General features: G+C 42.3%; 1 protein-coding gene, 1 long non-coding RNA gene and 2 pseudogenes across 2 annotated transcripts; all 4 read right to left on the minus strand.

Annotated features, from left to right (window-relative positions):
• Positions 1-219: 219 nt before the first annotated feature.
• LOC112232968 (Golgi resident protein GCP60-like) lies at positions 220-31,684 on the minus strand. Its single transcript, XM_024400310.2, is given in 9 exon segments — positions 220-3,196; positions 3,199-3,372; positions 3,676-3,960; positions 4,498-4,696; positions 6,729-6,903; positions 7,030-7,188; positions 7,313-7,453; positions 7,764-7,905; positions 31,379-31,684. Coding segments are annotated over 9 exon segments (1,563 nt in total). The 5' UTR covers positions 31,629-31,684; the 3' UTR covers positions 220-3,158.
• Positions 31,685-41,736: 10,052 nt separating this feature from the next.
• LOC112232969 lies at positions 41,737-66,187 on the minus strand (annotated as a pseudogene).
• Positions 66,188-88,076: 21,889 nt separating this feature from the next.
• Positions 88,077-101,957, minus strand: LOC112232944 (annotated as a pseudogene).
• Positions 101,958-110,983: 9,026 nt separating this feature from the next.
• Positions 110,984-114,386, minus strand: LOC121846517. Its single transcript, XR_006083421.1, has 3 exons — positions 114,177-114,386; positions 114,008-114,067; positions 110,984-113,836 (listed from the first exon to the last, which is right to left on the minus strand). It is a non-coding gene; the product is annotated as an uncharacterized LOC121846517 (long non-coding RNA).
• Positions 114,387-144,179: the final 29,793 nt, after the last annotated feature.

Here is a 144,179-nt window from a genome sequence, read left to right on the forward strand (position 1 = left end):
AAAGGAGCGGACTGCAGCCTCTTATATGGGAAGTGGAGAGGCAATTTCTCCTGTCTAGATGTGTGATTGTATCTTCCACATTACCATAGTGAGACAGGAGTAATTTAAATAAAACCTTGGCGTAACCCCTTGACTGTAATAGAGTTGAACACAAACTGTAATTGTAGATGTTTTACATTTACATTTTTTAAATGTGAGAATAAAATGACATTCAGGTAATAGAGATGAACATAAGTTTAATCAATATTAAATATGCCAGATTCTTCTTTAAACACATACAGATCAAAAAAAGTCAAAGCAAGACAAAAATTCACCCCCCACATTTCATCCAGTCTTTCAGTTTACACTTGAGTTGGACTTTTTTGGGAACAATGTACATAATATCCACTTCTCCATACTTTGCAGTGCATCAACTCATGCCCCCCCCCCATCTCTAGAACCCACACTTAAACCCATTTATATAATGATATACTTACAAGGCTAGAACAATCTGCATCATTAGGCTTAAAGTTGGTGAGCAAAAGTACTTCAGACAAATGAACAGAACACAATGAAAGAGCTCAACAATGGGGACTTTCTTGAACTTTGTGGCTCCTAACTAGCTTTACCATCAATAGTGCCTTGCATGATGCATTTCTCAATTTCTGGGTGAAAACCATTGCCACAAGTCAACCAGTACAAACTACAACTAGGAGACGGAGTTGGTGATTGGCTTACCGGTAGGCCTTATTCTATTTCAATCTCTTTCTGACCCCTGTTGATGTGCAACCAACCTCGGCACAGTGGACGTTATTAAGTGTTAAGGTAATGTCAGGCATCTTTGAATGGAAAGGAGACTTGAAAACCCATCAGAAACCAAACAATGGTATGATTCATCCAAAAAATGTATTTCAAAAGAAGAACAGAATTATCAGCTCCCGAGTTTGATTCCAGCCTGTATCACAACCGGCCGTGATTGGGAGTCCCATAGGGCGGCGCACAATTGGCCCAGCGGCGTCCGGGTTACGGTTCGGCCGGAGTAGGCCGTCATTGTAAATAAGAATTTGATCTTAACTGACTTGCCTAGTTAAATAAATATTTGTTTTTCTTTAAATAAACAAACCCTGGTGGCTGACTTTAACTTCAAGTGAAACACAAAGCATGCAGATGCAATGTGGAGGAACATCTGACTGGACAATACCAAATAATGGCAACAAGATAAACAACTAAGAGATCATACAGTAAGAGTTAAAGAAAAACACACCTTCAGAGCTCAGTCTGAGTTCAGTTAGTAACTGATGGTTAACTGATTACTCTCAACAAAGAAACATGGATGACTAGAGAGCTAGACGTGATCATCTCAGTTTATTAGCGATAGCAGACAGTCCTATTTGAGAGAAAAATAATAATAAATCGGAATCAATCCATCAATTAGGACAGAAAGATCAAATGCTCGAGAGAGGTCACAGTAACTCATCTTAAAGGGGAATGTGCAGTTGCATCATCCCTCTTCAGACTTCTGAATTAATGAAATATTCCCATTGATTCTTGAGGCATTTCCAAGTTAAATTCTTCATGACTTCAGTTCAACTGTCATAACCCATCAGAACTTCAAATATAAGCTTGTTTCACTCCAATGTTGGTAAATGTAAACAAGCACTATATATGGTTAAAACTATAATTGTAATCATGGATGGTCAGTCCTTGCATCCATAGCTCTGTCAATGAATTTGAGAGTGGTTACCTTTCTCCAGCCCTATCCCTCAGCTTTTTACTGAAACAGGGGTGGGGATTTCAATTTGTTATTGTTTCAACTGATGATTCCCTCTAAGTCATTAGCCGGCAGTTCGTATGTATGAAATAGGATTAGCATCTCCAGTCCATAGACAAACTCAACACAATAGATAGATGATCAATAGATGACAATGCCCAGTCTCCTTCAGAACAGACATGGGGGTGTCCCAATACGCCTTACTGGATTCCTTTCCTTGTCCCCTGTCCTTCATAGCCACTGATAGGGAAAGATGGGTAAGTTTCCATCCTTATAATTTTCACCTCTCATGTCCTTTGAGATCAGTGGCCATGAAGGAAAGGAAGCATCTAAAAGACTAGAGACATGTCTCCTGAAGCAGGGAGGCCACTGTTTGGAGATGAAATACACCCAAATATTATACAGACACAAAAATTATCCTACAAGGGTGAATAATAAATATGAATTAAATGTTTTTTTAGACACAATCTCGCTTTTTTCAGCATTCCATTTTGAGATACCGAACTTTTCCATGTACATGTCATATCCCTCTTCCAACCCTATACCCCTTCTAACCCCTTGCTCTTCATTATCCTTCGCTCAGTAGAACAGTGTACAATCCCAAATGAATCCCTAGCCCCTCCCCCATTTGCACTTGTGGCGATCTGAAAGGATTGCTTAGATAATATCAATATGATAATAGCTCCACCATGGCCTAGGACAGGCTATACTAGAAATTCTGCAATATTGCTTATGTCTTAAATCCAACCCTCTCAGACCTCCAGAAGTATGTAGCTGGTAGGAGCTAGGGGTTGATGTGGATTTGGGCGTAGCTCTTGCAATAGAAGCGTTGCCACTTGAGGAGTAACTGACTGTGTTCAGATGAGTGTGTTTTAGTGTTACTCCGTGGTGGTCTATGAGGTATTCCTTCTGGAGTACAAAGGCATGGTGCTGTAGTGTAGTGTGTCACCATGTTTGGACTCCATTTGACCAATGACTTCTCTCATTGGACTTCAGTTGTGTTAAATTTGAACTCAGGTTAAGGAGTGTCTCACTCAGAGAGAAGCACAGCCATAACAATGACATGACAGGGCAGACTAGAGTTAGATGATGTTTGGGCAGGAAAGATGGCCATTAAATACAAGAAAGTCCTAGAGTTGATGTCTAAGAGCGAGAAGACGACAGGTGGTGAACACACTACAGGGTTAACTACCTCCCGGACTCCACAGGCTCCAATGAGGTGTAAGCACACACACACACAGACAGGAGTCACACACACACACACAGAGACAGAGACAGGAGTCCCATCTCCAACGGGAGTCCGACGCAACTCCATCGCCCTCTGAAGATCTAGTCCAGAACAGATCATCTCATCCCCCCCTTCCTCTCTTCAAACACACACTCCCCATCTCCTGTAGTCCCTCCAGGCTTATCTGGTGTAGTAGACTCTGTAGTAGACACTTTTGACCTCCAAAGAGAGTAAGAGTTGTCGAACTTGAGAAGGTAGACCCCACGGCCAGGGTATTGGTGACTGCCGGCATAGACCTCCTCGTGACAGTCCCGCCGATAAACCGGCACTATCTCATCCACCTGCGGCTTCCCTGCCTCTTTCTTAGCCTTCTCCTCCTCACTAGGGGGCTCACCTGGAAATAGAGGGAAAGCAGACCATCAGGGGGGCTGGTCAGTAACTACTGGATCACACTACAAGATTATTTTCATCTGGTCTGAGGTGGCTTTCAGTGAATAGCCGCCTAGTGTTTTTCTAGCAGTATGAAAGGACCATTCACATTAACAATAAGGGGCTATATTAAAGACGTGAAAAAATATTAACTATGACAAACAAGCAGGTATAGGCCCTCTCAATAGAGCTGTATCCTGGGTCTCATGAAAGAACCCCATAACATCCCATTAGAAATCCAGCAGGCATCGCATCTTCCTCTCCTCACCTTCCTCATCCTCGTCTTCGTCGCTGGACTCGCTGACGTGCACACTGACCGAGGCATTGGCGGCATCTGTCCACTCAAAGAAGACTCCGAAGCCGATATCGTAGTGGTCCGTGGCAAACTCCCAGAAGAGGTAGGAGCCCTCCTCGTGGGTGGGCACTCGCACTGTCACTACCTCGCCACGCCCCACCGTGATCACACTGTCCACGTCCTGCCGAATCTTCTCCTTGAAGTCCTTGATCTGGGGTCGCGTCCACATGGAGGGGGCTGCTATGACCGGGGGCGAGTCTGCTGGGGGAGAGGACGGAATGAGAGGGGCGTGTAAATATAACAGTGGCTGATTATGCACAATGTACATCCATTTCTCTGGTACAACATTTCAGAAAATTACAGGATACAAACAAATGTATGCTTTTGAGTAGTAAAAGTGACTTTCATTTTCACTAGATGAGGCAGTACTGGCTTTAGGGCTATACAGGCACACTGTCTCCTTGTTCTATGCAGGATAACAAAGTAGGCAGAGATACTCTGCTGTAACCGATGAATGAATTCCATGGTTTGATTACAAACCAGGAATTGGCATCCTCTGTCCTGGCCAGCAACTTCTTAGCCAATCGAAGGGTTAGGGAAGAGTCATTCACATATCCCTTACACCTATTCATCCATTTCTGATCCCCAAAGTCGCATCACCAAGTGTAGAGAGTAAGGCATCACATTACAATTTGGAATGTGTGCACGCTTGTGGATGCATGCATGTATGTCTACCTGGCCGGTGTGTGTGCGTGCATGCATGTGTGTTTGTACCTGGCCTTTGCACGTGTGTACCTATTGGCCCATTCTCAGTGGCCTCCTCAGCAGGCTCTAAGCGCTCTGGCTCTCTGTCTGTGCCCTCAGAGTGGGAGTCTGACTGGCCATTGAGCAAGGGGACATTCTCTCTAGCCGGGAGCGCTGCAGCTACAGGCTCACTAGTGGCCTCCAGGGTGGCCTTCACCACCGCATCCTCCTGCTGCTTCTGTAATGCTGCCTGGAAGGGTGAGGGAGGGGGAACGGAGGGTCAATGACTGGGAGGGCAGCAGAATTAAGAAATTTCTGTACAATCTCAAACTTTTCCCCTTAATGATCACAAAAAAATATCTTCATAAAAAATGAAAGACAACAGAAGTTGATAAAAACTGTTTTAGTATCAGTGTTTCAAAGACGTCCTCCAGCTATTTCTGAACTTTTCCTGTTGAAAAGCGATATCCCAAGTATAAATAGGGGAGAGTGTGGTAAGTTGAGCCAAATTGAGCCACCCTTGTTTCTAGGAAACCATACACAAAATTAATCAATCACCAAATATTTAGGAAGAGGTCATCATTTCCATGGACACTGAAGGAAGAAACTACAAGGGAAAAGTGGTAAGCAAGTTGGTGAAAATCGTTTTTTTGGACTAAGTCAAGTTAACTTGTGTTAGAGGTTTCATGATGCTTGTATCTAAACCAAAGTAGATACTTTAAAGATTCTAAAGGTTCTATACATCAGTTGGGGTCTCTATTAGGTTCAATATGAGGTCCTAAACATAGCATGAAAGTGCATCGTTGTAGCTGTGTGGGCTAATTCCCTGAATGTATAAAACATTAAGAACACCTGCTCTTTCCATGACAGTCTGGTGAAGGTGAAAGCTATGATCCCTTACTCATGTCACTTGTTAAATCCACTTCAAATCAGTGGAGATGAAGGGGATGAGACATGCTAAAGAAGGATTTTCAAGCCTCGAGACAATTGAGTAATGGATTGTGTGTGTGTGCCATTCAACAGCCAATTTGACAGAGCTTGAAGAATTTTTAAAAAGAATAAAAAAGGCAAATGTTTCACAATCCAGGTGTGGAAAGCTCTTAAAGGCTTACCCAAAAAGACTCATAGCTGCAATCGCTGCCAAAAGTGTTTCTACAAAGTATTGACTCTGAATATTTATGTAAAATTTGATATTTGCAAACATTTATAAAAACATGTTTTCACTTCATCATTGTGGGGTAGTGTGTTTAGATGGGTGAAAAAATATATAATATTTAAACACTTTTGAATTCAGGCTGTAAAACGAAATGTGGAATAAGTCGAGGGGTATAACACTTCCCGAAGGCACTGTAGGTTGACAATTATTTGAAAATATGTCCGTTAATTCAGTGATTTTGCAAAAGAAAGCCACGCATTTCAATGCATGCCACTGGAACACCTAACATACGTCATACTTTGACTAAAACTATGACTTATTGACATGGGTAAGCTCTGGTCATCGTCTTTCAGCTCAGAAAAGTGGATTCCTACTGGTGTGGGCGTTTAAAAAGACAAAAGCGATTGTGATGGTGTTAAATTGTGTTTGGTTTTAAAAAGGTAGTGGTAATATTTTATTCAGTACAGAAATTTGTAGATGGCTTAAAAGAAAACGCCACCAAAAAAACAATATTTTGGTTTTTGTTTCATTAGTCCATTGTTGATATAGTCCCAACATGTTTTGCATGTTGTGCATGTCAGCAACTCGATTGCTGACATGCAAAACATTTTGTGACCATATCAACAAAGGACTAATGAAACAAATACCAAAAGATAGTTTTGGGGTAGAATGGTCCTTTAACTTAGCCTGTCCTGCAGCTCAACAAACCCCATGCCCGTGGTAAGTTGTGCCAAGAGACCACTGTTTTTGGACAAGCTATGGTTTTCAAAACACATTTTTACATGAATTCTGTTTTTTTTCTGGGGATAAACATCATCCTGAAATATATCTAGATATCTTTGTTAGAAAGAATACTATATTTTCCTTGGAGTGATGCTGAATGTAAAAAAATAAAATAAAATAAAAAAAAAAAATCACCCAACTTACCCCACTCTCCCCTATAGTAATGTGCACACACTTAAGGGTAAAAAAAATAAAAATAAAATGTTTTGCGCAAAACAGTGCTTTTTTGACAACCGCAAACTTCAAGAAGTATTGCATTCAAGGAGTTGGTCTGATGTGATGTCATTGTCCTACCCACTTGCTTGAGGAAGATGTGGAGTGCATAGAATGTTGTTGTGTGTACCTGTTGTTGTGCCAGCTGGACCTGGTAGAGCTGCTGCATGTACTGTTGGTAGTGTTGTTCCTGTAGCTGGTGTATGAGACCCAGCTGCTGCTCAGGGCTCTCTGGGTACTGCTGGGCAGCATACTGCTGGAACTGCACTGCCGTCTGGGCATTCAGTGCTGCCATGATCTGCTGTCTGCAAGATGATGGAGGAGAGAGTCAACTCAGCACCCTTCCTTCAAACACTGGACTACTGTAGAGAGGGAAAGCTGAAGCTAAAGAAACTGATAATCTATCATACACACACAGACACACTACTCACTTCTGCTGCTCCACCCGTAGCCTCTCCTCCTCCAACTGCCTCCTCTCCTCCTCCTCCCTCTTCAGCCTCTCCTCCTCTTCGATCATCTGTCTCTCCTCCTCCTGCCTCTGTCGCTCCCTCTCTTCATCCTCCCGGCGCTGTCGTTCCTCCTCCTCCCTCCTGAGGTAAGATGGAAGGAAAGAGACAAAAACACGACAAACTTGAGTAAACTCCCTAAGTCCTAGGGTAGTTTCCACCATGTTGCTGTCATGGGCAGAAATGTCTGTCCTCCTGGACAACTTACCGTTTCCTCTCCTGCTCATCCTTCTCTATTTGGTGGGAGGTGACATAGGGTGCAAATAAATTACAGCATTTGTTCAACAGCTTGACAAACTCCACCATAGCCTCCTCCTTCTCCATGTTACCCAGAGCAGCCCACTCTTTCCTAAAGGGGAAAGAGGGATAGTATAGTTTTTTTGAATTGTAGATGTTCAATTTTCTCACTTTTGTTTATTTTACTTTCTTTGGCAATATAAACATATGTTCCCATGGCAATAAAGCCCCTTTGAATTTAAATTAGAGTGGGAGATAGAGATGGGGGACAACTTTTTCACACTGAGCTGTGAAAAACCTGGATTCCAAACAGTTTCCTCACATTTCCTGAAACACAGCAGCAGCACTAGTGCTGGAGCATCAGCTGAACTTAAAAAGTCACACACACACACACACACTGGGGAGGGGTGCGGGTGGATTACCTGCGGTCATTTCCCAGGACGTCAAAGAAGCCCACCTCTGGAGAGGCGTCGAGGTTGTATGGCCCCAGTAACACCTGCTTGTGGAGGGCCACCAGACGAAGCTTCTCTTCATAGGTGGGGTGGAAGGCCTTGCCATCCTTATCTGAGGACAAAACAAACCAGCTAATGGGCTAGACTCTGCAACACACTATCAAGGAAAATAATATGTTGATCATTCATTGCTAGACAGGCCTATATTGGAAATGGCACACAAAACATCTTGTTGCTAAGCGTGTTGCTAGCGAATGGTGACTGACATGTCCCTTTTACAGTGTATACAGTCAGCGAAAAAGTTAGCCATGTCGGACCTTTGTCGTAGAAAAGCCTCAATTTAGACCAGATCGAATGACAAGAGAGAAAGACATGCTCTCTAAATGTGCACTCCTTATATTGCCAATGCCCTTTGGGAGAAATTAACAATGACTGCAATGCACAGCTTCACTGAAGAATAGGAGAAGTCCAGCTTTAGAACCTGTTTACACAATGTTCTGACTATATTAAAGCAGAAATCTGCAGATTGTGGGTGAACCTATGCCTCCCCACTTCTTGTGTAGTGTTTTCACTTTGAATGAAAACAAGGCAGTTGAGCCCTGAGCCACCTTGGGTTGGACTTTTATGCTAGGTGTGTCTGTGCTAATTCGCATACCCGAATGACCCTACTGCCCCAGAGCTGGAGAGGAAGTGAAAGTCACTTGAAACCTAACACTTCAGCCGCCAGAAACAAAGAGCAGACGGAGCCGACAAGCATCATCCTCCGTTCTTGGATCTGAATCAACTCAACCCCAAAATATAAAAAGCAGCGAGAAAGACTGCTCATGACCAATCCATAAACATGATAAACTGGATTAATTTTAACCAATGGAAGAGTGACTGACATGGCCACTGTTCTCATGGACTGGTAACGTTAGGTAAGTGTTGGGTTGCGTTTTTAGCCTGCTAGCTACGTTAGCTACTAACCTTAGTGTGTTCAATGTTCAAGCTAGCAGCTAACAAGGCTACCTAACATCTGAATTTGGACTGTTTTGTACTCAAAGGAATCTAACGATACCATCATGTAGCGACACTGCATAAACCCCAACAAGATGCTCAATGCCTTTATTTCAACTAGGTACAGTTAGCTAGCTAGCTGAAGCTAGATATGCAGATTGGTTACATGGTAGTGTCTCTCGTTTGTAGATGATAATGCTAACTAGCTAGGTGGTAAGACAGCAGTTTCTGTCCAGGACCACCCCCCAAAAAATGCTTCTAGCTATACCATTTGGTCAGATATGTTTCTGTACATTGCCAATTACTTAATTGGCAAGATAAGCAAATGTAGGTACGACATGCCAGCAACAAATGCTGACACGACAATTCCAAGTATAACTGATTAAATTATGAAAGACAAGCATTGTAATTCTGAATTCCATAGGGTGTGGAAGATGTAAAATAAAAAAAAGAGAAAAAAAAGCATTGTTGTCTATCAACAATGACAAGCCACTGGTGTTTAACTTGGATGCAAAATAACTGAGGATAACAGTGCTGATATTGCAACTCCTATTTGCCATATCTTCAATCTAAGCCTACTAGAAAGTGTGTGCCCTCAGGCCTGGAGGGAAGCAAAAGTAATTCCGCTACCCAAGAATAGTAAAGCCCCCTTTACTGGCTCAAATAGCCGAACAATCAAACGATTACCAATCCCTAGTAAACTTTTGGGGGGGAAAAACATGACCAGATACAATGCTATTTTACAGTATACAAATTGACAGCAGACTTTCAGCATGCTTGTAGGGAAGGACATTCAACAAGCACAGCAATTACACAAATGACTGATGATTGGCTGAGAAATTCATGATACAAAGATTGTGAGAGCTGTGTTGTTTTTTTCTTTGCGGCTTTTGACATTATTGATCACAGTCTGTTGATGGAAAAATGTATGTGTCATGGCTTTAGACCCCCTGCTATGTTGTGGATAAAGCATTACCTGTCTAACAGAAGGGTGTTCTTTAATGGAAGACTTTCCAACAATCCAGGTAGAATCAGGAATCCCCCAGGGCAGCTGTCTAGGCCCTTACTTTTATCAATTTTACTTATGAAATGTCACTGGCCTTGAGTAAAGCCAGTGTGCCTATGTATGAGGATGACGCAACACTATACACATCAGCTACTACAGCAAGTGAAATCACTGCAGCAATTAAAGAGCTGCAGTTTCAGAATAGTGGCAAGGAATAAATTCCTAAACATTTCAAAAACTAAAAGCATTGTAGTTGGGACAAATGATTCACTAAAACCTAAACAGCAACTGAATCTTGTAATAAATACATGTGGAAATTGGGCAAGTTGAGGTGACTAAACTGCTTGGAGTAACCCTGGATTGTAAACGGTCATGGCCAAAACATGTTGATACAACAGTAGCTAAGATGGGGAGGAGTCTTTCCAAAATAAAGCTCTGCCTTCTTAACAACAGTATCACTAAGGCAGATCCTACAGGCTGTAGTTTTGTCGCACCTGGACTCCTGTTCAGTCATGTGGTCAGGTGCCACCAAGAGGGACCTCGGAAAAATACAATTGGCTCAGAACAGGGCAGCATGGCTGGCCCTTAAAAGTACACTAACAATAATATGCATTATGCAATATGCAAATTTGAGGAGAGACTGACTTCATCATTACTAGCACACAGCTCAGACAACCATGCATACCCCACAAGACATGCCACCAAAGGTTTCTTCAAAATCCTCAAGTCAAGAACAGACTATGGGAGGTGCACAGTACTACATAGAGCCATGGCTACATTGAACTCTTTTCCACATCAGGTAACTGATGCAAGCAGTAGAACAGGATTTTTAAAAACGATACAATTATACCATATTGAACAGGGGGACTGGGGACTGTGCAGACACACACGTACACATGGATGTTTTATTGTAAATATGTGAAGTGGAGAAGTGGCCTGTTGGAACACACTAAATGTATTGGGTAAAGTGTTATGAAATGTAATGTCATATTTTTAACTGTATGTAACTGTTTTAATGTAGCTGGACCCCAGGAAGAGTAGCTGCTGCCTTGTCAGCAGCTAGATGGGGATGATTAATAAACCCAAATTACAACATTTCTCAGGGAGATACTGGTGGAGACAGTCTGATTTCAAGTTAACCTAAGACTGTGCATGTTGTGGTTGTGCAAACACCAACACTGAAGGATTAAGAAAAGCTGTATACATCTTCTGTTTTACTTTGGGATTCAATAATTATTTTGTTGGTAAAATACCAAAATCGTTAGCCATGTTTGCCTGTTCAGCACATCGCCTGTATATAAACAGCATTGATTCCTACCTAGTGTGAACTACCCACCAGAACCGGCCGTGATTGGGAGTCCCATAGGGTGGCGCACAATTGGCCCAGCGTTGTCCGGGTTAGGCTGTCATTGTAATTAAGAATTTGTTTGTAACGGACTTAAAATAAATATCCAGCGTAGTCAGTATAGTAAACAATGGCTCATCTGCATGACATATTGGTGGACCATGGGCCATGAAGTCATAGGATGGTACATTAGCTTCTTACACTGGTAAGAACAAAACACTACATATAAACTCAGCAAAAAAAAAAAAAGGTCCTCTGTCAACTGTTTATTTTCAGCAAACTTAACATGTGTAAATATTTGTATGAACATAAGATTCAACGGACAAACTGAACAAGTTCCACAGACATGTGACTAACAGAAATTGAATGTGTCCCTGAACAAAGGGGGGAGGTAAAAACACAAAAAAGTCAGAGGACTTTTGTGTGGCCACCAGCTGCATTAAATACTGCAGTGCATCTCCTCCTCGTGGACCGCACCAGATTTGCCGGTTCTTGCTGTGAGCTGTTACCCCACTCTTCCACCAAAGCACCTGCAAGTTCCTGGACATTTCTGGGGGGGTGCCTAGCCCTCACCCTCCGATCCAACAGGTCCCAGATTGATAGCCGGGCTCTTAGCTGGCTATGGCAGAACAGACATTCCTGTCTTGCAGTAAATCACGTACAGAACGAGGAGTATGGCTGGTGGTATTGTCATGCTGGAGGGTTAGAAAAATGACTTGTGTCATGCACAAAGTAGATGTCCTAACTGACTTGCCAAAACTATAGTTTGTTTACAAGAAATTTGTGGAGTGGTTGAAAAACAAGTTATAATGAGTCCAACCTAAGTGTATGTAAACTTCAGACTTCAACTGTAATTCACAATTAAACATTACAAGTAAAAGTGACTCTTCCACCCAAAATGGGACAATTACATGACAACTGAATACTTGTAGAACTTAAATAAACACACACAAGACAGGACATACAGTTAATACTTTTCATATGAAGACCCCTTGACTTTCTCCACATTATTACATTACAGCCTTATTCTAAAATGGATTAAATAAATACAAATCCTCAATCTACACACAATACCCCATAACGACAAAGCGAAAATAGGTTTGTAGTAATTTTTGCATTTTTTTTGTGACAAAAATACCTAATTTATATAAATTTGGATTCTGGGTAAACGTTGAACATTGCTATACTAGAGACATGATAGATCAGAAGTAATACTATAGTATCTGAGGGATGATAGAGAATGGTTGTTATATCAGAAGTTAATGGTTATCTGTAGGAGTCAGATGGCTTTGGAATGTGTAGGGGAGACAGGTGGAGATCTTAGAACCAAAGGAGAGGGGGGAATGTATAACATTTACATTATGTCAGGATATGTTATTGTTAGACATCAGGGATCCTATGGGAGAAGAGAGAGTCTGGTATCAATAACCATGATAGCCTTGCGTTGGGGAGGAGTGAGAACTTTGGGGTAAAGGTCAGGTTAGATGAGGAAGAACAGATATCACTAAGGTTCTGTCTAGTAACAGAGATGCATTGGCTGTTCAGTTGTGGAGGAAACTTAGCCTCAGAGAAAGGGTTAAATAAGTGCTTGTGTGAAATTTCATTTTTTTGAATCCAGCTGTATCGACCCTTTGGATAGAATTAAGCTTGGTTAAGCTTCTCTATTGTCCATCAGTTATTTACTCCGAAAATTAGAACCTAACAATAAGTATTCAGACTCCTTGCTATGAGACTCGAAATTGAGCTCAGGTACATAGTTTCCATTGATCATACTTGAGATGTTTCTACAACTTGATTGAATTCCACCTGTGGTAAATTCAATTGATTGGCCATGATTTGGAAAGGCACACACCTGTCTATATAAGGTCCCTCAGTTGACAGTGCATGTCAGAGCAAAAACCAAGCCAGAAGGTCGAAGGAATTGTCCGGAGCATAGATGAGGCACAGATCTGGGAAGGGTACCAAAACATTTCTGCAGCACTGAACGGCCAAGAACACAGTGGCCTCCATCATTCTTAAATGGAAGAAGTTTGGAACCACCAAGACTCTTCCTAGAGCTGTCCGCCCGGCCACACTGAGCAATCGGGGGAGAAGGGCCTTGGTCAGGGATGTGACGAAGAAGCCGATTGTTCATCTGTGGAGATGGGACAACCTTCCAGAAGAACAACTATCTCTGCAACACTCCACCAATCAGGCTTTTATTGTAGAGTGGCCAGATGGAATCCACTCCTCAGTAAAAGGCACATGACAGCCCGCTTGGAGTTTTTAAAAGGCACCTTTTGGTCTGATGAAACCAAGATTGAACTCTTTGGTCTGAATGCCAAGCGTCACGCTTGGAGGAAACCTGCACCATCCCTACGGTGAAGCATGGTGGTTGCAGCATTATGCTGTGGGGATATTTTTCAGCGGAAGATACTGGGAAACTAGTCAGGATTGAGGGAACAATGAACAGAGCAAAGTACAGAGAGATCATTGATGAAATCCTGCTCCAGAGGGCTCAGGACATTAGACTGGGGCGGTGGTTCACCTTCCAACAGGACAGAGACCCTAAGCACACTGCCACGACACTGAGGAGTGGTTTCAGGACAAGTCTCTGAGTGGCCCAGCCAGAGCCCGGACTTGAACCAGATCGAACATCTCTGGAGACCTGAAAATAGCTGTGCAGCAACACCCATCCAACCTGACGGACCTTGAAAGGTTCTGCAGAGAAGAATGTGAGAAACTCCCCAAATACAGGTGTGCCAAGCTTGTAGCTTCATGCCAAAGACTCAAGGCTGGAATCTCTACCAAATGTGCTTCAACAAAGTAATGAGTAAAGGGTCTGAATTCTTATGTATTTGCAAACTTTTCTAAAAACTTGTTTGATTTGTCATTATGGGGTATTGTGTGTAGACTGACGAGGGGGGGGGAAACAATTTAATCAATTTTAGAATAAGGCTATAATGTAACAAAATGTGGTACAAGTCAAGGAGTCTGAATACTTTCTGAATGCACTAGCTATCAGCTCCCAGGTAAAAAGCCTACATGGTGCCACAGCCTCTCGTGAGGCCAGTACCAACCACACACAGCAGATTGGAATGATGACCCTTTTGCCAGGTCCTACACCTCCAGACCACAAACCTATGTGCTGCTTCTGGTTCCCACCTTTCAGCACCTACTAGGTCATCAGAGCAGGTAAGACCGCATTGCATCCTAACGGGCCTGCTACAGAGGTTACATTTAATGGCTTAACGTGCATTCTTTCATTCTTTCTTGTGAATTGAAATAATGAGACTAAGTTGAATTGGTTGGTTTCTGTACCAGATAGAACGCCACATGGATACTTTTGATGGTGATGCATGTAGTGTAGCTGAAGGGTTAGGATGTTTGTCATCATCTATGGTTGACTTGGTTTATTCCATCCAACAGGTCCAAACTATCCTGTGCATTATAGGTTGACATTGGGAAAACACATTTTTACGTCAATAGTACACGGTACATTGCAATGTAATTTCCTGTATACATCAGACTGCATCCTATGCATATACCAAAAAAAGGTGATTTTGATCACATAATATTTATGGGACATGAGTACATTATAGCGAGAACACATACACCATTTATGAATTCAACCACTTCTTCAATGCTGTCCAGGATTGTGAATCACCAATGCTGTGTTGACATTACCACCAAATAAGTCTGTCACAACAATGTCCTTTACATACAGTGCACTCGGAAAGTACTCAGACCCCTTGATTTTGTTACATCACAGCATTATTCTAAAATTGATTAAATAAACCCCCCCCTCAATCTACACAAAATACCCCATAATGTGAAAGCAGAAAGTTTTTTTAATCAATTTTGGCAAAAATCTAAAATCACGTTTTTGCAAATACATAAGTATTCAGACCCTTTACTCGGTACTTTGCTGAAGCACTTTTGGGTGCGATTACAGCCTTGAGTGTTCTTGGGCATGACGCTACGAGCTTGGCACACCTGTATTTGGAGAGTTTCTTCCATTCTTCTCTGCAGATCCTCTCAAGCTATGTCAGATTAGATGGGGAGCGTTGCTGCACAGCTATTTTCAGGTCTCTCCAGAGATGTTCGATTGGGTTCAAGTACGGTCTCTGGCTGGGTCACTCAAGGACGTTCAGAGACTTGTCGCGAAGCCACAGCATGATGCTGCCACCACTATGGTTCACTGTAGGGATGGTGCCAGGTTTCCTCTAGACGTGACACTTGGCATTCAGGTCAAATAATTAAATCTTGGTTTCATCAGACCAGAGAATCTTGTTTCGAAATGGTCTGAAAGTCCTTTAGGTGCATTTTGGCAAACTCCAAGTGGGCTGTCATGCGCATTTTACTGAGTGGCTTCTGTTTGGCCACACTACCATAAAGGCCTGATTGGTGGAGTGCTGCAGAGATGGTTGTTCGTCTGGAAGTTTCTCCCATCACAGAGGAATTCTGGAGCTCTAACAGAGTGACTATCGGCTTCTCGGTCACATCCCTGACCAAGGCCCTTCCTCGATTACTCAGTTTGGCTGGGCGGCCAGCTCAAGGTAGAGTCTTGGTGGTTCCAAACTTCTTCCAATGAAGAATGATGGAGGCCACTGCTCTTGGACTTTCAATGCTGCTGACATTTTTTGGTACCCATCACCAAATCTGTCCGACACAATCTTGTCTCGGAGCTCTATGGATAATTCCGTCGACCTCATGGCTTGGTTTTTGCTAGGAAATGCATTGCCAACTGTGGGACCTTATATAGACAGGTGTTTGCATTTCCAATTCATGTCCAATGAATTTAAATTTACCACAGGCGGACTCCAATCAAGTTGTAGAAACATCTCAAGGATGATCAATGGAAACAGGATGCACCTGAGCTCAATTTCTAGTCTCATAGCAAAGGGTCTGAATACTTAAGTAGATAAGGCATCTTTTTTTATTCTGAATAAATTATGGGGTAGTGATAAAAAAAACAACTATTGAATCCATTTTAGAATAAGGCTGTAACATAACAAAATGTTGAAAAAGTAAAGGGGTCGGAATACACTGTACATAGAATGTGGCGACGTGCTATAACCATGTAAGATGTGTCATGCTAATGTACCATCCTAAGACTTCATTAACCCATAATTCCACCAATATGTCATGCAGATGAGCAATTGTTTACTTTACTGGCCATGATGGATATTCATTCAGTTGGGTTACTCTAGGTAAGAATCAATGCTGTATATAGGCAGGGGATGTGCTGAACAGGCAAACAAACTATTTTGGTCAATAACCAACAAAATAATATTGAGTCACAAAGCATAACAGAAATTGCATACATTTCTTACCTCTTTCAGTGTTGGAGTTTTCACAACCACAACTTGTCTCAGGTTCCCTCGAAATCAGACCGTGTTCACCAGTATCTCCCTGGGAAATACATGTTCGTGTGATGTTACTGTACCAAATTTTAAAGCTAGATACTTTTTTGGGGATTGGTCCGGTGCTGGAAATGCTGTCGACCACCTAGCTAGCATTATCATCTACAAACGAAACACTATCATGTCAACAAATCGGCACACCTAGCTTCAGCTAGTTGAAATAAAGGCATTGAGCATCTTGTGGGGTTTATGCAGTGTAGCTACATGATGCTATTGTTAGATTCCTTTGAGTACAATACAGTCTGAATACCAAATATGTTAGCTAGCTAAGCTAGCTAGCTGTCTCAGCTAGCATGAACATTGAACACACTGAGGTTAGCAGCTAACATAACTAGCAGGCTAAACACGCAACCCAACACTTACCTAATGTTACCAGTCCATGAGAACGGGGGCCATGTCAGTCACTCTTCCACTTGTTAAAATTAATTCCAATGTTTATCCAGTTTATGGATTGGTCATGCGCAGTCGCTCGCTTCTTTTTCCCCTTTGGGATCAAGTTGATTCTGATCCAAGAACAGAGAATGATGCTTGTTGACTTCTTCTGCTCTTTTTGTTTCTGGCGGCTGAAGCGTTAGGTTGCTAGTGACTTTCATTTCCTCTCCAGCTCTGGGGGAGCAGGGTCATTTGAGTAGGCAGGATTAGCGCAAAGACACACCTAGCCCAGAAGGCCAGCCCAAGGAGGCTCAGAACTCAACCCCCTTGTTTTCGTTCAAAGTGAAAACACAACAAGAAGTGGGGTGGAACAGGGTCGCCCACAACCTGCAGATTTCTGCTTTAAAAGGTGTATTTCGGAAGCGATGGTAATGGCATTGGCTCAAATGTATTTCCATGCTTATCCATTGGCTATGAAATGTGTATGTGGTCTACATTCAATGGCCCTTCAAAGGAAACAGGGACTTTTGATGTGAAGCCAAGTGCATTTAATTATGAAGATTGGAAGGCAGTCAGCCTACAATTAAGCAGTAAAAGTCAAGTCACTAAGGCACAGAAGGATCTCCAAAGGCTGACCTCTGGAAACCACACACTGCTTGTCGATGGTTTGAAAGACAGTCCGTGTCTCGAATCTGGCTTGCATACCACTTATTTAAAAGGTTGTTCTATTTGATCACTTTTTGACCACACCCCTTTTTGATTTGAACTAAACTTTCCATATATACTTTAATTTGTTAAATGCAACAATTTAAAAGAGTTACAGCTCATATGAAGAAATCAGTCAATTGAAATAAATTCATTAGGCCCTAATCTACAGATTTCCCATGACTGGGCAGGTGCGCAGTCATGGGTTGGCATAGACCCACAGACTTGGGAGCCAGGCCGACCCACTTGGGAGCCAGGCCCAGCCAATCAGAATGAGTTTTCCCCCACAAAAGGGCTTTATTACAGACAGAAATATAACTCCGCACCACCCCTCCGACAATTCTGCAGGTGAAGAAGCCAGATGGAGGTTCTTGGCTGGCATGGTTATACGTGGTCTGCGGTTGTGAGACTGGTTGGACATATTGCCAAATTGTCTAAAAAGAGGTTGCCGGATAATGGTAGAGAAATGAACATTCAATTCTGTGGCAACAACTCTGGTGGACATTTGTGCAGTCAGCATGCCAATTGCATGCTCTGTGGCATTGTTTGCTTCTTGATATGCCACACCTGTCAGGTGGCAGGATTACCTTGACAAAAGGATAAAATACTCACTAACAGGGATGTAAACAATTTTGTGCACAAAATGTTTGTGCGTATGGAACATTTGAGAACTTAAAGTCAAATGTTATTGGTCACATACACATATTTAGCAGATGTAGCGAAATGCTTGTGTTCCTAGCTCCAAAAGTGCAGTAGTAACAATTCACAACAATACACATGAATCTAAAAGTAAAAGAAAGGAATAAATATAAAGGATGAGCAATGTCTGAGTGGCATACCTCCCACCAGTCATATTTAGGATATAATTTACAAATATATATATATATATATATATATATATTTTTTTTACAAATATGTTTTTTTTTGGGATCAATTAGTATATTTGAGTTCAACCACAATATTTGTTGTATTATTTGTTCTGTATTTTCTGGTGGATTAAATTGAAATTGCAAACAACTTCATGGCTTGTTTTAAAAATAGCAATAGTAAGCAGATGATTTCAAATAACTGAAAGTGAGAGGGTGTAATCTGAAAAGCGAAAAAGGTCTTTCTTGAACATAGGGTGAGACATTCTTATTAATTTGCTAGAGAACCAGTTTGGATTTAAGTATAACTTTTGTATGACTGAAGCCTTTAGTGAGAGGTCTAATGCTTTAATATTGAATCATTTCTGCCCTCCAAATTCATATTCATTATATACAAAAGGCCTGTTTAATATTGTCTGGCTTGCTGTTCCAAATCAAATAGAATATTTATTTATCATATCATCTAAAATACATTTTCTAAGTGTAGGCAAGACCATAAGCAAATAGGTATACTGGGATATGACTAAAGAGCTAATCAGGGGGATTTTAAAAAACAAACAGGTATTTGCCTTTTCATGGAAGCAAGATCTTACCTATTTTTGCTAACTTCCTATGAAAATTTGTCAGAGTGAGAATTTCTTTCAGGATATGTTCACTGAGAATACTGTAATGGTCTGGTGGTGATGTGGATAATGTAAAAGTTGTAAACTCAGCAAAAAAAGAAACATCCCTTTTTAGGACCCTGTCTTTCAAAGATAATTTGTAAAAATCCAAAAAACGTCACTTATCTTCATTATAAAGGGATTAAACACAATTTCCCATGCTTGTTCAATCAACAATAGTCAATTAATGAACATGCACCTGTGGAAAGGTTGTTAAGACACTAACAGCTTACAGACAGTAGGCAATTAAGGTCACAGTTATGAAAACTTGGGACACTAAAAAGGCCTTTCTACTGACTCTGAAAAACACCAAAAGAAAGATGCCCAGGGTCCCTGCTCTTCTGCGTGAACACGCCTTAGGCATGCTGCAAGGAGGCATGAGGACTGCAGATGTGGCCAGGGCAATAAATGATCAGTTCCGTCCTGTGAGACACCTAAGACAGAGCTACAGGGAGACAGGACGGACAGCTGACCATCCTCGCAGTGGCAGACCACGTGTAACAACACCTGCACAGGATCAGTACATTCGAACATCACACCTGCAGGACAAGTACAGGATGGAAACAACTGCCCGAGTTAAACCAGGAACGCACAATCCATCCATCAGTGCTCAGACTCTCAGTCTATTAGGGACAGAGGATGGACTGAGGTCTTGTAGGCCTGTTGTAAGGCAGGTGCTCACCAAACATCACAGGCAACAACGTCACCTATGGGCACAAACACACCGTCGCTGGACCAGACAGGACTGGCAAAAAGTGCTCTCCACTGACGCGTCGCAGTTGTGTCTCACCAGGGGTGATGGTCGCATTCGCGTTTATCGTAGAAGGAATGAGCGTTGCACCGAGGCCTGTACTCTGGAGCGGGATCGATTTGGAGGTGGAGGGTCCGTCATGTTCTGGGGTGCTGTGTCACAGTATCATCGGACTGAGCTTGTTGTCATTGCAGGTAATCTTAACACTGTGCATTACAGGGAAAACATCCTCCTCCCTCATGTGGTACCCTTCATGCAGGCTCATCCTGCCAGCATGACAATGCCACCAGTCATACTGCTCGTTCTGTGCGGGATTTCCTGCAAGACAGGAAGGTTAGTGTTCTGCCATGGCCAGCAAAGAGCCCGGAGCTCAATTCCATTGAGCACGTCTGGGACCTGTTGGATCGGAGGGTGAGGGCTAGGTCCATCCCCCCCAGGAATGTCCAGGAACCTGCAGGTGCTTTGGTGGAAGAGTGGGGTAACATCTCACAGCAAGAACTGGCAAATCTGGTGGAGTCCATGAGGAGGAGACGCACTGCAGTACTTAATGCAGCTGGTGGCCACACCGAATACTGACTAGCATTTGATTACCCCCCCCTTTATTCAGGGAAACATTATTCCATTTCTGTTAGTCACATGTCTGAGGAACTTGTTCAGTTTATGTCTCAGTTGTTGAATCTTGCTATGTTCATTCAAATATTTACGAGTTAAGTTTGCTGAAAATAAATGCAGTTGACAGTGAGAGGACAATTATTTTCTTGCTGAGTTTATTTGTTAGTGATTCACTACATAATATAGTACACGTATCATAATTTGGTTGCAATCCAGATGTTAGAAAAATTACCTCGATCCTGAGGCTGTGGAGTTAGTGTATGTAAACTTCTGACCCACTGGAATTGTGATACAGTGAACGATAAGTGAAATAATCTGTCTGTAAACAATTGTTGGAAAAATTGTGTCATGCACAAAGTAGATGTGTTTTAATGACTCATACCTAAGTGTATGTAAACTTCAGACTTCAACTGCATATCTCACTAGGTCATGATATTTAAGCCTCCAAATATCCACAATTTCCCATTAAAAAGTACCATAGAGATTGAGTGTCCATATAGCTGTACCATATTTGCTTTGCTACCAAGTAACCCTCCAATTGTTCTCCACTATTCCACACGCTAAAGCCCCTCCCCATCCCAAGTTGGGTTGCCATCCCAGTGACTGGCAGACCACCCCAGTTCCCCCCACATCCCTAGGCCCCACGAGGCCAGGACCCATCCTTTGAAAAAAGCACAGAACAGAAGCAGATCAACCGCTAAAAGGATTTCCAATACACTCACCTCAATTTGCTTTACATATATGTACACACACGTATGTATACATGTATCTTCATTGCCATCATTAACAATTAATGTGTAATAATGTGCAAAGGGTTGTTACCTATAACCTGGATTGCAATTACATTGCATTTTTGTCAAGCAATTATTCTACCAAAGAATAATTGTGATTCATCCTATAATTGTCCCTAACATCCTTACACCGCTTGCAACAAATGTGGGATACACACACACACACAAAACCCCTTTGACCCAGAATCAACCATAAGCTCGCACGCTCAACGGTTGTTACATCCCAGAGCCCAACTCAAGAAAGGACCTGATTTATGAATGCATATACAGTTACAGCTGTTTGAGAAAGCATGCAAGATTGAGCAAAAATTGGCAAAAATGTGAGATCTGATTAACCAATGTCAAGTCCTAGGTGGAGATCAGATCCACCCCGTTCCCCTGAAACACATATACTGGTCCCCCTTGTGACCATCTTCGCAAGCATCTCTGTGCAGTCAGACCTTTGATGATTTTGTGCCACCAGGGCCACGATAATATGCCCCCTCTCTGATTGTCCGAGTGTGACCCCCCCCATGGGTTACTGCAGCAGCCAGTGTTGCCAGTACTGCCATTACCTGGGTGGGGGTACCCCACCGGCTAGGTACAAGGTCGTCAAGGTTCTCATTAGCAGCTTTGAGAATTTCCTTGTATATTATGCTCTCCATCAGGGGGCTCTGGATTTGGAGGAACAACCCTGCCAAGCAAGCTCAGAGTCTTGAGGGGACGGTGCTGCTCTAGTCCGTCTCTGACCACATTTATCTTTCTGTTTTGGCTACATATAGGCAGCTCACAGGAGGCCCATAAAACAGAAAAGGACTTCGCATTAGTGTCGTTCAGATGGGTGTCTAGGGTATAGGGTTGGGGACCGTTCCGTCATGATAGGGACAATAAAACAAAATGTGTATCCCTCATCTGCACAAAATTGAACGCGCTCTCTCAACCCCTGCTCACAGACACACATTGGTTCTGGGATATGCAACCATTTCCTTACTCACTTAATGCAACACTTTCCCAATTTCCCAAATGTTGCATTATATTGTGATAAATTGCAGGCCACACTACTTACCTAGAGAGTTTTCAGCTATACTTTTCATGACTGTTTATTTACCACCACAGACAGATGCTGGCACTAAGATTGCTTATTTCCTTATACAGCTGACTGAGTACAAACTCGAAATCACTCACCCAGAGGCAGCGCTCCTAGTGGCCGGAGACTTTAATGCAGGGAACTTAAATCAGTTCAATCTAATTTCTATTAACATGTTAAATGTGCAACCAGAAGGGGAAAAAAAATCTAGATCACCTGTACTCCACACACAGAGACTCATACAAAGCTCTCCCTCGCCCTCCATTTGGTAAATCCGACCACAACTCTATCCTCCTGATTCCTGCTTACAAGCAAAAATTAAAGCAGGAAGCACCAGTGACTCGGTCTACAAAAAAGTGGTCAGGTGAAGCAGATGCTAAACTACAGAACTGTTTTGCTATCACAGACTGCAACATGTTCCGGGATTCTTCTGACGGCATTGAGGAATACACCACATCAGTCACTGGCATTAATAATAAGATATGGTTAAAGTGGTAACACCTATGTGAGAATGCTATTCATTGACTAAAGCTCAGCATTCAACACCATAGCACCCTCAAAGTGCATCAGTAAGCTAAGGATCCTGGGACTGAACACCTCCCTCTACAACTGGATCCTGGACTTCCTGACAGGTCACCCCCAGGTGGTGAGGGTAGGTAGCAACACATCTGTCACGCTGATCTTCAACTGGAGCCCCCCCAGGGGTGCGTGCTCAGTCCCCTCCCTGTACTCCCTGTTCACCCAGGAGGTCAGAGACCTGGTCGGATGGTGCCAGAATAACAACCTATCCCTATCCCTCAATGTCACCAAGACTAAGGAGATGATTGTGGACTAGAGGAAAAGGAGGACCGAGCACGCCCCCATTCTCATCGACGGGGCTGTAGTGGAGCAGGTTGAGAGCATCATGTTCCTTGGTGTTGACATCACCAACAAATTAGAATGGTCCAAACACACTAAGTCATTTGTGAAGAGGGCACAACAAAGCCTATTCCCCCTCAGGAGACTGAAAAGATTTGGCATTGGTCTGGAGATCCTCAAAAGGTTCTACAGCTGCAACATGGAGCATGACTGGTTGCATTACTGCCTGGTAGGGCAAATGCTCCACCTTTACACAAGGCGGTGTCAGAGGAAGGCCCTAAAAATTGTCAAAGACCCCAGCCACCCGTCATAGACTGTTCTCTCCACCGGAGTAGAGAGAACCGGAGTGAGAACCGGTACTGGAGTGCCAAGTCTAGGACAAAAAGGCTTCTCAACAGTTTTTACCCCCAAGCCATAAGACTCCTGAACAGGTAATCAAATGCCCCCCCCCCAACCCCTTTTCTACACTGCTGCTACTCTGTTTATCATATATGCATAGTCACTTTAACCACACATTCATGTACATACTACCTCAATTGGCTAACCGGGTTATCTGCATTGTGTCCCACCACCCACTTTTTACGCTACTGCACTATTACACTCTGTTCATCATATAGGCATAATCACTTTAACCATATCTTCATGTACATACTACCTCAATCAGCCCGACTAACCGATGTCTGTATGTAGCCTCGCTACTTTTATACCCTTGCTAATGTTATTTCACTGTTGTTTTTTCTTTACTTACTTATTGTTCACAAACCTTTTTTGCACTATTGGTTAGAACCTGTAAGTAAGCATTTCGCTGTAACGCTGGATGCTACCGTCCCACCTGCCCATAAGACGTTAAAATACTTGTATGCCATCTGCAAATATGAATTTAAAAAATTAAAATTACGAGCCGAGTTGGTTTAGCCTCAGAAAAAGACAAGGCGTCCATGATTGAGACTAGAGAATGGCCGATTAATTAGGGCCGATTTCAAGTTTTCATAACAATCGGAAATCGGTATTTTTGGGCGCCGATATATCTTTTTTTATACCTTTATATAACTAGTCAGTTAAGCACACATTCTTATTTTCGATGACGGCCTAGGAACGGTGGGTTAACGGTCTCATTCAGGGCCAGAACGACAGATTTTCATCTTGTCAGCTCGGGGGATCCAATCTTGCAACCTTACAGTTAACTAGTCCATCGCAATAACGACCTGACTCTCGTTGCAATCCACAAGGAGACTGCCTGTTACGCGAATGCAGTAAGCCAAGGTAAGTTGCTAGCTAGCATTAAACTTATCTTATAAAAAACAATCAATCATAATCACTAGTTAACTATACAGTTGATATTACTAGATATTATCTAGCGTGTCCTGCGTTGCATATAATCTGACTGAGCATACAAGCATACAAGTATCTAAGTATCTGACTGAGCGGTGGTAGGCAGAAGCGTAAACATTCATTCAAACAGCTCTTTCATGCATTTTGCCAGCAGCTCTTTGTTGTGCGTCAAGCAATGCGCTGTTTATGAATGCAATGCTTATGACTATAAATAGATTATTTTTTTTATTTTTATTAAATCGGCCAATTTAATAGGTATGGGCATTTTTGGTCCTCCAATAATCGTTATCGGCGTTGAAAAATCATAATCGGTGGACCTCTAATTGAGACCATGCCTCAGAATGGGTGGGCTGGACATGGCGAGGGATGAGTTCAGATTGGTCTGCCATGTAGCATGCTTCTGTCTATAGCGTGAGCTGTTCAGTATGTGTAGGTTACACTTTCTAACATCTTTTTTTGAAAGATATCACGTAGTAGAACTGCAGAAGTGTTGCTCTCCACTTCCTGGAGGACCGAGTTTTGAAAATCAGTGGAATGCACAGCGGAATTAGAGTATGATAGCTAAGGAGATGGAGAGAACTCTGGTATTTTATTGCAAATATGCAGATGGAGTCATAAAGAGAACACACAGAAGGCTGTTGTATAAAACACCGTCTCCAGATTAAATCTAACTAAGGCAACCATGACAGAGGGAGAAGCCTTCATCCACGTATACGGGCAAGAGTCTACTGTTGCCTAACCCCATTTCGTACAAATTCGCGCAACCGTGGCATTCAAACGAGGATGCAATGAAAAGTAATGGGACTGTATCGACTGTTGGCATTAAATATTGTTAATCATCAGTTACACTAGAGACATGAGGGGTGCCATAGTCTAGGGTTTACACCAGAAGTTAATGGTTATCTGTAGGAGGAATGTACATGGTGGACGCAATTAAGCTTGGAATGTACAGAGTGAAGGAAACATAATCATGTGGCAGGCACTGATAAGGATGGAGGGCTGTGGAGTAGTGAGGAAGGGGGTAGAGGTCAGGTCATCTTATGAAAGAACAGCTTGTAGCCGTATCACTTAACTTCCTGCCTAGTAACAAAGATGTCATTTTTATATATGTATATGAGAGAGAGAGCACGAGAGCGATTAATTATACACACACTACCACTGGTGGAAATATGCCTGTCTGTCTTATGCAGCTGTGTGACCCAATGGGTAAATAAACTTGGTTTAAGCTTTACTAAATTGTCCATTACAATTTATGAGATTAATTTAGAACCGAACAGCATCAATCTGGGGTGTGAACTACATTTCTATTCAAGAGTTGATTGACATGGTAATGGCCCGATAGTATTGGAGAAAAGTTAAATTTTTAAACAGACCCCTCTGACGCTGTACGTTAAATTGTGACGTGTCATGCCGTAACGTACAGCAGCCATAACGCAATTCATTCTGTGTCGTACAGCCTCTCTCCACCAGGTGTAGAGCTTCTCTCGCAGATTAAAAGCAAGGGACAGGGTAAGTGGGATACCTAGTCAACCCGATTCAAATTCGAACACAAACCTTCAAATAGGTATGTAATGATACATTATATAAACTCTTTATAGAGTTCTAGAGGTGATGTTGGACAGATCGGGTAAAAAAAAAGCAGTTTCCCCACACAGCCTTTCCCTATCACGCAGTGTTTTGCTTCCCCAGACACCATTTTTAAAAACACTTGACGGAGCTCATTGCCTTCTTCAATCATGCAGAGACAGGCAGCATGCAGGTCTCATCATTGATTTTGCTGGAAAGGGGAGAAATTGTGCTATACAGTGATATTCATATTACAGTTGACCTCAAAGTATTACTTTATTGGTGCACTTAAATAAGGCAAATTGTATGTTACAGCACAATGTACAAAAGTGCTTTAATTAACTATAGCTAGACATATTCAGATATTACACGTTACTAAATAGTCAGAAAATAGTTTTCATTTCAAGTTAAAGCGTACGGTTAGCTAGCTAGCTAACGTTAGCTGGCTGGCTCGCTAACATTACGTGTATGATTTGTGTAGTAATTTTATTCATATCTCAGAGCCATTCGCATTGCTAGTTATAGCCTAATGTTCGCTAGCTAGCTAACATTGAATCTGGTTGGTTAGCTACCTGCAGATTCATGCAGGGTGGTAATGTTATAAATTGGGATTATGGTTCATTGTTTAGCTAGCCAATTACATGTCTAACCACTATGCAAGTAACCATTTCATTACAATGTTAATGAGGTCACTGCGACACGTCGATAGACGTAGCTGGTAAATTCACTCTGGCTATCTACTCAGATTTCAGATCACTCATCTATAACTACAAATTTACGACTGCTCAATACCCGTTGAATATCAAAAAGTGTAATTAAAATTGTTGCCACCAGCACAGTTGCCTTCACCAACGATCTGGATGACATAAAAACAGCCTAACCAGCTCTGCGAGGACAAGTAAAATGGTCAGAATGAGCTATACCCTCATGTCTGTCTAGAAGTAGCTAGCAAGCTAGCCAACGTCAGCAAGTTCGCTTAGGTACTTGACTGCTGTTAGGTCAGAACGCTCGGATCAACCCTACTCCTCGGCCAGAGCGTTCAGTGTGCGCTCCGAGAGAATAGCTCTGAATTTATGAACGGACAATCTGACAATGCTCAGTTTACGAAAGCCCAGAGCTTACTCTGGCACTCCAGATTGAATTTACAAACACACCCGTAGTATAAACCAGCCATTATTCTTGAAATCTTTGGTTGTTTAGTACATGGCCTCACAAACCTTAAAGAGCTGGGTGGGGCTTAAGTTTAAGAGGGTGAGAACAATGCTGAATGGTGTAGACAAAGAAAAGCTCTCCAGTAGGTGTACCAAAACATTCAAGGGTCATTTTCTTCAAAGTGAGGTTAAAAGTTTATCAAACATCAAAGCAGAATTACTTTCTCATTGTTCCTTAACTTCTTCGATATAGCTCTTTTAATTTTTGGATAAAAAAACGTTCCCGTTTTAAACAAGATATTTTGTCACGAAAAGATGCTCGACTATTCATATAATTGACAGCTTTGGAAAGAAAACACTGACGTTTCCAAAACTGCAAAGATATTATCTGTGAGTGCCACAGAACTGATGCTACAGGCGAAACCAAGATGAAATTTCAAACAGGAAATGCCCCAGATTTTGAAGGCGCTATGTTCCAATGTCTCCTTATATGGCTGTGAATGCGCCAGGAATGAGCTTACACTTTGTCGTTTCCCCAAATTGTCTGCAGCATTGTGACGTATTTGTAGGCATATCATTGGAAGATTGACCATAAAAGACTACATTTACCAGGTGCTCGCTTGATGTCCTCCGTCGAAATTATTGCGTAATCTCCAGCTGCGTGTATTTTTCCATTTGCTTCAGAGGAGAAACCAAAATTATTTATCATCGAATAGATATGTGAAAAACACCTTGAGGATTGATTCTAAACAACGTTTGCCATGTTTCTGTCGATATTATGGAGTTAATTTGGAAAAAAGTTCGGCGTTGTAATGACTGAATTTTCTGGGGTTTTTCTTAGCCAAACGTGATGAACAAAACAGAGCGATTTCTCCTACACAAATAATCTTTTTGGAAAAACGGAACATTTGCTATCTAACTGAGTCTCCTCATTGAAAACATCCGAAGTTCTTCAAAGGTAAATGATTTTATTTGAATGCTTTTCTTGTTTTTGTAAAAATGTTGCCTGCTGAATGCTAGGCTTAATGCTATGCTAGCTATCAATACTCTTACACAAATGCTTGTGTAGCTATGGTTGAAAAGCATATTTTGAAAATCTGAGATGACAGTGTTATTAACAAAAGGCTAAGCTTGTGAGTGAATATATTTCTTTCATTTCATGAATAGTTAACGTTGCGATATGGTAATGAGCTTGATGATTACGCTCCCGGATACGGGATTGCTCGACGCAAGAAGTTAACTGTAGTGTATGATAATAGAATTTTCTAGCTCCGAGTCTACTTTTATCCTATGTAAAAAACACAATTTCAAATGTTGCTACATAAGACCGAATCTAGCATGTCAGTTTGTATACCATATTCCCATTCACCTTGCCGTGGTTAAATGTGGTGGTTGGCGCTTTCAGTTTTACGCAAAATCCGCAATCAATCGATCCACGATTTTTGGTTTGGGTAGGTTAACAGTCACAGTGCATACATCTCCTATACACTTCCTGATGAAGTAAGTCACCGTGTATGCGTCAATGTTATTCTCAGAGAAAACCCAGAAAAATGTAGCCATCCCGGGAGGGAGAGTAACAATGGTAGAGTTTTTGTATAAAAATACCTTTTTCCCATCTGTGGCATCTTGGAGCAGCTTCTGGGATAAGTTCAATTGCCCTGGGGGGGTAAGAATAAAGGATCGAACTCGGGAAAGTTGTATTTCTGGTCATAATGCTGGTAAATTACCACCGCACTGATATCCAAAAGTTATTTCCGGGTGTATGTTATGGGCTAATTGAATGCATTCAGTTGTACAATTGACAAAAAAATACTGCAAAATTGCTTAGGAGCTAAAAGCAGAGCTGCCATGTCTATTGGTGCCATCTTATTGAATTTCAGCTCGTGGAACATGGGACTAGAACTTCACATGGAGCGTTAATATTTTTGTTGGTAGAAGTTACTTTTTGAATCAATGTTATGAATCACGCTTCACCTTCTGGCAGTCTGACGAACGAATCTGAGTTTGGCGGATGGCAGGACAACGCTACTTGCCCCAATGCATAGTGCCAACTGTAAAGTTTAGTGGAGGAGGAATAATGGTCTGGGTCTGTTTTTCATGGTTCATGCTAGGTGGCCCCTTAGTTCCAGTGAAGGGAAATCTTAATGCAACAGCATTCAATGACACTTGACGATTTTGTGCTTCAAACTTTTTGGAAAGTCCCTTTCCTGTTTCAGCATGACAATGCCCCTGTGCACAAAGCGAAATTCACCGTAAAAATGATTTGTCGAGATCGGTGTGGAAGAAATTGACTGACCTGCCAGAGTCCTGACCACCACATTGAACACCTTTGGGATGAATTGTAATGCTGACTGCGAGCCAGACCTAATTGCCCAACATCAGTGCTGGACCTCACTATTGCTCATGGCTGAATGGAAAGAAAGTCCCAGCAGCAATGTTCTGACATCTAGTGGAAAGCCTTCCCGTACAATTTGAAGCTGTTATAGCAGCAAAGGGCGACCAACTCCATATTAATGCCCATGATTTTATGTCCATGAAATTAGATGTGAACACCTGCTCGTCGAACATGCTTTGTCAGTCTGAAAGAAGTCACCGTAAAAAAGACAGAAGGATCTACAAGCCAAAAAGTTGAATAAAATAATATTTGAGTTTACTTTACTGGTTGTCCGTGCTGTTGGTCCTTTGGCCGGAAGGTAGTGGAGATCAAATGTCCACAGTAAAGTAATGTTTATTCGACTTCTTGAGGTGCCAGTATATTCTCGTAACGCATTTCATGAGATGTACAATATGTAAACAGCTGAATGTAACCAAACATTGTCGACCGAAGGAAGTTACCTCGCAATAAGCTGCTAGTGCTTGTTAAATTTGCCAGCCGATTGTGTGGGATAATGTTCTGTCTGTTTTTTTACATTTCTTAAGGACTCTTGGAAGACTAGCCCTTGGACTAAAATAACTCCTAATAAAATGTAAATCAATCTCAGCCATTATTGACATATCATGCAAGTCGCGAGCGAATTGCATCGGTATTGAAAACACAAACCGGAAATAGAAAACCGATATAGAGACCATTGTACTGAAAGTCTGGTTACGAACACTACTTTGTGGATACTTTGTCTCAGATTACCTCCTACATAAAGGACAAAAACTGCAGACAACAGGAAAAGTCTGTTCAAATGAAGCTAATTCAACATTCTGACTTGTAATGGGACTGTTCACTGAAAGTGAGCCTACAGGTTAGATAAGAGAGAGGAGTCTTCCAATCTCGGATTCGTAGAGGCTATGAATAAAGGTGAATTGGCTCTGGACGCCAAAACAGCCAAATACTCCATCTAAAATGTATCGGTTGTCAATTGCGGTATTGTTCTAAAAACATACATACCTCTAGTTTCATATATGCAAAATACACACTGTACAGTTTTAACAGTTGCAGCGAACCTTATTTTTCAGTAACACGTTTGTGGCGTCCATCTTTCGTTTATACACAGGTGTTATGAGATGCAGATCGCTAATTAGCACAGGTAGTCGACTGTAAACACGGGCAGTAAAATGGAGATATGGCAGTGGGGCTCGTAACAAAACTCCCCCATACAGAAGACCCTTCGTCCAATGTGTAATGGAACCGAGACATGATCATGGGTTAGTGGAGGGTGTGTGCCTGCCACATAGCAGTCAAACTAGTAACTGGATTCTCATTCACTAGACTCTAGAGACTGACAGCTAGTTAGCTACGTGGAGGATCCACATTACCATATAGACACATTTACATGTCAAGTTAACTGTCGCCTCATCTTTAATCTGGACTATAAACGTTACAGTTAGCCTTTTATTATTGCGTTGTCTGAACAACAAGAGACACCATCCAGCAATCATGCAGGTACATTTGGAAATCAGAGATTCTGATGGATGAAAAAGCTTCAATCATGTTGTCAGTTAGCCAAGCATCATTAGCAAGTGGCTAGCTAGGTAACGTTGAGCTAAATGTTAGCTAGTGCACCGCAAGAAATCAATGAACACAGGGATGAAAAGCCGTCTAACGTTACCTAGTCAAATCGTGAATAAAGGCTATTATACATTTTATTAGCAAATACGAATATAAAATACCTTTGAAGAATTTCAAGGCTAGTCTGTATAGCTCCAGCAAACCAAAGCCCCATTTCCTCTCTATCGTGGTTTTGGAAGACTCGCCTTCTTCCCTATCGTCGGTGGCGCTCTGGACCCCGGTATCATGGTCAGGTTCAGCGACTTGCTCGCCCTCGGGGTCGGGGCTGAGGGTGAGGCCGTCGATGGAAACTTCGAGCCGGCTAGAACTGCCATTGTTGATGTCGGCGCTCTGAACCTCTGTCGCCATCATGCAGAATGTCAGCTGCCTGAAGCGGCCACGTACCTACTTCCGTTTTTAGCGGAAGTTCCGGTAGATACTGTTACAAGATGTAAATAATGACGTACCAAGACAGGACCTAATGCTGCGTTCACAACAACTGGGAAATCGGAACTCAGAAATCTCAGACTACAGAACATTCAAAACAACTGGGAACCCGAAAACAAAATCCGACCTGAAGATCACTGATGTCGTGATTTGACCTGTTATTTTTTTTTTTTCACTTCCCAATTGACATGAAAGCACCATAAACAACAGGGCACATGGGGTTGGGAGAACATTGGCCAGTTTCTCTGAGTCAGGTGAAGAAGAAAGCAGAAACTGAGGTTGTGTTTGAAACTGCTAGTGTGTCAAGTGAAGATGATGCTGAGGTTTGAGAAAGTCTTGCAGGTAAAAGTACAGATAGGATTCCTTAGTTTCAATGTTAGAGAATTTGTTGCATTTGCACTGCGGAATTTTAAATGCCAAAGAATGGGACATGTAGCTGCTCAGTGTAAAAATTATTGTTGTCTATCAACAATGACACGCCACCGGGGTCTAATAACTTGGATGGAAATTTACTGAGGATAATAGGGGACGATATTGCCACTCCTATTTGCCATCTCTTCAACTTAAGCCTACTAGAAAGTGTGTGCTCTCAGGATTGGAACGAAGAACAAGTCATTCCACTTCCTAAGAATAGTAAGGCCCCCTTTACTGTTTCTAACAGCCAACTAATCAGCCTGTTACCAACCCTTAGTAAAGTTTTGGAAAAAATTGTGTTTGACCAGATACAATGCTATTTTACAGTAAACAAATTGAAAACAGACTTTCAGCACGTTTATAGGGAAGGACATTCAACAAGCACAACACTTACATAAATGACAGATGATTGGCTGAGAGAAATTGATGATTAAAAGATTGCGGGGGCTGTTTTGTTAGACTTTACATCCCCTGCTATATTGTGGATAAAGAGTTACCTGTCTATCAGAACACAGATGGTGTTCTTTAATTGAAGCCTCTCCAACATAGAATCAGAAATTCCCCAGGGCAGCTGTCTTGGCCCCTTACTTTTTTCAATCTTTACTAATGACATGCCACGGCTTTGGCTTTGAGTAAAGCCAGTGTGTCTATGTATGTGGATGACTCAACACTATACATGTCAGCTACTACAGCGACTGAAATGACCGCAACACTTAACAAAGAGCTGCAGTTAGTTTCAGAGTGGGTTGCAAGGAATAAGTTAGTTCTAAATATTTCTAAAACTAAAAGCATTGTATTTGGGACAAATAATTCACTAAACCCTAAACCTCTACTAAATCTTGTAATAATTCATGTGGAAATTGAGCAAGTTGAGGTCATGGTCAAAACGTATTGATACAACAGTAGGAAAGATGGGGAGAAGTCTGTCCATAATACCTTATTAACAGAACTATCAACAAGACATGTCCCTAGTTTTGTCGCACACAGACTATTGTTCAGTCGTGTGGTCAGGTGCCACAAAAGAGGGACTTGGGAAAATTGCAATTGGCTCAGAACAGGGCAGCACGACTTGCCCTTAGATGTACACAGACAGCTAACATTAATAATATGCATGTCAATCTCTCCTGGCTCCAAGTGGAGGAGAGATTGACTTCTTCACTATTTGTATTTGTTAGATGTATGACATGTTCAAAGCACTGAGCTGTCTGTTTAAACGACCAGCACACAGCTCAGACACCCATGCATACCCAACAAGACATGCCACCAGAGGTCTTTTCACAGTCCCTAAATCCAGAAGAGACTATGGGAGACGCACAGTACTACATAGAGCCATGAGTACATGGAACTCTATTCCACATCATGTAACTAATGCAAGCAGTGGAATCAGATTTAAAAAACATACAAATACATCTTATGGTACAGCCGGAGACTGTGAAGCAACACAAACATAGGCACAGGCACAGACACAAGCACAAGCATACAAATACACACGGTAACATACACACTATACACACACGTACAGATGGATTTGGTGTTGTAGATATGTGATAATGGAGTAGGGGCCTGAGGGTACACACTTAGTGTGCTGTGAAATCTGTTATGAATGTATTGTAATGTTTTAAAATTGTATAACTGCCTTAATTTTTGCCAGAACTCAGGAAGAGTACAAGGCATCAGCTAACGGGGACCCATAATAAATACCAATACAAATTACAGTACTTGAATTTCTGAGCTCCAAATTCATGTAGAACCCTTGTATTGTCTGAAATTGCAGTTGTAACATGGAAAACAAAATGTATTTGTCATGTTATTTCATTACTAGATGATAATGTGAATAAGCCCACTAGGCTATGTAATGTTTTGTCATTATATCCAGAATAAATCTAATTTTATTGGTCACATACACGTACAGTAACAGTCAAAAATTTGGACACACCTACTCATTCAAGAGTTTTTCTTTATTTTTACAATTTTCTACATTGTAGAATAATAGTGAAGACATCAAAACTATGCAATAACACATACGGAATTATCAATAACCAAAAAAGTGTTAAACAAATCAAAATAGATTTTATACTATATTTGAGATTCTTCAAAGAAGCCACCCTTTGCCTTGATGACAGCTTTGTACACTCTTTGTATTTTCTCAACCAGCTTTATGTCATAGTCACCTGGAATGCATTTCAATTAACAGGTGTACCTTGTTAAAAGTGAATTTGTGGAATTTCGTTCCTTCTTAATGCATTTGAGCCATTCAGTTGTGTTATGACAAGGTAGGGGTGGAATACAGAAGATAGCCCAATTTGGTAAAAGACCAAGTTCATTATTATGGCAAGAAAAGCTCAAATAAGCAAAGAGAAATGACAGTCCATCTTTACTTTAAGACATGAAGGTCAGTCAATCTGTAAAATGTCAAGAACTAAAAATCTTTTTTTTTAAATCAAGTGCAGTCGCAAAAACCATCAAGCTCTATGATGAAACTGGCTCTCATGAGGACCACCACAGGCCTGGAAGACCCAGAGTTACCTCTGCTGCAGAGTTCATTAGAATTACCAGATTACCTCAGATTGCACCTCACAGAGTTCAAGTAACATCACAACATCAACTGTCCAGAGGAGACCGGGAATCAGAACTTCATGGTCGAATTGCTGCAAAGAAACTACCACTGAAGGACACCAATAATTAGAGACTTGCTTTGGCCAAGAAACACGAGCAATGAACATTAGACCAGTGAAAATTTGTCCTTTGGTCTTATGAGTCCAACCACCGTGTTTTTGTGAGACCCAGAGTAGGTGAGCAAATTATCTCCGCATGTATAGTTCCCACTGTGAACCATGGAGGAGGTGTGATGGTGTGGGGGTACTTTGCTGGTGATAATGTCTGTGATTTATTTAGAATTCAAGGCACACTTAACCAACATGGCTACCACAGCATTCTGCAGCGATACACCATCCCATCTGGTTTGCACTTAGTGGGACTATCATTTGTTTTTCAACAGGACAATGACCCAAAACACACATCCAGGCTGTGTACGGGCTATTTGACCAAGAAGGAGAGCAATGGAGTGCTGTATCAGATGACCTGGCCTCCACAATCACCCGACCTCAACCCAATTGAGATGGTTTGGGATGAGTTGGATCGCAGAGTGAAGGAAAAGCAGCCAACAAGTGCTCAGCATATGTGGGAACTCCTTCAAGACTGTTGGAAAAGCATTCCAGGTGACTAACTCATGAAGCTGGTTGAGAGAATGCAAAGTTGTCATCAAGACAAAGGGTGGCTACTTATATATTTTGATTTGTTTAACACTTTTTTGCTTACTACATGATTCCATATGTGTTATTTCATACTTGTGATGTCTTCACTATTATTCTACAATGTAGAAAAAAGTAAAAATAAAGAAGAATCCTTGAATGAGTAGGTGTGTCTAAACTTTTGACTGAGGGCCCTGGTGGAGTGGTGCCGGGGAAAATCAAATTTGAGGAAAATGCTACTGAAGTTCTATCAAAACATTGCCTGTAGTACTCATGCTACAAAAATGCCGGATTTTTCTGGAATATCTACATAGGCGTACAAAGGCCCAATATCAGCAGCCGTTACTCCTGTGTTCCAATGGCACGTTGTTTTAGCTAATCCAAGTTAATCATTTGAAAAGGCTAATTGATCATTAGAAAACACTTCTGCAATTATGTTAGCACAGCTGAATACTGATGTCCTGATTAATGAAGCAATAAGACTGGCCGTCTTTAGACTATTTGGAGCATCAGCATTTGTGGGTTCGATTACAGGGTGAAAATGTCCAGAAAGGAATACCTTTCTTCTAAAACTCATCAGTCTATTCTTGTTCTGAGAAATGAAGGCTATTCCATGCGAGAAATTGCCAGGAAACTGAAGATCTGGTACAATGCTGTATACATCTCCCTTCAAAGACCAGCGCAAACTGGCTCTAACCAGAATAGAAAGAGGAGTGGGAGACCCCAGTGCACAACTGAGCAAGAGGACAAGTACATATCTAGTTTGAGAAACATACGTCTCACAAGTCCTCAACTGGCAGCTTCAGTACCTGCAAAACACATGTCTCAACATCAACAGTGAAGAGGCGACTCCGGGATGCTGGCCTTCTAGGCAGAGAAATGACCAAGAATCATGAGTAGTTAATTATGAAATATACACCACAGCCTTTCTTCTGCCAGAAGAGTTCTTTATTGCTGTCTGTGCAATGTACTGAGAACCCAGCTGGCTGTATGTAGAAGGACAGTGTATCCGGGGAGAGCCATGGTTCCGTGAAACAGAGTATGTTACAGTCCCTAATGTCTCTCTGGAAGGAGATCCACACCCTGAGCTCGTCTACTTTTTTGTCCAAGGTCTGAACAGTTGCGAGTAAAATACTTAGAAGTGGTGGATGGTGTGCACGCCTCCTGAGTCAGACCAGAAGTCCACTCCAAATACCTCTTCTCCACCGGCTGCGTCTTGGTGTGCCCATGAAAACAGCTTTCACCCGTAACATAAGGAGACACAAAATGTTACCTAGATACACTGCATGTCTGAGATTTCTATACGAAGAACTGTCCGACAGTTAGATCCAGGATTCTTAAAGGGTTCAAGTTCAGTGTCTAATTTAACTGAGGCCTATAATTTAATAGGCCTATATGATAACAACTTACACTGCCATAAATGCAAGGACAGAAAATGACTTCTGAATAGAGCTATTTTCCCCCTTATAGCTTAATGTAATGACATTAAAGAAATTGGTAGATTATTGTCAAGTAAGAAGTTGTCCAGCGTAGGAAATCCTCACTGGTAGCCTAGTTTATAGAAAGATCTTCATGCATAATTTTTATGGGGCTATATGAGTTCTATTTTCCCTCAACCATACCAATAAACCAGACCCTCCAATGCAATATGCATCAAATACGAACCCCGTTCAATTTTTAAAAAATCAATTACTTGGCTAATAGGGTTTTACAGTTTTAGATTAATAACAAAAAGAAAAGATGGTGCTGCAGTGGATATATATATTTTTTTACACTGATAACTTTTTTGTACATACTGTCTCCGCCATCATTTCCTAAAATGGAAAACAGCCTCTGGACATCAGAACAGCAATCACTAACCTCGATTTGGACAAAATGCTCTGGATGTTCTGCTTACTCCAACCAGGCCTTAATCCTCAGGACTCGAAAGAGGAAGCGGCAGCTAAAGAGAGGCAGGCTGAGCAGGTAGCCTGACAAAACTATGTTGGTGAGCAAATAGGCCGTCATTCTATTGGCGAACGTGCAATCACTGCAGAACAAACTGGATGGGCTCCATTCGAGACTATCCTATCAATGGGACCTGAAAACTGTAATATCCTATGTTTCTCAGAGTCGTGGCTGAACGATGATATGGATATATATCTTGCTGTTTGTCTATGCATTGCCAAGACCGGACTGCAGACTTGGTTAAGATGGAAGGAGGAAGGGTGTGTCTCTTTCTTAACAAGTAATAACGGCTTGTACGCAATCTCTAATGTTAAGGAAGTCTTGGGTGCAGACCATACTAATTATCATTTATATTTTTTGTAGCTGTTTATTTACCAACACAAACCAATGCGGGCACTAAGATGGCACTCAACGAGTTGTATAGGGCCATAAGCAAACAAGAAAATATACATTTAGAGGGTTCTCGTGGCCAATGATTTTAATGCAGGGAAACTGAAATCCGTTATACCTCATTTTCATCAGCATGTCACCTGTGCAACTATTGATGACAAAACTCTAGATCACCTTTACTCCACACACAGAAACACATACAAGGTCATTCCTTGCCCCCCTTTAGCAAGTCAGACCATAACTCTATCTTCCTGCTTACAAGCAAATACTCAAACAGGAAGTACCAGTGACCCACTCAATGCGGAAGTTGTCTGATGAAGCGGTTGCTAAACTACAGGACTGTTTCGGTAGCACAGATTGGAATGTGTTAGGGGATTCATCGAATAACATTGAGGAGTTTACCACATCAGTCACCGGCTTCATTAATAAGTGCATTAACGACGTCGTCCCCACAGTGATTGTACGTACCAGTGGAGGCTGTTTAGGGGAGGACGGCTCATAATAATGGCTGGAATGGAGTCAATGGAATGGTATCAACTACATGGAAACCATGTGCTTGACACTCCATTCCAGGCATTATTATGAGCGTCCTCCCCTCAGCAGCGTCCACTGGTACGTACATATCCCAACCAGAAGCCATGGATTACAGTCAACATCCGCACAGAGCTAAAGCCCACTTTCAAGGAGCGTGACGAATTTGGACGCCTATAAGAAATCACACTACGACCTCCGACAAGCCATCAAACAAGCAAAGCATCAATACAGGACTAAGATCGAATCCTCTTACGCTGGCTCTGACGCTCGTCAGATGTGGTATGGCTTACAAAAATCACGGATTACAAAGGGAAACCCAGCTGCGAGCTACCCAGCGTCACGAGCCAACCAGATGAGCTAAATGCCTTCTATGCTCGCATCGAGGCAAGCAACACTGAACCATGCATGAGAGCATCAGCTTTTCACGACGACAGTGTGATCTCGCTCTCTGTAGCCGATGTGAGGAAGACCTTTAAACAGGTCACCATTCACAAGGCCAGACAGAATACCAGGATGCATACTTAGAGCATGCGCTGACATCTTCACTGACATTTTCAACCTATCCCTGATCCGGTCTGTAATACTAACTTGTTTCAAGCATACCACCATAGTACCTGTGCCCAAGAACACCAAGGTAACCTGCTTAAACGCCTATCGCCCCATAGTACTCACATCCATAGCCATGAAATGCTTTGAAAGGCTGGTCATGGTTGGGTTAAATGCTGAAGGCACATTTCAGTTCAATGCATTCACTTGTGCAACTGACTAGGTATCCCCTTGCCTGGACAAAATTAATACCTATGTAAGAATGCTGTTTATTGACTATGGCTCAGCATTCAACACCATAGTCTCCTCCATGCTCATCACCAAGTTCAGGACCCTGGGACTGAACACCTCCCTCTGCAACTGGACTTCCTGATGGGCTGCCCCCAGGTGGTGAAGGTAGGCAACAACACATCCGCCATGCTGACCATCAACATGGAGGCCCCTCAAGGTTGTGTGCTTAGTCCCCTTCTGTTCTCCCTGTACACTCACGACTGCGTGGCTGTGCACGACTCCAACACCATCATCAAGTTGGCTGATGATACAACGGTGTTAGGACTGATCAACGAGGACGATGAGGCGGGTTGAGAGCTTCAAGTTCCTTGGTGTCCACATCACTAAGGAATTAACACGGTCCACACAGTTTTGAAGAGGGCACGACATCGTCTCTTCCCCCTCAGGGAGGCTGAAAAAATAACTGTTCTCTCTGCTAAGCAGAGCAGTACCAGTGCACCAAATTTGGAACCAGCAGGACCCTGAACAGCTTCTACCCCCAAACAATAAGACTGCTAAACAATGCTGCTAAATAGCTAATAAAATGTCACCCTGGACTTCCTGCATTGACCTTTTTTTACTACATTTCTTGCACTGACCATGCACACACACACTGGACTCTAACCACACGCTCACACCCCTAAACCCAAACTGCATACACCCACACACACATAACATGTGCACACATACTTTCACACTCACCACATACGCTGCTGCTACAGCTGTCTATTATCTATCCTGTTGCCTAGTCACTTTACCCCTACATATATGTACATAGCTACCTCAATTACCTGGTACCCCTGCGATTCGACTTGGTATTGGTACTCCCTGTATATATCCATGTTATTTTTTACTTGTTCTTATTCACAGTGTATTTATTCCTCGTGTCACTATTTCTATTTTAACTTTAACTCTGCATTGTTGGAAACGCACCTAAGTAAACATTTCAGTTAGCCTTCACCTGTTGTTTACGAAGCATGTGACAAATACAATTGTATTGTGATCCTTTGTATCATCACCCACAGGTTACAGGCCTAAATAGAATAGACAACAGAACATCATATGATGGTTGACATGATTTGTCTCTCCAATAGCTGCCAGTGCCTGCTATAAAACAGCTCAGCTGATCACTGGCGTGTGCATGATGCCCTGGCCAGCCAGCAGCTCACTGCTGTTTGATGTTTGAAAGTAAAAAGAACTAATAAACTTTCTCCAGCCTTTAATTAAAATACCAACCCAGATCTTATGAATAGTAGGGCTAGTGACCGTCTTTGACAATGCCAAACATACAGTCAAAAAGAAGTAACATCATTCCCATGGTCATTTATTATGAAACACTTTCACAATGTAATAGATGTGTGAGTTTGGGTAGGCTAATTTATCAATGTAATCCGTTACTAGTCACCTTCGTTCACAAGGAGATGAGGGCGGATATAAGACCAGGGATCTGGCCATTGTGGTGTCACATTTTAGGAATAAAAGACGAGTAATATGTCTGCCGTCCACGGAAAACTGAGGGACCTAAATCAATTCCAGATGTACCGAGGACACATGGAGGGGAATAGCATGCTGCATTCAGGTTGGTTACTGTGTAAGTTTTAACACGGTCTACATTGGTTACGTTGTTATACTCATGCCATCATTCTTGGTTTGAACCATTTATGGTTCTGCCGATAGGATAAGCAATTTCAACTCTGCAAACCCCACGGGGCCAAGAGCGGATAGCATGGCTTTGCTGACCCATCAACCAGCAGTAAATAGGGGTGCCGGAGAAAGTGTACTCTAACACCAAATACCCTGACATCTACCACCGCGAGAGACTTGAGGCTCTCACTGGCCTACCAGAACCCAGAATTCAGGTAAGGCACCACATTTCAAGTCGGTTAAGACACAAAACAGTTTCCATGACAACAAATTGGTCTTGGACTACTAACCACTAAACCACAACTTTAAAATGCAATAAGGTGTGGTTACAGAACCGACGAGCCAAATCCCATCACCAGGAAGGGTTGCCTTTGTCCATGAATCTCAACGGTGTTGCTGCAAACACCCCTGTGGCCCCGTTCACACAACCCTATAACCTAATGCCCCAAGAGATTCAGTCAGGAACTAATTCAGACCACCACTTCACACCAGGTGGAAGAAACACATGTGAAGGCAACACTACCCAGGAAAACGGGCAACCACATACACTCGACTATCATTTGTGTTTATGATGCCAGGGAGGTGAATAGGAGCAAAGTTGAGCAAATGAGACTCAACGAGTTGAGCACTGCGGTTCCGTGCAACAACACTCATCTGTATCACAAAGAAAATGGACATTACATCAAGTTTTGGCACAGGGCCAAAACATGTCCTGGTTGAATATGACAACTTTCCCTCAAATGAAACCATTGGTCCAGAGATGAGTGGTAATCCCTCCAATTCAATCACAGAACAACTTCGGCAGGTCCTCTCCAAAGCATGTTAAGTCCAGCATCCTCAAGCGCAGACCAGACACCTTTGGCCACTCCTTTCCTATTTGTGCCAGTGAGGAGCAAGAGTATTCTGATGAGATTCAGAGTGCCATGTCTGGCTTTTGAAATTGTATGTACATTTTCTGTCACAGCAACAACAAAAAGTGGTGGGTTCTTAACTTCAAAATGAAATGTCAGTTTGTTATAAAGAAACACTAGTATATTTAAATAAATATTTTAATTATCTTCGTTTGCAAACATGCAAAATAAAATATATACGACATTTAATGTACCAGCACTGTGTACAAATGCATGTAATCAGTTTGCTTTGCTATATGTTTAATACAAAATGACAGCAAGGAATATTTACAATTGCCCTGGGGCATTCCCATATACAGATTTACACAACCAATTATGAAATGGAGAAATTCTGGTAACAAACTTTACCAACTCAGTTTTGTGTTTGAAATTTGGTTACATCAGTGATGTAGGCCTGATGTGAGCTTTCAGCAACAGCAATGTCCTGTTCGAGACTGTCAAACCTCCTAGTACAAAAATCTCTTCAGTGCACACAAAATTACAAAAGCCATCTTTGAGTATGTTACAGAAATGTTGATGATAAATCCTAGTAATCATAAAGGCATTCTACATATATCCACAATAAAGAAAATGTACAAAACATTCTTTAGCCTCCCCTGTGCTTACTACCAGTTGAGTAAAGGAACACAAAACATTGACTCAAAGGGAAGCTCCAAATGGTAAATTGTTATATCACTCAAAAATAAATAAATAAATATGGATTATTATAGAAACTGTTTAACGTACTGTTTGGCCCATGAGACTATAGAATCATCTACAACAGGAAATGTACGTGAATTCCCGCAATGACCAAAATCTAGTTTAGAGACCAGGGCAATTTTTTGACATTAAAATGTCAGTTTTCATTATAGTAAACAAATCATTTTCAAAAGACATCCACAATAAAAGTGGACGACAGACTGATAAAAATCAGGATATTTCCCCACAACCTAAAAAATACATGTTGAACCAGATAATTTCAGTGGGGCCTTTCTTGGAGGGAAGTTAGGGGATCCACAAAGGACATCTTTTCTTTCAGTCATTCGAGATGGTGTGTGTGTGTATGCTCCACTTCGTTGGTGCTGACCAGGCTGCTCTCGGTGTGTGGTAATGATGCCGGCTTCAGACCGTGTTGGTGTTGTTGGCTGCAAAGGCATGCAGGTTTCCCAGCTGACTCAGGCCACTCTGGATGTGTGCTACGTGGATCTCTACGTTGTTCTGGAGGCAACTGCACAGACAAGACACACACATTTTGACCATGTGAACATGCACCCGTCATTCTTGGCCATATTTATAGACCTTTCTCTGAAGACTGCTATCACCGCCATCCATCTCCCTGCATAACTCTAAATAGGACAAAACATTGGGGCAGAGAATGAGTGTGATATGTAGAGGCACTCACCTGAGGTTGGAGGGGTCTATTGAGCTCTTTATGTCATTCAGAGAGTCCGTCAGTGATTTAAATTCAAAGGAGTTCAGGTCTCCTCCCTCAGCCAGACACTGGAGCACAAACAAATACATGATCAGGCAAACAAATAACTTGAGTAGGGCTGAGGCTGTGTGTGTGTACCTTACACTAACCTTGATCTGAAGCAACAAGGCGGTGAGGCCTGAGATGAGGTGTGTGAGGCTGGAGTTAGAAACACACTGCTGGTCGTTGTGGAGGGAGTTGGTCTCTTCCTCACAGTGCTGACGCAGCTCTGTGGGCCGGTCTGCAGGCGCCATGCCCTGATCTGGGGCCAGCTAGAGAGGGCGCAGGGACATAGATACTTAGATTCATGTTGTTGCAAAACTGTTCTGGGAGCAGCTGAAGAGAAAGAAGTTCATAAAAGCTTTGGAAACAAAAACACATTTTATTTACATTATTATTAAGACACCCTTTCGCTGATGACAATCTAAAACAACTATTGCTGATGTTTTGCTAGTCTTCGGTATGTCTTCTCACTAAGTACCCTCACAAGAGGCTTGGCTACATGTTACACATTTAGCTGCAAAACTATCAAATATAGCCCATTTATTTGATGAGCCCGAAATAAGTCCTCACCTCGCAGCAGAACTGCTGGACCTCGTGCAGCACCTTGTTCAGGTCCTTATTGAGCTGCTCCAGCTCCAGGACTGTGGTGGCATAACGCTTCTGGAACTCCAGGCCTATAGGCATTGAGTATGACTTCTACAAAGACAAACACACATATCAATGTTAAGTGGTATACATTTACTTTTTGTCACTTATTTCCAAATTTCTTTGACTGAATATACTGTCTTGAAAATATTCTGTTATAATATTGTTATAGAACTATCTATGACCATACCAGTTTTTCAGCCTCTGAGTTCATATCTTTCAAGTGCTTGATGTGTTCCTTCTTGATCATAAGGATCTTGGAAAGCCTCATCTAGGAGATTGAGGAGAGGGAGAGAGTTTAGTGGGACATATTTACACTATGATATATGATCCTAGAGGCAAAGCCAAGACAGGAACACTCACCACTTGAACGAGGAACTTGACAGGGAATCCGCCGAGTGTATCCCCTTCAGCTCCGGAGAGTTTGCTTTTCCATGGAGCTGATGAGGGGGTCATTGTCCTGTCACAGGAATTGACGTGTCAATTCCAAATAAACAAAACAATATTCAATTTAAGGGTCCGTCATATTCATCTTATAGCAATAGAAGTACATGAAGCATTCCCCGTAATCTCACATGATCACAAATAAAACTGGAAAGGCAACTATAATGTGCACTGAAGCCCTTGTTTCATGCTTACCATGCGGACGGGTGTGGTGGCAGAGGGGTAAGTTTCCCTAGGTGGGGTCATGAAGTTCTGGAAGCGGGAGGGTCTCTGTTTCTGGGCAAAGGCTGAGATGGGCATGGTCTCGTTAGGCTCGTTACTCTGGAGAGGGAAGAAACACAACCGATACTTTAAATCAACTCTAGCTGGTAATGCAATAAATCACCATGGTATTGGCAATATCTTGTACATGTTCCCTCCCTTGCTGCTGATTTTCCGAAAGCATATGAGCGTGATCGAGGAAGAAAAATGTATCGTCTTCTAGGTCGGTAATGCTTTCTTGGGGCTTGGACAAAACTGCTAGTGATGGCCAAAGACTTATGCGTTTGTGTCGGTGATGTCTGATGAGGTTAGAATCCCGGTTCTAACATAATGCTGAATGAGTGTTATGAAGGCTAGGCAGGCATACCAACACTTCGTAGTCAGGCACAGTGTGTGTGCCCAGCCCATTCCGGTCAAAGGTCACACGGTAAGTGGCAGCGCCTGTATCCACAGCATCAATCTGCCCAGTGAACAGGCCGTCATGGACTCCCCTGAGACGAGCTGGAATACACACAGACATAATCAATACTCAAAGCTGGCTGCACATACAAAAACAAGGAAATCTAATCTGGAGGTATTTGCAGGTGACTTTGGTTGCTATGGCTACAGGTTTGTGGATATTTTACAGGTGACTATGATAGCTACTTTTAGGGTAAGGGCTGCTGATATTTAACAAGTCACTTTGGTTGACATGACAAGTGTTGTACCAGTGACTTTGGTTCCTATGACAAGCAGCAGGGGAATCTCATCGGGGAGGTCTTTGCAGTGTGACACGTCGGCAAGCTTTCTCTGCTGCAGCAGACGCATCTTCTGCCTCTTCTGCCCCAGTGCAGTCCGCTCCTCCGAAAAGAATGCAGATGAACACCTAGAGGGGAACATTTAAGTTAATTGCAGACACAAATAACTGGTACACTTGGTGTGCATGAAAAAGAAAACCCCCCAAAATGTTTCATTCGATTCCATTGCATTGATATTTCCCAGAGATCCATGGTGTCCATGAAGAGAAGCCAGTTCAGAAAGGGAACGCTTTATGATACATTGCTGCATGAATGTTGTCCATCAATAGCAGCTACAAACTAGCTAGCTTAGTATAATTAGTCGTCTCGGGAGTAGCCTATCGTATAGCCTACTTTGTTCCCAATGCCAGATTTCAGGAAGTCTGTGCGCTCGGTGAACTCACACCCCATCATGGAGAATCATCCCTCGTCCATACAATTAGAAGGTAGCAAATGCTAGGACAGCTAGAGGCCTAGGCGTTGATATTCCATGAGTGAGGAGCAATGCTTTCTGATCAGGAGCAGGAGATGGTACTTATGGAGATTCGATAGTATTTCAGTAATTTGTTTAGTGTAGCATCAATATCGAAAGTAGCCTAACTATCACTGCATGTCGTGCACCTCACGAGACTGCTGATACAGTGCCTTCCAGCAATATTCTACATTTTAGGGAACATCCCAATCACATTAGTTATTGTGACTTGCGCCGGCAGTCACATTGTAAATGTTGTACAAATGATTTCTAACTATGGTTATTATTCTTTGGAACCTTTTTCCCTGTTACATTTTAAAGCTAGAAATGCATTCAAATGAACTTGCAGACTGGTCTGGATTATTGTACTTGTATAGCTACACTTCTGCTGCTTTTCTGCTCTATGCAGTCACTTCACCCCTACCTACATGGACACATTACCCCGACAAACCTGTACCCCCTGTGTATAGCCTCGTTATTATTTTATTGCGTTAAGAAAATATTTACCTAACTCTTTCTTGAACTGCACTGTTGGGCTTGTAAGTAAGCATTTCACAGTAAGGTCTACACTTGTTGTATTTGGAGCATGTGACAAAGTTTGATTTGTTCAAATCAGGAGTGTCTGCTAGCACATTTGTGCATACTGTTTCACGAGTCACACTATTGGCATACATTTTACAGCATAGTTTCAGACAAAGTATTTACATTTACTTCATCCTTATCTGCAGCGGTAGGTTTAGGCTGATTTATTAGCCAGGTTTAATCATGCATTTTACATATGTAGTCCTTCCTGTCGGTCCATCTTTGCATTCTATTAGTATTTTTCGAGTGACAGTTGTGACTCTATTCTAATTCTATCATATGCTATTGTATGCTAATTTTAGTGATCGTTTCATTCTAGTAATCATGCATTAGCTACTGTTATTAATTCATTTAGTTCTATCAAGCGTTTTAGGCTTCAACTCTTATGCTGTGGGGAATGATAACACATTCAGGTTGTAGCTGATATTCTTTGCTTCATTATCTACACACAGTACTGCATAAATGGAATGGCTGCCGATATTGCATTCATGGGAGCATGTGCATGGTTTGGCTCGTATCCATGATCTTGTGCTAATTCATGCATTTCTTGTTACGTCTTGTATGATCTGCACATAGTCGTTATGGCATGGTTGCTATTATTGCTATTGCCAATAGCACACGATGTTGTGGTGACAGATGCCAACACTGTCTACCCCTTCAATAGCATCTGCTTGGAGCATCGCAGTAGGATGGCACACATTTTAGGATAGTGGTAAACAAGTTTACGTGCATTATCATGCATGCTTGTACATGGTGCGTATGCAAGGCATCTAATACCCTGATGCCGCTCACACTGCTACAGTCATTGTAGTGGAGCATGACTCATATCTACCACCGTTGTGCTGGCCCAAATGCTGCGGGCTGCTACACACACTGTTCAGCAGTCAAGCAGCGTGATATCTTGTGCTACTCGGATGGAGTAAGGCTGTCGTCAGCTAAACTTTTCTGGGTCTTTCCATCATTAAGAATATTTTCACAGAGGTACAGCTTCATTTGAAATAGTTGCTACTGCCTAACCCAAACCATAAGCTTTCTTCCTCAGATTTCAAGTTATCACAGTATACCTTAGTGGGGAAGCTGATGCTTTATAGCTGTGAGATGACCAATTAAGGCTTGCTATAGTTTCAGCTGTGTTGGATGAGCAGTTGATACTAGCATTACCTAGCATGCGGTTGGCTTGCTAAACACCCATATGGCGATTAGCTGTTAGCGATCAAGCAATATGCTGTGAGAGTATAGAATTTGAAATCATGGTAATTGGCCAGGCCAATGTACACAGTAACCGACATAACCTTTCAAAAGAAACACGTGGCTTTTCATTGCAACTTCACTATAATCATGACACTTCGTTATTATCAGTAGCATTTTATTAATATAACCTCTAAATATTATTTTAATATACAAATGAATAAAATGTCAGATTGGAGAGGAATTCGAATTTTGACGCACTAACTAAGTCCGATGCGTTTTTCCCTCCGCTTTTCAGAGCATTTCGCATAACGTCACTAATGCTGCTGTGGTTATTCCATATGGCAATATGTTGTTAAAAGTGGTAAGAGGGGACACAGTAATGAGATAAAATTATATACTTCCGGAAAAATATGCTACTGAAAATATTAGGATATAGGCTAAGTATCCGATAGGATGAATCATGAATTTTATTGAAACGCAGCTTGGCTACGTTTCATTCAATTGCATCCCATTTAATAAGAGAGCCAATGCAAAACTGGCACCTGTCGTCATTCCTCGCATATATGCTGACCCTGCAAAAAGAGACGAAGTCCAGACAGTCTAAGCTATTTTAGAAAACTTTATGAATGGATATAGAGAATAAGTGAACTTATACATGCACACCGACCCACCTAAAAGGACTCATCATTCAAAGTCACCTGCAGTGCATCACACTCAAGAATGGTGCCTTACCTTCAAATCCTTTCTGTAGGAGAATATTTGTTTTGTCTACATTATAGGATAACGCTAAATCAATGTAGCCTATCATATAAATTGACAAGGAAATGTTAAACTCAGCTAAAAAAACATCCCCTTTTCAGGACCCTGTCTTTCAAAGATAATTCGTAAAAATCCAAATAACTTCACAGATCTTCATTGTAAAGGGTTCAAACACTGTTTCCCATGCTTGTTCAAGGAACCATAAACAATTCATAAACATGCACCTGTGGAACGGTCGTTAAGACACTAACAGCTTACAGACAGTAGGCAAGTAAGGTCACAGTTATGAAAACTTGGGACACTGAAGAGGCCTTTCTACTGACTGAAAAACACCAAAAGAAAGATGCCTAGTGTCCCTGCTCATCTGCGTGAACGTGCCTTAGGCATGCTGCAAGGAGGCATGAGGACTACAGATGTGGCCAGGGCAATACATTGCAATGTCCGTACTGTGAGACGCTTAAGACGGCGCTACAGGGAGACAGGACGGACAGCTGATCGTCCTCGCAGTGGCAGACTGCATGTAACAACACCCGCACAGGATCGGTACATCTGAACATCACAACTGCGGGATAGGTACAGGATGGCAACAACAACTGCCTGAGTTACACCAGGAATGCACAATCCCTCCATCAGTGCTCAGACAGGTATACAAGCCCTATTGCGGACAGTTGTAAGGCAGGTCTTCACCAGACATCACCGGCAACAACGTCACCCATGGGCACAAACCCACCGTCGCTGGACCAGAAAGGACTGGCAAAAAGTGCTCTTCACTGACGAGTCACGGTTTTGTCTCATCAGGGGTGATGGTCGGATATGCATTTATCGTCAAAGGAATGAGCGTTACACCGAGGCCTGTACTCTGGAGCAGGATCAATTTGGAGGTGGAGGGCCCGTCATGGTCTGGGGCGGTGTGTCACAGCATCATCAGACTGAGCTTCTTGTCATTGCAGGCAATCTCAACGCTGTGCGTAACAGGGAAGACATCCTCCCCCTTCATGTGGTACCCTTTCTGCAGGCTCATCCCGACATGACCCTCCAGCATGACAATGCCACCAGTCATACTGCTCGATCTGGGCATGATTTCCTGCAAGACAGGAATGTCAGTGATCTGCCATGGCCAGCGAAGAGCCCGGATCTCAATCCCATTGAGCACATCTGGGACCTGTTGGATCGGAGGGTGAGGGCTCGGGCCATCCCCCGGAAATGTCCGGGAACTTGCAGCTGCATTGGTGGAAGAGTGGGGTAACATCTCACAAAAATAATAGGGCAAATCTGGCGCAGTCCATGAGGAGGAGATGCACTGCAGTACTTAATGCAGCTGGTGGCCACACCAGATTCTGACTTTTGATTTTGCCCCTCCCTTTTGTTCAGGGACACATTATTCAATTTCTGTTATTCACATGTATGTGGAACTTGTTCAGTTTATGTCTCCTGTCCATAGCCTAATGATCAATTTTAGTGAAGCAGTGGGTGGCTATGATGACACTACATTTTAATTTAAGTGAGCGCTTTATCTAAATCTGTGCAAACACTTACTGATATTTTTTGCATTAATATATTAACTTCTAATTTACACATCTTGGTTTTCTTCACTGTTCGCTTCATGCGCAATTCACGTACTGAATCTCCACCGGCCTCTCTCTAGCTTTTAAACGAGTAGTGTATATATAGACAATGAACAGCAATATAGTTGAAACTTTTTCTAAAAACAAATAGGCCTAGTCGCACTTTTTCTAAAAACCCAGAATCTCTAGTTGCACAGCTAGCCTTAGACCACTGCGCCACTCGGGAGAGCCATGTCCTTTCTCTTAGTTGTCTGTTTCCTTGCACTCGTTCTGTGAGTGAGCTTCTGAGGAGGCGAGGCTAATCAGCCGTGTCGACACTCCCAACGTGGGTAGGAGGGCCGTGTAGACAACCAGTGACTTGAAAAGAATAACTGGGTGGCCCTGCTTGAATTCACCTTCCTAGATACAGTAATCAACCATAGCATTGATTGTTAAAAGGTTCCTTTGTCTTCCTCAAACTCGTGTTGCGTTTCGCGGCTGCAGCGCATGGTCAACTTAGTCTGATATGTAAATTCTTAGCGCACATGTTTTATACCCTCGGGTCAAAAGGGCCGTTTCCGTCTTTATGACATGCTCTCTGGGTTCCCTGGGTTGTAGCTAGTTACAGGGCAAGGTATTAGAACTTACTATGATCTCGTTTAGACAACTAAAATCACAGTTCTCTTTGATCTGGATATTTTCTACACAACAAAAAGGATGTAAACATCATATACAAATAATAACTCTTCAAGTAACGTTTTTATTATAACGTCTTCATTTAAGTTTTAATGACAGCACAAAAATCAACATTCATTTTCATATTCCATCTATCATTGTTTTACCACCATTTTGGCTGAAATATAATGTTCAAAGGTCAATTTATTTGATGTTCTGGCATTTTGGGCTGTAAACTCTTCCTAAGGCACACAGACATTCCAGCCTCTCACGTTACAGACCAGAAGGGTTGGGCTGCTGCCTTAAAATTTATGATGGGTGTGAGATCATAAACCCCTCAACCAATCCCTCTATACCTCTCCATCTGTGCGGGAGGAAGAGATCTCTGTAGAACCATGATCCACTGTAACCTGATCCTCATAGGCCAGTCAGGACACAACCTTGATATGGTAGAATAACTTAGCTGGATCATTTGATAATATCTAAATCGTGCTTTCTGCCATAGCTACACAGTATTCTGGCTCTGCTGTTTTGGGGGATTGGTATAGCTTACCACATTCACTGCTTGTAGTTAATTGTATATTTTGATGCTGAAGGAGCAGAGCCTATATCGCCAAGACCTGCATTATTCAATAAATGGTTAAACATGTTTCTGCGTGGTGTATCATTGGTGGCTAGGGATCAGTGTTTTCCACAAGTACATAACCAGCCAGGCCACCCCCGGGTTAAACATTTTTAGCAGAAGGAGCTCTATTTTGGTGGCCTCTGGTACATTCTCATGCCTTGATTCCATCCGAAATACACAGCAAAATGATTGAATACTTTATCAAGTTTACCTCCCAGATTGGATATATAAGTAGTGGTATTGTGTAGAAAGACATGACTTGACAATTTAAATGACAGAAAATGTATGAACTTAGTGTATTTTTTGTTGTTTTGGACATGGTCTAGGCCTATATGATCAGGACAATGTTCTATGTAAGAGAGCTTTGAAATAAAAATCTGATTTGGAGGGCCAAGCTTTGAAAAGAGAATATGCTATAATAATGAACAATACCGTCTGGGTTTTCCCATCAGTCTCCTGATTGTCCCCCACTCCACACGGATCAACTTCCTGGTCTTCAGGTTAGGAAAGGACTCTTTCAAACACAGGCAGAAGTCATTGTCCCCTTCAAATAAAGGTCTGGAAGGAGAAAAAGTTGGCAGCGCTCAATGGAATAAAGAACTTACAATAACTTACTGTGAAAGTATGTAATACAGCTTACCTGTCTATGTTCGAGTAAAACCACTCGTAGATGCACCATGTGTGCTTTTGGCAGTTTGTGTCAGAATAATAGAAGAGTGATTTATTTAAGCTTTTATCACATTCCCAGTGGGTCAAAAGTTCACAAACACTCAATTAGTATTTGGTAGCATTGCATTTAAATTGTTTAACTTGGGTCAAACATTTCAGGTAGCCTTCCACAAGCTTCCCACAATAAGTTGGGTGAATTTTGGCCCATTCCTCCTGACAGAGCTGGTGTAACTGAGTCAGGTTTGTAGGCCTCCTTGCTCACACAAGCTTTTTCAGTTCTCCCCACAAATTTTCTATAAGATTGAGGTCAGGGCTTTGTGACGGCCACTCCAATACCTCTACTTTGTTGTCCTTAAGCCATTTTGCCACAACTTTGGAAGTATGCTTGGGGTCATTGTCCATTTGGAAGACCCATTTGCAACCAAGCTTTAACTGATTGCTTGAGATGTTGCTTCAATATATCAACATAATTGTCCTGCCTCATGATGCTATCTATTTTGTTTTATGCCTCATGATGCTACCACCCCGTGCTTCACGGTTGGGATGGTATTCTTTGGTTTGCAAGCATCCCCCTTTTTCCTCCAAACATAACAATGGTCATTATGCCAAACAGTTCTATTTTTGTTTCATCAGACCAGAGGACATTTCTCCAAAAAGTACAATCTTTGTCCCCATGTGCAGTTGCAAATTGTAGTCTGGCTTTTTTTTAACGGCGGTTTTGGAGCAGTGGCTTCTTCCATGCTAAGCAGCTTTTCAGTTTATAGGACTCGTTTTACTGTGGATATAGATACTTTTGTACCTGTTTCCTCTAGCATCTTCACAAGGTCCTTTGCTGTTCTGGGATTGATTTGCACTTTTCGCACCAAGGTATGTTCCTCTCTAGGAGACCGAATGCGTCTCCTTCCTGAGCGGTATGACGGCTGCAGGGTCCCATGGTGTTTCTCATGACCGCGCGTCACGAGCCCGTGGCTCTCTGCCAGACCTCTGAGTCATTCCCCTTTCATTCAGCCCCCTTCATAGTAGAAGCATCAACAATGTTCTAAAGACTGTTGACATCTAGTGGAAGCCTTAGTAAGTGCAAGATGTCCAATATCCCAATATACCTTCAATAGGGGATGAGTTGAAAAACTACAAACCTTAGATTTTTTCTCAGGTTTTTGCCTGCCATATGAGTTCTGTTATACTCACAGACATCACTCAAACAGTTTTAGAAATGTCAGAGTGTTTTCTATCCAAATATACTAATACTATGCATATATCTTAGCTTCTGGGCCTGAGTAGCAGGCAGTTAACTCTGGGCACCGTATTCATCCAAGCTACTCAATACTGCCCCCCAGCAATAAGAAGTTAAAGGCGCCGTCAACTTAGTGTATGTAAACTTCTGACCCACTGGAATTGTGATACAGTGAATAAGTGAAATAATCTGTCTGGAAACAATTGTTGCAAAAATGTCTTATGTCATAAACAAAGTAGATGTCCTAACCGACTTGCCAAAACTATAGTTTGTTAACAAGAAATTTGTGGAGTGGTTAAAAAAACGAGTTTTAATGACTCCAACTGTACATAATGTTGCCGCTACCGTCTCTTATGACCAAAAATAACTTCTGGACATCAGGATTGCGATTACTCACCACGGACTGGCAGAAACCTTTTTTCCCTTTAAACAGCCCAACGCGAATGATATTCTGCTTTCTCTGAACAGGCACAGATCCCTGTGATTTGCGTGAAGAGTAGATGGAGAAATAGGGGTCAAAGGGTTGGCTGCCTTCTGAGAAATCGTAGGTGATCGAAAAACCTCCACTTCGTTCCATTTTTCTAGCAAACGTGCAATCTTTGGAGAATAAAATCAATGACCTACGCACAAGATTAAAATACTAACGGGACATTAAAAACAATAATATCTTATGCTTCACGGAGTTGTGGCTGAACGACAACATTATCAACATACAGCTGGCTGGTTATATGCTGTACCGGCAGGATAGAACAGCGGCATTTGGTAAGACGAGGGGCAGGGGACTATGTATTTTGCTCGCCTGAGGTAGAGTATCTCATGATAAGCTGTAGACCACACTAACTGTATTTTTCATAGCTGTTTACATACCACCCACAGTCAAAGGCTGGCACTAAGACAGCATTGAATGAGCTGTATTCCGCCATAAGCAAACAAGAAAATGCTCACCCAGGAGGCGGCACTCCTAGAAGCCAGGGACTTTAAACGCAGGGAAACTTAAATCCGTATTACCAAATTTCTACCAGCATGTCAAATGTGCAACCAGAGAAAAAAAAAATTCTGGACAACCTTCACTCTAAACACAGAGACGCATACAAAGCTCTCCCTCGTTCCTCCATTTGGCAAATCTGAAAATAATTATATCACCCTGATTACAAGCAAAACTTAAAGCAGGAAGCACCAGTGACTAGATCAATAAAAAAAAGTGGTCAGATGAAGCAGATGCTAAGGTACAGGACTGTTTTGCTAGCACAGACTGGAATATGTGCCGGGATTCCTCTGATGGCATTGAGGAGTACACAACAGTCACTGGCTTCATCAATAAGTGCATCGATGACGTCCTCCCCACAGTCAACGTACGTACATACTCCAACCAGAAGCCATGTATTACAAGCAGCATCCGCACTGAGCTAAAGGCTAGAGCTGCCGCTTTCAAGGAGCGGGACTCTAACCAGGAAGATAATAAGAACTCTTGCTATGCCCTCTGACAAACCATCGAACAGGACTAAGATCAAATCGTACTACACCGACTGACACTCGTCCCATCTCGCCGAAGTGCTTTGAAAGGCTAATCATGGCTCACATTAACACCATTATTCCAGAAACCCTAGACCCACTCCAATTTGCATACCGACCCAACAGAACCACAGATGATGCAATCTCTATTGCACTCCACACTGCCCTTTCAAACCTAGACAAAAGGAACACCTACGTGAGAATGCTATCCATTGACTACAGCTCAACGTTCAACACCATAGTGCCCTCAAAGCTCATCACTAAGATAAGGATCCTGGGACTAAACACCGTCCTCTGCAAGTGAATCCTGGACTTCCTGATGGGCCGCTCCCAGGTGGTGAGGGTAGATAGCAACACATCCGCCATGCTGCTCCTCAACATAGGGGCCCCTCAGGGATGCGTGCTCGGTCCCCCTGTTTCTCCCTGTTCACTCACGACTGCACGGCCAGGCACGACTCCAATACCATCATTAAGTTTGCCGATGACACACCAATGGTAGGCCTGAGCACCGACAATGACGAGACAGCCTATAGGGAGGAGGTCAGAGACCTGGCCGCGTGGTGCCAGGACAACAACCTCTCCCTCAACGTGATCAAGACAAAGGAGATGATTGTGGACTAAAGGAAAAAGAGGACTGAGCACACCCCCATTCTAATTGACTGGGCTGCAGTGAAGCAGGTTGAGAGCTTTAAGTTCCTTGGTGTCTACATCACCAACAAACTAACATGGTCCAAGCACACCAACAGTTGTGAAGAGGGCACGACAAAACCTATTCCACCTCAGGAAACTGAAAAGATTTGGCATGAGTCCTGAGATCCTCAAAAGGTTCTACAGCTACATCAAGAATATCCTGACTGGTTGCATCCCTGCCTGTTATGGCAATTGCTCAGCCTCCGACCGCAAGGCACTACAGAGGGTAGTGCGTACGGCCCAGTACATCACTGGGGCTAAGCTGCCTGCCATCCAGGACCTCTATACCAGGTGGTGTCAGAGAAAGGCACTAAAAATTGCCCAAGATTCCAGCCACCCTAGTCAGACTGTTCTCTCTGCTACCACACGGCAAGCAGTACCGGAGTGCCAAGTTTAGGTCCAAGAGGCTTCTAAACAGCTTCTACCCCCAAGCCGTAGGACTCCTGAACACCTAATCAATTGGACACCCAGACTATTTGCATTTACCCCCCTACACCGCTGCTACTCTCTGTTGTTATAATCTATGCATAGTCACTTTAATAACTCTACCTACATGTACATATTACCTCAACTAACCGGTACCCCCTGTATATTTAGTCTTGCTATTGTTATTTTACTGTTACTTTAATTCATTGTTACTTATATTTCTTATTATTATCATCATCTTTTTTCTTCTTTAAAAAAACTGCATTGTTGATTACGGGCTCGTAAGTAAGAGTTTCACTGTAAGGTGGTTGTATTCGGCGCATGTGACTAATTTGATGATTTGAAGAGAGTAGAGGTCGACCGATTATGATTTTTCAACGCCGATACCGATTATTGGAGGGCCAAAAAAGCAGATACCGATTAATCGGCCAATATTTTTTGTTTTATCTGTAATAATGACAATTACAACAATACTGAATGAACACTTATTTTAACTTAATACATCAATAAAATCAATTTAACCTCACATAAATAATGAAACATGTTCAATTTGGTTTAAATTGTTTTTGCACCAAGTGTTGGAGAAGAAAGTAGAAGTGCAATATGTGCCATGTAAAAAAGCTAACGTTTAAGTTCCCTGCTCAGAACATATGAAAGCTGGTGGTTCATTTTAACATGAGTCTTCAATATTCTCAGGTAAGAAGTTTTAGGTTGTAGTTATTATAAGACTATTCCTCTATACCATTTGTATTTCATATACCTTTGACTATTGGATGTTCTTATAGGCACTATAGTATTGCCAGTGTAACAGTATAGCTTCCGTCCCTCTCCTCGCCCCTACCTGGGCTCGAACCAGGAACACGTCGACAACAGCCACCCGATGCATCGTTACCCATCGCTCCACAAAAGCCGCAGCCCTTGCAGAGCAAGGGAAACTACTCCAAGTCTCAGAGCGAGTGACGTCACCGATTGAAAAGCTATTAGTGCGCACCCCGCTAACTAGCTAGCCATTTCACATCGGTTACACCAGCCTAATCTCGGGAGTTGATAGGCTTGAAGTCAAACAGCTCAATGCTTGAAGCACAGCGAAGAGCTGCTGTCAAACTCACGAAAGTGCTGTTTGAATGAATGCTAACGAGTCTGCTGCTGCCTACCATCGCTCAGACTGCTCTATCAAATAGACTTAATTATAACATAATAAAACACAGAAATACGAGCCTTTGGTCATTAATATGGTCGAAATCAGGGAACTATCATTTCGAAAACAAAACGTTTATTCTTTCAGTGAAATATGGAACCGTTCCGTATTTTATCTAACGGGTGGCATCCCTAAGTCTATCTTGGCAAGTCAGTTAAGAACACATTCCTATTTTCAATGACGGCCTAGAAACGGTGAGTTAACTGCCTTGTTCAGGGGCAGAACGACAGATTTTTACCTTGTCAGCTCGGGGATTCATTTTTGTAACCTTCCGGTTACTAGTCCAACGCTCTAACCACCTGCCTTACATTGCACTCCACGGGGAGCCTGCGTGGCAGGCTGACTACCTGTTACGCGAGGGCAGCAAGAAGCCAAGGTAAGTTGCTAGCTAGCATTAAAAACGTATAAAAAACAATCCATCTTCACATAAATCACTAGTTAACTACACATGGTTGATGATATTACTAGTTAATCTAGCGTGTCCTGCATTGCATATAAATTGGTGCGGTGCCTGTTAATTTCTCATCGAAACATAGCCTACTTCGCCAAACGGGTGATGATTTAGCACTGTCGTTGCACCAAACCTAACCATAAATATCAATGCCTTTCTTTAAAATCAATACACAAGTATATATTTTTTAAACCTGCATATTTAGTTAATATTGCCTGCTAACATGCATTTCTTAGAATTAGGGAAATTGTGTCACTACTCTTGTGTTCCGTGCAAGCAGTCAAGGTATATGCAGCAGTTTGGTCCGCCTGGCTCGCTGCGAACTGTGTGAAGTCCATTCATTCCTAACAAAGACCGTAATTAATTTGCCAGAATTGTACATAATTATGAAATAACATTGACGGTTGTACAATGTAACAACAATATTTAAATAAATGTGTAAAAAAAATAATAAATAAATAAATAAATAAATAAATAAATAAATAAATAAATAAATAAATAAATAAATAAATAAATAAATAAATAAATAAATATATATATATATATATATATACATACAGTGCCTTGCGAAAGTATTCGGCCCCCTTGAACTTTGCGACCTTTTGCCACATTTCAGGCTTCAAACATAAAGATATAAAACTGTATTTTTTTGTGAAGAATCAACAAGTGGGACACAATCATGAAGTGGAACGACATTTATTGGATATTTCAAACTTTTTTAACAAATCAAAAACTGAAAAATTGGGCGTGCAAAATTATTCAGCCCCCTTAAGTTAATACTTTGTAGCGCCACCTTTTGATGCGATTACAGCTGTAAGTCGCTTGGGGTATGTCTCTATCAGTTTTGCACATCGAGAGACTGACATTTTTTCCCATTCCTCCTTGCAAAACAGCTCGAGCTCAGTGAGGTTGGTTGGAGAGCATTTGTGAACAGCAGTTTTCAGTTCTTTCCACAGATTCTCGATTAGATTCAGGTCTGGACTTTGACTTGGCCATTCTAACACCTGGATATGTTTATTTTTGAACCATTCCATTGTAGATTTTGCTTTATGTTTTGGATCATTGTCTTGTTGGAAGACAAATCTCCGTCCCAGTCTCAGGTCTTTTGCAGACTCCATCAGGTTTTCTTCCAGAATAGTCCTGTATTTGGCTCCATCCATCTTCCCATCAATTTTAACCATCTTCCCTGTCCCTGCTGAAGAAAAGCAGGCCCAAACCATGATGCTACCACCACCATGTTTGACAGTGGGGATGGTGTGTTCAGGGTGATGAGCTGTGTTGCTTTTACGCCAAACATAACGTTTTGCATTGTTGCCAAAAAGTTCAATTTTGGTTTCATCTGACCAGAGCACCTTCTTCCACATGTTTGGTGTGTCTCCCAGGTGGCTTGTGGCAAACTTTAAACGACACCTTTTATGGATATCTTTAAAAAAAATGGCTTTCTTCTTGCCACTCTTCCATAAAGGCCAGATTTGTGCAATATACGACTGATTGTTGTCCTATGGACAGAGTCTCCCACCTCAGCTGTAGATCTCTGCAGTTCATCCAGAGTGATCATGGGCCTCTTGGCTGCATCTCTGATCAGTCTTCTCCTTGTATGAGCTGAAGGTTTAGAGGGACGGCCAGGTCTTGGTAGATTTGCAGTGGTCTGATACTCCTTCCATTTCAATATTAATCGCTTGCACAGTGCTCCTTGGGATGTTTAAAGCTTGGGAAATCTTTTTGTATCCAAATCCAGCTTTAAACTTCTTCACAACAGTATCTCGGACCTGCCTGGTGTGTTCCTTGTTCTTCATGATGCTCTCTGCGCTTTTAACGGACCTCTGAGACTATCACAGTGCAGGTGCATTTATACGGAGACTTGATTACACACAGGTGGATTGTATTTATCATCATTAGTCATTTAGGTCAACATTGGATCATTCAGAGATCCTCACTGAACTTATGGAGAGAGTTTGCTGCACTGAAAGTAAAGGGGCTGAATAATTTTGCACGCCCAATTATTCAGTTTTTGATTTGTTAAAAACGTTTGAAATATCCAATAAATGTCGTTCCACTTCATGATTGTGTCCCACTTGTTTTTGATTCTTCACAAAAAAATAGTTTTATATCTTTATGTTTGAAGCCTGAAATGTGGCAAAAGGTCGCAAAGTTCAAGGGGGCCGAATACTTTCGCAAGGCACTGTATATTTAATATATATATATTTAATATACATCACTTTTTTAAAATTAAATAAAAATCGGTGTCCAAAAATACAGATTTCCGATTGTTATAGAAACCTGAAATCGGCCATAATTAAATCGGCCATTCCGATTAATCGGTCGACCTCAAGAAGAGAGACTGCATTGCCCATCTGTGTGAGCTGGAGCCCTTACCTGGGGCACAGAGGTGACCCTTTGGCTCCTTCTAGGGGATCTGGATGGGAGGCGCTGTTCCTCCTCTTCCCCGAACAGTCTGCTACTCTTGGAGCTCCGCGTCGGCTGGACACAGGGAGGGCAGTGTCAGCATATGGGTGATAATGTTAATGTTTTAACATGTTTTTAAAATGTGCAGATAGTTTTGCTTATTAAACATTCCTACTCCATCTAAGATGAAACTGGGGCACTGATTTGTTGATAATACAAATGAAGTGTCAACATGGTAGAATTGATTGTGCAAATCAGACCAATGATGGTTATTTGAACAGAAAGACAAACTGCTCATGGGTAGTAAAAAAAACTAAAATGAGTTACATAGTGATATTATTTGACGATTATATAGACAATATCACATTCATGCGCTAGTTGGCTATTTTTCCTTCATAGCTTAAAAAAAAGGTAGCCAATTTGTTTTCAGTACTTTTATTTCCATGACTGATAAAAAAAGTGTTTTCTCATGGCTCTTGTCCCTCTGCAGCAGAGATATGGTGAGCAATAAGTTTGGAACATTGAATCGCAATAAAATCACAGCATCAAATTGCAATACATACAATACCAGTCAAAAGTTCAGACACGCCTACTCATTCAAGGGTTTACATTTTATTTTTATTTTTTTACTATTTCCTACATTGTAGAATAATAGTGAAGACATCAAAACTATGAAATAACATATGGAATCATCAGGTAACCAAAAAAAATCTTAAATATATTTTAGATTCTTCAAAGTAGCCACCCTTAGTCTTGACAGCATTCCACACTTTTAGCATTCTCTCAACCAGCTTCGCCTGGAATGCTTTTCAACAGTCTTGAAGGAGTTCCCAGATATGCTGGGCACTTGTTGGCTGCTTTTCCTTCACTTTGCAGTCCAACTCATCCAAAACCATCTCAATTGGGTTGAGGTCGGGTGATTGGGGAGGCCAGCTCATCTGATACAGCACTCCATCGCTCTCCTTCTTGGTCAAATAGCCATTAGACAGCCTAGATATGTGTTGGGCCATTGTCCTGTTGAAAAACAAATGATAGTGGGACTAAGTGCAAAGCAGATGGGATGGCGTATCGCATCAGAAAAGTGTGGTTGCCATGCTGGTTAAGTGTGTTTTGAATTCAAAATAAAATCAGACAGTGTCACCAGCAAAGCACCCCCACACTATCACACTTCCTCCATGCTTCATGGCGGGAACTACGCATGTGGAGATCATCCGTTCACATACTCTGTGTCGCAATTTGTACTCAGACCAAAAGGACACATTTCCACTGGTCTAATGTCCATTGCAGGTAGCCTAGTGGTTAGAGCATTGGGCCAGTAATTGAAAGGTTGCTGGATAGAATCACTAAGCTGACAAGGTAAAAACAAGGCAGTTAGCCCACTGTTCCCCGGTAGGCCGTCACTGTAAATAAGAATTTGTTCTTAACTGACATGCCTAGTTAAATGAAGGTTAAATATTTTTAAAAAATAATGTTTTTTTAAATTGCTTGTGTTTCTTGGCCCGAGCAAGTCTCTTTCTTATTGGTGTCTTTTAGTAGTGGTTTCTTTGCAGCAATTTAAACATGAAGGCCTGATTCACGCAGTCTCCTCTGGACAGTTGATGTTGAGATGTGTCTATACTTGAACTCTGTAACTAATAGACTTATCCTGTGCAGCAGAGGTAACTATGGGTCTTCCTTTCCTGTGGAGGTTCTCATGAGAGCCCGTTTCATCATAGCTGGTTTTTGCGACAGCGCTTGAAACTTTCCAAGCTGTTGAAATTTTCCGCATTGACTGACCATGTCTTTAAGCAAAGAGAAACAACAGTCCATCATTACGTTTGAGCTGTTCTTGCCATAATATGGACTTTGTCTTTTACCAAATAGGGCTATCTTCTGTAAACCACCCCTACCGTGTCACAACACAACTGATTGGCTCAAACGCATTGAGGAAATAAAATATACAAATTAACAAGGCACACCTGTTAATTGAAATGCATTCCAGGTGCATACCTCATGAAATTGGTTGAGAGAATGCCAAAACTGTGCAAAGCTGTCAGGCAAAGCGTGGCTATTTGAAGAAACTCAAATGTAAAAAATGTAACACTTTTTTGGTTACTACATGATTCCATGTGTGTTATTTCAAAGTGTTGATGTCTTCACTATTATTCTACAATGTAGAAAATAGTACAAATAAAGAAAAACCCTTGAATGAACAGGTGTCCAAACTTTTTACTAGAACTGTATATAAATCGTGAGAATCGCAATACATATCATACCAACAAAGTATTGTGATAATATCTTATCGTGAGGGCCGTGGCAATCCCCAGCTCAACTCATGGGAAGTGCTGATAAGAGTGTCAATGCCGACTTAATCAATAATGGTTGAATTACCAGAGATAAAATCCATGAGCCCTAAAGAGTTCCAAGGCAATAGACGGGAGGAAGGGCTACATTGGTCATCTCACCGTTTCCATGGACACCAGGGTGTGTCGTCCTCTCGTGTTGTGAGCTTTTGTTTGCTTCTCATTCAAAGTATTTGACAGACTGCCCTCTGGAAATTTACAACATATGGTATTATCAAAAATGGATTAAACTCACAATACCCTGACAAGTCACAACTGCTCCCTCATTGTTTAGACAGTCTATTTTCCCAAACTTTGAAGTGTCCTCCTTTCCCAGTCTCCTTCCTTCATGACCATTGATACAGTGCCTTGCGAAAGTATTCACCCCCTTGGCATTTTAACTATTGTGTTGCCTTACAACCTGGAATTAAAATACATATTTTTTTGGAGGGGGGGGTTGTATTACTTGATTTACACAACATGTCTAACACTTTGAAGATGCAAAATATTTTTGTGAAACAAACAAAAAATAAGACAAAAAATAAGAACTTGAGCATGCATAACTATTCACCCTCCAGAGTCAATACTTTGCAGAGCCACCTTTTGCAGCAATTACAGCTGCAAGCCTCTTGGGGTATGACTCTATAAGCTTGACACATCAAGCCACTGGGATTTTTGACCATTCAAGGCAAAACTGCTCCAGCTCCTTCAAGTTGGATGGGTTCCGCTGGTGTACAGCAATCTTTAAGTCATATAACAGAATCTCAATTGGATTGAGGTTTGGGCTTTGACTAGGCCATTCGAATAGATTTAAATGTTTCCCCTTAAACCACTCAAGTGTTGCTTTAGCAGTATGCTTAGGGTCATTGTCCTGCTGGAAGGTGAACCTCGGTCCAAGTCTCAAATCTGGAAGACTAAAACAGGTTTCCCTCAAGAATTTCCCTGTATTTAGCGCCATCCATCATTCCTTCAATTCTGACCAGTTTCCCAGTCCCCACCGATGAAAAACATCCCACAGCATGATGCTGCCACAACAATTCACTGTGGGGATCGTGTTCTCGGGGTGATGAGGTGTTGGGTTTGTGCCAGACAGCGTTTTTCTCAATGGCCAAAAAGCTCAATTTCAGTCTCATCTGCCCAGAGTACCTTCTTCCATATGTTTGGGGAGTCTCCCAACTGCCTTTTGGTGAACACCAAATGTGTTTGCTTATTTTTTCTTTAAGCAATGGCTTTTTTTCTGGCCAGTCTTAAGTAAAGCCCAGCTCTGTGGAGTGTACGGCTTAAAGTGGTCCTATGGACAGATACTACAATCTCCACTGTGGAGCTTTGCAGCTCCTTCAGGGTCATCTTTGGTCTCTTTGTTGCTTCTCTGATTAATCCCCCCCTTGCCTGGACTGTGAGTTTTGGTGGGCAGCCCTCTCTTGGCAGGTTTGTTGTGGTGCCATATTCTTTCCATTTTTTAATAATGGATTTAAATGGTGCTCCGTGGGATGTTCAAAGTTTTGGATACTTTTTCCAACTCAACCCTGATCTGTACTTCTCCACAACTTTGGAGAGCTCCTTGGTCTTCATGGTGCCGTTTGCTTGTTGGTGCCCCTTGCTTAGTGGTGTTGCAGACTCTGGGGCCTTTCAGAACAGGTGTATATATACACACCGAGATCATGTAACACTTAAATAAAGTCCACCTGTGTGCAATCTAACTAATTATGTGACTTCTGAAGGTAATTGGTTGCACCAGATCTTATTTAGGGGATTCATAGCAAAGGGGGTGAATACATATGCACACAACACTTTTCAGTTTTACATTTTTTTAAACTAAGTTATTTTTTTCCCATTTCAATTTACCAATTTGGAATATTGTGTATGTCCATTTCATGAAATCTAAATAAAAATCCATTTAAATTACAGGATGTAATGCAACAGAATAGGAAAAACACCAAGGGGGATTAATACTTTTGCAAGGCACCGTCGGTGACAGGACTAGTTTACACACTATTGCTTTATCAAGTCTCCTGCGATCATTGGTCATACAGGAAAGGAGAAAAGAAGAGTAAACTACTTAATAGATTTTTACTACATCATACATTGAGGATGACATAAGTTAATAAAGTCCATTGACTCAGACAACTTGATGACTACAGTATAACAATTGACAAGTTAAGACTTCAGATTGGCTTAGTTATGGGTCTACGACACATCCCTTGCGTGTTGCATTTTTAAGCCAGTCATTCGTGAATCTACTAAAGATGCCTAATCCAATGAGGTACTGACATCTCCAACCTCTGAATCTCCGTGGGGTCGCAGAAAGTGGATGTGGATACAGTGGATACAGTATTTTCAACCTAACTTCCATTTCCCCTGAAAAACGGATGTGGGAACTCCACAACAAACGTAGCAGGTGTTGTTTTACACCTGCTACGTTTGTTTCCCTCTTGAAGAGGTTGGTAACCTCAGTTCAAACACATATGCAATTCATAGAGTGCTTTCAGAAAGTATTCACATCCCTTGACTTATTTCACATTTTGTTAAAGCCGAATTTAAAATGGATTAAATTTAAATTGTGTCTCACTGGTCAACACCAAATATCCCATAATGTCAAAGTGGAATTATGTTTAGAATATTTTTGCAATTAATGAGAAATGAAAAGCTTAAATGTCTTGAGTCAATAAGCATTCAACCCCTTTTATGGCAAAAAAGTCCCATAAGTTGCATGGACTCCCTCTGTGCAATAATAGTGTTTAACATTAATTTTTTATGACTAACTCATCTCTGTACCGCACACATACAGATAATTGTAAGGTCCCTCAGTCGAGCAGAGAATTTCAAACACAGATACAACCACAAAGACCAGGGAGGTTATGCAATGCCTCTCAAAGGGTACCCATTGGTAGATGGGTAAAAAACAAAAAAAAGCTGAAATGTTATATTCCTTTGAGCATGGTGAAGTTATTAATTACACTTTGGATGGTGAATCAATACACCCAGTCATTAAAAAGACAGGCGTCCTTCCTAACTCAGGAAGGAAACCGCTCATGGATTTCACTAGGTCAATCAATTGTAACTTTAAAAGCAGTTATCCTGAGGATGGATCAACAACATTGTAGTTACTCCACAATACTAACCTAAAAGTAAGTTAAAAGAAGGAAGCCTGAACAGAATAAAAATATTCCCAAAAATATTGCAATAGGCACTAAAGTAAAAAATGTGACGGAAAAATGTCTGGGGAAAATCCAACAACACATCACTAATTACCACATATTTTAAAGCATGGTTGTCATCGGCAAGGACTAGGGAGTTATTTTAGGATGAAAAGAATAGAGCTAAGCACAGGTAAAATCCTTGAGGGAAACTGGTTCAGTCTGCTTTACAACAGCCACTGGGAGCCAAATTCACCTTTCAGCAAGAAACTAACCTAAAACACAAGGCCAAATCTACACCGGAGTTGGTTACCAAGAAGACACTTGCTGAATGACAGAGTTACAGTTTACTTAAATGTGCTTGAAAATCAATAGCAAGAAAAATGGTCTGTGCTCAACAAATGCTCAACAATGAACTTGACAGAGCTTGAAGAATTAAAAAAATAATGAGCAAATATTGTACAATCGAGGTAAGCAAAGATCTTAGACTTACCCAGAAAGACTCTCAGCTGTAATCACTGCCAAAGGTGATTCTGTATTGACTTAGGGGTGTGAAAACTTATGTAAATTAGATTTGTATTTAATCATCAATAAAAATTGCACTTTTTAAAATAAAAACATGTTGTTTTCTCTTTGTCATTATGGGGCATTACGTGTAGATAGGTGAGGATTTTTGTGGATCAATTTTGAATTCAGGCTGCAACAACAAAATGCAGAATAGTCAAGTGGTATGAATTCTTTCTGAATGCACTGTATACTTACACACAAGGATAATCAATGCAATGTGTGAAGATACAGTACCTTTCAGACTGACAAGTGCCTCAGCTGAAGAGCCTACAATCAAGAGAATAGGGAATTAGGCTAGACTTTACCATGGAACTAAACAATTTTTTTTTTTAAATGCAGTAGGGATGTGTATCTTTCCCTTTCAAGACGATGCATTACGCATATGGGCTCCGATAAGTACAGGAAAAAATCTATTTCAGTTTGAAACTATTCGGTGCGATCAGAGAACGAGTCCTGCTTGGCTACGCAGTCATCAGTGAACAGAGTACAGACGGGGACTAAGGATGCGCCCCAGTGAGGCTCCATGTTGAGGATCAGCGTGGCAGGTGTGTTGTTGCCTACCTTTACCAACTGGGGGTGGCCAGTCAGGAAGTCCAGGATCCAGTTGCAGAGGGAGGTGTTAAGTCCCAGGGTCCTAAGCTTAGTGATGAGCTTTGCGAGCACTACGTTGTTGAATGCTGAGCTGTAGCTAATGAGCAGCATTCTTAACCTCTCTGGGATATGTGGGATGCTAGCGTCCCACCTGGCCAAAAGCCAGGGAAAATGCAGAGTGCCAAATTCAAATAAATTACTATAAAAATCTAACTTCCATGGAATCACACATGCAAGATAGCAAATTAAAGCTACATTTGTTGTGAATCCAGCCAACATGTCAGATTTCAAAAAGGCTCTTCGGCGAAAGCAAACGATGCTATTATCTAAGGATAGCACCTCCGTAAACAAAGAGAGAAAAGCATATTTCAAACCTGCAGGCGCGACACAAAACTGATATAAAAATATAATTCATGCCTTACCTTTGACGAGCGTCTTTTGTTGGCACTCCAATATTTCCCATAAACACCACAAAAGGTCCTTTGTTTGATTAAATCCGTTGATATATATCCAAAATGTCAACTTATTTGGCGCGTTTGATCCAGAAAAACACCGGTTCCAACTTGTGCAATGTGACAACAAAATATCTCAAAAGTTACGTGTAAACTTTGCCAAAACATTTCAAACTACTTTTGTAAATACAATTTTAGGTATTTTTTAACGTAAATAATCAATAAAATTGAAGGTGGGATGATCTGTGTTCGCATATCTTTTAAAACATTTTGCTAAACCTCAACATCTAAACACTCTCCTGCAACCCGCCTCACCCAATGTAGCGTGGATCTGCTTTGGATCTCTAAAGTACTTATATTTACTTTGGATCCGGAACCCCTCAACTGAAGCTAGCCAACTACCAGCTATCAGTCAGCAAACCATTGCTAGCGGTCATCAGCTAACCTTTAGCTCGGAAAGCTCTCGCCAGTTCGAACAACGCGACTCTAACCAGAGCATAACGGACCTACTATTTTTATCCCCGGATTCCCACCGCAAACGGAACATTTTCTGCTGGATCTTCACAACTAGCTAATTAGCTAACCGCAACCCCGGATGACTACTCCTGGCTAGCGTTTCCATCCACTTAGATTGAAGCTAGCCCGGCCAGAGCTCCTGTGCTACCACCGAAGCATACTCCTGGGCTACAATATCCAGACCCACGACCGGTCTATCGATGTCACCGCATGAAGAGGCATAAACAGACTTAACCCCATCTCGACGTCCCCCAAAGGCTAACTTTCTAGCCCTTGCTATGTGCTTGCAAATTCGGCCTGCTAACTGCTAGCTTGTTTAGCCCCGGTCTGCTAACTGCTAGCTTGTTTAGCCCCAGCCTACTAACTGTTAGCACAGGCCTGCTAACTGTCTGAATCGCCACGTCCCCAGCCAGCCAAACCACTCACTGGACCCATATTTATTTTCAATCTCTTTCCGATTTTTAATTTGATTATACCTCCCGGTAACCTGCCTCGCCCAATGTGATATGGAATTATTTTACATTTTTATAACACATTCAAGAAGCTCCAGAAGCTAACCAGCTAACTAGCTACAAGCTATTTAGTCATTGTTAGCCACTGCTAGCGGCTTTTACCTTCTGCACAGCCAGCCAGTTTTTTTTGCCTGGATAATACTCACCAGTCTAGCTTCCCTGTCCCATCTACCACTGCCCCCTAGACACTGATCACTTGGCTACATAGCTGATGCCTGCTGGACTGTCCATTAATCACGGTACTCCATTCTGTTTGTTTATGTTTTTATCTGTCGGCCCCAGCCGCACTCAGGCTCTGGGTGTAGTTAATCCGACCCTCTCTGGCTAGTCAACGCCATTTTACCTGCTGTTGTTGTGCTAGCTGATTAGCCGTTGTTGTCTCACCTACTGTTTTAGCTAGCTCACCCAATCAACACCTGCGATTACTGTATGCCTCGCTGTATGTCTCTCTCAAATGTCAATATGCCTTTTATACTGTTGTTCAGGTTAGTTATCATTGTTTTAGTTTACAATGGAGCCCCTAGTTCCACTCTTCATACCCCTGATACATCCTTTGTCCCACCTCCAACACATGCGGTGACCTCACCCATTACAACCAGCATGTCCAGAGATACAACCTCTCTCATCATCACCCAGTGCCTGGGCTTACCTCCGCTGTACCCGCACCCCACCATACCCCTGTCTGCGCATTATGCCCTGAATATATTCTACCATGCCCAGAAATCTGCTCCTTTTATTCTTTGTCCCCAACGCTCTAGGCGACCAGTTTTGATAGCCTTTAGCCGCACCCTCATACTACTCCTCCTCTGTTCCGCGGGTGATGTGGAGGTAAACCCAGGCCCTGCATGTCCCCAGGCACCCTTATTTGTTGACTTCTGTGATCGAAAAAGCCTTGGTTTCATGCATGTCAACATCAGAAGCCTCCTCCCTAAGTTTGTTTTACTCACTGCTTTAGCACACTCTGCCAACCCTGATGTCCTTGCCGTGTCTGAATCCTGGTTTAGGAAGGCCACCAAAAATGTGGAGATTTCCATACCCAACTATAACATTTTCCATCAAGATAGAACTGCCAAAGTAATGTCATACTTTCCAGGTCCATACCCAAACAGTTCGAACTACTAATTTAAAAAATTACTCTCTCCAGAAATAAGTCTCTCACTGTTGCCGACCCCCCTCAGCTCCCAGCTGTGCCCTGGACACCATTTGTGAATTGATCGCCCCCCATCTAGCTTCAGAGTTTGTTCTGTTAGGTGACCTAAACTGGGATATGCTTAACACCCTGGCAGTCCTACAATCTAAGCTAGATGCCCTCAATCTCACACAAATCATCAAGGAACCCACGGGGTACAACCCTAAATCTGTAAACATGGGCACCCTCATAGACATTATCCTGTCCAACTGGCCCTCCGAATACATCTCTGCTGTCTTCAATCAGGATCTCAGGGATCACTGCCTCATTGCCTGTATCCACTACGGGTCCGCGGTCAAACGACGACCCCTCATCACTGTCAAACGCTCCCTAAAACACTTCTGCGAGCAGGCCTTTCTAATCGACCTGGCCCGGGTATCCTGGAAGGATCATCCCGCCAGATGAGGATGCCTGGTCATTGTTTAAAAGGAACTTCCTCACCATCTTAGATAAGCATGCTCCATTCAGAAAATGCAGAACTAAGAACAGATATAGCCCTTTGTTCACTCCAGACCTGACTGCCCTCGACCAGCACAAAAACATCCCGTTGCGGACTGCAATAGCATCGAATAGTCCCCGTGATATGCAACTGTTCAGGGAAATCAGGAACCAATACACACAAGGCCAGCTTTTTCAAGCAGAAATTTGCATCCTGTAGCTCTAAGTCCAAAAAGTTCTGGGACACTGTAAAGTCCATGGAGAACAAGAGCACCTCCTCCCAGCTGCCCACTGCACTGAGGCTAGGTAACACGGTCACCACTGATAAATCCATGATAATCGAAAACTTCAACAAGCATTTCTCAACGGCTGGCTCTGGTTCTGAAAGAGCTGCAAAACCTGGACCCATACAAATCAGCTGGGCTTGACAATCTGGACTCTCTATTTCTGAAACTATCCACCGCCATTGTCGCAACCCCTATTACCAGCCTGTTCAACCTCTCATATCGTCTGAGATCGCCAAGGATTGGAAAGCTGCCGCAGTCATCCTCCTCTTCGAAAGGGGGAGACACCCTGGACCCAAACTGTTACAGACCTATATCCATCCTGCCCTGCCTTTCGAAGGTCTTCGAAAGCCAAGTCAACAAACAGGTCACTGACCATCTCGAATCCCACCGTGCAATCTGGTTTCCGAGCCGGTCACTTGTGCACCTCAGCCACGCTCAAGGTACTAAACGATATCATAACCGCCATCGATAAAAGACAGTACTGTGCAGCCGTCTTCATCGACCTTGCCAAGGCTTTTGACTCTGTCAATCACCATATTCTTATCGGCAGACTCAGTAGCCTCGGTTTTTCTGATGACTGCCTTGCCTTGTTCACCAACTACTTTGCGGACAGAGTTCAGTGTGTCAAATCGGAGGGCATGTTGTCCAGTCCTCTGGCAGTCTCTATGGGGGTGCCACAGGGTTCAATTCTCGGGACGACTCTTTTCTCTGTATATATCAATGATGTTGCTGTTGCTGCGGGTGATTCCCTGATCCACCTCTACGCAGACGACACCATTCTGTATACTTCGGGCCCGTCCTTGGACACTGTGCTATCTAACCTCCAAACAAGCTTCTATGCCATACAACACTCCTTCCGTGGCCTCCAACTGCTCTTAATTAAATGCTAATAAAACCAAATGCATGCTTTTCAACCGTTCGCTGCCTGCACCCGCACGCCCGACTAGCATCACCACCCTGGATGGTTCCGACCTAGAATATGTGGACATCTATAAGTACCTAGGTGTCTGGCTAGACTGTGAACTCTCCTTCCAGACTCATATCAACCATCTCCAATCTAAAATCAAATCCAGAGTCGGCTTTCTATTCCGCAACAAAGCCTCCTTCACTCACGCCGCCAAACTTACCCTAGTAAAACTGACTATCCTACCGATCCTCGACTTCGGCGATGTCATCTACAAAATAGCTTCCAATAGTCTACTCAGCAAACTGGATGCAGTTTATCACAGTGCCATCTGTTTTGTTTGCGACCTGTATGCTCTAGTCGGCTGGCCCTCGCTACATATTCGTCGCCAGACCCACTGGCTCCAGGTCTTCTACAAGTCCATGCTAGGTAAAGCTCCGCCTTATCTCAGTTCACTGGTCAGGATGGCAACACCCACCCGTAGCACGCGCTCCAACAGGTGTATCTCACTGATCATCCCTAAAGCCAACACCTCATTTGGCCGCCTTTCGTTCCAGTTCTCTGCTGCCTGTGACTGGAACGAATTGCAAAAATTGCTGAAGTTGGTGAGGGAGATAAAAGTCTCCAACTTTAAACATCTGCTATCTGAGCAGCTAACCGATCGCTGCAGCTGTACATAGTCTATCGGTAAATAGCCCACCCAATTTTACCTACCTCATCCCCATACTGTTTATATTTATTTACTTTTCTGCTCCTTTGCACACCAATATCTCTACCTGTACATGACCATCTGATCATGTATCACTCCAGTGTTAATCTACAAAATTGTAATCATTCGCCTACCTCCTCATGCCTTTTGCACACAATGTATATAGAATCTCTTTTTTTCCTACTTGTTATTGACTTGTTAATTGTTTACCCCATGTGTAACTCTGTTGTCTGTTCACACTGCTATGCTTTATCATGGCCAGGACGCAGTTGCAAATGAGAACTTGTTCTCAACTAGCCTACCTGGTTAAATAAAGGTGAAAAAATGTAATTAATAAACACAGGAGTAAAACAAACTGTAGCATGCTTTCTGGTCACGCGCCTCTAACAGTACACTTCAAGTGACCCTCGTTCAAGATGGCCGTTCTTCTTCATTACACAAAGGAATAACCTCAACCAATTTCTAAAGACTGTTGACATCCAGTGGAAAAGATAGGAACTGCAAGAAGGTCCCTTAGAAATCTGGATTCCCAATGAAAAGTTATTGAAAAGAGAGTGACCTAAAACAAAAATCTCAATGGTTTGTCCTCAGGGTTTTGCTTGCTAAATAAGTTTTGTTATACTCAGACATATTTCAAACAGTTTTAGAAACATCAGAGTGTTTTCTATCCAAATCTATTAATAATATGCATATATTATCTTCTGGGGATGAGTAGCAGGCAGTTGAATTTGGGCATGCATTTCATCCGGACATGAAAATACTTCCCCCTGTCACCAAGAAGTTCAGTAGGTGTTCCTTTTGTCCAGGTGGGAAGGGGCTGTGTGGTGTGCAATAGAGATTGCAGCATCTGTGGATCTGTTAGGGTGGTATGCAAATTGGAGTGGGTCTAGGGTTTCTAAGGTGACTGTGTTGATGTGAGCCATGACCAGCCTTTCAAAGCAGTTAATGGCTATAGACGTGGTAGTCATCTAAGTAGGTTACCTTGGTGTTCCTAGGTACAGGGACTATGGCGGTCTGCTTGAAACATGTAGGTATTACAGACTCAAATCAGGGACAGGTTGAAAATGTCGGTGAAGACACTTGCCAGTTGGTCAGCGCATTCTCAGAGTACACGCCCTGGTAATCCGTCTGGCCCTGGGGCCTTGTGAATGTTGATCTGTTTAAAAAGGTCTTACTAACATCGGCTACGGAGAGCGTGATTACACAGTCGTCCGGGACAGCTGGTGCTCTCATGCATGCTTCCGTGTTGCTTGCCTCGAAGTGCGCACAGAAGTCATTTAGCTCGTCCGGTGGGCATGTGTCAGAGGGCAGCTCCCGGCTGGACTTATTGTAGTCTGTAATAGATTGCAAGCCCTGCCACATCTGACGAGCGTTGGAGACGGTGTAGTAGGATTCAATCTTAGTCCTGTATTGACACGTTGCCTGTTTGATGGTTCGTCAGAAGGCATACCTGGATTTCTTATTAGCATCTGGGTTAGAGTTCTGCTCCTTTTAAGTGTCAGCTCTACCCTTTAGCGCAGTGGGGATGTTGCCTGTAATCCATGGCTTCTGGTTGGGTTATGTACGTACAGTCATTGTGGGGACGAAGTCATCGATGCACTTATTGATGAAGCTGGTGACTGATACACCTCAATGCCATCGGATGAAACCCGGAACAATTTCCAGTCTGTCCTAGTAAAACCGTCCCCTAGCTAGCTCATCTGAGCACTTCATATTAAGAGTCACTGGCCCTTCCTGCTTTAATTTTTGCTTGTAATATTATGGTTAGATTTGCCAAATAGAGGGCAAGGGAGAGCTTTGTACGCATCTCTGTGTGTGGAGTAAAGTTTTTTCCCCTCTACATACCGGTAGAAATGAGGTAAAACGGATTTAAGTTTCCCTGCATTAAAGTTCCTGGCCACTAGGCACACCGCCTCTAGATGAAAATGTTATTTATTCTGATGGGCTTATTCAGCTCGTTGAGTGCGGTCTTAGTGCCAGCATCAGTTTGTGGTGGTAAATAGACAGCTGTGAAAAATATAGATGAGAACTCTCTCTGTAAATAGTGTGGTCTATAGCTTATCATGTGATACTCTACCTCAGGCGAGAAAAATCTTGAGACTTCCTTAATATTAGATTTTGCGCACCAGTTGTTATTGACAAATAGACACAGACCACCACCCCTTGTCTTACTGGAGGCAGCTGCTCTGTCGTGCCGATGCACGGAAAACCCAGCCAACTGTATATTATCAATTTCATCATTCATCCACGATTCAGTGACACATAAGATATTAGTTATTAATGTCCCATTGGTAGGATAGTCTTGAACAGAGCTCATCCTGTTTATTCTCCAATGATTGAACGTTGGACGGATGGTAGAGGCATCCCCTGTATTGGTGCCTTTTTTCATACGAATTAAGGGGATCTTTGCCTGTGCTGGTATCAGCAGTAAATCCTTCGCGTCTGACTCATTAAAGAAAAACAATCTTTGTCCAGTAATCGCTGTCCTGTATCCAGAAGCACTTTTCGGTCATAAGAGACATTATGTACAAAATAAAGTACACCCCCCCCTCCCAAAAAAACACAAAATAGCACAATTGGTTAGGAGCCCCTAAAACGGGAGCCAACTCCTCCGGTGCCAATATCCTACTACTAACTCAGCAGCATTACAGTTCTTGACACAAACCGGTGTGCCTGCCACCTACTACCATTCCCCGTTCAAAGACACTTAAATATTTTGTCTTTCCCATTTACCCTCTGAATGGTACACATACACAATCCATGTCTCAAGGCTTAAAAATCTTCCACATACTGAATGTCATTTGTTGAATCCATTTCAATGAGGGATCATAGGTTCCACCTGGTCAGTCTGTATGTCAAGGAAAGAGCAGGTGTCCTTAATGTTTTGAACACTCAGTGTATATACATATAATGCATATAAACATACAGTGTACAAAACCTTAAGAACATATGTGGGGCCCCGTGTTGAGGATCAGTGTGGCGGAGGTGTTGTTGGCTACCTTCACCATTCTCAAAATCCAATGATTTTCACCGTTTGAAAGTTTTTACAGTGATCTCTTGCGCTTTTGCCATGTAGTGCGACTAGGAAATGATCAACTTCAACCGGTATACCTAAAAATGACCATATACACTGATTGTTTGAAGTACAAAACTTCTCCATACCCAATCAGCAGGTAGGCTATAGCCAGTCGATCATCCCTGTCAGTGGCCCGCTTGGGCCAGTGAGAAAAAAATATTGTAATCATGCCATTTTGAATCTAGGCTAGATTTTTTTTTAAATAACAGACGGATACCCAAAGCTGTCGATTATTTATCACACGTTGGGTGCACACATACAGCCTATAGATAATCTGTCAGGCAGAGAGATCGTGCAGCTCTCAAACAGCTGGTTGTAGCGTGAGGCAAAGACCGACAGTAGTAGGGGTAGGAAAGTATTCCATGTTATGATTAGCGGTGTAGTATTCATTTTTTTAGGTGAGGGAAGGCACACTTTAAATGATTTATCATGAGAGGCCCATAAACAATGCCTAGTAATGTGCATGCTCCAAGAAAGGTTCAAATCTCACCTTTCTGGTAAGAATAGTTATAGAATTGCTGAGGTGTTCTCACTTGAGGACAAGCTCAAGTACACAGTACATATATGATAAAAGATTTCATATGATCCATTTCCTATTCAACAAAACTGTATGAATAAGGCTTGAAATGACTTAAGCTTTCTAAATTAAATAAAAATATATTTAAATATTTTAAAAATAAAACATATTTATTTTTTAAATGTAACTAGGCAAGTCAGTTAAGAACAAATTCTTATTTACAATGGCGGCCTACCACGGCCAAACCCAGTCGATGTTGGGCCAATTGTGCACCACCCTATGGGACAATCACGGCCAGATGTGATGTAGCCTGGATTCGAACCAGGTACTTCAGTGATGCACTGAGATGCAATGTCTTAGACCATTGCGCCACTCGAACCATGATCAGTTTTTATTACGGATGTAGGCGCTTTCGTTTGTTTCCCACGGCTTCAATTGAAGGGTGTTGTCTGTTGCGCTTGTTGCAGTTATTATGAGCGAACCCAGTTTTTGGTCGCTTTCTAGTTTTAAAAACATGATACAGTTAGTCCTAAATAACTAAAACATCTCAAATGGCGAGACTGCAGTAGCTACCATATGGACAGACTTCATTAGTGTGTTTGTGTCGGAAGCATGCAGTCTATTTAGTCAGGCAAGGCCCACATTCTTCTGACACATTTTAGAATGTACAAATTATGTGAATTTCAACGCATAATGAGATTGGATAGGCCGGTCTATTAAAAATGCATTATACTTAAAGTGGTAATACATACATTTGTGGGTGCATTTTTTCTATAGGCTATTACAACAATTGAATGAAATGTAGGTCCTTGAAAATTACAATTAAGTGGTGGAAAAACTTGTTGAATTTGATTTGCCAATGTCTGTATAAACCCTTGCTCAGCCCGCAAACAAAGCATTAAATCACCTGCTATTGAAATTATGCACACTTCATTCACTTTCCGGTTACATTTTGACCCGGGCTAGTATTTCTCTCCCCATTCATGCCAGGATCTTTCAGTTGGCACTAGCCCGGTGTGATACTGGCAAATTTACCTGAATGTCGAGGCCTGCTGTGTGTGGTGCGCGTAGGGCCTATACCAATGTCTAGCCGTTAGCGATCCTAACAATAACCTAACCCAGTGGTCGCCAACTGGTCGATCGCATTCCTAGTCGATCAACAAATATTTCTGTAGAAAAGCCAACGAACGATAAAGGCTTACGCTCCTTTTTTAAAATCGTGTTGCCGGTAGGTGCACTTGATTCAAAAGCCCTGCCCACCGGGTAAGCAGTGTTCCCATGTGCTTCCATGAACCTGGCCACAGCCAAATTTAATAGGTTACTAGCCTACGTAAGATTTAATAACTTTTAAAACCATGACCACAGAGAGAATGTCAAACGAATACAGCAAAGAGCTGCTGTTTTTATGAGTTCATGTTAAAGTTTATATTCAGCACTATCACTGTTTTTAATTCAACACTATTACAAAACACTTCTCCGTACTTCTGCTCAGGCTGCAGCTGCAATGAATGAGTAGCCAAGTATCGAAAGCCCAGCGTTTTATTATTATTAACAGCTCGTCGTGTTGATTTTAATATTAAGGAATATTTAACATTCTCTGGTCATAGAAACAACATGAATTTGTGGATGAGACATGCGGTTCGACTCGAGTTTCACCATCAGGTGGAAGACGGTGTCCCCGCTCTCTGGTCTGTCTCACTGGAGGAAAGGAAGGAGAGAGCAGGGACCGTGAGAGGCGGTTGGGAAGATTTGTTTTGAACAGTCATCCAAATCAGAATACCAAGTCGGAAACTCTGGCATCCTTCTTGAGCTCCGACCTGAAGATCACTGACTTTGTGATTTGAAAAAAAGCAAATTATTTCAATTCATGCTCTTCAAGTGCTCAACCAACTGATCCATTTCATCAAAGCTCGAGTTTTGAAAAATAATATGGTCTGATTTACAATATTGGCAGGCCAATCATAAACCCAATATGCTATGATAATGTATTAGGCCTACTGCCCAAACCTCATTCCTACAAAACTGTTTGTGTGAGGTTAAGGTAAAACTGCAAAAGTGATCTTGACCCAGAAAAGGTTGGTGACCACTGGCTTAACCCTTTTCGGGCAATTGAAAGGTATCAACAAAGTAACCTATGCCTACCTGGCAGAATCACATACTTGCATTAATCCAGTGGCCATTTGTGTAGAAAACTCCATCACAAGTATGCTACAACACCACTAGCCACACAAGTCTGGATGGTGCGCACCTGAACTAAAAAGGTAACACAAAAAAGACCTCAATGTGGTTTAAGCATTGTTGTTCACTTAGAAAAACAACTAAATTGGATGTTCTATTAAATAGTGATTGGGATTTGTTATCGTCACAACTGGTGTGGACTTCACAGTAAACGCTTGCTTCCGAGCCCTTCCCAACATTGCAGAGTTTAAAGATAAAAATAGTAAGAACAGGAAAAAAATAAAATACACAAGAATGGAGCTATTCAGAAAGTTCACACACACATTCACTTTTTTCACATTATTGTGTTGCAGCCCGAATTAAAAATAGTATAAATTAAGATGTTTGTATCACTGGTCTACACACACCCCATAATGTCAAAGTGGAATTATACAGTGGGGCAAAAAAGTATTTAGTGAGCCACCAATTGTGCAAGTTCTCCCACTTAAAAAGATGAGAGGCCTGTAATTTTCATCATAGGTACACTTCAAATATGACAAAATGAGAAAAGAAAATCCAGAAAATCACATTGTAGGATTTTAACTGAATTTGCAAATTATGGTGGAAAATAAGTATTTGGTCACCTACTAACAAGCAAGATTTCTGGCTCTCACAGACCTGTAACTTCTTCTTTAAGAGGCTCCTCTGTCCTCCACTCGTTACCTCCACTCGTGTATTAATAGCACCTGTTTGAACTTGTTATCAGTATAAAAGACACCTGTCCACAACCTCAAACAGTCACACTCCAAACTCCACTATGGCCAAGACCAAAGAGCTGTCAAAGGACACCAGAAACAAAATTGTAGACCTGCACCAGGCTGGGAAGACTGAATCTGCAATAGGTAAGCAGCTTGGTTTGAAGAAATCAACTGTGGGAGCAATTATTAGGAAATGGAAGACATACAAGACCACTGATAATCTCCCTCGATCTGGGGCTCCACGCAAGATCTCACCCCGTGGGGTCAAAATGATCACAAGAACGGTGAGCAAAAATCCCAGAACTACACGGGGGGACCTAGAGAATGACCTGCAGAGAGCTGGGACCAAAGCCTACCATCAGTAACACACTACGCCGCCAGGGACTCAAATCCTGCAGTGCCAGACGTGTCCCCCTGCTTAAGCCAGTACATGTCCAGGCCCATCTGAAGTTTGCTAGAGAGCATTTGGATGATCCAGAAGAAGATTGGGAGAATGTCATATGGTCAGATGAAACCAAAATATAACGTTTTGGTAAAAACTCAACTCGTCGTGTTTGGAGGACAAAGAATGCTGAGTTGCATCCAAAGAACACCATACCTACTGTGAAGCATGGGGGTGGAAACATCATGCTTTGGGGCTGTTTTTCTGCAAAGGGACCAGGACGACTGATCCGTGTAAAGGAAAGAATGAATGGGGCCATGTATCGTGAGATTTTGAGTGAAAACCTCCAGCAAGGGCATTGAAGATGAAACGTGGCTGGGTCTTGCAGCATGACAATGATCCCAAACACACCACCCGGGCAACGAAGGAGTGGCTTCGTAAGAAGCATTTCAAGGTCCTGGAGTGGCCTAGCCAGTCTCCAGATCTCAACCCCATAGAAAATCTTTGGAGGGAGTTGAAAGTCCATGTTGCCCAGCAACAGCCCCAAAACATCACTGCTCTAGAGGAGATCTTCATGGAGGAATGGGCCAAAATACAAGCAACAGTGTGAAAACCTTGTGAAGACTTACAGAAAACATTTGACCTCTGTCATTGCCAACAAAGGGTATATAACAAAATATTGAGATAAACTTTTGTTTTTGACCGAATACTTATTTTCCACCATAATTTGCAAATAAATTCATTAGAAATCCTACAATGTGATTCTGTTTTTTTTTCTCCTTCATTTGGTCTGTCATAGTTGAAGTGTACCTATGATGATTACAGGCCTCTCTCATTTTTAAGTGGGGGAACTTGCACAATTGGTGGCTGACTAAATACTTTTTTTGCCCCACTGTGTGTGTGTGTGTGTATATATATATATATATTTTTTTTATTAATAAAAAGTATTCAAACACTTTCTTACGGCAAGCTACAATACATTCTGGAGTAAAAATGTCCTTAACAAGTTAGGGGAGGGTTTGGCCGGGGTAGGCTGTCATTGCAAATAATTTGATCGTAACTGACTTGCCTAGTTAAATAAACATTTTAAAAACTCACATAAGGAATCTAATAGTGTTTAACATTGTTTTTAATGTTTACCTCATTTCTGTACCCCACATATACAATCATCTGAAAGGTCCCCCAGTAGAGAACTGCATTTCAAACACTGATTCAACCACAAAGATCAGGAAGGTTTTCCAATGCCTCATAAATTAGGGCATATATTGGTAGATGTGTAAAAAACTTTTTTTTTAAAGCTGACAATGAATATCCTTTTGAGCATGGTGAAGTTATTAATTACAGTTTGTATCAATACACCCAGTCACCACAAAGACACAGGTGTCCTTCCTAACTCAGTTACCGGAAAAGAAGGAAACCGCTCAGGGATTTAAACATGAGGCCAATGGTGACTTTAAAACAGTTGCAGAGTTTAATATAGTTTAATGGCTGTGATAGGAGAAAACTGAGGTCAGATCAACAACATTGTAGTTACTCCAAAATACTAACCTAAAAGACAGTGAAAAGATGGAAGCCGGTACAGAACAAACAAATATTCCAAAACATGCATCCTGTTTGCAACAAGGCATTAAAGTAATAGTGAAAAAAAAAGAAAAGAAAAAAAGTGGCAAAGCAATACTTTTTGTCCTGAATATGTTTGGGGCAAATACAATACATTACTGAGTACCACTCTTCATAATTTCAAGCATAGCCATATCATGTTATGGGTATGCTTGTAATCATTAACCTGTTGATCCTACCCCCTACTTTTTCGAACATTCTGTTAAAAATCGCGCAACATTTCAGCGTCCTGCTACTCATGCCAGGAATATAGTATATGCATATGATTAGTATATGTGGATAGAAAACACTCACGTTTCTAAAACTGGTTAAATCACCGCTGTGACTATAACAGAGCGTCTGTTTCATCGAAAAGCGCAAGAAAAACTGATCACTGAAAACTGAAAAAAATATCCATGCGCCACTTGCATGTATTGTTCAAGGGGCACGAAATTAAATAGGGCCGAGATTGCAAGTCCTACAGCTTCCACACGATGTCACCACTCTTGTCAATTGCCTTCGTTGTTTCTTGGTCAAACGAGGAAGAGAGACCACTTTCCATCCGGTCTCCGACAGGACGTTATGGAAGAGAGATTTTGGAAATGATTTGAAGACATGGAGCTATTGAATACACATCGCCTCGTGATCAATTTGATAGATTATTAACGTTTACTAATACCTAAAGTTGGATTACAAAAGTATTTCGAAGTGTTTTGTGAAAGTTTATCGTCGACTTTTTTAATTAAAAAAAATGACGTAGCGTTTTGAAACTGTCTTTTTTTCTGAATCACACAGTTTCCATAGATGGATATTTTGGGTATATATGGACCGATTTAATCGAAAAAAAGACCCAATAGTGATGTTTATGGGACATATAGGAGTGCCAACAAAGAAGCTCGTCCAAGGTAATGAAAGTTTTATATTTTATTTCTGCTATTTGTGTAGCGCCGGCTACGCTAATTCTTTTGTTTACGTTGCCTTCAGGTATTTCGGGGTGTTGCATGCTATCAGATAATAGCTTCTCATGCTTCTCATGCTTTCGCCGAAAAGCATTTTAATAATCTGACTTGTTGGCTAGATTCACAACGAGTGTAGCTTTAATTCAGTGCCCTACATGTGTGTTTTGATGAACGTTTGAGTTTTAACGAGTGCTATTAGCATTTGGCAGATGCCTAGATGGGACGTCTGCGTCTCAGGTCGACGTAATTAAGGTTTGGGGAGATTTTCAGGGTAAGAAAAGAAACCGAAGGGAGCTAAGCAAAATCTTAAGAGGAAAAACTGGTTCAGTCTGCTTCCACCTGACACTGGGAGATGAATTCACCTTTGAGCACGACAATAACCTAAAACACATGGCCAAATCTACACTGGGGTTGCTTAACAAAAAGACAGTGAATGTTTGAGTGGCCAAGTTACAGTTTTGACTTAAATCTACATGAAAATGTATGGCAAGACCTGAAAATGAATTAACAACCAATTTGACAGACCCTGGAGAATTTTGGAAGTAAAAAAAAAAGGGCAAATGTTGCATAATCCAGGTGTGTAAAGCGCTTAGAGTCTTACCCAGAATGATTCAACTGAAATGGCTGCCAAAAAGGTTATTCTACAAAGTACTGACTCAGGGGTGTGAATACTAATGTAAATGAGATACCTGTATTTAAATATTCAATACATTTGCTAACTAATTGTAAAAACCTGTTTTCACCTTGTCATTATGGGGTATTTTGTGTAAATCTATTTAACCCATTTTGAATTGAGGCTGAAATAACATCTTGAATAAGAGGTATGAATACTTATAAAGGGAATGTACTCTTTACTGTATAAAGAGTACCAGTACCACATCAGTGAGCATAAGTATGAGACATTTGAGGTAGATAGAATGCATTTGGAAAGTATTGGCTCGAGTGGCTCAGCATTCTAAGGCACTACAGACCCTGGTTCGATCCCAGGCTGTATCACAACCGGCCGTGATCCGGAGTCCCATAGGGCGGCGCACAATTGGCCCAGCATTGTCCTGGTTAGGGTTCGGCAAGTGTAGGCCGTCATTATAAATAAGAATTTGTTCTTAACTGACTTGCCTAGTTAAATAAATAGAAATTCAGACCTAGACTTTTTCCACATTGTTACATTTAGAGCCTTATAATCTCCACACATTTGAGCTCAGGTGCATCCTGTTTACATTGACCATCCTTGAGAAGTTTCTACAACTTGATCGGCGTCCACCTTTGGTAAATTCAGCTGATTGGACATGATTTGGAAAGGCACACACCTGTCTATATACGGTCCCACAGATGCCAGTGCATGTCAGAGCAAAAACCAAGCCATGAGTTTGAAGGAATTGTCATTAGCGCTCCAAGAAATGATTGTGTTGAGGGGATAGGTAGGTCTGGGTACCAAGAAAATCTCTGCTGCATTGAAGGTCCGTAAGAACACAGTGCCCTCCATCATTCTTAAATGGAAGAAGTTTGAAACCACCAAGACTCTTCCTAGAGCTGGCTGCCTGGCCAAACAGAGCAATATGGGGAGAAGGGCCTTTGAGGGAAAAAAAAAAGAAAAAAAAAAAGCCAAACCTTGACCCAGAAAATATAAAAAACTATCGGCCTATATCGAATCTTCCATTCCTCTCAAAAATTTTAGAAAAGGCTGTTGCGCAGCAACTCACTGTCTTCCTGTATACGAAATGCTTCAGTCTGGTTTTAGACCCCATCATAGCACTGAGACTGCACTTGTGAAGGTGGTAAATGACCTTTTAATGGCATCAGACCGAGGCTCTGCATCTGTCCTCGTGCTCCTAGACCTTAGTGCTGCTTTTGATACCATCGATCACCACATTCTTTTGGAGAGATTGGAAACATTAATTGGTCTACACGGACAAGTTCTGGCCTGGTTTAGATCTTATCTGTCGGAAAGATATCAGTTTGTCTCTGTGAATGGTTTGTCCTCTGACAAATCAACTGTAAATTTCGGTGTTCCTCAAGGTTCCGTTTTAGGACGACTACTGTTTTCACTATATATTTTACCTCTTGGGGATGTCATTCGAAAACATAATGTTAACTTTCACTGCTATGCGGATGACACACAGCTGTACATTTCAATGAAACATGGTGAAGCCCCAAAATTGCCCTCGCTAGAAGCATGTGTTTCAGACATAAGGAAGTGGATGGCTGCAAACTTTCTACTTTTAAACTCGGACAAAACAGAGATGCTTGTTCTAGGTCCCAAGAAACAAAGAGATATTCTGTTTAATCTGACAATTAATCTTAATGGTTGTACAGTCGTCTCAAATAAAACTGTGAAGGACCTCGGCGTTACTCTGGACCCTGATCCCTCTTTTGAAGAACATATCAAGACTGTTTCAAGGACAGCTTTTTTCCATCTACGTAACATTGCAAAAATCAGAAACTTTCTGTCCAAAAATGATGCAGAAAAATGTATCCATGCTTTTGTCACTTCTAGATTAGACTACTGCAATGCTCTACTTTCCGGCTACCCAGATAAAGCACTAAATAAACTTCAGTTAGTGCTAAATACGGCTGCTAGAATCCTGACTAGAACCAAAATAATTGATCATATTACTCCAGTGCTAGCCTCCCTACACTGGCTTCCTGTCAAGGCAAGGGCTGATTAAGGTTTTACTGCTAACCTACAAAGCATTACATGGGCTTGCTCCTACCTACCTGATTTGGTCCTGCCGTACATACCTACACATATGCTACGGTCACAAGATGCAGGCCTCCTAATTGTCCCTAGAATTTCTAAGCAAACAGCTGGAGGCAGGGCTTTCTCCTATAGAGCTCCATTTTTATGGAATGGTCTGCCTACCCATGTGAGAGACGCAAACTCGGTCTCAACCTTTAAGTCTTTACTGAAGACTCATCTCTTCAGTGGGTCATATGATTGAGTGTAGTCTGGCCCAGGAGTGTGAAGGTGAACGGAAAGGCTCTGGAGCAACGAACCGCCCTTGCTGTCTCTGCCTGGCCGGTTCCCCCCCTCTTTCCACTGGGATTCTCTGCCTCTAACCCTATTACAGGGGCTGAGTCACTGGCTTACTAGGGCTCTTTCATACCGTCCCTAGGAGGGGTGCGTCACTTGAGTGGGTTGAGTCACTGATGTGATCTTTCTGTCTGGGTTGGCACCCCTCCTTGGGTTGTGCCGTGGCGGAGAACTTTGTGGGCTATACTCGGCCTTGTCTCAGGATGGTAAGTTGGTGGTTGAAGATATCCCTCTAGTGGTGTGGGGGCTGTGCTTTGGCAAAGTGGGTGGGGTTATATTCTTCCTGTTTGGCCCTGTCCGGGGGTGTCCTCGGATGGAGCCACAGTGTCTCCTGACCCCTCCTGTCTCAGCCTCCAGTATTTATGGTGCAGTAGTTTGTGTGTCGGGGGGCTAGGGTCAGTTTGTTATATCTGGAGTACTTCTCCTGTCCTATTCGGTGTCCTGTGTGAATTTAAGTAGGCTTCTTTTTAAGTAGGTTTCTTTCTTTCTGGGCCCTAGGACCATGCCTCAGGACTACCTGACATGATGACTCCTTGCTGTCCCCAGTCTACCTGGCTGTGCTGCTGCTCCAGTTTCAACTGTTCTGCCTGTGATTATTATTATTTGACCATGCTGGGCATTTATGAACATTTGAACATCTTGGCCATGTTCTGTTATATTCTCCACCCGGCACAGCCAGAAGAGGACTGGCCACCCCACATAGCCTGGTTCCTCTCTAGGTTTCTTCCTAGGTTTTGGCCTTTCTAGGGAGTTTTTCCAAGCCACTGTGCTTCTACACCTGCATTGCTTGCTATTTGGGGTTTTAGGCTGGGTTTCTGTACAGCACTTTGAGATATCAGCTGATGTACGAAGGGCTATATAAATACATTTGATTTGACAGGGAAGTGACCAAGAACTCGTTGGTCACTTTGACAGAGCTCCAGAGTTCTTCTGTGGAGATGGGAGAACCTTCCAGAAGGACAACCATCTCTGCAGCACTTCACCAATCAGGCCTTTATGGTAGTGGCCAGACAGAAGACACATGCACATGACAGCCCGCTTGGAGTTTGCTTGGAGTTTGCCAAAAGGCATCGAAAGGACTAAGAGAAACTTTAAGAGAAACAAAATTCCCAGATGAAACCAAGACGGAACTCTTTGGCCTGAATGCCAAGCGTCACGATTGGTGGAAACATGGCACCATCCCTATAGTGAAGCATGGTGGTGGCAGCATCATGCTGTGGGGAGGTTTTTCAGAGGCAGGGTCTGGGAGACTAGTTGGGATCAAGGGAAAAATGAACAGAGTAAAGTACAGAGATATCATTGATGAAAACCTGCTCCAAAGGGCTCTGGACATCAGGGGTGAAGGTTCACCTTCCAACAGGACAATGACCCTAAGCACACAGCCAAGATAACGCAGTAATGACTCCATGACAAGTCTCCTTTGACGATTGGATGTTCTTATAGGCACTATAGTATTGCCAGCCCAATATCGTGGGTTGATAGGCTTGAAGTCATAAACAGCACTGTGCTTCAAGCATTGTGAAGAGCTGCTGATTTGTAAACTCAGTAAAGTGCTGTTTGAATGAATGCTTACGAGCCTGCTGCTGCCTACCACCGCTCAGTCGGACTGCTCTATCAAATCAATTATAATATAAAACACAGAGAAATACGAGCCTTAGGTCATTAACATGGTCAAATCCAGAAACTATCATTTTGGAAAAAAAAATATTATTCTTTCTGTGAAATACGGAACCAATCCATATTTTATTGAACGGGTGGCAACCCTAAGTCTAAATATTCCTGTTACATTGCACAACCTTCAATGTTGTCATAATTGTGTACAATTCTGGCAAATTAATTACGGTCTTTGTTAGGAAGAAATGGTCTTCACACAGTTCGCAACGAGCCAGGCGGCCCAAACTGCTGCATAAACCCTGACGCGAATGCGCTTTTGTTAAATCATCACCCGATCGGCGAAGTAGGCTGTGATTCGATGATAAATTAAAAAGGCACTACATTGATTATATGCAACGCAGGACAAACTAGTTAAACTAGTCATATCATCAACCATGTGAAGTTAACAATCAATCTTAATATAGTCACTAGTTAAGTTTAATTCTAGCTAGCAACTTACCTTGGCTCCTTGCTGCACTCGCATAACAGGTGGTCAAGTCTGCCACGCAGTCTCCCCTTAGATTGCAAAGTAATCGGCCATAATCGGCATCCAAAAATGCAGATTACCGATTCTGAAAACTTGAAAAAAGTTGAAGGGTCTAAATACTTTCCGAATGCACTGTACACGAAGGAAGGGTAAAGTGACTAGGCATCAGAACAGATCAGAGTAGTAGCAGCAAATTATGTGTAAGTGTATGTGTTGTGTCGGTATGCATGTGTGTGAATGAAGCTTATGTGAATGTGTGTGGGTTGTGTGTGAGAGTGAATACAGTTGAAGTCGGAAGTTTGCATACTTAGGTTGGAGTCATTAAAACTTGTTTGTTTTTCAACCACTCCACATATTTCTTGTTACAAACTATAGTTGTGGCAAATCGGTTAGGACATCTACTTTGTGCATGACAAGTCATTTTTCCAACAATTGTTTACAGACAGTGAATTATAAGTTAAATAATCACAATTCCAATAGGTCAGAAGTGTACATGCACTAAGTTGACTGTGCCTTTAAACAGATTGGAAATTTCCAGAAAATTATGTAATGTCATGAAACCACACAGCCGTCATACCACTCAGGAAGGAGACGTGTTCTGTCTCTTAGAGATGAACGTACTTTGTTGCTAAGTGAACAGCAGCAAAGGACCTTGTGAAGATGCTGGAGGAAACAGGTAAAAAAGTATCTATATCTACAGTAAAACGAGTCCTATATCAACATAACCTGAAAGGCCGCTAAGCAAGGAAGAAGCCACTGCTCCAAAACCACCATAAAAAAGCCAGACTACGGTTTGCAACTGCACATGGGGACAAAGATCGTACTTGTTGGAGAAATGTCCTCTGGTCTGATGACACAAAAATAGAACTGTTTGGCCATAATGACCATCGATATGTTTGGAGGAAAAAGGGGGAGGTTTGCAAGCCGAAAAACACCACCCCAACTGTGAAGCACGGGGTTGGCAGCATCATGTTGTGGGGGTGCTTTGCGGTAGGAGGGACTGGTGCACTTCACAAAATAGATGGCATTGTGAGGAGGAAAAGTATGTGCATATATTGAAGCAACATCAGTCAGGAAGTTAAAGTCAGGAAGTTAAAGCTTCCAAATGGACTATGACCCCAAGCATACTTCGAAAGTTATGGACAACAAAGTCAAGGTATTGGAGTGGAGAATTAATTGAAATAGCTAGCTCTATGAATCTGATGTATTTATTTAACCTTTATTTATCCAGGCAAGAACAAATTATTATTTATAATGACGGTCTACCCCGGGCAAACGCTGGGCCAAATTGTGCGCCGCCCTAGGGAGTCCCAATCACAACCTGATGTGGTAGTCTGGATTCGAACCAGGGACTGTAGTGATGCACTGAGACGCAGTGCTTTAGACCACTGAGCCAATCGGGAGCCCACAAAATCCAGCTGATACAGTCCACCCCATACAGTATGACGCCTCACATCACCCACCCGCTGTTCTGTCAGTGTCTTCAGCTGCTGAATATGCGGTTTGTTTTTAGATAGCAGAAAGAAACTTAACTATATATTTTAGGGAACAGTGGATAATGTAAGAAACTAGCTAACTAAATGTGTTATTACAACAACAGTAAGTTAGACCTCTCATCGTGGTTGGGTAATTATTATCCCATAAATTAGCGTTAGTTACACCCTTGGCTCCAAAATGTGAGTGGATAAAAATATTCAGAAACAAACAAAACTCAGCTAGCTAGCATGAGCTAGTTTAGTCTTTAGCTAACGGACTACAAGGTTGCTATAATTTCGCTAGCCATTATGACCATCGCCTAATTATGTTTAGTGTAGCTGGCTAACGTTAACAAATAACTAGCTAGCTAACCTTAGTAACTAACAAGCATTATTACCTCACTAGCTTTTGAGTCTAGAAATCGTGAGCTTATAAACACTTCATTGGGGGAGGGTGCAACAAGTATTCAGTGAATAATAACATATCGGATTTTAAACAACAAATTACCTCACAGAATGGCATTGGTAGCTTAAACGTGTTATAAAATTCGTGTTATTACTTACTCCCATCAAACAGCCGGTCCATCTCCGCCATCTTGAATTAGCCGCGCCGTTTTTTCAAAGATGTATTGTCAAGATGCATTCTGGGACAGAGGGTGTCTGGAGCATACAACTCAGCGGTCATCTTTATAATAAACCACTACATTATTATTTTCAGATATATAGTTTATGGAAAGGGCTGTTCAAATTGGGTTACAATGAAATTAATGTATTTAGCTATAGTTGTATAAATCTTTGAGAAGACTGACACAGACCTCAAACGTCCTGTATGAAGGGGGGCGGGGGAAACACTCCAATGATCCCAGTTGTATAATTCATCCACACAAATAAAACAAACATACATGAATGAGAATGCTGTTTAAATTGCCTGATCACGCAGAGAATCTCCCCTTGTTTCACACAGGATTCAAAGGATACCCCCAAATGACAGACATGCAGTAAGTGGGCCACCTGAGGATGTTTGACATTAGGTGTAGACATTAATTCTCCAGACATACTGTACATGCAACCCCAGAGGTTATCATTAAGTCATGACAAGATTGATATAACACCAATAATTACTCCAAGTAAATCATTTATGTCACAGAATGTGGTCTAAATGCATTTAGCCCAAACTAATACCTTAACTGTGCCAAATTGCAGTTAAGAGTAAATAACAGAGCATTTCTTTTACCTCAAATACTACCTAGGACTATGGGTACACATGTACAATTTTACAGACAAGTAATTTAATATTGTTATCTAATGAGAATCTCTTTCCACAGGTACCTCAATTCAGCCATTCTGAAAGGCAAACTCTGACCTCATGATCCACAGTCTTATTAGTAACTTAGTAAAGACTGAAACAGGTACGTACTGCATTGCATAAAACCAAGGCCAATACATCAATCCAATTTATAGCTATCCACTATTGCAATAAGCCATGTATATAGTGGCAAGGATTTTAAAACATAACATGGTACTATGCTGGGAAGATGTTAAAGGGGGGCAAAGATGTCCTTTGTTGTGGGGCGTGGGCTGGAAGCGGTGGGGTTGCTATGTGGTCAGCTGGATCTTTTTGGAGGAGTGGTGGTGGGCTACTCTGGCTCCCTTTACCACAGGGACGTCTGGTAGTTGAACTTGATCTTCAGCAGGTACTTCAGGTTCACCTGTGCCACGTCATGCATAATGTATCTGGAGGAGGGGAGGTTAAGGGAAATTGGGACTAGGGAGTACAGTATGGGGTCATGGCATAAAATTAAACGCAAGTTACATTCCTGGAGCAAAAACTAAAATTTAAGTCTTGACAATATGACACGTCAACTCAGCAACAAAAAAAAAACCTGTCCCTTTTCAGGACCCTGTCTTTCAAAGATAATTCGTAAAAATCCAAATAACTTCACAGATCTTCATTGTAAAGGGTTCAAACACTGTTTCCCATGCTGGTTCAAGGAACCATAAACAATTAATGAACATGCACCTGTGGAAAGGTCATTAAGACACTAACAGCTTACAGACGGTAGGCAATTAAGATCACCGTTATGAAAACTTGGGACACTAAAGAGGCCTTTCTACTGACTCTGAAAAACACCAAAAGAAAGATGCCCAGGTTCCCTGCTCATCTGCGTGAACGTGTCTTAGGCATGCTGTAAGGAGGCATGAGGACTGCAGATGTGAGATGCCTAAGACAGAGCTACAGGGAGACAGGACGGACAGCTGATCGTCCTCGCAGTGGCAGACCACGTGTAACACCTGCACAGGATCAGTACATCCGAACATCATACCTGAGGGACAGGTACAGGATGGCAACAACTGCCCGAGTTAGACCAGGAACGCACAATCCATCCATCAGTGCTCAGACTGTTCGCAATAGACAGAGAGGCTGAACTGAGGGCTTGTAAGCCTGTTGTAAGGCAGATCCTCACCAGACATCACTAGCAACAACGTCGCCTATGGAAACAAACCCACCATTGCTGGACCAGACAGGAATGGCAAAAAGTGCTCTTCTCTGACGAGTCGAGGTTGTCTCACCAGGGGTGATGGTCAGATTCACGTTTACCGTCGAAGGAATGAGCGTTACACCAAGGCCTGTACTCTGGAGTGGGATCGATTTGGAGGTGGAGGGTCCGTCATGGTTTGGGGCGGTGTGTCACAGCATCATCGGACTGAGCTTGTTGTCATTGCAGGCAATCTCAATGCTGTGTGTTACAGGTTAGACATCCTCCTCCTCCCTCATGTGGTACCCTTCCTGCAGGCTCATCCTGACATGACCCTCCAGCATGACAATGCCACCAGCCATACTGTTCGTTCTGTGCGTGATTTCCTGCAAGACTGGAACGTCAGTGTTCTACCATGGCCAGTGAAGAGCCCGGATCTCAATCCCATTGAGCACATCTGGCACCTGTTGGATCGGAGGGTGAGGGCTCGGGCCATTCCCCCGAGAAATGTCCGGGAACTTGCAGGTGCCTTGGTGGAAGAGTGGGGTAACATCTCACAGCAAGAACTGGAAAATCTGGTGCAGTCCATGAGGAGGAGATACACCAGATATTGACTGTTACTTTTGATTCTGAGCCCCCCTTTGTTCAGGGACACATTATTCCATTTCTGTTAGTCACATGTATGTGGAACCTGTTCAGTTCATGTCTCAGTTGTTGACTATTATACATATATTTACACAAGTTTGCTAAAAATAAACGCAGTTGACAGTGAGAGGACGTTTCTTTTTTGAGGTTATTTGTAATAACAATGTAGTAGAGCTGCAATAACAAGTGCAGTGCACAAACTCAATTGGATGTGAATGGGCAAAAGTATAAGACTCAGAGTCAGAAGTTAGGCCCTCAGAGGAAGCAAAGGATACTCGTTGTACAGCAGACTTGTGTCAATGTTGGTGTTGGTTCCTTTTCCCACAGGCACTTGCACCCCATCTAAAGTGACAATGGCACTAGAATCTGGGGCATTTCTACCCAAACCTAACAGGGAGAGACGGAAGAAAATAATGAGTTAAATGGCAAGTAAGTTACTACAATATACTTTTTGGTATAAATAGTGCATGATTGTATACTGCCTTTTCGATCATTTTGATATTACCTCAAATCAAGCCATACCTTTCACACTTGGTTTACCCTTGGGTAGTTTTGTGATGTGTGGGGCCTTCTTACGTTCATGCCTGTACAAAAAAATATATATAATCAATCAATGACAATAGTTGTTGACTGCAGAGAATATGGAATATTAACAGCATCCTAAAGAACCTGAGCTGTCACGCACATGTTTCAGAGGGCAACTTTTCTCAGTAGAATGAGTCCAGTAGGGTTGGACTGGGAGGTGTGGCAGTAGTTGGCGAACTTGGACACCATGTCTGCAAAGTACACACCTTTGCCAAACATGTAATCCGTCTAGAAGGTGTCAAAGCATTGTGAGCGTTTTTCAAAATGTCACAATATAGTAAAGCTGTATTTGAGCTGGAGCTGTTGTCATATAATGATAAATATGGACTGCACAAAAAAATAACATGCACAAGAACTTCTAATAAAAACAAAGGAACTTGGGCTAAGCATCCCATGCATTAGACAGCACTGTAACGTGGAGGTGGACACTTACCACAGGGGCCTCTGGCAGGGCGATGCACAGATCCCGAGACAGGACAAGAGCATAGTTGGTGGCACGAGAACAGTAGCTGACGATTGGGCAGATCCTTGAAAGGGCAGTACCCCTGGTACTTTCCCTCCCTAACGATTTTGAAGATCTGAGAGGGCGGAAGCGACACCCTCTATAGTTTTAAAAAACAAGGGGGGGAAAATGATAAGGAATTTCTGTATGTCAAAAGCAGAACTTAAATCATTGTTGAGTAAAGAATCATCATAGCTTCTTTTCTTCACACTGGAACGTCGTACCTCCTCGACTTCCAGTGTGTAGGTGTTGTGTGTAGCAGCGTGTGTTCTTGACGTACGGCAGAATGATCTCTGCCTCCTATGTGGTCTTGTCAACAACCTGCAAGGTGGATGACAAATACAACACATTCATAGTTCATAACTTTTAGAGCAATGTATTCACAAAAGAGAGGAGCATTGAAAAACCACCAGGCCCTACTCTACCTCAATCTTGGTTTTGAGTATCTCGTAGTTGATGTCCCTATTGTTATCCTTGGCCCCTCTCAACATACTGTAGGTCATCCCAATGTCCAGCAGGTTGTCCAGCATCTGAACCTTAGCTTGGACAGTAGAGGAACACAATGGGTTAAAAACATCTACCATAGTTTACTGAAGTGTTTTGAAATAAACTAAACTTGACTTATTTGGTTCAAGTACCTCAGGACATTTGACTGACAGTGTATTCTTAGAGCTTGAGATCTGACAAATGCAAGAGTAAAGTCTCAATTCCAGTTCTCTTACTCTCACCCCTAACTAAGAGGATGAGCACGAAGGAGAGAACACAGGTGGCCTCACCTGAATGTAATCCAGGATGCTGAGCAGTGGTGGTTTCTTCATGCCCAAGTTGTGAGGTATGAGGGTGTAGAGGCTCTGAGGAACTGTCTGATACAGCTTGCTGCACCTCACTGAGGAGGGCGTAGGCACTTTGGATCTGCCTCTTACTCAGCTTCCCCAGGGACATCTTCTGGAAGTCAATCTGACAGGAAAGACAAAAGATGAATGACTCATTCTCAATGAAGAGAAATGAGAGGGAGAAATGGGGGTAAGGAAGACAAAAATGCATATTTTGTCAAATAGAGACATTTATAGAAAAACTCAGTATCCACCATGGCCTTCTTCATGCTCTCTACATCAAAGATGGTCCTGATAAGTTCCTGGACAGGCTTGGCCAGCAGAGACTTGGTGCCAGCACTGGCTGTAGGCCTCTTCACTGCCTTCTCATCCTGGTGGAGGAAACAACCAATGAGGATGGGCCAGTCAGGGTAGTCCACAAACATTTCTCATTAAAAAGTAGTCCTGTCAAGTCAAATGCACAACATGTTTCTTAAATATGAACACAAACAATCCTTGTAGCTGATTTCATAGCTTGAGCAGTGTCTGCGAGTTCTAGCTGTACATGTCCATAGTCGATTTCCAGATGGTAGAATTTGTTGGGGTACTTGGTGAAGTGGGAAGAACCCCAGGTGTTGCTTGTCTTCTCTTCATACACACCAAGGAAGTTGTCCATTGTAGAGTTCTGCTCATGGAACTTATCCAGCTTATTGCCCCCCGATGGTGGTGCCCACTCTGCCCCAGGAGCACCCAGTACTTACACACAGAGGAGAAAGAGAGAAGGTGAGGAAGGACAGGAGACAGAGAGAAGGGTGAGATGAGGTGGAACGGAAAAGGACAAAGGGAGAAAGAGAGAGAAAAATACACAGAAAGTAGTGAGTAGCCAAGGGAAAGGGCGAGACGAGTGGTGAATGGGGAGGATAAACAGAGTGATGAGAACAAGAGAGAAAGTGGCACCCGTTTCTGAACATCGTCCTCCAGCAGCTGCAGTTTGTAGTAGGAGTTGGTTCCCCTGACGATGTCCACCAGACTCAGCATAGCACTAAATATCTTGTTGTTTTGCTCCAGGACTTGAGCACTGTTCTCTAGACCAGAATCTGGGTCCACTGCTGCCCCTCCTTTCAGTCAGTTTCATCTTCTTACTGGCCTTGCTACCACCTGCAAAAATATTAAAAAGTAGAATTGACCCCAATTACTATATACTCTACCATAGCAGCCTGTAACAACATAACACTCTACCATAACAATCAGTTAAATGACTCATCAATGCTACATCCGATTCCTTACCTTCCTCTTCCTTCACCCTCATAGTGCTCTTGGCAGCCATGGCTTCAGACTTGGAGGCTACTGTTGTAGCATGGGTCTCTAGTTTGACCTCTGCCCTCCAGGGGTAGATGGTGTTCAGGGAGACCAGCTCCTGCATGGCCTTGCCAGATGACTTGATGTCTGTGAGGGAAGTCCTCCGAGACGCACGCAAGACTCCTTCCACCTCCTCTGGGAGATCAAAGATGTCAAATTTGGAAATAAGGGCTGTCCATGAAAAAAAGTTGTCTGTCCTTCCAAAACACCCTATGTGTTTTAATAAAATCAACTATATGCACTGAGCTTGTCTGATGCTTTAAGCGCACAGTTTTATTAAACAATTAAGATAAATGACTCAAGGGGGAGCCCGATGGCCAAGCTGTGTAAAAAAAAGAAAAAAGAAAGCAATTGCCTGTGTGACTGGCGCACGTTGTCCCTCTCCTCCTTGCTTCAGCAAAAGGGCACCACAGCAAGTGTTCATTGCGCTGTCCGTGCTGAAGCTTCAACATAATTTCAACCATTTAGTTTCTTACATGTTTCTGACTGAAAAGTTCTGCTCCCTCAGTTGTTTAGGAAGAACATACCCTATTGCCTCAAGCCTTGCTCTCTTTACGTGAAACATGTACGGTATGCATCGCATGCATGTGACCAATAGGGCCTGAAGTCAGATCCGACTTCCCTGTTCCCTCCTGAGGAAGCAGTAAAGATTTGCCCGTTTCTAGTTTATTTTTCACGTCCTGCGCATCCATTTTGCTACGGTGTTCGGAGTTTGTTATAACCAATTTATTGATGTGATTATTACACAATGCAATTAGTCCGGGTAGCCATTTGATTACCTGTTCAGGAGTCTTATGGCTTGGGGGTAAAAACTGTTGAAAGGCCTTTTTGTCCTAGACTTGGCACTCCGGTGCCGCTTGCCATGCGGTAGTTGAGAGGCAATAGAGGAGTGATTGAAACCTTGTAGAGTCCCCATGCCCCAACAAATTGAGGCTGTTCTGGGGCAGAGGGAAAAGGGTGGGGGGGGTTCAACTCATTAGAAAGGTGTTCAATGTTTTGTACACTCAGTGTTTATGGATGATTTATAAAGCCAGGCACAGTTAGGCTATAAACAGTTAGGCTATTGATTATAGACCTATTTAAGTTGGGGTTTCGCTCTCCTCAATTTTCTTAGACAGTTAAGGCAAGGGCTGTTTCCTCATCTCACTCCACTACTGCCTCAACCACATTGTTCCCAACACCAATATGCCGGTTAACTTTGCTATAATGCACATTCAACGGCGCACTAAAGATTCCGCTATCCAACGCGAGAGAAAGTAAACGTATTACTGTTGCACAATCATTTTTTTCATAATATATCCATGTACATTTTCAGTATCACGTCCTAGTGATGGACTGTGCCATCCCTGTGGCCCCCGCAATGGATTAGTCCACTGAGAACGGTGCGAATCAGACGTGTCTTGTGCACCATAAACCATTTTTGCGACTACTCAACTAAAGAAATCTCGGTCGACCAACAGCCAACAGCCATTCGCCAAAAACAATTGACCAAATGGGGTCAGGGAATACAAAAAGAAAATCCAACCTATCCTTCTGACAATGTGTATGTATGCGTTCTTTGTTACTGTAAAGGTGAGCAAAAGTTGAATCCAACAACCCCGCCTGGTTGATTGGCTACTCACTCTTGGTGCTGAGGCAAAGAGCAGCTCCTCCACAGCAGCCTTCAGCTCATCCTTGTTCTGTCTCAGCTTGCCAATGGTCAGCAGCTTCATCCCTGTCAGAGGTGTGTCTACAGGGGAGGAGAGCGAAGAAGAAGGCTTATAGACAGAATTGGAATGAGTAGAATGGATATTAGAAAACTATGAATGGGGCTGGTCATGTTATAGCATCAAACTGAGCAACAAGACTCACTAAACTAGAGAAGCAAAATATAGAGTAAAATAAACTTTTTACTCAAAAATGGTATTCTCCATTTCAGCAAGGTTCATCAGAGCAATGAGGAGACAACTCCGGTCATTCGCCAGTTCTCTCACTGTCTGCACCCCATTCACCTACTGGTTCCTCCTCACCTGCAGAGACTCCCTCAGAGGGGGTTACTGAGAGCAGTGGGAATGGGGGCGGCTGCAGAGGAGGAAGGGGGAGGGGCAGGTGCCACCTTGGGGAACACCCGGTCCTGTCTCTTGAACTTAAACTTCTTGAGGAAGGGAAGCTCATGGAACTCCTGGGGGTGGAAAGATTAGAGGAGATGTTAGTGTGTGGAATTCAAATGAGCATTCAGTGAGTTCTCTGAGATCTGTGTCGTATTCATTTGGCATGACACAGAAAGAAAAAAAATGGTCTGAAACAGAGAGGGACTATCTGATCTTGTCCAATTAGAAACACCCGTTTTAGTTCTGTTGCAAAAGATTGCTTCGTTTTGCCCTAATGAACACAACCCAGATGAACATCAAGCTCTATAAGAAGCTCTACAGACAGACACTGACCCTAGAGAAGGAGACATACCTTTGGGGTGACCCAGTCCTTGCGGTTGGGCAGCTGGGTCTTGAACACACAATTGGTCCAGGCAGAGATGTCCCCAGTGCAGTCTTGAACATGAGAGACAAAGACACAGAAACAGACATGAAGATATAAAGAAAAAGACAGCTAATGAGAGACACACAATGAGCCTCCTTACATTGGACTCTCCACAGGGCACTTCCTGTCCGTTGGCTATGAACAGCTCCTTCATGTCATTGGTGGAACATAACTGCCTCAGCTTGTCCTTAATGGCCCAGATCAGCTGGCACTGCTCCTGTACACACACAACCACTCAGACAGAGGTATTAAGAAAACAATTAGCTAAACATATGGGCATATTGAGCAAGTGACATTTGTATACACACATACAAAACCACAACAATGTTAATCATTTCATGAAGTAATAAAATATTAATCAAATTTTATTTGTCACATACACATGGTTAGCAGATGTTAATGCGAGTGTAGCGAAATGCTTGTGCTTCTAGTTCCGACAATGCAGTAATAATCCAACAAGTAATCTAACTAACAATTCCAAAAAAAAACTACTGTCTTATACACAGTGTAAGGGGATAAAGAATATGTACATAAAGATATATGAATGAGTGATGGTACAGAGCAGTTTAGGCAAGATACAGTAGATGGTATCGAGTACAGTATATACATATGAGATGAGTATGTAAACAAAGTGGCATAGTTAAAGTGGCTAGTGATACATGTATTAATTACGTAAGGATGCAGTAGATGATATAGAGTACAGTATATACGTATACATATGAGATGAATAATGTAGGGTATGTAAACATTATATTAGGTAGCATTGTTTAAAGTGGCTAGTGATATATTTTACATCATTTCCCATCAATTCCCATTATTAAAGTGGCTGGAGTTGAGTCAGTGTGTTGGCAGCAGCCCCTCAATGTTAGTGGTGGCTGTTTAACAGTCTGATGGCTTTGAGATAGAAGCTGTTTTTCAGCCTCTCGGTCCCAGCTTTGATGCACCTGTACTGACCTCGCCTTCTGGATGATAGCGGGGTGAACAGGCAGTGGCTCGGGTGGTTGTTGTCCTTGATGATCTTTATGGCCTTCCTGTAACATCGGGTGGTGTAGGTGTCCTGGAGGGCAGGTAGTTTGCCCCCGGTGATGCGTTGTGCAGACCTCACTACCCTCTGGAGAGCCTTACGGTTGTGGGCGGAGCAGTTGCCGTACCAGGCGGTGATACAGCCCGCCAGGATGCTCTCGATTGTGCATCTGTAGAAGTTTGTGAGTGCTTTTGGTGACAAGCCGAATTTCTTCAGCCTCCTGAGGTTGAAGAGGCGCTGCTGCGCCTTCTTCACGATGCTGTCTGTGTGAGTGGACCAATTCAGTTTGTCTGTGATGTGTATGCCGAGGAACTTAAAACTTACTACCCTCTCCACTACTGTTCCATCGATGTGGATAGGGGAGTGTTCCCTCTGCTGTTTCCTGAAGTCCACAATCATCTCCTTAGTTTTGTTGACGTTGAGTGTGAGGTTATTTTCCTGACACCACACTCCGAGGGCCCTCACCTCCTCCCTGTAGGCCATCTCGTCGTTGTTGGTAATCAAGCCTACCACTGTTGTGTCATCCGCAAACTTGATGATAGAGTTGGAGGCGTGCGTGGCCACGCAGTCGTGGGTGAACAGGGAGTACAGGAGAGGGCTCAGAACCCACCCTTGTGGGGCCCCAGTGTTGAGGATCAGCGGGGTGGAGATGTTGTTGCCTACCCTCACCACCTGGGGGCGGCCCATCAGGAAGTCCAGTACCCAGTTGCAGTGGGTGGGGTCGAGACCCAGGGTCTCGAGCTTGATGACGAGCTTGGAGGGTACTATGGTGTTGAATGCTGAGCTGTAGTCGATGAACAGCATTCTCACATAGGTATTCCTCTTGTCCAGATGGGTTAGGGCAGTGTGGTTGAGATTGCATCATCTGTGGACCTATTTGGGCGGTAAGCAAATTGGAGTGGGTCTAGGGTGTCAGGTAGGGTGGAGGTGATATGGTCCTTGACTAGTCTCTCAAAGCACTTCATGATGACGGAAGTGAGTGCTACGGGGCGGTAGTCGTTTAGCTCAGTTACCTTAGCTTTCTTGGGAACAGGAACAATGGTGGCCCTCTTGAAGCATGTGGGAACAGCAGACTGGTATAGGGATTGATTGAATATGTTCGTGAACACACTGGCCAGCTGGTCTGCGCATGCTCTGAGGGCGCGGCTGGGGATGCCGTCTGGGCCTAATGTATAGGCATTTCTGCAAAAAATATATGTTTATATCTGAGTGAACCTTCATCAGCAGCTCCACTTTCTTCTTCTCCTCCTTCTGCTTATTCTTGGATACCCCCTCTATTTACTTTGTCAGCCTTCCTCTTCCTGAGGGAAAAATAGGGGAGAAAAGTTAACCGTTTACATTCTCTATGACCAATTGATCCACCGAAGTAAAATATTTACAAACATAATTCTGTAATTCACCCTTCAAGAGAAAGTTTTGCTGTGAAGGAAGTTGACAGGCACGAATTCCCCATTAACTTTGTACATGATGCCAGTTGGGAGCAGAGCTTTATCCAAGGTAAGTCAAACATCAGGGAGATTAATTAGTGTACTGACACCTGGTGGGAAAAAAAGGTTCAATCAACTGAACTGCTAGAGTATCAGGGACACTGCTCCTGACTTATGTACATTCCAGTAAAGTTAAGGTTCGTAGATAATAGACTCCGTCTTTAATTACATCACTAAACAAAGTCTCACCCTTCAGATTTAATGGCAGGCAGCCTCATCTTGAGCTCCTTCCCCTGAGTGTGTTGAAGCCTTTGAGCTGGGGAGCGCTGTACTCTGCTTTGAAGACCCGCGAAGCAGGCCGTATGGTACCAGCGGTCTATCAACCCAAGCTGGGGCTTCTCTGGGTCCACGGTCTTGTTAAACACACAGATTTAGTCCTGGAGCACAGAGGTGTTAGGGCTGTTATGATCGTGTCAATTTGGGTTTATGTAGGGTAGCTATTCATGCATTTATGGAAATTGACACTCTTTATTCTTAAACCTTTTTTCACATTGAACAGATGTTAAAGAATAGATGTAGGGCAACTTCATTTTGCAGCCAGGTGTATATCAGATAATGAACAGATGTAAATAATGGCATCTAAACTTTTCAATTTTTTCCTCACACACTCTTTGCACGTGCTGCTGTTGAACTTGGCATACTCCTCTACAAAGTCATTCAGAGTCTTCTCGTCTTTTGCCCCGCCCCACTCTTTGCGTCAACTTTTCCCGTGAGGAAGAGGGAAGCCAACGTGTTATTTGACCTTTGACTTCCAGTCAATGAGCATTCACTTTTTTTGGGTGTGCCTTTTCAATTGCGTCACAGGGATACACAGATGACTTCATGCTGGGGGAAAGGTTAACGGTTAGAAGTTAAAAGCCTGACCTCCTGTGGCTCCCCCAGTCTCAATGGCCTTCTTGACCTTCTCCTGGTCCTAAGCGCAGGTCAGAGAACCCAGCGATGTCCACATGAGACTGGGCGGCCGCTCGCAGGCAGAAGCAGGAGAAGTGTTGCCAGGGGCCACCTTACCGTCAAACATGGGTGACTGGGGAAAATAAAGAGGGTCAGGGTGGGTTGAGTAGAATCACACCTGATGGAACCACCACTATACTGTACATATAGTCAAGGTTTTAGGCAAATATGACAATAAAAAACTGTAGTCACCAGCAAGCACATATCAAATCAAAGTGTATTTGTCCCGTGCGCAGAATACAACAGGTAGATGTTACAGTAAAATGCTTACTTACAGGCCCTAACCAACAGTGCAATTTTCAATAGATAACTGAACAATAGATAAGTAAAGAAATAAAAGGAACAGTAAAAAAATAACAGTAGCGAGGCTATATACAGGCACCGGTTAGTCAGGCTGATTGAGGTAGTATGTACATGTAGATATGGTTAAAGTAACTATGCATATATGATGAACAGAGAGTAGCAGTAGCATAAAAGAGGGGTTGGCGGGTGGCAGGACACAATGCAGATAGTCCGGTTAGCCAATGTGCGGGGGCACCGGTTAGTCAAGCTAATTGAGGTAGTATGTACATGAATGTATAGTTAAAGTGACTATGCATATGATAAACAGAGAGTAGCAGCAGCATTTTAGAGGGGTTGGGGGGGGGGGCAATGCAAATAGTCCGGGTAGCCTTATGGCTTGGGGGTAAATACTGTTGCCATGCGGTAGTAGAGAGAACAGTCTATGACTAGGGTGACTGGGGTCTTTGACCATTTTTAGGACCTTCCTCTGACACTGCCTGGTGTAGAGGTCCTGGATGGCAGGCAGCTTAGCCCCAGTGATGTACTGGACTGTTTGCATTACCCTCTGTAGTGCCTTGCGGACGTAGGTCGAGCAATTGCCATACCAGGCAGTAATGCTCTCTATGTGGCAGCTGTAGAAACTTTTGAGGATCTGAGGACCCATGCCAAATCTTTTTAGTTTCCTGAGGGTGAATAGGCTTTGTTGTACCCTCTTCTCGACTCTCTTGGTGTGTTTGGACCATTTGAATTTGTTGGTGATGTGGACACCAAGGAACTTGAAGCTCTGCAACATACACTTGCAATTTTAGCTTCTCGTTACACTTGTGAAGTGTAAACATTGGCCCATGTAAAATTCTTGCCACAACTCACAAGTCTCAGGAATTGTATAGGTTAACTAAAAAGTCATTATGACAAAGAATAATGTATTAGACTACATTTTCCCTTAGCTAATTTGTAAATGGGTCAAGGTGACCTTGGAAGGGCCTATAGGAAAACAAATGAATGCATCAAGATCACTTCACAATTGATGGCAATCTGAAGAAATACTAATTGAGTGATTTTCGGTAAAGTAAATAATGTTAGCAAGGAATGTGCCGCTACATGCATTAAGGAATCAACATGCTTTCACATGAAATCCTTCAGAAGCTATTTAAACGCTACTGAGGGCTTATCGACACAAAAACATTCTGTATTCGTAAAGGAAATCCACAACATATCAATAATGGGCTGTTTAGCGCAGAATCAACATCATAACTGTATATAAGGGTTTTATACGGTTACATTTCTGCAGTTTTCGCTGAATGAAAAAGACGCTCCACGTTACCTGCACCATGACAGCCAGTCGCAGCGAATCCTTTGCAATGGTTTCTTGGCATTTCTTGCAAAGATGCATGTCCACTTTTGCCACGTAAAGCTTGTCGTCTTGAGCATAAGCCATTTCTGTATTGTTTTGATTTAGAATGAGGTTGATTGACTGTGACTTCAAACTTTTCTAGCAGTAGCCACAATCACAAGGTAGTTCTTCTTTGAAATAAAGTAGTTCGCACCAATTATATGTGCATATCCTGCCACTTACTGTACAGGTGGATAAGGATCCAAAAAGTAGAAAAAAAAATCTAAAAAAACAAATGACAAATTCCATACAAACTGTCAGAAACAAAATGTTAAACTAAATCAGCCAGCTGATCTGTTTTAATCAGGATCCCTACCCAGGCTCAGAAGGATCCTGTGATGGCGGGACATTTCCAGGCGACAGTAGTCCTCAAAGTTCTACCTTTAAGTCTTGGAGGCCCAAAAACGTCTCAGCTGCAGATATAATGATCGCAGATATAATGATCGCTATGTGCAGTTTTATTTGACTGTCTCCACAGGGTCATGTGGTTATAAATCAGAGCAATGCTTCTTAAACCTGCCCTCTCTTACTCTTACTATTTGGCATCACTCACCAGCCGACAGGAGCGGAGTGAACACAACACATCCCATGCACAATCACTCACTTATCACTATTATCCCTGTACATTGACAGCACCACTGCCTTTTATCTCGGTTGCGTTTGGTAAACCTCAGTACAAAAAAAGGCAGACAATTGGGTTGCTTGCCACTAAACAGCATCCTTTTAATATATACATTTACAGTATGGTACAGTTTATCTCAATAAAAATAGTAGAATAGCATTCCCATTGAAAAAGTTATTTTCTCATACCCACTCCCTAATGAAATAACGAACACTGAACAAACTATCCAAAAACGAACCATGACACTAATATTGCTCGTGCAAACAGGCAACTAAACATAGAATAAGAACCCACAAACTACCCAAGGAATATGGCTACCTAAATATGGTCCCCAATCAGAGACAACGATAAACAGCTGCCTCTGATTGAGAACCAATCTAGGCAACCATAGACATATAAACACCTAGACTTCCAATAACCCCTAGACATACAAAAAACCCTAGACAATACAAAAACTAAACAAAACACCCTCGTCACACCCTGACCTAAGCAAAATAATAAAGAAAACAAAGATAACTAAGGTCAGGGCGTGACACTATCTTAATGACTACCTTCCACTCCTCTTTCTATTCTGGTTTGAGACCGTTTGCGCTGTTCTGTTCTGTGAAGAGAGTAGTACACAGCGCTGTACGAGATCTTCAGTTTCTTGGCAGTTTCTCGCATAGAATAGCCTTCATTTCTCAGAACAAGAATGGACTGACGAGTTTCAGAAGAAAGTTATTTGTTTCTGGCCATTTTGAGCCTGTAATCGAAGCCACAAATGCTGACGCTCCAGACACTCAACTAGTCTAAAGAAGGACAGTTGTATTGCTTCTTTAAGCGTTTTCTAATGATCAACTAGCCTTTTGAAATTATAAACTTGGATTAGCTAACACAACGTACCATTGGAACACAGGAGTGATGGTTGCCGATAATGGGCCTCTCTCTGTATAACGATGTAGATATTACATTACAAATCAGCCATTACCAGCTACAATAATAATTAGGCAGTGATACAGTCCGACAGGATGCCCTCAAATGTGCATCTGTAAAATATTGTAAGGGTTTTAGGTGCCAAGCCAAATTTATTCAGCCTCCTGAAGTAACTGGAATAAGTAACTGGAATAAGCCATTTAAAAAATGTGTCAAGTGCAGCATTTGGTTGCTCCTTATTACACACCACTGAACAGCAAATATTACTTTCATCTTGAAAACAGGAATCACTACAACACTTGTTGTATGACCGCTTATACACTATATTTGGCCCAGCCTTTGAAACTCTGTTTTTCCTAGGTATGGCAACTATATTGTGATCACTACATCTGATGGATTTGGATACTGCTTTAGAGCAGATTTCTGCAGCATTAGTAAGGATGTGGTCAATACAAGTGGATGATTTAATTCCTGTACTGTTTGTAAATACCCTTGTAGGTTGGCTGATAAGCTGAACCAGGATGCAGCCTCTGTTTACAGTGATGTTGAAGTTTTTTCTTGAGTGGCCAGCTTGATGAAAGCCAGTCACTATGTGGTCACCCAGAAAATATACCTCCCTGTTGATATCACATACATTACCAAGTATTTCACACATATTATCCAGATACTGACTGTTAGCACTTGTTGGTCTATAGCAGCTTCCTACCAGAATCGGGTTTAGGTGAGGCAGGTGAACCTGTAGCCATATTACTTCAACAGCATTTGACAGTGGTCAAAACCTGCTACTTTCACACTAAATAATGAAAGCAACTTCCATTACAAATTTCTCTGTAATGGGAAAAAATCCATCACCAGATTCACAGGGAATACATTACAAGGAGTGGAGAAGCAATACTCCAAGCTGCAGGTTCATGCTACTTGTCAAACATAGAGAACTGATACTGTTTACTGGTTATTGGGGTGGAATTTGCATTGGGTGTGGTTGTCCGTTGTTGGGGTGGGATTGGCATTGGGTGTGGGGGTCCGTTGTTGGGGTGGGATTGGCATTGGGTGTGGGGGTCCGTTGTTGGGGTGGGATTGGCATTGGGTGTGGGGGTCTGTGGGTGGGGTGGGATTGACATTGGGTTTGGGGGTCTGTGGGTGGGGTGGGATTGGCACTGGGTGTGGGGGTCTGTTGTTGGGGTGGGATTGGCATTGGGTGTGGGTGTCCATCAGTGGGGTGGGATTGGCATTGGGTGTGGGGGTCCGTGGGTGGCTTTTGATTATTATAATTTGTATTCCTCATGTCTTACTCATTGGTAGGAGGAAGTCTGGTCCACATCAGATGTTGGGTATTATATTTATAGAATGTGGCCTGAATCCTATAAATTAAAATGGCCAATTTGGGTGCAAACAATTAGCTTAATATCTCCAAGATACAATTACATTTCAACAAAATACTGTTTCAGGAAAGCCAATTGTACCTGTTTCTAACTACAGAAATAATTTCAGAAGAATTTGAGAAGGTGGGTGTCAGGGCTGGAGCGACTTTCTCCCTCTCCAAGCGAGCCCAGCTCTACAACGCGGGAGGCGGTGAAGAGAAGGATGGCTGAGTATCTGATACGTGCTGAGCAGATATCCAATTAACATCTGAGAAGAAACATGGGTCAAAGGTCAACACAGACAGTGGTAAGTGGCTTTAGACAATCTCTTTGGCTACTGATGCACCCTGATAGTCATTATTGTAAAATACAAAATTTCTTCTCAATGACTTGCCTGGCTACATAAAGGTTATATCAAATCAATATTTTGTAAACGTCCATCTATCTCAGGCCCTGGGGGTACAGTGCTCCACCCCCATCAGCAGAGGGGGCCAGCAGAGTCCAGCCGGGGAGTTCAGGTCCTACAGGGTCATTGATAAGGTCAGTCTGGGGAGGAAGGAGTTAAAGGTCAGTCAAAGAGACGGTTTCTTTTAGCTCGGTGCAGATGAAGTCGAGAAGTCAATGAAAGGAAGCCACTTTAGACTATTGAGATGCACCCTGTGGTTTCCTGTACTCATCTCATCTCCTAGAAAGACTTTTGTGTTACCTGTTTTCACCTACTGTATCCAGGTCTTTAAATTCAGCTAGATTCAAGGCAACGAGAAGAGGAATGTAAGCCAGTGTGTAATACTAACCGTTGAAATGCAGTGTGTCTGTGTGTCAGTGAAGGAAGTGTGTGTGTTGTTAGGGGGCACCCCTAACAACACACACACTTCCTTCACTGACACAACACACACACTTCCTTCACTGACACAAGGTCAGTTTAGATTACTGGTCCTCTCAAACAGCTGTTGGCAAAGTGACTCCAGCACTGGAGCATGAAATGACTTGGCTGGCAGAGCAGACATTACACAACACAGAATCAATGGAGCTCAACACGGGCCAGTGCCACAGCTCTATGAACACAACCAACACACAAATAATATTGACATATTACAACACACAACATGTGCTACAGTGTTGTAGTTCTACACAAAACTAAATCCATACTATGTTTACGCACAACTCAGCAACACTACTAAGTACCAGTAGGAAATTTTCTCCATTCCTCTGTGCAAATTAAAATGCGTCTAACGAGGCCTCCCGGGTGGCGCAGTAGTCTAGGGCACTGCATCGCAGCTCTAGCTTTGCCACCAGAGACTGGGTTCCCGCCCAGGCTCTGTCGCAGCTGGCCGCGACCGGGAGGTCCGTGGGGCGACGCACAATTGGCCTAGCGTCGTTTGGGTTCGGGAGGGATTGGCAGGTAGGGATATCCTTGTCTCATCGCGCACTAGCGACTCCTGTGGCAGCCCTGCGCAGTGTGCGCTAACCAAGTGCGCCAGGTGCACGGTGTTTCCTCTGACACATTGGCATGGCTGGCTTCCGGGTTGGATGCTCGCTGTGTTAAGAAGCAGTGTGGCTTGGTTGGGTTGTGTTTCGGAGGACGCATGGCTTTCGACCTTCGTCTCTCCCGAGCCCGTACGAGAGTTGTAGCGATGAGACAAGATAGTAATTACTAACAATTGGATACCATGAAATTGGGGAGAAAAGGGGGAAAAAATAAAAAATGTGTCTAACGAAAGATAACAGCCTTGTTTCTAAACTAAAGAACACAACGGCATACAGAAGACAATATTTATCTCTTTCTCCCTACATCATTTCTCCCATTCTCCTTCGCTCACTTTTAATTGGATAGATAGAAAGAGCTGGTCACCCCTGCGTTTCCTCCCCCCTCCCCTCTTTTCTCCGCTCATCCCTGATGTGTGTTAATTATATTAGCGCCCTGGCTAGCACTTTCACTCTGTTTACTCACAACTCCATTCATATCTATTTAGCGTGCACCTGTTTGGGCCCAGCCAGTGTCACAGCGAGAATAACACACAAACCGCCACATATGCTCCAGCTCGCCCCTGACAGGATGAGCAGGAGAGAAATGGAGATGTCAGAGAGAGGAGGAGAAGTGAAAGAGAAAATAAATGAAGATGTCAGGAAAGGAGAGAGGAAGGGAGGGGGTCCAGGCAGGTTCAACGGAAAATATTTAAGAGTGAGGGAGGAAAGGCAGGGAAGGAGGAAGGGAAGAGAGGAGATTGAGGGAGACTGTCATGTTCATGCTTTGTCTTTTTAAATGGGTATTCTATTGTTTGTTTCCCCCCTCAGGTTCTTCTGATTATGGACATGAGAACCCAGGAGGCCTTCATTTTGAAAGTAACTATATGGTGAACTACTAGTCTTACTCTTGTGTGCGTCAGTCCTTATGTATCCAGACTGTAGTGGTGTGTATGTGTGTGTGTGAAAGCCACCATGTGCTTTAAGTGTAAGGGTGTGCGTGTCCCTGTCAGCTCTCCTGTTCTGTGGCAAGACGTGTGCCAGATGCCAACGAACATCACGGCACAGACACAGACGACACACACACACACAAACATGGTTTCTCTCGCACATACACACGCACACACCCACACACCTCCGCTGAAGTCGAGAATAGCTCATAAACATGTACTGTATGTGTCTCGCTGAATACAGACAGGGAGTCAGGATGGCAGGAAAATGTTTGCACAACCTCAATGCAATGTTTCTACTTCATCGATGTCCTTTCAACTTTTGTCCCTCATCCCTACAACATCACTCATCTCCTCTCTAACTTTTCCCCTCAACCCTGGCCTTTTCCCTCCCTGCCTCCTCACCAGAGTCTGAGGAAGAGCAGTGAGTGTGGGAGGACCAAGCGTACCATCATTCCTCACTCCGTGCCCCCAAATGGGCATTGAGGAAGTTCATCTTCTCAGAGGACACGGTTTCTGCTGCTGCAGTATGCTGAGGGTGCACTACGCACTCCTTCCTTTTGTCTCTGTCACTAACTTCATATTTCCTATGTATTCTCTCTCCTTGCCTCCTCTCCTTTTCTATGTATACCCACTCACACCTACCCTACAATCTCTCCCTCCCTCCCTGTCGCTCCCTCCCATTTCCTCCCTGCCCTTGTTGTAAACAGATGTTTGATAGAGATTGGTTTATGTCACAGGTCATTATTCTGAATACCCGGTGGCGCAGCGCTTCATTTGCTGTGCTAACACCTGGGCCTCCTTATTTTCCACTCAAAGGGTATGTGTGTGTGTGTGTGTGTGTGTGTGTGTGTGTGTGTGTGTGTGTGTGTGTGTGTGTGTGTGTGTGTGTGTGTGCATGCATGCATGCGTGAAAGAGAGAGAAAGGACTAATAGCAGTTACTCACATGAGAAGATTCTCCCCACAATTGTATCACTTGCGAAAGATGCAATGACAAGGGTGCAGGAGGCTGGGGTGGACAGGGGGGAAATGCCCACCTGCCCCCAGAGATGTAATACAAGCGCAAGACTTCTAGATTCGTTGAGGGACTTTTATTTAGAAAAGGCCTCCGCTGCTGGAACAGGAGTCACTTCCCCTGCCTCCACTGACTGTTTCGTTCTCATTCTAGGTTGTTTCAAGCAGTGAGTGAGAGAAATTGCACTGTGCAGCACCACCATCATTACCCACCGCACCGAGGAATGTGCTATAATTGTTATTCTTGTTGACAGTGCTGATAAGAAGACAGAACGGTGCTTTATTATGGACTTCTCCCCATCTTAACTACTGTTGTATCAATATGTTTTGACCATGACAGTTTACAACCCAGGGTTACTCCAAGCAGTTTAGTCACCTCAACTTGCTCAATTTCCACATTATTCATTACAATATTTAGTTGAGGTTTAGGGTTTATTGAATGATTTGTCCCAAATGCAATGCTTTTAGTTTCTGAAATATTTAGGACTAACTTATTCCTTACCACCCACTCTGAAACTAACTGCAGCTCTTTGTTAAGTGTTGCAATCATTTCAGTCATCCGCATACATAGACACACTGGCTTTACTTAATGGCAGTGGCATGTCATTAGTAAAGATTGAAAAAAGTAAGGGGCTGGACAGCTGCCCTGGGGAATTCCTGATTCTACCAGGATTATGTTAGACAGGCTTCCATTAAAGAACACCCTCTGTGTTCTGTTGGGAGGGTCCCGGCGTACTCCGTTCGATCCATCCTGGATTCGAGACGTCAGGCGAGGGGCCTTCAGTACCTCGTGGACTGGGAGGAGTACGGTCCGGAGGAGAGATGCTGGGTTCCAGAGGAGGACGTGTTGGACCCTTCTATGCTGCGGGATTTCCACCGTCTCCATCCGGATCGCCCTGCACCTCGCCCTCCGGGTCGTCCCCGAGGCCGGTTTTGGCGCGCTGCTGGAGCCGTGCATCAAAGGGGGTGTACTGTCACGACTTCTACCCAAGTCGATGCCTCTCCTTGATCGGGTGGTGCTCGGCGGTCGACGTCACCAGTCTTATAGCCATCATTGATCCATTTTCCATTTTCCATTGGTTTTGTCTTGTCTTCCTACACACCTGGTTTCAATCCAATTCATTACCTGTTGTGTATTTAACCCTCTGTTTCCCATCATGTCTTTGTCAGAGATTGTTTCTTGTTTCAGTTTCGTGTTTGTATTTGGTGCGCATTTATGCGTATTTATGGTTTTGGAGTTGTGTTTTGTTTAATTAAATTACTCCATTTACCGAGTTTATTCTCCTGCGCCTGACTTCCCTGCCACCTATACACACGTTTGTGACAGGCGCGCACACTCAGAAGCAAAGCCATTTACATAGCGTTTGCATTTGAATGAAACCAGTTCATTTAGTAAATCTGGCCTGCTGTAATCTTTTTCTCAATTCCCTTCTCCGGCCGTTGTATTGGGCAGTTCAACAGTGAGGAACGTCAAAAACGTTGTGCTAGCCAGGAGCAAGAGTACTGCTAAGAGTTCTGCGCATCAATAAACTGCTCCCAAACATTTTAAACCAGCATCAGAAAATTGAGTATATCATAGTTCATGTGGTATTCAATAACATTATGAAGGGCAGCTCAGAACAGCTGAAAATCGATTTTAAAGAACTGATTGGGTCACTACTTGACACCAAATCAAATGTATTTATATAGCCCTTCGTACATCAGCTGATATCTCAAAGTGCTGTACAGAAACCCAACCTAAAACCCCAAACAGCAAGCAATGCAGGTGTAGAAGCACGGTGGCTAGGAAAAACTCCCTAGAAAGACCAAAACCTATGAAGAAACCTAGAGAGGGACCAGGGGGTGGCCAGTCCTCTACTGCTGTGCCAGGTGGAGATTATAACAGAACATGGCCAAGATGTTCAAATGTTCATAAATGACCAGCATGGTCAAATAATAATAATCACAGTAGTTGTCGAGGGTGCAGCAAGTCAGCACCTCAGGAGTAAATGTCAGTTGGCTTTTCATAGCTGATCATTAAGAGTATCTCTACCGCTCCTGCTGTCTCTAGAGAGTTGAAAACAGCAGGTTGAAACTGAACAGTTGAAACTGGAGCAGCAGCACGGCCAGGTGGACTGAGGACAGCAAGGAGTCATCATGCCAGGTAGTCCTGAGGCATGGTCCTAGGGCTCAGGTCCTCCAAGAGAGAGAAAGAAAGAGAGAAAGAGAGAATTAGAGAGAGCATACTTAAATTCACACAGGACACCGGATAAGACAGGAGAAGTAGTCCAGATATAACAAACTGACCCTAGCCCCCCGACACATAAATACTGGAGGCTGAGACAGGAGGGGCCAGGAGACACTGTGGCCCCATCCGATGATACCCCCGGACAGGGCCAAACAGGAAGGATATAACCCCACCCACTTTGCCAAAGCCCAGCCCCCACACCACTAGAGGGATATCTTCAACCAGCAACTTACCATCGTTCAAAGCTTAGACTCTATGGTAGTTCTACTAGATGTGTTCAAAGAGATAGGACATACCACTCATACTTCCGTCTCTCAGTTCGAACCGTTACCAATAGTTTGGGAATTCCCTCTTTGTTTTACACCGACCCAGGCTAGAAAATATTTCCCACCTTTTCCGTTTCCAGTCCCATTATCTCTCTGCACCTCATTACAGCCACTTGTCTAATTAGCTGAGTGGCTGTTTGTCTCCCTGTGTCTCTGTGTGTAATTATTGTTCTAAATGGCCATCACCAGCCCAGGCTAGTGTAGTGCATCAGTCTGGCTAGCCCAGGCTCAGGCTAATAGCCCCTGCTAGCTAATGACACCATTAGTCCTAACGATAGCACTAGCCGTTAGCAGCTAAACAGGAGTAATCACTGGGGCCGTGCACTGCTGGAAAACCTCTGTTAAAAGGGAAGAGAGGAAGAGAGGAAGAAGTAAGGAAAAGAGGGGTGTTCTAGAGGTGAGCTGAGTAGAGAGAGAGAGAGAGAGAGAAAGAGAGAGGGTCAGCGCATTAGCAACCCTTTGACTTGGCAGTGTGACACCAATATTGAATTGGTCGCTAAAGGTGCCAGTGAAATGTTTTTTTTTGTTGGTCATGTTTGTTTTTGGTTCATAATTCGTTGTTTTAGTTTATCAAGATTGATTGAAACAGAAAAGGGTATGCAACAATGGGTATGTATGTAACGGATGTGAAATAGCTAGCTAGTTAGCGGTGGTGCGCGCTAAATAGCGTTTCAATCGGTGACGTCACTTGCTCCGAGACCTTGAAGTAGTGGTTCCCCTTGCTCTGCAAGGGCCGCGGCTTTTGTGGAGCGATGAGTAACGATGCTTCGTGGGTGACTGTTGTTGATGTGTGCAGAGGGTCCCTGGTTCGTGCCCAGGTATGGGCGAGGGGATGGTCTAAAGTTATACTGTTACATGTAGACCAGGTATTGAAAATGTTTGGTCCGAAGTCTTGGTTGAATCTTTGCGAGGTGCAATTCAATCATCAATTCAAATCAATCATCAATTTCTATGAACATTTCTTAAGGCTTTCCCAAAAAACCTTCCCAATTATAGGCCTACCTGGCAAAATTATATGATGATGATTTGTATCAATTGCGGGACATTTGTTTTGCAAACTCTGCCATCACATGTAGCTCGGTCTCTTGCTAGGTGAAATTAAATTAAAGGATAACTGCACCCTCCAAATGTTTTTTATTTTATTGTTCCCAGGCCTCAAATGTGGTCTCCTGGCATGGTTTAAGCATGTTTTTTTTTCTACAAAAAGTGTGATTTTTTTGAGAGTGAAAACCTGAAATAAGAGGAAAACGAGGAAATTGGAAAGAATGTATTTCTGAAAACTGAATTTACCCAAAGATAAAACCAATTTTAAAGGGCCTTACAACAGTTCGAAACAATAACACCCTTTTTGAGATGGATTGTTTTGTTTTATTTTATCCCTCCAATGTAAATATGATATTGTCAAGTTAAAATGTAGTTATTTGTGTATAGAGGGTAGGTCATTATTGGATATAGGTTTTCCTAGACCAGTATTCTTTTCATTCGGGCCAGTAGCTTTCAGTTGGCACTGGCCTGATGTGCCTCTGGCAAATTAATCTGAATGTCAAGCTTTGCAAGGGCATGCTAATTTAAAAGATGTTTAGTTATTATTAGCCTGTTAAAAGGCAATCTACACACACTAAGAGATGTAGTTTTGCTATGAGTGCCTTGAGAGTTGTCTTTCATTGATGTCTTTATAACATGAACAAGATTTGAACCCACACTTATCGCAGAATTAAACTTAGTAACAGATGCACAGAAGACCAACATTTTTTTGTGACTATTGATGAAAGACGACTACTGTCATCCATTGTTTTTACATATTTTGAATGCTTAAAATGACAGAAGAAAATATACATTTGCGGACAAGCTGGATGTAGTTCCCATAGTGTCCTTTGGAGGGCGTTGTTGCGCCAGCATGCATTACGCTGGTGTGACTGACCTCTCCTGTGGCCTGGCATATTGTTTAAAGGCTGACTAAACACACTGCTGTTACGCGCAAGACTCCACCGGACCACCTTGCAACTTAATGCCTTTAGGTGGTTGTGGGTGTCTGTGTGCATGTTTATTTGCGACACTGCACACGATTACTGTACTCGAACACCAGACGACAGGGGGCACATAGTTAACATATGCGTCGCCCGAGAAACAAAAATGACAGATATATATACTTTTAAGTGTGTGTGTTACTTGTCTCCCTCTCTCACACCCCAATCCCCCCCTCCCCCAATCCCTGTGTCCAAACACAATGTATGGCAGTGCAATAAGTCTGAATGCAAAGCACCATCTCTCTCCACACATAATATTCAAAATGCACAGTAGCCTAAGCCCCAGGAAGGCCAGAGCAGCAGAAGCACCATCCATGTATTAAAGCCCTCTAATGGAGATGGGAACACAGAGGTCAGAGGCCAGCAGAGGTCAGAGGTCAGCAGGAGTTGTTGCACTAAAGACAGATGAGGGAGGGATAAGCAGGTAGAGGTTGGGGACTTTGTAGGTCAGATAAAACCATTCTTATAGGGGTCATTCATTCCAGATGGAATTGAGTGTTGGCTGTACTTCTTTTAATTTGGGAAATATGAAGATATGGTATTCTTTTGATGGGGTGGGGTGACTAAGTCTAGATTCTGAATAGATGTAGCTCCAGATATAGGACTAATTGTCAAAGCATGTCTAATCTACGTGTCTTTCTGGTTAGTTTGGTTCTGTTTGTGGACTGTTAATTGGGCAGCATGTGATAGGTGTAGTAGCCATTAGGTTCCAGCAGGGGGATTCAGGCTCTGTCTGTGAGTCTGTCGGTGTGTCTGTGAGTCTCTTGCCTGTGAGTCTCTTTCAGTCTCTGTGTCTGTGAGTCTCTGCCTGTGAGTCTCTGCCTGTGAATATCTGCCTGTGAGTATCTGCCTGTGAGTATCTGCCTGTGAGTCTCTGCCTGTGTCTCTGCCTGTGAGTATCTGCCTGTGAGTATCTGCCTGTGAGTATCTGCCTGTGAGTCTCTGCCTGTGAGTATCTGCCTGTGAGTATCTGCCTGTGAGTATCTGCCTGTGAGTATCTGTCTATGAGTCTCTTTCAGTCTCTGTCTGTCAGTCTGTCTGTCTGTGAGTCTGTTTGTGATTCTATGCCTGTGGGAGTCTGAAGTCCATATAACTGGTCTCTCTCTCTGACTCTCTTCAACTTCTCTCTCTCTTTTACACTTTCTTTCTCTTCATCTTACTTTCACTCACTCCGTCTTACTCTCTTTTTCATTCTCTGTTTCAATCTCACTCACTCCCTTTCATTCTATCTACCTCACTGTCATTCTGTCTGATGATAATATGTGCAGTCACAATTTGTATCGCCTGATTCACTTAAAGATATGCCTTAGATTCCTCTTTTTTGTCTGTCTTAAGCTTCCCCATTTATATTCAGAGCTAAAGTTCTCAAAACCCAACGTCAACTGTGCCAATCAGAATAGGTAGAAGTTTCTACCTGAAGCGTGAGAATCTCCAGACTCTCCAGACCTCATCTCCTCAATTCCCACTTCCTCCTGAATCATTTCCCCCTTGAAAAATGGCCCTCGGTTGCTTTTGGGGAAGTGGAGAAGAGACAGGAGAACAGAGAAGGTTCCTCCTGGCCCTAAGAGAGGAGAAGAGAGAATACTTTTCTTAAACAACTGACCAAGGGAGAGGGAACTCCTATAGCTCCTTTAGTTAGCTATAGAGAAAAGGGAAGCTATGCTGTGTTCTGAGTCTGACGTTAGACATCACACCTGGGCTGAGAATACTGTGTGGCTCCTCTGTTCCCTACCTGGCTTGGCATTCCCTTGCTCTCACTGATTATTGTAAAGATCAGCCAAGGTTCTCGTTCCTAGATTGAATGAGAAATACATGGAGGAAAGGAGAGAAACAGTTTAGTATGTAAAAACATTTTGAATTTACTCACATGTGTATTATCGTCATGTAAAACGGAGGCTTACTGTATGAGTGGGTTTAGTTAGTCACCCATGTCCTGCGCTGTGCATTCCTCCCTCTTTCTCGCTCTCTTTTCCCTTTTCTCTCTCTCTCTTCCGGACTTGCTCTGACAGAGCGGTAAGTGTAGCCAGCTCCGCTGTCTTTTCCCTGCAGCTCCTCAGACATTAATCCATTGTGATGACAATCGACCTTGCTGTGAGACATGTGTGTGTGTGTCCAGTATCCCCCCCCCCCAAAGCTCATAACCACACAGGTATCACTAGTCTATTCAATGACAATCTCTTCTCCTTGGCTGTCAAAACAGTGGTCATCTGGAGCCCTGAAGACTTGTTGCTCAGTTGGCTGTGTGTGTGTGTGTGTGTGTGTGTGTGTGTGTGTGTGTGTGTGTGTGTGTGTGTGTGTGTGTGTGTGTGTGTGTGTGTGTGTGTGTGTGTGTGTGTGTGTGTGTGTGTGTGTGTGTGAGCTCACAGGCTGGATGCTCCTAATGGGCGGCCAGAGGGGAGGAGTATCATACTCCCGTCTGGGGCTCTCTAACCTTGGCTGGAAGAGAGCTGCACAGCTCCCTGGAGCCTACTGAAGGAGCCAGGGCTTTGTCTCTCCTCCCGCATCCGAGGAGCCTGGTCACTGGGTAAATGCTCTCTGACCCCTAGGCCCCAGCCCAAGGGCTACCAGGCACCCTTTGGAGGGAGGAGCAGAGAGAGACACAAGGGGCCATCTGGTGCCCAGTGGAACACACGCACCAGCGGCCCCCAGCTGACCTGCCTGTCACTCTGGCTGTGTGTCTCTGCTTCCCTAACCTCCTCTGTGGGAGAGAATGCCAGGGGCCTGGAGGGGCCAGGAAGGGAGGGATGGAAAGAAAGAAGAATGGATGGAGGGAGAAAGGGAGGTGGAGTTATGGGAAGGATGCACGGCCCACACCACGTTCACCTTGACTGGGTCTTCCAGTGTAGGGACCTGGGTGCTCGTCTAAAGGGGTAGAAAAGAAAGATAATGGAAAGAGAGAGCAGGTGAGAGTGTGTATGTGCGTGTGCGTGTGTGTGTGTGTGTGTGGACAAACAGACAGGCAGTATAAAAAATAAACACTTATGAAGCCATTAGCTAAAAGTACATAGTGAAATTTAAGAAACAAACATTCCTTGGTAGCCACAGTTCTTAAAATTTGGCAGGGCTAAACTATTTAAAGGATAGTCCCTAGGCCTTCCTTAATGGTCCTGTTACCCAGTTGCATGGCCTCAAGCACAAACGAGGATGCTCAGGGATGGACGGCTCATAATAATGGCTGGAACGGAGATCAATGGAATGGCGTCAAACACATGGAAACCATGTGGTTGGTATATTTTATACCATTCCACTTATTCCACTCCAGCCAATACCACAAGCCCGTTCAACCAAGTTAAGGTGCCACCAACCTCCTGTGCACTGTGCCTATTGGTGGGGCACTTGAGACAGTGCAGGCATCATCCAAGGGGAAGCAGTTGGAACTGCAGGTTAAGGACATGGGTGCTGCAACCCAGGATGTCATAGACCTTCCTCCTGGCCTGCTGCTCAAAGAATGAGGCCAGACTTCCGAGAGGTACCCTGGTGGTCTTAGCACAGGTGTTCACAATGGCTTGGAGGCAGTTCCTGTTCTTAGCAGAGGGATGTGAACCAGCATACAAAGGAGAAACAGAGAACGCTCTCGATGAAAGAACTATAAAAAATTTGCCATATTGATTTGTGTACACTGAATGAGTTCAGTTTCCTGAGGAAGTAATGTCTGGTATGTTTTTTTTTGATGATGGCGTCTGTGTTTTGCTCATACTTCAGGGTGTTATTAAAGATACTAGTAAAAGGTACTAGTAAAAAACTAACATTAAAACCTCTTAGAGCTACCCCCCTACTTTTTTCAATTTCAGCCTGAAGACATACCCAAATCTAACTGCCTGTAGCTCTGGCCCAGAAGTAAGGATATGCATATTCTTGGTTCCATTTGAAAGAAAACACTCTGAAGTTTGGGTAAATGTGAATTGAATGTAGGAGAATATAACACAATAGATCTGGTTTAGATAATACAATGAAAAAAAGCACGTTTTTTATTTTTATTGTTGTATCATCATCTTTAAAATGAACCAGATAAAAAAACATTCAGATAGGATGATGGGGACCATTTCAGTGAAAAATATAAGAGGGCAACAGTACTTGTGCAAAGTTTCAGAATGATAACTTCCAAAATGAGTGTGCTTACATGACATTTATCATGAAGTCACCCAGGTGTCCCACACAAATAGCCCAAATGTACCCAAGTGGCCAAATTATACATTTTGAAACAAATAACTATATACAAAATGCCAAAATGGTATTCGAACACCCCCATCCCAAAAAATGGAGAAAAAAATATGGACAAAAAATATGAAGAAAAAAATATACACATTTACAAAATAAAATGGGTAACTATTTACACACTTTCAATATTTGCAAGACTCTCAGTCCTCTATCAAATCAAATGTATTTATATAGCCCTTCGTACATCAGCTAATATCTCAAAGTGCTGTACAGAAACCCAGCCTAAAACCCCAAACAGCAAGCAATGCAGGTGTAGAAGCTAGGAAAAAGCTAGGAAAAACTCCCTAGAAAAGCCAAAACCTAGGAAGAAACCTAGAGAGGAACCAGGCTACGAGGGGTGGCCAGTCCTCTTCTGGCTGTGCCGGGTGGAGATTATAACAGAACATGGCCGAGATTTTCAAACGTTCATAGATGACCAGCAGGGTCAAATAATAATAATCCCAGTAGTTGTAGAGGATGCAACAGGACAGCACCTCAAGAGTAAATATGAACAGTTTAGGGTTCCATAGCCTCAGGCAGAACAGTTGAAACTGGAACAGCAGCAAGGCCAGGTGGACTGGGGACAGCAAGGAGTCATCATGCCAGGTAGTCCTGCATGGTCCTAGGGCTCAGGTCCTCCGAGAGAGAAAGAGAGAATTAGAGAGAGCATACTTAAATCCACACAGGACACCGGAAAAGACAGAAGAAGTACTCCAGATATAACAAACTGACCCTAGCCCCCCGACACATAAACTACTGCAGCATAAATACTGGAGGCTGAGACAGGAGAGGTCAGGAGACACTGTGGCCCCATCCGATGAGACCCCCGGACAGGGCCAAACAGGAAGGATATAACCCCAACCACTTTGCCAAAGCTCTACACAATATTGTGCTGCTGATGCCAGGTGCCATAGCAGTCTCTTTCTGCTGTAAAGCAGAGGGTCACCAAGCCATGTTGCGCAGGTGATGGGGGACTTAATTTAGCAAAGGATACAGCGACACCTCCATGCTGTGCCCTTTTGGCCCTGAGGCACATCCATGCCTGCAGAAATTAATTTGGGCAGATGAACACCACTTGTGGCACGAGCTGGATGACCAGCTTCAGTGGGGGATGGACACCTTGGCACTGGGGGCTCCCATTCGGAGTCAGTGTCACTGTGAAAGAAAATGTTCAGTTAGAATAGTTTCACATATGAGCCCTGTATCAACAGGTATAATAAACAGACATATACTGTATATAGAGTACAGGGAACGTAAGGTTGAATATATTATTATAGACCTGCTAGATCTACTGTCTCTTTTATATTATGACATTTCAGCTAGATCTACTGTCTTTATAATATTACAACAGACCAGCTGTACCTACTGTCTCCATTTCACTTTGGCCATTGTTGTGGGCCTGCCCTCCCCTCAACAGCCTCAAATAGGCAATTTCATGTGGGTTGGGGTGGGACGGCAGACACACGCATCTCACATTTCATAACATTACATTTTTATATATTGCTTCTAAAATTAAAATAAATCACAAATAATATTTTATATTATTAATTTCAAACAAGGGCATTAGCATGAGAAGAACTTACCAGTCCAAAACGATGTCCTCTCCGTTCAAAAAATATTCCTCCACTTGGGAATCGCTAACTGAATCTTCCTACAACAATCTCTGTCTCACTTTCCCGATCAATTTATTCTAAAATTGTGTGTACATCTGTATGTCTAGACTTAGATTTAGCTTTCCCTGACTTAGTCGCCATACTGATTGATATACAAACAGCTGAATCTGCGCGTTTACCAAAACAACGCTGTGCATAAAATGCTTTGCTCCTTCCGGTATGAAACTTCAAAAGCGAATGACTCTCTTTACGACGGAGTGTACTACATGGGTTGGTCTTCCAACACATAACCATTGCATATTGCCGTTTACCTCAGCTCATTGGCTATCTACCCAGCTAGATTTCAAGACGATCAGAGGTCATTGGGTTAAAATACAGTCAATCAACGAAACAGTGTTCATATCATTGGTGCACAGTGATGTCATTACTTGTTGTCTTCAAATCGGTTTCTTTCAGTCAATACGTCCCGCAAAATGGCCCATCATGTTTGGTTGTGTTACAAACAAACCAGTTGGTTGCAATGAAACCAAACATGACTGGAAAAGTCATGTTTTGTGTGGGTATTTACCGAATGTGTCGTCGAAAATGGAATGAGATGGAATTCACGACACAAGCGGTTCACAAAATGTTTTGTGTTAGGCTATAAAAATGGATTTTAGCAAACAAAAGATCATTCAATGTGTAACAATGAGCATTGAGATTACAAACAGACGAAGATCGTCAAAGGTAAACGATTTATTTTAATGCAGTTTGTGATTTTGTTACGCCTGTGCTGGTTGAAATAGTTGTTTTTTATGGGGCTCTATCCTCAGATAATCGCATCATATTCTTTCGCAGTAAATCCTTTTTTAAATCTGACAACGCATTTGGATTAGCAAGATTCTAGGCTTTTGATACATGTGAGACAGTTGTATTTTCATGAATGTTTAATATGACTATTTATGTAGCGATCACCGTATGTTGTGGAATTTCAGCCCACTACCGGGTTCCGTGCGCAGAGAGGTTAACTGAACAACCTAAAACACATATCTATGTTTAGCTTTCTTCATGAACCAGAAAATAAATAGTTATTTCTGGTTATTTATCAAAGTTAGGTGGCTAACTCATTGATGCTACTTTGTAGTATACCCTTCAGCGATTTGCCTGCCGGACTGGAGACCTGCAAGACTGAGCAACATTTGTCTTTTCAAAATGGTACTGCATGTGTCTTTTGAAAGTAGTTTCAACCTCTCTAGGCTAGGGGGCGGTACTTTCACATCCGGATGAAAAGCGTGCTCAAAGTAAACTGCCTGCTACTCAGGCCCAGAAGCGAGGATATGCATATTATTAGTAGATTTGGATAGACAACACTCTGAGGTTTCTAAAACTGTTTGAATAATGTATGTGAGTATAACATAACATATTTTGCAGGTGAAATCCCGACGACAAACCATCCAGGATTTCTTTTTTTGAGGTGACAGTGTTTTCAATAGTTTTCTATGTGGATCTAGATTTCTAAGGCACTAGGTTGCAGTTCCTATTGCTTCCACTAGATGTCTTTAGAAATTGGTTGATGTTTTTCCTTTGAGTAATGATGAAGTAGCCATTTCCTATCTGGGTGGATGGCCAACTGTACTGTTGTGGTTGGGGCGCGCGACCTGAAAGCTCGCTTCACTTTTTTTTCCCGCTATTAAACGCAGTTTATCCCATCTTAAACTTTATCAATTATTTACGTAAAAAAATACCTAAAGTTGGATTAGGAAAGTTGTTTGAAATGTTTGGACAAAGTTTACAGGTAACTTATTAGATAATGTGTAGTCATGTCAGGCGAGTTGGAACCTGTGTTTTTCAGAATCAAACGTGCCAAATAAATTGACATTTTGGAGATATAACGACTGAATTTATTGAACAAAAGGACCATTTGTGATGTTTTTGGGACATATTGGGGTGCCAATAGAAGAAGCTCTGATAGGTGGGAATTGTCTGTTAATTGAATGATTAGAATATTCCGCCCTGAAACATATAATTGTATGGAATTGATTAGAATGTATAAAATCATAATCAATAAATGTGTAGTCCTAGTCAGAATTAGGGTAATATGTCTTTATGGTATTTTAAACACCGACTGTCTGAGCTTGGTGCCAACCTGACTAGAGATTTGGGAGAGAACGGGGAGTACGTCTCAAGGACAAGGCCACTAATCTCTGTCGGCGGGGTAGTGAGAAAGACAGTGTGTGCGTAGCAGGACATGTGTGTGCATATGGTTGTGTGTATGTGTGTGCGTATGGTTGTGTGAATGTGTGGGTATGAGAAATCAGTATAAAATGAATGGCGTTGTACTATGCACACCAGAACGTTCTCTGAATAAACTTTTAATTAGTCTTTGACTAATTATTATTATACCCATGGTCTTACAAACCTCGGAAATTGGCCAGAGCTATTGTTTGTCTGTTATTATCATTGGGATAGAAAATTCTCTTGACAACCTGGTCCTTCGAGCCGGATTTTCATTACCTGTTTTCTGTCGTCCCATGGGAGCGCCGAAAACCGTGCACGGACAGATCAGAGATCCGTAAGTTAAAGACCTGGCCTCTGGAAATTGCTTGTGGCAAACTGGTACACGACAGAAAGCGGTGACGAAATCCAACCAACATTGAATTCTCAGCTGCAAGATAAGATCGGTGATCTTTATTCATTAGTTTGGGGTTCAATTCTAAACTTACAAAAAATAAAGCATTGGTCAAGATAAAACGTGAGGGAGGATTTTAACTGTAAAACTAACAGTAAGTAAGATTTGTATCGGGTATACCGTCCATATAATCTAATGTAGAGAATGTTTAAGACAAAAGTATCTATGTTACTGGGTCACAGATCTAATTAAGAAATTTTGAAGTACAGTATCTAACAGTACGACCTAAAAGTAAAACTGGTTGAAGTACAGTAGCCTGAAAACGTGATATAGAAGGTGAAATAAAGTAAAGTAAGTTACGTTAGTCTAGTACTAACGGGAGGGGGTAAGTGAGATTTAATTATAATAACCGATTATAGAAATACACCCATAGAAAGTGAGAATACATATTAGAAAATAAGCAAAACAGTAATTGAGTAAACATGGGGGGTAAATCCTCAAAGCAGGTCCCGGAATTAACCAGGGACAAGAGGAATATGCAGTCTGATGAGAAGAGGAATGGGTATTATGAACATGAACAGAGAGAGCAAGCCATAGCCAGGGAGAGGAAAGAAGAGCCAGAACCAAGAGAGTCTAACCTTAAAAAGCGATTAGCACCATATAATAAGCCAGAGCTGAGGGAGGTTCAATCAGATTGGGAAGAGGATCAGTGTCCTCTCATAGAGCTTCCTAATCCTAGAGCAGGCGAAGCTGACCAATCGGATACCTTACAAGTGTATCCCTGGACTCAGAGAGATGTAGCAAGAGCAGTTGAGGGAATAGTACATCCAAAAACAGGAATAGAAGGGTTTAGGAGAGATATGGAGGGACTGACCGAGAGTTTTAAACTAAATACAGGAGAATTGGAAAGGGCTGTCTGACAGATAGTGGGGATAGACCGGGCAGCAGTGAGGGGAACCTGGGTTCCAGGGCAAGGAGGAGAACCGGTTTTACTGTGGGCAGGAGATGGAGATCATACAGACAAATTGACACAGCTCTGTAATAATCTTAGGGACTATTACCATAGACATGCAGACTTTTCAAAGATACATGAAGGTAAACAAGGGAATGGGGAAACTGTTAGCCAGTATTTAGAGAGACTGAGAGACGTGTTCAATGCTAATAGTGGACTGGTAGATCCTAGACAGGGAGAGGACGGACCTTACATCCAACAATTAAAAATAGCCTTCTTGAGTGGTATGAAGCCTGATATTTGCCTAATCATAAAAGAGACTCTGAATTGCTTTGTACTATGCACACCAGAACGTTCTCTGAATAAACTTTTAATTAGTCTTTGACTAATTATTAAACTGAACGTTTTAATAGCTTGTTTAGGTTTAATTGAAAGACTAATTCATTCTAAATAATAGCGAGTCGATTTCGATAGAATGCGTTGTCTTGCCTAAATGGTCCGCTGGAATAACGTATTGGGAATGGAGTCATATTTAAATTACTGAATCATAGAAGAGACAGTTACCCAGGTCTAGTGAATTCTACATAATAGCGGAGAAATAATTGTGATCGAGTTGTGCCCATGGAATTGTGTTTTCATTCCTATGGATTGACTGACATACGCTAAAAATTTAGCGAAGTACATGGTACTTTTACATTTTGGACATTTCATAAAGGGGAAGCCGAAAAAGAAGAGAAAGTTGGAAAGTTTGGTTTCACTCTTACGATAGAATTCAAGGAGAACTCAGTCTGAATAGGGGTTAGATTTTTGCCTAGAGGCAGGAATAGGAGAGTTGGTTGCAGTGTTGCCAACTAATATTCAGGGTAAAGTTGCTAGAGGACGGTTGATTTGTTGCTAAATTATGTTGTGATATCATTGCGTGATAACGTAAAACGTTACTTAAATTGATTTGACAGTTGTTCAGGTACAGACTCCCACTCTTTTCTGTACTTCTGGCAGTACAATATTGATTGAGAGTTGTTGATTGATGTTGTAAGTTCTGGTCAAGATCAAACCTTCGTGACCAACTATATTCATTGGGTTTGGCTTGTCGAACCCGTACTACTGCTGCTGCAGTCAGCCAACAATGATTTGCAATTTGGGGAAATTGCTGCTGCCTGGACATGGGCTGAGTGCCTGCTGCTGACGTCACTCACAATGCACTTTTGCAGCCAGGCAATGATGTTGTGACTGAGGGTGTGACAGAGAAAATTGTTTGTGTTATTTAGAGGGGAAATGCGTGCATTATAGCTTTGAGTTACTTTTCAAAAGTTGCTAAAAGTTCCAAATACATTTTTAAAATTAGCTAAATTTGTCAGGGTAGTCTGAAAAGATGCTAAATCTAGCAACAAAATTGCTAGGTGGGCATCACTGGTTGGTGGTGCGTGCTGGGCTATATTTGGCTGTAAGGGATTCAGGTCTGAATAGTTGAATCGTAAAAGCTTTGTGATGGCTTCCGGTTATTGAGTTTTGAGTTTTGGTTTGAAAATAATGATTGGAGGGAGCACAATGGAATCATCATTATTATTGGGTTTTGTTTGTAGTCAACGTTTGGATTTCTGAATCGGGATAGTCTGACAAAGTGTTTTTTTGGGGGAAAAGGAGTGTTTCATTGTCATTCTTTGGAAATGTTCTCCGGGGCTGTAATCTTGAAGGGAACTAGTGAGAGAGGCATGTTGCTACCAAAATTGAAAAGGCTTGGATATGTTTTGTTTGTTTCTAGCCTTTGGGGTTAAGGAGATTTCCATTTTCCCATAGACACAATATCTTAATGGGGTACACACATATGGAATATTAGAAGTTTTGTTTTCGGAGTTTTATTTAAGCATGTGAATTCTTTAGATAAAGGGTTCTTTAAGTTATAAATATAGTATGGAACACGACTGTAAAAGGGTGGTATGACCTTTGACCTCTATCATGGGTTTCCGTTGTGGTCTGATCAGCCTCATGGGAGGGCCATTTGGATAATGAATTTAAGGTCATTTGTGTTACTGATTTTAAGGTAAATTGAGTAATTGATCATTATGAACGAGTTGATAGTTCTTTGACATAGTCGTAATTTTAACCAATGAGAAGAAAGAAATGGCATAGCCCTGGATTTATGTTAAGTATTTAGAACCTAATCCAGGCCATAAGGATAGGGATATATGAAATCTGTGGTGATTTAGGATTACTGATAGGATCGAGATAACCTTAATTAACCTATGGAAGGACTTTAGAGATTGCCACCATAGACATGTTTTTTCAAAAAATCCATGAGTTCAGATAAAGCCAAACAGTGAGACACTTAGTTAATATTTGGAAAAAACACATATTTGTTACTGACTGTTATGAGAAAGAGCTACAGACAGATAGGAGAAAGGACAGATGGAGGAGCCCTCCCCGAACTGCTGAGACCTTGAAGGTTTGAGAGCAGAGAGGAGAAGGTGGGGAAGGGGGGCCAGAAAATGAGCAAGATAGGAGTGACACAGAATGGGTAGATAACAGTTACTGAGTGGAGACAAAAGGGGAATGAAAGCTTAGTTGGTCTCAGGAACTAAGGTGTTAACTACGGAAACATTGCCCGGATATTATTCGGCACAACAGGCCGAAATAGTAGCATTGACTAGGGGATGTGAAATAAAAAAGGAGAGAAAGATTACTATTTCCATAGACAAGCACATATACATCTAAGACCATACAAAGCAGCACAGATAACTCTTAACTTCTTCAGTGTAGGGGGCAGGATTTTCGTTTTTGGCACAAAAAAAAACATACCCATTTGAAACTGCCTATTTCTCAGGCCCATAAACTAGAATATGCATATAATTGTCAGATTAGGATAGAAAACACTCTAAAGTTTCCAAAACTGTCAAAATATTGTCTGTGAGTATAACAGAACTGATATTGCAGGTGAAAACCTGAGGAAAATCAAACCAGGAAGTGCTGTTTTTCCTGAAAGCTCTCTGTTCCATTGGATGCCTTGCCTCCATTTAAAGGGATATCAACCATATTCCTTTTCCTATGGCTTCCTCAAGGTGTCAACAGTCTTTAGACATAGTGTCAGGCTTTTATTTTGAAAAATGAGCGAGAAAGATAACATCCCGTCAGTGGATAGCCTTTTTGAAATCTGACACGGTGGCTGGATTAACAAGAAGTAAAGCTTTAATGTGATTGTATGAAAGTTAAATATTTCTAATAATTTAATGTGAATTTGGGGCTCTGCCATTTCACCGGATGTTGTCAAATCGATCCCGTTAACGGGATTTGATCTCTAAGGTTAACTATCCCTTTTTTGTATTTTTCCATCTCTCTCTCTCTCTCTCTCTCTCCTTTGTTGTAGACGTTGGAGGTGTCAGCGAGGAATAGGCGTGATTGGTGGCATTTGAGAATCACCTTGTTTGAGCTGTTCACAGACAAGGTACACTGAGTATACCAAACACTGAGTTTCACTCCCTCAGAACAGCCTCAATTCATTGGGGCATGGAGGTCTCAAAGTCAAACAGTGAAGAGGCGACTCCGAGATGCTGGCCTTCTAGGCAGAGTTCCTCTGTCCAGTGGCTGTGTTCTTTTTCCCATCTTAACCTTTTCTTTTTATTGGCCAGTCTGAGATATGGCTTTTTCTTTTCAAATCTGCCTAGAAGGTCAGCATCCTGGAGTCATCTCTTCACTGTTAACGTTGAGACTGGTGTTTTGCGGGTACTACTTAATGAAGCTGCCAGTTGAGGACTTGTGAGGCGTCTGTTTCTCAAACTAGACACTCTAGTGTACTTGTCCTCTTACTCAGTTGTGCACCGGGGCCTCCCACTCCTCTTTCTAATCTGGTTAGCGCCAGTTTGCGCTGTTCTGTGTAGTACAAAGCTTTTTATGAGATCTTCAGTTTCTTGGCAATTTCTCGCATGGAATAGCCTTCGTTTCTCAGAACAAGAATAGACTGACAAGTCTTTGTTTCTGGCCATCTTGAGCTTGTAATCGAACCCACAAATGCTGATGCTCCAGATACTCAACTAGTCTAAAGGCCAGTTCTATTGCTTCTTTAATCAGTATAACAGTTTTCAACTGTGCTAACATAATTGCAAAATATTTTTCCAATGATCAACTTGGATTAATTAACACAGAAGTGATGGTTGCTGTTATTGACTGGACGTTTGTTATTCCCATGTGTAACTCTGTTTTGTTGCTTTTGTCGCACTGCTTTGCTTTATCTTGGCCAGGTCAAGGTAGTAAATTAAACTTGTTCTCCACTGGCCTACCTGGTTAAATAAAGGTGAAATAAAAAATAAAAAAAATATATATCTCTGTTGAAACCAAATCTTCTTGAAAGGGGGTTTTGTTGGTATTTCCGCGGCCACTTCTACATGCTCTGATTGTCCACCAAATGTCACAATGTCCTTTTTCTTAATTGTCTGGTCTTCAATGCGCTGTTCTTGTTCAGAACTTGTTCTGAGCTCGTGTGGATAGTCCAAGTTTGAACCCCTTTACATGGGCAGCTGCAGCCTGTTCATGCTCGTATATAGTCCAGTGAGTTTATCTTCACCTCGTGTTGTTTCAACAATTTCCCACATGCAGCTAACGCTCCACATTTCCTGGTCTGGTAGGTGAGGTTATCTTCTCATCTAGTGTTGAGGTTGAGAGTTTCAGAGTTTCTAACCATTTCAATGTGTGGACCATGGTCTCACGACTTAGTTTGTCCTTTTAAGCAACTGGTTGAAAAAGGCGGTTCCACCACACTAACAAGCTCTCTGATCTCATTCAGGGTGTGGCTACTTAATGTACAAAGTGTAATCAAAAACTATGATCTCGTTAGAAAACGAAAATCACATTCATATCGTAACAAGAATAGTTTCATGCTTTTTCATATTGTCTACACCACATATTGGATGGAAACTTGATATAAACAGTATGCACACTTTCCAAGTTACAGTATTTTGTTATACCATTTTTAATGACATCCCAAAATAGACATTCATTTTCCACATCTTCCCATTGACCATTTCCCACATTCCGATGTTAGAAATATTGTTCCAGTGTTCACTTTTTGGACGCTAGAGTTTAGGGCTATTCTCTGCTGCATAAAATTTACGACCGGGTGAATGGAGGTGTCAAACCACCCACCGTTCACTCCTCCTTTGTGGGTGGGAGAGGGTCTGGTGATTGTCAGCCCTTGCCAAGCTGATCTGACCTATTGTGATCCCCATGTGTAGTCATGACAGGGTATTGTGTGTAGATTTATGAGGGGAAAAAACTATTTAATCAATTTTAGAATCAGGCTGTAAAGTAACAAAATGTGGAAAAAGTCAAGGGGTCTGAATACTTTCTCGAATGCACTGTGTCATGACGCTGGCCTGGGGGTAGGTTTATGACAGTCATAAATACCTCTCCCCCCTTTTCCCTCTCTCTACCCTACTGATGGGACTATTGAAAATCCCTTGGTTAATTAACATAGAGATTCTGGGAACATCAGAAGGTGGAGGGAAATGAACCATATTTTGGAAATCCGACCAGTTGAACATATGCGTTGGTACTTAGTGAATATGATGTCAGTTTGGCTGTCATCTGAGACATTCTCATCAATGATAGGATGACAAACTCTACAGTGGAAAGTCTACACATTATTGTTATCAGATTCACATGGAATTGTTGTGCAATTTAAATGTTTGAATATGAAATTATGTGATGGGATGAAATGTGATTTTAGCTTCTAAAATGTGAGAATTGGGTTTTCATGAGTGAATTAGGCCCGACTCAGTGGCCTGCCCACGTGAAGAGACATTGGTTATAACCTATGAAACACGCCCTACTCTCCCTTCCTATATAAAGCCTTGACAACAATATAACCTCCTGTTCCGAGGACGTGAGGACGACGGTCCATACGTTAAAAAGGACTAACATGTGCAACTACAGAACTAAGCCAAACTCAGCGTGAGCTTTGGTTGTGAATGGTATGAACTTTGAACTCTTATTCACTAAAGAAGTGAGACATTCTAGCCATTGAGTTAGCAACAGCAGCTGTAAACGTGGGCTAGGAAAGACAGACAGAGTATCGTTGTCACCCCCAGAGACACTCTTCAAAGGACAAAGGACTCTGTTGGGCAACACGGCCTTCCATCTACCACTAACCTATTGAAGCGCAGCTCAGAGTAAATATTTATTGCATTTTCCCTTTCCAAATTGGTGGTAATTTAGAATGCATAGGATATTGTATTTACGATAGCACAGCTTCTCCCTTTGTTCCTCAGTCTTCCCGCTCTTTCACTCAAACCCAACAATCTTTCTTTGTGTAACCAGCTGTCATATCTGTTCCGTCCGCTAGGGACATTTTCCTTTATGACAGAATTTGTAATCAAGGTATGATTCATTCTGTGTATATGTAATTCTGTGTGATTAGTTAGGTATTTAGTAAATAAATAATTAAACCCAATTTTGTATTGCTTATTCAACTTCTTAGCCAGGGTTCGTGAAGATAACCAAGAATTTACAACTTTCAGATGAGACTGAAATAAGGTGATGATTAATATTGACTGCTATTGATGTAAAATATTACTAGGTCTTTAAGAGTTTATTCGGAAGATAACAGCTCTATAAATATTATCTCATGGTGCCCCGACTTTCTAGTTAATTACATTTACACGATTAGCTCAATCAGGTAATATTAATTACAGAGAAAGGATTTTATAGAATAGCATGTCATATCACTTAATCCGGCATAGCCAAAGACACGACAACTGTATGTTCACTGACAATAGTGCACATTTAAACATTTTACTGTACACCCTGGCATCTTCTCACCTTTTCTGCATGTACCTCCCTTCTGGTGCCCTCTCCCCCTGTCTCCCTTCTCTCTCACACATGCATACAGCCAATTGATTTGCTCTCTGCTTCATATTGCTGGTGGTCAGGTTTTGTTTGACTTTCCTTCACAAAGCACAGGAGGACTCCCATAGCCCAGGGTGGGATGCACACAACCCCCCTCCCCACACACACACAGTGCCCCTGCTTCAGATCCCCGGGCATCTTCTCCAGCTTCTGTCAGAGCCATGATGTCATAATGAAGAGACACAAAGCCTCTTTAGTACATCCACCCCCATCCACCCCATCACCCTCACACATACCTCCACTTCCTGAGCTATATGTTATATGTTATGTTACACTAATATAAGAGTGATATGAGGATATGAGGGAGAATGGAGGGAGCTCAATAGGACTATAGTAGAATAGAAAGGGTTGAGGTTAGGGACCATATATATGGTAGCAGGTTTTCGACTGTCACATTCCCCTATAACAATGACAAGACAGAGGGGGGTCAAGATTGTAGCGTTTGGCTGTAATCAAAGATCTGGAATCAGATAACATCTTACATTGGTTCCAGGGAACTATAGGGCATATTGTGACCCTGTGACAGTTTTTTAGCCTTGTGGCCGGAGATGATTTCACAAGGTCAACCAGAGGTCTGCGTAAATATTACAGGTTGTCAGGGTGCACCCTACAGGGTTAGAATTTATTTTTCAGTGTTTGTGCATATGAGAGAGATAGAGAAAAAGCAAGAGACTAACCCTAGGAGATATCTGAGCTCAGTTCAAGCAGAAATACACCAGGGTACTTTCTGTGAAACTACTTTATGTAGACAGGGTGGTTATTTTCTCGTTGACTGTTTGTTATTCATGCAGACGGAGTACTTTATATATTACTAATCTCCAGCGATGAGTCATATGGAATGGGTCAGATGTTAAGGAAGTCTCAACTTGCTCCCAAACGAGTGTGGAGCAGGCTTCATTGTGTTTAGGCATGCCGTTAGTGTCCCAGTAAAATAGCATTTGCTTCCCAGTCATCTCAATAGCTCGGCTCTGTCTCAACAGCTTCCTCACGCTCTGATGCACACAACTTCTGTGGCTCTGCAGCACTGCTCGTTAGTCCTCCGCTCCTCCTTTATCTCCTCTCTCTCTCCCTTGCTCTCTCTCTCTGTCTCTCTCCTTTCTGCCTCCGCTACGGGCCCCGTTTAGCGCTTCTTCCCCCCCTCTCTGTGTCATTGTCGATGAGCATGGCTCGGAGACATGGCTCCTTGACTTCCAGAGAGAGACAGAATAAGAGAGAAAGAAAAGAGGAGGGCGATAAGTAGGGGAGGGTTTAAGGTGGGGGTGAGTTGCGTCTGAGGCCAGGAGGTTGGGGTTAGCGGGGTCGCAAGGGGGTTCTTGCGGGAAAACACAGGTTCCTTGGAGCCCTGGCATGGCCTGGAGTGATATAGATGCTGTCAGCCTTGAGTAGGGCACAGATAAGACCTTTTAGAAAGATAGGACATACCTTGTCTTACTAAGGAGGGAGAAAGAGTGTGTGTGATTATCATGCCCTTCAAAAGAAACATGACTAAAACAAACCACAGTATTTGTGATAAGGAAATACTCACTTCTAGTGGTTAAATGACTAGAGCATAGTGTTACAAAGGACTGAAGCTGTGAGCTTGAGAGAATGAGTCACACTAAGTGATCAAATAAAATCAAATAAAATGTCATATGTGCCATGCGCCGAATACAACAGGCATTGAACAGTATTCTGCTTACTTACAAGCCCTTAATTAATCAACAATGCAGTTGAAGAAATAGAGTTTAGAAAATATTTACGAAATATATATATATTTTTTAAAGTAACACAAAATAACAATAACAAGGATATACACAGGGGGAACTGGTACCGAGTCAACTGGTACGGGTTAGTCGAGGGAATTTGTACATGTAGGTAGGGGTAAAGTGACTATGCATAGATAATAAACAGTGAGTAGCAGCAGTGTAAAAACAAAAGGGGAGTGGGGTGTCAATGTAATTAGTCCATGTGGCCATTTGATTAATCGTTGAGCAGTCTTATGGCTTGGGAGTAGAAGCTGTTTAAAGGAGCCTTTTGGACCTAGACTTGGTGCTCTGGTACCACTTTCTGCGTGACATGTGACAAATAAACTTTGATTTGATTTGTTTTCACCCACCCTTAAACCACTAATGGATCAGCCAAAAAGCAAGGATAGACTTTTTCAAAAAACTTCACTCCTACTGTCATAGACTCATCTTTATCCTGACCCTCGGTGCATGCCTGGGCTCCCAAGAACTTCACCACACCTACCACCTCCGATACTTTACTCTCATTCACTTCCATTTCTCCTCCTGTCTACAACTCACTCTGCTTACACGTTATACTATTCTTCTTTTAACAAACCATCTCCCCTTTTTAACCGACTCAAGCACACCCTCTTCCTCTCTCTCGCTGCCCCTCTTTTTCCCTACATTCCTCCTCCGTATTCCAAGTATAAGTCTCCTTATGATAACACTGCACTTCTCCTGACATTCATCTTCTTCTTGACTTGTCAAGGGATACCATTTAACTGGCTGTCACAATCGACATACAATCAGCACAAACCCCTGGGGATGTAGCACTCAACAGTGCATACCACTTTTAAAGCAGCTGCTTCGTCTTGATGTTCTTCTTTATCAATAGCTACCATAAAGCTCCTCCATTTCAAACAAGCCTGCTCTCTTTCTCCCGGATTCCTCCCTTCTTGCCTACTCCTATCACTTGGTCTTCTTCTAGGTTCCAATCTGTATGGCTGTAGTCAGGTGCCTTAAAGTGAAACCACACAGAGAGATGTGTCAACAGCATAAACATTTGCGTGAGAGGGTAGAGATCGTCAATTCAAATACACTGTGTAATGCATTCCAACGTAATTGTCATGAAAATCCATAAACAGTTTAATGTGTTATGTTCACCATGTAGCCCTTGTGAATGATTGCTGTGTGTTCCTCTTGACTCGCCTTATGTCCTATGGGAACCACCATACCTGCTTCCTGTTACGTTAGCTTATGAACACGAGGAGAGTTGTAGCTAATGGAAAGAATGTTGCTAGTCACATTATTTCTACATAACAGTATTCTCTGTTGAACAAGTTCCTCAAGTATCCCATCCGTAGCCTGCCTAGGCTACAGTATACGCCTGTGCAAGAAATCAACGGTAGGCATATGGTTGTTTTCAAATATGTAATTTAGGCATATAATTGTTTTGAAATATGTAATATTGGCACCGGCAGCCAAACTTATCAACACTTTCTAAATATACATGTCACAATTCCAGATGTGACAATGCAGTCTATTTTATCTGGCAATTGATCCGCTCACTTTACCAGCATTGCTTAGCGACATGAGAAAAATAGACTTGCTTTCTAATTTGAAGTGCATGAAGCTGTTGACGCTCGCAGCCCATCTGTTTTCTCTCATTCACTACCATGCATTCTAATTCCATGCATTCTCGTTCACATGCAAAAAAAAAGAAGCTTTTCATTTCATTTGAGCTTTTATTGTCAAAAGCAACCCACTTGTAACACAGCCACCTGGTGCAACCAGGCAATCAATGGTTCAGCGTTCCAAAACTGTTCATCTGTTTCTATGGCAGAGCAAGGACAATGTTCCATTTGTTATTTTTGTGTGTTTTTATTGTACTCTGCATATAATCTATTTTATCTCCAATTTCCACAAAGAAAGGTGACATATATTGACACATAGCTATATGCGCCAGTGGAGGCTGCCGAGGGGAGGACGGATCATAATAATGTCTGGAACAGAGTAAATGGAATGGCATGTGTTTAATGTATTTGATACCATTCTATTCCGCTCCAACCATTACCATGAGCCCGTCCTCCCCGATTAAGGTGCCACCAACCTCCTGTGACATATGCTACATATTATTGTTTGGGGGGTGGAACATGGCCTTTGTTGAACACTGTTCTGTCATGCGGAATGCAGCCCAGGCAAATGCAATCGAGCAATGCGCCGTGGCATTGATCAAACAATGGTGTTCGATTTCACTCACATATGTTTGCTTAACCGCCCCTCATTTTCGTATTGGAGGAAGGAATACAGAAATAAATAAATGAAACAATATGAATGAAAAACATCAAAGAAGTTGGGATTCGTTATTTAAATGATTTATTTGTGTGCATTCACTCATCCATTTATTTAGGTACTGCAGCATAGAAGCATTGTGCAGTGAGGCCTCCTGGCTGGCTGTGGCTCGGCTCACCATGCCTCACCACAGAAAACAAAACGTTGGAGAGGTTGTCTCTAAATAGGTCCAAACAGGGGAGGGAGGGCACGGAGGGAAGAGGAGAGGACGGGAGATTTGGGGATAACGACCACCCTTCCTGGCCCTATACTCACACATACCAGGGCTTTGGAGCTGAAACCCTATCGCATGGTTTTTCCCCGAAATAAAACCGCAAAGCCCCCTTGCCAATGTCCAGATCAGAGGAGCAGTTAAGCAGAGCCACGGACGGGTGGCTCAGTTCGAGTTTTTGGGGGATGGAGGGCTGGGGTACTTTTAAATGTGTGATGTAGGCGAGGGCTTGCGTAACATAGGGAGATGTTCCCCCTTCTTATTAGGAACTAATTCCTGTTTTTACATGGGTGTAAGTAATCTACAGTAATTGGCAAAACACACACACACATACATACAGTATATATAGACACACTCAAAACACATACACACAGACTAGCAGTAGTAACGTAATGTTCACCCATGGGCTAAATCCTATTCAAGTGTTGGGGCTGAGGACACAAGGTTGCTAGAGAGTGAAGAGGTTGTGATTGTAGATGTTTGAAATTTGAACTTCTAGCCCCCAGTCGTTTAACCCTTTTTAATTGTGTTGGGCTGTTGAAAAAAAAATACATTTCAAATCAAAAATCAAATCAAATTTTATTTGTCACATACACATGGTTAGCAGATGTTAATGCGAGTGTAGCGAAATGCTTGTGCTTCTAGTTCCGACAATGCAGTAATAACGAGCAAGTAATCTAACTAACAATTCCAAAAAAAACTACTGTCATACACAGTGTAAGGGGATAAAGAATATGTACATAAGGATATATGAATGAGTGATGGTACAGAGCAGCATAGGCAAGATACAGTAGATGATATCGAGTACAGTATATACATATGAGATAAGTATGTAAACCAAGTGGCATAGTTAAAGTGGCTAGTGATACATGTGTTACATAAGGATGCAGTCGATGATATAGAGTACAGTATCAACGTATGGGGTTGGGGTCATTTGTGCAGCTGTTTTGGTACACATCTGTCCCTAACGTCTGACATCATCATGAACAGCTGGAGACAACTATGACTAAACTGATGCTTGCAATTAAAAAAGAGCTAGTACACTAGGGTTGGTGTCAACAATCTAATCCATTTAGGCATTAGGGAAATTCCAAATGTTTTTTACAAATCCTAATTCAATATAAATTGCATAAATGTTTTCATTATTATTATTAATCTGGATTTTTATTATTTCCCTAAATTGACCCCAACCCTATTGATGATAACTGTGAGCAGGCATGTGCTCTCCTATATTCCGCTCCTCATGGCCCAGTCTTGATTACACATTAAGGGATGAGATCTTGGAGAGGCATTTCCTTGGACTGGGAAAGCACTCACCATTGATTTATGACTAGAGCTTTTGGTCGTTGGATATGCTAGGGAACACACCCCTAAAGACGGGGAACACAATGAAAAATCACAGTGCTTTCACTCGGTGTCCATCTGCCCGCTACTGAGCCCGCTCAGTGTGTGCCACTTGGCTTAAATCTGTCCCATCAGCCATCACAAAAGCCCTGATCCAATTTAAAGGCTGATCGAAGCATGGCCAAGGCCAGGGAGCAGGAGCCAAGTCGCAGTCCAGAATCAACAGCCTATTCTCCAAAGATCACAGACGCAGAGGAGGGGGAGAACGAGAAAGTGGCAAATATATTCAAAGAAAGAAACAACGATACAGAAGATAGACAGAGAAGGGTTTGAGAGAGGGGAAGAGCCTTGTGAAGCCTTGTCATTTGCTGTAAATATCTACAATGGTCAGTCAGCACTAACCTCATTGTCATGTGAAGAGTGATGTGTATTCACAAATGCATCAGCTGGCATACAGAATCAAACCAAAATTCCCCAAAATCCACTCAAATTTATAGGCTCAGTCTCTTAATCACAAATGAAAATGGTTTCATAAATGTTTAATTCAATTCAGTCCCAAACTCCAGAATAAAATCAGAAAATTAGCAAACATCCAAATAATCTAGCTTCATGTTATCCAGAGGTAAACAAATCCATGGCCAGAGCATCAAGTGAGCAAAACGAGATGGGTGGGGCTAAAGCTGAAGAGTGATGCTGAATGGGTGTAGACAAAGAAGAGCTCTTCACTAGATACCAAAACATTCAAAGACCAATTTATCAAAAGTGAGTTAACAAGTTGATCAATTTTCAAAGCAGAATTACTTTTCCATTTTTCCTCATGTAGTGTATGATATACCATTTTGTAGCTCCGAGTCTCTACTTTCATCCAATGTAAAAAAAACACCATTTCACATTTTGCTACATAAGACCAAAGCCAGGTGGTGAGTCACATATTTTGTTGTGTTATGGATTAAATAGAGACGTTTTATTACTGGCCTACACACAATATCCAATAGTATCTAAGTGGTATTATGTTTTAAAATGGTTTCTTTTTGTGCAAATGAATAAAAAAGGAAAAGCTGAAAGGTCTTGAGTCAATAAGTATTCAACCCCGTTGTTATGGCAAGCCTAAATAAGTTCAGGAGTAAAAATGTGCTGAACAAGTCACATAAAAAGTTACATGGACTCACTCTGTGTGCAATAAGAAGAGTAACATTATTGTTTTATGGCTACCTCATCTCTGTAACTGACACATAAAATGATTTGTAAGGTCCTTCAGTCGAACAGTGCATTTCAAACACAGATTCAATCGCAAAGACCAGGGAGGATTTCCAATGCCTCGCAAAGAAGGGCACCTATTGGTAAAGAAAAAGCTAACATTGAATATCCCTTTGAGCGTGGTGATGTTATTAAAACAATTGCAGAGTTTAATGGCTGTTATAGGAGAAAACTGAAGATGGATCAACAACATTATAGTTACTCCACAATACTAACCTAATTGACAGAGTGAAAAGAAGGAAGCCTGTACAGAATGAAATATTCCAAAACATGCATCCTGTTAGCAACAAGGCACTAAAGTAATCCTGCAAAAAATGTGGCAAAGCAATTCATTTTTTTGTCCTAAATACAAAGTTTTATGTTTGGGGGAAATCCAATACAACACATTACTGAGTACCACTCTCCATATTCTCAAGCACCCAGGATGCTTGTCATCATTAAGGATTGGGGAGTTCTTCAAGATAAAAAATAATGGAATTGAGCTAAGTAAGCACAGGCAAAATCTTAGAAGAAAACCTGATTCAGTCTGCATAACACCAGACAATGAGAAATTAATTCAGCTTTCAGCAGGACAAGAACCTAAAACAGGCGAAATCTACAGTGGAGTTGCTTACCAAGAAGACAGTGAATATTCCTGCTTGGAAATATATGGCAAGACCTGAAAATGGTTGTCTAGCAACCAATTTTATAGCGTTTTAAGAATTTTGAAAAGAATAATGGGCAAATGTTGCACAAACCAGCTTTGAAAAGCTCTTAGAGACTTACCCAGAAAGACTGACAGCAGTAATCGCTGCCAAAGGTGCTTATACAAAGTATTGACTCAGAGATGTGGATAGTTATGTAAATGAGATATTTCTGTATAATTTTTCAATAAATCTGCAAAACATTTTTTAAATATGATTTCACTTTTTCATTATTTGGTATTGAATGTAGATGGGTGAGAAAAATATATTTAAGCCATTTTGAATTCAGTCTGTAACACAACAAAATGTGGAATGAGTCAATGGGTATGAAAACTTTCTGAAGGCACTGTATCTCTAGCAGCTGATCTCTCATCAGCAGTAGCAATTTTAACATTATTGTGAACGTGTGAATGGGGAAAGCTGATCTGAGAGTAGCGCAGCCTTTCTATCGATCTTGTCGATACACATGCTCCAATGTTGCACTTGTGAAAGTTCTCCCTACTTGGTGTTTTGGTCAAAAGCATGAGTTCTTCGGTCGTTATAGCAACAATGCATTGCTTAAACACTCATAAGCTTAATTTCCATCGCTATTGGAAAACCGGGCCCAGTTCAGTTGTATGGTTCAGTATAATAATCCAAAAGGAAAGAAGTCCACAGAACAAAACCACAACAGGACTTGTAAATAACCTTCCAAGCTTTGGTCTTTAGTAGCATTAGGCCCTAAATGATTGATACAGTGGCTTGCGAAAGTATTCACCCACCTTGGCATTTTTCATATTTTAATGCCTTACAGCCTGGAATTAACTTCTAATGACTGGGGGCAGTATTGAGTAGCTTCGATGAATAAGGTGCCCAGAGGTGCCCAGAATAAACTGCCTGCTACTCAGTCCCAGTTGCTAATATATGCATATTATGAGTATATTTGGATAGAAAACACTCTGAAGTTTCTAAAACTGTATGTGAGTATAACAGAATCATATGGCAGACCTGAGAAACATGAGAAAAAATCCAACCAGGAAGTGGGAAATCTGAGGTTGGTCGTTTTTCAACTAATTCCCTATTGAAGATACAGTGGGATATTGATCATGTTGCACTTCCACTAGACGTCAACAGTCTTTAGAACCTTGATTGATGCTTCTACTGTGAATTGGGGGCGAATGAGAGGGGAATGAGTCAGAGGTCTGCCAGAATGCCTTGAGCTCGTGATGCTTGTTCACGTGAGAGTGAGCTCTGTTCCATTGCTTTTCTACAGACAAAGGAATTCTCTGTCTGGAACATTATTGAGGATTTATGTTAAAAACATCCTAAAGATTGATTCTATACATCGTTTGACATGTTTCTACGGACTGTAATGGAACTTTTTGACATTTGGTCTGCTCCTAGTGAACGTGCTTCGTGAGTTTGGATTTGTTTACCAAACGCGCTAACAAAAGGAGCTGTTTGGGCATAAATTATGGACATTATCGAACAAAACAAACATTTATTGTAGAACTGAGATTCATGGGAGTGCATTCTGATGAAGATCATCAAAGGTAAGTGAATATTTATAATGTTATTTCTGACTTCTGTTGACTGCACACTACGGGGGATATCTTTTTGGCCTGTTTGGGCTCTGAGCGTCGTACTCAGATTATCTCATGTTTTGCTTTTTCAGTAAAGCTTTTTTTAAATCTGACACAGCGGTTGCATGAAGGAGAAGTGTATCTAAAGTTCCATGTATAACACTTGTATTTTCATCAACATTTATGATGAGTATTTCTGTAAATTGACGTGGCTCTCTGCAAAATCACTGGGTGTTTTTGGAACTACTGAACATAACTCGCCAATGTATACTGAGATTTTTTGATATAAATATGAACTTTATTGAACAAAACATACATGTATTGTGTAACATGAAGTCCTATGAGTGTCATCTGATGAAGATAAAGGTTAGTGATTAATTCTCTCTCTATATCTGATTTTTGTGACTCCTCTTTTTGGCTGGAAAAATGGCTGTGTTTTTCTGTGACTTGGCTCTGACCTAACAATCGTTTGTGGTGCTTTCGCCGTAAAGCCCATTTGAAATCGGACACTGTGGTGGAATTAACAAGAAGTGTATCTTTAAAATGGTGTGAAAAATTTTAATCATGGGATTTCTGTTGTTTTGAATTTGGCGCCCTGCACTTTCACTGGCTGTTGTCATATCAATCCAGTTAGTGGGATCTCAGCCACAAGAAGTTTTAAAATTGATTTTTGGGGGGATTGTATTACTTGATTTACACAACATAACTACCACTTTGAAGATGCAAAATATCTTTATTGTGAAACAAACAAGAAAAAGACAAAAAATCTTTAAACTTGAGCGTGAATAACTATTCACCCCCCTAAAGTCAATACTTTGTCCACCTTTTGCAGCAATTACAGCTGCAAGTCTCTTGAGGTATGTCTCTATAAGCTTGGCACATCTAGCCACTGGCATTTTTGCCCATTCTTCAAGGCAAAACTGCTCCAGCTTCTACAAGTTGCTGTGCAGCAATCTTTAAGTCATAGCACAGATTCTCAATTGGATTGAGGTCTGGGCTTTGACTAGGCCATTCCAAGACATTTAAATGTTTCCCCTTAAACCACTCGAGTGTTGCGTGAGCAGTATGCTCAGGGTCATTGTCCTGCTGGAAGGTGAACCTCCGTCCCAGTCTCAAATCTCCAGAAGACTGAAACAGGTTTCCCTCAAGACTTTCCCTGTATTTAGCGCCATCCATCATTCCATCAATTCTGTCCAGTTTCCCAGTTTCTGCCGATGAAAAACATCCTCACAGCATGATGCTGCCAACACCATAATTCATTGTGGGGATGGTGTACTCTGGGTGAAGGGTCCCAGTTACACAATAAATGTTTGTTTTGTTTGATAAAGTCCCTCTTTATATCCCAAGAACTCAGTTTTGTTGGCGCGTTTTGTTCAGTAATCCACTGGCTCAAAGGCAGTCAAAACATGCAGATGAATACATCCTAATAGTACCGGTAAAGTTAGTCGAAACATGTCAAACGATGTTTAGAATTAATCCTCAGCTTGTGAATTGTCTAAATAATCGATAATATTTCAACCGGACAATAGCGTATTCAATAGAAAGGAAAACCAACAAAGGGCACGCACTCAGTCATCCGCGCAAATGAGCACTGCATGATTCTACAGTCCACTGACAGAAAGGTCTCATTTGTCTTCATTTTTCAGAAAACAAACCTGAAACAATGTCTAAAGACTGTTGACATCTAGTGGAAGCCATAGGAACTTCAATATGGATCCCAACCTATTAGATACTCTATAGGTATTCAATTGAAAATACCCACATTAAAAACATCCCACTTCCTGGATGGATTTTCCTCAGGTTTTTGCCTGCCATATCAGTTCTGTTATATTCACAGACATTATTGTAACAGTTTTGGAAACTCCAAAGTGTTTTCTATCTATATCTACCAATTATATGCATATCCTAGTTTCTGAGCCTGAGTAACAGGCAGTTTACTTTGGGCACCCTTCTCATCCAGACGTCGAAATACTGCCCCCAAGCCATACAAAGTTTTAAACAATTTAAAGGCAATGCTACCAAATACTAATTGAGTGTATGCAAACTTCTGACCTACTGGGAATGTGATGAAAGAAATAAAAGCTGAAATAAATAATTCTCTCTAATATTTTTCTGACATTTAACATTCTTAAAATAAAGTGGTGATCCTAACTGACGTAAGACATGGAATTTTTACTAGGATTAAATGTCAGGATTTTTGAAAAACTGAGTTTAAATGTATTTGGCTAAGGTGTATGTAATCTTCCGACTTCAACTGTATATACTGAGATCATGTGACAGATCATGTGACACTTAGATTGCACACAGGTGGACTTTAACTAATTATGTGACTTGTGAAGGTAATTGGTTGCACCAGATCATATTTAGGGGCTTCATAGCAAACGGGTTGAAAACATACATACACGCACTACTTTTCCATGTTTTTTCTTTGTTGAATATTTTTGAAAAAGACAAATTAAAAGTGTCCACACATTTCCAGCAGGTGGGTGTCAGTGCAGGTCTCTTTCCGAGGGCAGTCGTCTCAGTAGCTGTTAATTCTGTGAGTACAGGTCATCAGCACCAGTATATTACAACAATGGAAATAGATGGAGACCCACGGATTGGAACACAACTCATCTTGCCCATTTGCATGGTTCGGTGCTCTCGGGTGATTATGTCATTATCAAAGACCTCTATGTGCATGTCTATGTGCAAGTGGGCAGGCTGACAGGTGGGGAAACAAACCCATTTACAAGGAGTTCCAGTACTCTCTTTTTCTGTGTCTGTCTGTCTGTCTGTCTGTCTGTCTGTCTGTCTGTCTGTCTGTCTGTCTGTCTGTCTGTCTGTCTGTCTGTCTGTCTGTCTCACATTTTCTAGTACTGTCTGTGCCTCAGGATGATACTCCAGCCCCAGCCCACCTCCTGGACACCTCCAGCCCCACTGCCCAGTGACCCTGCTGGGCTGAAGGTGGAAGGAGCCCCCTGGGCCGGATTTCCTTCATGTGATGAAGGGGTACACAAAAAGAAGGAAAAGGAGTCAATGACAACCTCTTCCCTCCTTCCTCCTGTATCCCCTCCACCCATATAACGAGCGAGGGATAGCAGATGTAACAAGACCTCATTAGGTAGGCAGGACTTAAGACAACATGGCTGAGAGGAGAGAGCAGCGACCTCTGACACCAGCATGTATCCAGTGTGTCTGCCGTACATGTCCAACATTTCCTGTTCCTCTTCAAGACAGACCACCTGTACAACCTCCCGCTGTCACCTCTGTCATTCTGACTGACTGGTGTGTGTGTGTGTACGTGTGTGTGTGCGCACGCGTCTGTCTTATTTTAACAACAATATTTACATTAGACTTGATAATAAAACTGGCTGTAATGAATGTGAATAAGAATAACCTATTAATGCAATCACCACAGTCTCAAGCCTTCTGGAGTGTCAGAGCTTTTCTGAAACATTATCTCAGTAATTCCAGGCACTGTTGAGGAAAGGTGTGAGGAGTCATAATGTGTCTCATTCTATGCTAATGTCTGTGTTTTACACAGCAATCAGGTGACAGATGATGATTGCACGACGTGAGAGGTGTGTGTGTGTCTGGGTGAGACACCATTAGTGACATCCCAGGTCCTCTTCAGGAATACAATGGTCGGTGAAATTGCTTTAATGGAAAAGGCTAATGTGAGACACAATTCACACAAGCACACACACACACACACACACACACACACACCTCCTCAGCTACTCACTCAGGCTCAGAAGAGGACGGTAACTAGGAAATGTATTACTTATGCACAATAATACTAAAGCAGCTACAGCAGTATACAGCTGCTTGTGAGAGTGGTCGTGTGGGGTGGAACCTGCAGTCTTAAACCACTGAATATTCCATCCATCTCAGTAAGCAATGCAGGGATCTCATTTCACATTATGTGATAGCTTTGCCTCATTATTAGCTGAAGAACCCTTGGGGGCAGGATATAAGTCTAAATCCTGCTATGCCTTCAGACGAATCATCAAACAGGCAAAGTGTAAATACAGGACTAAAATTGAATCCTACTACACCGGCTCTGACGCTTGTCAGATGTGGCAGTGCTTGCAAACTATTGCAGACCACAAAGGGAAACCCAGCCGTGAGCTGCCCAGTGACACAAGCCTACCAGACGGGCTAAATGCTCTTTGAGGCAAGCAACACTGAAGCACCAGCTGTTCCGGATGATTTTGGGATCAAGCTCTCCGTAGCCAATGTGAGCAAGACCTTTAAACAGGTCAACATTCACAAGGCCGCGGGGCTAGACAGATTACCAGGATGTGTACTCAGAGTATTCGCGGACCAAATGGCAAGTGTCTTCACTGACATTTTAAACCTCTCCCTGTCCGAGTCTAAGACCTACATGTTTCAAGCAGACCACCATTGTCCCTGTGCCAAAGAAAGTGAAGGTAACCTGCCTAAATCACTACCACCCGGTAGCACTAACGTCGGTAGCCATGAAATGCTTTGAAAGGCTGGTCATGGCTCACATAAACAACATAATCTCAGAAACCATAGACCCACTCCAATTCGCATACCTCCCCAACAGATCCCAATTACCTTCAGAAGTCACATAATTAGTTAAATAAATTACACCTGGGTGCAATCTAAGTGTCACATGATCTGTCACATGATCTCATTGTATATATACACCTGTTCTGAAAGGCCCTAGAGTCTGCAACACATCTAAGCAAGGGGTGAATAGTTATGCACGCTCAAATGTTCTTTTTTTTCTTATTTCTTGTTCGTTTCAAAATAAAAAATATTTTGCATCTTCAAAGTGGTAGGCATGTTGTGTAAATCAAATGATACAACCCCTCAAAAAATATATTTGAATTCCAGGTTGTCATGCAACAAAATAGGAAAAATGCCAAGGGGGTGAATTATAGAGTAGATATATACTGTAGATGTGCAGAAGATGAATGTGCAAGTAGAGATATTGGGGTGAAAAGGAGCAAAAAATAATAATAATAACAGTATGGGGATGAGGTAGTTGGATGGGCTATTTACAGATGGGCTATGTACAGGTGCAGTAGTCTGTGAGCTGCTCTGACAGCTGGTGCTTAAAGCTAGTGAGGGATATGTGAGTCTCCAGCTTCAGTGATTTTTGCAGTTCGTTCCAGGCATTGGCAGCAGAGAACTGGAAGGAAAGGCAGCCAAAGGAGAAATTGGCTTTTGGGGTGACCAGTGAAATATACCTGCTGGAGAGTGTGCTAGAGGTGGGTGCTTCTATGGTGACCAGTGAGCTGTGACAAGACAGGGCTTTACCTATCAAAGACTAATGGATGACCTGGAGCCAGTGGGTTTAACGACAAATATGAAGTGAGGGCCAGCCAACGAGAGCATACAGGTCGCAGTGGTGGGTTGTATATGGAGATTTGGTGACAAAACATTTGGCACTGTGGTAGACTATATCCAATTTACTGAGTAGAGTGTTGGAGACTATTTTGAAAATTACATCGGCGAAGTCAAGAATCGGTAGGATAGTCCGTTTTACGAGGGTATGTTTGGCAGCATGAGTGAAGGATGCTTTGTAGCGATATACGAAGCCGATTCTCAATTGGAGATGCTTAATGTGAGTCTGGAAGGAGAGTTTACAGTCTAACCAGACACCCAGGTATTTGTAGTTGTCCACGTATTCTAAGTCAGAGCCGTCCAGAGTAGTGTCATGACGTTGCCCTCTTTGGGTACAGCAAGCCCCATCCCCCTCTCCCTGCCTCCCCCTTGCCTCCTTCAACTAGGCTGCTGCGGTCAAAGAGAGGTTGTAAATTCCTGAGGAGAAGACCCTGCCTCATGGCCACACAGTATAGAGATAGAGTGAAGTTTCATAGAGAACAAAGGAATTTCTTCCACCTCACAGAACTTGAGGTCCGAACAACCTTTACGTTCCGGAGAAGGTAAAAAAGATCGGTGAAGATTCCAGCTACGAACTGGTCCGTTTGTTACAACTTGGGGAAGCTCATGGGAGACGGTGCGGCCACATTACCATAACGCTGTTTATATAATAGCTTCAGATATAAGGTTTACATCTAATTGTTGTATAAGAAAAATTGGTGAGTATGATACTGTTTGTAAAATTGTGTAATGTGATTTTGGACTGTTTAATGAAGGAAACTCCAATTCCCTTTTGAGTTAAACTAAATCAGAGGATCGCCCATGAGCCCAGTTAGGGTCAGGCATCCTGGGACAGCCCCTTTTCTGCAATTCCGAATAAAACCCAACTTTGAGAAATTCTCAGTAGACCATGTTTCTCTCAATCACGGGAGGACGAAGGTTGCAGACCATTGCTGAATCTTTTAACTATACCACGTGGTTAAACTCTTAGACTATCGATACCGACAGAATAAGAACAAGTCTTTGATATTAATTACTAGTCTGCAGCTAGGAATTCAGTATCATTGAACGCAAAGAACGACAACCGCCGAAACATTCATTCTATAACGAAACGAATGAATGTCACTCTGTACGACCCATCCTAACCACAGAGAGAGAGAGAGAGAGAGAGAGAGAGAGAGAGAG

The sequence above is a fragment of the Oncorhynchus tshawytscha genome, linkage group LG05 (assembly GCF_018296145.1).
Source record: "Oncorhynchus tshawytscha isolate Ot180627B linkage group LG05, Otsh_v2.0, whole genome shotgun sequence".
NCBI lineage: Eukaryota > Metazoa > Chordata > Actinopteri > Salmoniformes > Salmonidae > Oncorhynchus > Oncorhynchus tshawytscha.